The sequence below is a fragment of the Typopeltis vanoorti genome, chromosome 8 (genome assembly GCF_054136105.1).
Source record: "Typopeltis vanoorti isolate ZY-2024b chromosome 8, IOZ_Tvanoo_1.0, whole genome shotgun sequence".
In the NCBI taxonomy this organism is placed as follows: Eukaryota; Metazoa; Arthropoda; class Arachnida; order Uropygi; family Thelyphonidae; genus Typopeltis; species Typopeltis vanoorti.
In genome coordinates, this window is record NC_143556.1 from 7376150 (window position 1) to 7520328 (window position 144179).

Here is a 144179-nt window from a genome sequence, read left to right on the forward strand (position 1 = left end):
TTGTGCAGAATTTTTATAATGATCTCTATGCAACTAAGTGCCAAGTTTCAGAACCTATCATTTCAAAACCAAGCAATATACCAGATGTACTTCCAGAAGAAATAGAACATGCCCTTAAGAAAATGAGTAAAGGTAAATCCTCAGGACTTGATCATGTTAAGACTGAAGAAATTCAACAAGGTGGACCAATTATTTTCAAAGCGTTGGCTGCCAGATTCACGTGGTACTTCAAAGAAAGAAATATTCCAGAGGAATGGAAGACCTCAAAAAACTTCCTCTATTTAAAAAAAGGGAACAAGGAAGACATAAAAAACTATCGTCCAATCTGTCTACTCTCTCGCATATATAAAATCATGAACAGAGTAATACTGAACAGAATCTGAAACACTCTCGAAGACAACTCCCGTAGAGAGCGGGCAGGATTCAGAAGAGGGTTCTCCACAATAGACCATATCCAGTTCATTTCACAACTAACAGAAAAATGCAGTGAATACCGAATCCCTCTATTTTTCCTGTTTATTGATTTTAAAAAAGCATTTGATACCATAGAACACAATGCAGTCATCAGTGCCTTACTGGAAATAAATGTGGATCATATTTACATCCACATGATAAAAGAAATTAACAAAACTCAGACCACACAAATAACCATTTGATCAACTATTTTATTATTACTAGTTGATCAAACTATTTGATCAACCTATAAATATAGATATAAAGAGAGGGTCCGTCAAGGCGATGCGATCTCTCCAAATCTATTTACGCGCACTTTAGAATATATTCTGAAAAAAAATAGACCTAAATGGAGGAATAAGCATAGATGGTGAAAAAGTACAAATTCGTATGTTTGCCGATGATCTGGTAATGATATCCCACAACCCAAAAGACCTAGAAGAAATGGGTGAAAAAATATACACAAACAGCAGTAAAATAGGTTTAGAAATGAATCTAGAAAAAAAAATGGATCAAAAACATCTACACAAGTGACAGTCACCTATGTATTGATAACATTCCTATAGAACAAGTTGACTCCTACAATTACTTAGGACAAACAATAAAAATGAATAATTGTTTATCTGAAGAACTAGCAAAAAGAAAGAAAGCTGCATGGCTATCATTCAACATACTAAAAGAAAGCTGCATGGCTATCATTCAACAGACTAAAAGAAACACATACTGATCCAAATCTTGACATCTCTGCGAAGGCAAAACTATTTAATAGTGATATACTTCCATCACTGACATATGGATCAGAAACATGGAACACAACAAGAAAAGAAGGAGAAACTCTCGGAATAACTCAGCGCGCAATAGAACGCAGGATTATTTGTAACATCAGCAAAATGGAACATGTCAGGAACACTGAACTCGGAAAGAGATCAGGCATAAAAGGTGTGGCAAGATGAGATGGGCAGGTCACATAGCCAGACTCAGGGATAACAGGTGGACATATAGAATACTCAAACTGGCAACCAAGAATAAAGAGAAAAGCCGAAAGACCGTCGACAAGATGGGAAGATCCACTAATGAAATCTATGGGTATAACATGGAAGAGAGAGGCTCACGATTGAGATCGTTGGAGGCATCTTTGTGACCTTCACTCATGGAGAAATCCTGAGTGAAACTCAGGTCCATCAATGTAATCAAGGTAAACAACATCAAAAGCAGATGGGCAGGACATCTCACAGTAACAAGTTGGTATCTGAGAGATACCAAAAGGAAACCTGGAAGACCAATCTTAAGGTGGGAAGACCCAATGATAAAGAAAGTCGGAAGAAAATGGAGAAGAAAGGCCCAAGACAGGAACAGCTGGACTCTTTACGACATGCAATTATGGAGAAATCCTGACTGAAATCACAGGTCCATCAAGGTAATCATATTTGATTTGGAGCCTTTTTTCCTCTTAAAAAAATCAGGCTACGCGAGATGGAAAATATAGGACAGTAGTGAGACCAGCTATGACGTATGATATGGAAACTGTGGCCCTGAGGAAAAATAACATCAGCGGGATGGAGGTGTGACCAGAAATCATCGTCTGAGAAATGACAATGTAAAGGGAAGAAACTTACGAACTTAGGAGCGAAGATACGGGAGGCAAGGTTGAGATGGTTTGGTATGTGACGATGAGGGAGGACGAATATGTGGGAAGAAAGGTCATGCAGATGGATGTCCAGGGGAGGAGGAAGCGCGGGCGGCCAAAGAAGAAATGGAGGGAGCTGGTTGAGAAGGACTTGAGGATGAAGAACTTTGATGTGGTTACAGCTCAAGACAGAAGGATGTGGAGAAGACTCACCACAAACAGCAACTCTACTTAAGTGGGACAAGCTGCAGAAGAAGAAGATGGGAAATATCATTCACGATTCACTGAGATAATTTTCATCTGCTTATATATTTAGAAGAAAATCATCAGTTATTCTAAGAAGTAAATGTTCTGACATACTTTACTCATTTAAATACAGTTCGGGGACGAGCCGCATGTTGGTGTGATTTGTCTTGTGTAGCGCAATTGGTAGACTGTCTCACCTGCATGTCCGGTGACACAAGCAAAGACGACCCATCCAATCACGATACTCCATGCTGTACTATAGGAGACGATGTAGCTGATTCCAGAAGAGCCAGTTTCCTCGATCATCTTGTATCCAAAGGTAATTCCGATGTAAAGCGACACGGCAACTGTCCATCCACATATTTGCTGCCACTATAGAAAGAATTGACAAAACTGAATTTTCGGGAAGGAAAAGATTTTAAAAAAATTGTTAATTTTAACCACATGAGTGGTGGAAGAAAATTCATAAAACCAATAATAATATTGCATGAAATATTGATGAATGCAACTGTGTATCATGATCTTTTTAAGTATTTCACAAAATGCATGCATAACTGATGATAACTGTTTTGAAGCTTATCAAAGCAATTAAAGTTAATCAATTATTTGCAGATATTTATTAATGGGTACACAATATTTTATTATTGAAATTTGTTTGATTTGAGGGTTCCAATTAAAAATCTGTTTTCAGTTTGTAATTTTATTTATTTATTTATTTATTTATTTATTTTTGTATCGGTCCGGTTGCAGCACTTATAAGCACACTAGCGCTATAAGTTCTGGAACCATTCACGCAAACAAAAGTTGTGTGTGTGTGTGTGGTGCGAGGTTAAAAGCGAATAAAGAACTTACAAATGTTCTTTGAAAACACTTCGAGAACTCTTTCAGAATACATTGAATAAAAAAGTTTGTTCGGGAGGTCAGATAGACGGAAACAGGTGGAATGAAAGAAAATCGGAAGAAAGGCGCAGGATATTTGTGATGAATTGGGTGTGGGCCTATCAGTAGAAACGTAAGAAGCGTATTCTACGATCGAAAGAATTTGAAATTTGTACAGCTGGCTAGAAAAGGATTAATATCTTGAACAGACAATGATGTAGGATGTCTTCAGAGGCCAAAGAGACAATGAATATTATAGCTGTGGCAGAGCGAGAGAGAGAGAGAGAGAGAGAGAGAAAGGGCTATGGATGAATGTCATCCCTAGAGGTGAGATCCGAACTTGTTTCAGTATTTATTATTTTATTATTATTTATTATTATTTCGTTAGATATTATTGACTCTAGCTAAGAACAAAACTACTTTTTTGTGGATTTCATTGCTAGTCTTGCCCCTCTGAAGAACAAACAGATCAGAGATTGAAAATTGGTTATGGAAAACCTAAAAGATGGAGTTGTTTGATCAAGAAAAGGTTTAACAAATGACATGCTGTCTTCAGAAAAACCGTCGGTAAGAGAAGGCTATTATGTATAGGAGAAAGATCGTGGATCAAAGTACAGCACCCTGGGGACCATAGCACAAAAGAAGACTGCGATTTGTCGAGAAGTCCTATGGGATGATTCCGGGGGTTCTACTAGGTTCTGCTGTTTAGTAAGGACAGAGGGTTCTGATATGGTTGTGAAAATGTTTTAAATGATGCAAATTAAGGCTACGTTTTTTAAATGGTTGTTCCTGGAATATTTGAAAAATTAAACTAACAGTGAAAAGCATTTATAAAAAAATTAATATATTAGTTAACAGCGCCAGTGTTAACTGAACTAAAGATTAAGTGTGATTTAGGGGATATTATTACAACTTTACTTACTCCGTTCAAGAACTTTTTTTCCGCGCCAATTCTATAGAGGGCAAAGCCTGTTAACATGCCGACGAGGTACGGTCCCAAGCGGTAATAGGGCTTGGTGAACAAGATGTCGAAGTACTGGTATTGCCTTTTAAGAAATATCATTAATAAGTATATTAGCTATTAATACAAAAGTGAAATTCACTAAAACTTCATAACTTATTGTAATGTTTATTTTATTAAGAAAATGCAAATCAATTGAAACACAGGTTATCAATACGGATTCAATCTGAATATCAGAGCACAAATTAACACGTCATTTTTTACTTATAAGTGTAGTTTTGGACGAGTGAATTTTCGATTAATTTACTTTGGACACATTTTGGTTATCAGAATCATAAAATAATACAAAATGTATTCTACATCATGAAAATTTCGAAAATCACGAACACATTTTGTTTCACTATTGGAATATCATGAATTTTCGTTATAATAACAGACTATAATAACGAAGGGAAACTCACGTTAAAAGTTTTTTTTTTTTAATTGTAGAATTTACGCCAAGTTTCAGAGACATCTACAGTACAGAATTACAGAATGGCAATCAAACAATAACAGAAGATTTTTTTAAAAAAAGTGTCACTTAGTGGCTAACTAATGTAAGATAACTAAAACAGTCAATAGCTTCCTAAAAATATAAAATGCTAAAATGAATAAAAATTAAAAATTAAAAAATAAATAAAGAATAATAAACTAGAAAAGAATAAAAATAAAAATCTAAAATACAAAAAAAATAGTTATGAAATTACTGACCGTTTTCATTGTCTTACATTAGCTACTAAAGATGGCGCTTTTTTAGAATCTTCTGTTGTTTGATTTCCGTTTTGCAGTTCTGCACTGAAGATGCCTGTAAAACTTAAGCGAAAATTCTACAAATTATACGTTTAAATTAGAGTCCCCTCCCCACTGTTTTTATAGTTTGTTATTATCATCCAAACTCAAAGTATTCCAATATTGAAACAGATCGATAGACTTTACGGAGAGTGTACTTCGCAATAACGCGCTTGATACGACAAACTTTTAGTAAAGAAGACTATAGGGGGGGGGGGTGTCTGGTCTGAAAATTCTGATAAACATCTAGAACAAATATGACCTGAAAGCATCAACGAATCTAAAAAAAACCTTTAGCTCTCTGAAATAGAGAAAGCGATTCTCTCACGAATGCCATGGAATCTATTTTCTTAGAGGCAGAATTATTTTAATATTACGTTTCTTATTTCATTAACTTCTTACCAGCGTGTTTTTAAATTTATTCTCGATAATTTAAAGCGTAAGTTTGATTCACTCGTAAGCCACGTTAGAACCAGTGCTCATAATGTTGTGCGTGACTCAAATAAACTGCTCATCAACATATCTGGCAGTCCACTAACACAGGATGAGCTTATAAACGTGACTTTGCGGTTTAATTATTATTTTTTTTTTTCGGATTCGGTGCGAATGAGCAAAACTTCTTTTCGGTGCTAAGCTTCCTATTCGTAATCTTTCTTTTTCTAAATTTAAAGCACTTTTGGAGTCTGAAATAATAATTTTTCTATTACTAAAGTGGACAAAGGAAAGGCTGTTGTGTTCAAGATAAGAGAATATGAAGAAAATTGTCTCTATTTTTTCGAGACTATTCTACTTATAGTCCCCTCACATCTGATCCTACTAGTAGCCAGAAATTGGCTCAATTCTCAACTGATAATGTTACTAGTTATTATTTTGGATGAAGAATAAAAGAAAAGGCTTAAGACTTTCTATGCTCGTTCCCCTAGATTATGTGGTTTACAAAATGTTCATAAACCTGATATTCCATTAAGACCGGTTTTTTACTGTATATAATGCTCTCTAAATACTTATCTAATTTACTTTCTACGTCTTAGATCTTTAACTTATATAAAAACACTTCGGATTTTTAAAAATCCGAAGTGTTTTTATATCCGAAACTTCGTATAGGTTCTTCCGATGGTATGATCAGCTTAGTTGTTCTATCCTTGTTTACTAATATTTCTTTATGAGACACCACTGAATTACTCCAAGAAGAATTTCCATCATATATCGTGAAAACATTTGATTTTCTTATGCATTCTGGTTATTTCAGCTTTTAAAATTTATATCAACAGACTGAAGGAAAAGATATGGGCAGTCCTATTTCTCCAAACTTCTTCATGGATCACTTTAAAGAACTAGTTAATATAACTAGTTATTTACTTTTTAGGATTTTACTTTCGTAAATTTTTATTAGCATACAATTTTCTCCCTGTATCAAAGGCAGTTTCAATATCGCTTTCAAATTAAATAAACAAAACAGAAAATGGTAGATTCAACAAGAAAAAACGCTTTATCTGCACGTACTTCATTGTGACATGACTTAAATAGATTCAAGTTCTACTAAAATTACTTTAACAAGAGATTCAAAAATAAAAATAAATAAATAAAATCGAAAGAATGAATTCTGTAACTTGTGAAAAATAACTGCTTCTCATGCACGGGAAAATTTAAGTCCATCACTTCTATTTAGATTCGGACGATGTAACAACTTTCTTTAAATAAGAATTGCATGAGATTTCTTTTATGGCGAACCTTAATTTGGCTTCAAAGTATTCGATGTCTGAACATGCTATCATCGAATAGCGTCTTCAGCAAGTTCCAAATGCTCTGGCTCATGGAAGAACATAACCCAGTTTGAATGTCCATCATGGCTGCAGATCTATCTGTTTGACTAAAATATGATAATCTGCAATGGCAAGGAATTCGATACATTCCAGTGTTGTCTAAAGGCAGACGTTAATCTTTAGCTGAGCCTGGAAAAGTAGAAATCTTGTTGACAGGGGGAAGGACACTTGTAGGCCAACAGAGATAAGTAGTTTGGATATACCTTTATCTTTCTAACATAAGGAAACGTAACACGATAGACTACACGACAGTATCACCATCGCAATGAGAGGCAGATGACAGGGAGATTCCATAACCATCAATGATCTTGTTGACATAAAAGTGTTCGACCGCGTTCCTTGTTTAATGTTGCCAGAGTTTTGACAATGTTAAAGGTCCCTCTAGTTTTTTCTGGTTACTCACATAGAAACTACTAAGAAGCTTTCTTTGTTGACTGGAGGTTCTGTCGTTACCTTCAGAGAGCAGGTGTTAAGAGTTGGTATACGGTTCACTAATCAGTTATTTAATAGATATTTCCGATGTTTACAAGTGGTTTCTGTAAACAATTGGTGTCTGCACCATAATCAAGGAGACAAACATTTTTCTTTAAAATAAAGTAATGTAGGTTCCTGGTTTTCTCTTTCAGTCGTTTCCAACCCTAAGAGACTTTATAGGCATTGCCCAAAGTATTTCTGGTGAGGTTTCTACAGGGTAGATCACCACTGCTTTCCCCAACCGGCAATGTTATTGGCGCTCGGGATCGGCATATGACTGGGACGTGTTCATGACTGTAATTCATGTGTATATACGGGGCTGGTTTGCCTGTTTTGAGGGACGAAAAACTAGAGTTTCGGGTGAAAAAACCCCTTCCTTCATATGAGACCGGTTAACTCACCTTTCGTCGAAAGAAACCAGATAAAGGTTCCTCACGTCACTGACGAGAATCGAATCCAGGTCTTTCCAACCAAACGGCTTCGTCTATACTGACTGAGCTACGGAGGCTCAAGTAATGTAGACGGCAGTATATTGATGTAGTGGTTGGGAATGATGCTCCAACATCCGTGATATCCACTTAGTCGCAGCTCTCATCTGGTTAATCAGAAAAGGTTGTCGCAATCAATTTCCAATGAAAATCTTCTGTAATAAATACTGTTTCATGTGACTAAAATCGGCGTGAAGTAAATGCAGTGCAGACACAAACAACTACCGTGAATACTGGATCCTTCTGTACAAAAGCTACAATCGGCGACATTAAGAGGAAGACGGAAGTTTGACAAGCAAAATGGGCAAAGATAAATGACAGCCAACAAGAGGTTAGCATAAGCTATTATGAGTTATGATGTATACAAAACAAAATTCTTACTTTTTTAAGTATTCTTCGATATCATCTCCAGCGGTGAAGCCTGTTCCAAGGACACGAAGATCATACACAATAGACAGGATAGCTGTCGTAATCCAACTGGCTATTATAACGATGATGATGACAATTATTCCTGCAAAACCTCCTCTGTAAATCAATGAATAGGTAAGCGATTATTTATGCATATTGTGGGGGGAGAACAAAAAACACAAAGTTTTATCAGAGTATGAAAAAAAGGAAGTGAAATAATATCGAACTGATAATCGGTAAGAACTAACATGGGTGGGTGGGAAGTAAGATGACGCACACACAGATGTCCAGAGCAATATTTCGGGAAGAGAAGTAAAAGCTAAATCCTTCTAGAAAGAAGAAAAGAATGCTGCAGGATATTTTCTTCAGATGCTTTGATCACTAGATTATTAGTTTTATTTCTTCTCAAAGATATTTCACATCAATAGTGGAAAAGTAAACTTAATTATAAAACAAATTATTCATTGAATGAAGTCTCGAGGACTTGCCAAGTTGAACTTATTATCGAAAAACACTGCCTAAGACACTCTATGCACACATAAGAGGATTTGTCATTTAGGTTCAAATTAAGAGAATAAAACTCTGTGGGGAGATTCAGGTATTAAGGACACATGTTAAAGTAAATAACGAGGTTAATAAAAATAAACAATTTTAACCCTACAAGTTTGATTATGTAAGTCGTCTGACGACTAACATCATCAGGAGTACTAGCAAAATTTTATACACAACAAAATACTAGAACCAATCGATCACACATATTACACCGTCTGTCCAAAAAGAAACCGAACTTTTAGAAAATAGAAGAAACTAGTGGCCCCACCTGTTGTGTCTTTTTGTTGTCAAAAGCGGCAACCTTCATTAGTGTTGTGTCAAATGTTCGTGAAATGAGTTTCAAACAGAGAGCTGCGATTAACTTTTGTGTTAAACTTGGTAAAAAAATTACCGAAACTCATCAAATGCTTCAAAAAGCATACGGTGATGCATGGTTATCCTGTACTCAAGTTTACGAGTGGTTTAATCGATTTCAGAGTGGTCGTGAGACACTTGAGAACAATGAAAAACCGGGCCGTCTAAAAACTGGACTGAGCAAAGTTAACATCCAAAAAAGTTCGTGATTTCATCAAAGAAAACCTGGAATCGTCCGTGAGATTGAAGATGAATTGAGGATTCTAAAATCAACTGTGCACAAACTTTTGACCGAAAGTTTGGGCTTTAGTAAATTGAATTCGCGATTTCTTCCCCTCAAGTTGATCGAATCGAACACCGCAAGGACCTCAACTTATGCTTTATTAGTTGTGTAACTCAAAGGTATGGATTGATATTAACATAAAAAGTAGGGTTAAAATTAATGCTGGATCCGTTTCTTGAATGGAATTTTTATCTATCTCTCTTCTTGAATGTAAACAATGATAGTCGAAACAAACTTGGGAATTGCATGGTCATTTTGGAGATCCATCCGTAATCAAGCCTGTTATCGTTATGCAAGGCTATAGCAGATGATATCAGGTCGCCTTTTTCATTATTGTTTGCAGAGCCTTTCTAGTTATGTTTTAAATGTTACTGATTGCCATCAGTTGTGGTTTCCACTTGATCTAAGCCGATCTTCTGAAATACAATCTCCCCTTTATAAGTCATTCTTTTCACATTAATGATATCATTACTATGCACATTTAAAAGCTTTTGATGAGTTTTTATCCTGAATGAAAATGTTAGTTTCTGTGGCTTAACAGGAAGCTTTGCATAAAATCTCCAGAATCTTACATGCATCAAAACCTCCACATCGTCCCATGAAAAAACCAGGCGTCTATGAGATTCATTGCTCTTGTAGCATTTGCTGTGTAGGCTAGATGGGAAGGTCTGTGAAGATTGACATGTCTGAACACGCAAAAAGACGTCGAAAAAAAGAAGACAGCGTAAATCAGGCTTGGCATCCAATACAACTATCATAAGCCAAGTAGTTAGCAAAACAAATGCCTCATAACTGTTTTACAATAGAGTTCAAGGAAGCTTCGCAAATGCTAAGGATCCCAAAACAATGTAACAAAAATCCAGGCTTAATCCTACGACAAGATTAGTCTGCTTTCGTTAAAAATCTGACATGGACCTAGTGTTAAATTCTGTGCTGTCGTGGCTCTTGGTTCTGTTATATCTGTTTCTTATATTCCTAAGATTAATTTATTTTGCTTTTTATACTTGAGTTCATATACATATAATTATCTTCCTTTCTGACTTCCCCTTTTCAGTAATTTCTGAAACTATCAGTGAGTCATGTCTAAACTTTCTATATAGGCCGATAAGCAATTATACAAGATGTGCACGTGATCTATGAAGACAAAGGATATGTCGTTAATTAGCGCCAATTCCTTTGTTTCAATTCAGGTACTAGTTCCTTCTTTATTTTAGAAAACATTTATATTTATACTGCGCGACCCTAAAATGTACTTGATGAATATTTATTCACGGTCTCTTAATTCTTAACCAATCTCACTGTTAGGACTTATCTCGCAGTCATAGCTCCTTAAAATATGTTTGTCAATCTTTTCTCCTGCTCGAACTTTTATGAACGGTTCAGTAAAATAGAAATCAGGCTCGTCTTCATATTCATTTCAAAAGAAATTAACATTTAATTAACCGAATATACATAATACAAGTTATAAGAAATATTTTCACTGACACAAGATTACTCTAGTTAATATTGGGAAGTGAGTAGTTTCACTTATGATTGCAAAATCTCCTTAACATTAAAAACCAAAATTTCAAATCATTCATTCTTACAAAATCTAACCCTCATCTATGTAAGATACCATAAAAGACTATACTTTCTATAAATCACATACATTCAAAATTATCTTCACACAATTATTTCAATTCACACAATTTTCTTCACACTATTATTTCAATTCACAATTAGTTCCACACTATTATTTCAATTAAACTGTAGAGTTCCTAAATTTCCTCAGCATAACTCCTCAAGTTCTTTCAACGAGGGCTCAGTACTGAGTTGAAGTCTTACATATATCTAAATCAATGTCCCCTTAACAATTTTTACATTAACAAATAAGCAACTACATTACCAGTAGTTGGAGACGCACTAGGTCTTCAGGCATATCCCTACAGCACTTTCAATTTCCTGATTAACCTCCTAGATTTACCTCGGCCTTTCTATACATCAATTGGATTAGGACATGACACATCGCTGACGGGGGAAACAATTCTGGCTCCCCACTCGCTCATCAGTCGGCTGGGCAAGGGTCTACGATCATCGGCGTGATCTGGAAATCCAGGTCATTCCAGAGCCCAGAACTGCTCATGGACACTGCCGCTACCGCGATGACTTCTCCGCTGATAGCCACTCCAGTACAGGGAACGAGAAAAAATGCCACGAGCTCAACGCTCAACGTTCAACGCTACTGACTGGATGGGCGAAGCAAATATGCTTCTATATTCTCCTTTGTCTGGGTTGGTGTACAGGTGAATGGGGTAGTTTTGAGCTTTATGCTCTCCCTTTGTGGGCAGTGTAGTTAGTTGATATCAGCTGGGAGCAGAATTGTTTTCGGTCTTTTATGCTTATTGTAGACTGTCTCATCGTATTCTGAAGCTTGACTGATCAGTGGGTTAGGATGAGTGATTACTCTGGTGAAATACTTCTCTGCTAGGTCGTGTAGTAGGGGGATATGTATGGGATTTTACATTCCCGATGGATCTGTGCATTTCTGACGTACCACGGTGCATCCAAGATCATCCGAAGGCATTTATTTTGTGTTCTCTGGAGTTTTAGGATATTAGACTGTGAGGTGTGGCTCCACGCTGGGGAGGCATATGTCATTACAGGGCGTACTACCATCTTATATATTAGTAGTTTATTTTGTGTGTGAAGTTTACTTCTGCGGTTGATCATGGGGTGTAGCTGTGCTATGGCTCTGGCTGTCTTGCTGCAGATGAGTTGGATGTGACTGTTGAATCTAAGTCTTTTGTCCAATCTAACTCTCAGATACGTGGTTTCTGCTTGCCATGGAATCTTTTTCACATAGAGTTGGATGTCATCACTGATGAGTACTTTTCTTCTGGAGAAAAGCATAGCTGAGCTTTTCTGTGGATTGACCTGAATCCTCCGATCTGAGAACTACTTTGCAAGAGTGGAGATGCTATCCTGTAGTCTTTTGGTTGCCAGCTTGGGGCTGAGAGATCTGGACAATATTGCCGTATCGTCGGCATATAAGTCAGTGATGGTTTTGTTCTTGGGTTTTGTGGAATATCAGCTACACAGATTGAGAAGAGTAGGGGGGGCCAGAAGAGAGCCTTGGGGTACACCTGCCAGAATTTTTCTTCTGGATGATACAATTCCATTGCGTTTTATTTGCATGTATCTGTCTGAGAGATAGGATTTGATCAGTTTGATGATGTTTATGGGTATGTTGGCTTTTATAAGCTTGTAGAGTAGGCCCTGGTGCCATACTTTGTCAAATGCCTTTGCTAGATCCAGGAAAACTTTGCAGTGTGCTGGTTCCAATTAAAGCCAACTGTGATGTGTTCTACCAGGCGGTGTATTTGTTGAGTGGTACTGTGCTCCTTTCGGAAACCAAATTGCTCATTAGGGATGATTTTAAGTTTCTCTGTGGCGTCTTGTAGTCTGGAAAGGATAACTGTCTCTGCTATTTTTCCAAGGCTGGATATTAGACTGATGGGCTTGTAACTTTGGGGAAGTTGTGGGTCATTTCCAGGCTTTTTTATCGGTGTTATATCAGCAATTTTCCAGGCTATGGGTAGATGTTGTAGTCTGATTATTGCATTTGTTATGTTGACTATATGGATTATGGCCTTTCTGGGAAGAATTTTTATGATTTTATTGGTGATTCCATCTGGTCCTGGGGCTTTTTTTGAATTTAACTGCTTGATGATGTTATATATTTCTGTTGGGGTGGTAGGAGTGATGTCGTCTGGGCAGTTTTCTGTTTGCCTTAAAATATGCCTGACCCGCATATGAATATTATATATATGACTAATATTCAGGTTTTCGTATGCAGGTCTGCACTGCTCCTCCAGACTGTCAGCCAGTGCATCAGCTTTATCTCTATCCATGTGTGTTATTCCGTGCTTGGTCTGCATGTGGGGTAAAGGTTGATTTTTTCTACGGAGGATCTTCAGAAATTGCCATAAAGTATGATCAGCTTGGTTTAGGGATGTTAACTTCTTTTCCCATTCCTGGTTTCTATGATTTTGTAGTGCATCTCTTACTTTTCTGTTTAGGTTGTTTAGGATAGCTTTGTCTTGTGGGGCTCTAGTGTCATGGTACCTCTTCCTGGCTTTATTTTTGGACTTGATTAAGTTGGTAATCTCCTCTGGGATTCTGCTGGTTGAATGGATGAGTGTAGTTCTGGTGACTGAAGCAATTGCTTTCTTGATTTGGTCTGTTAAGCTTTTTATTGCGGTGTCTATCTCTTCTTTTTATGTATGATAGGCACTGGGCCGATGTGCTCTGATAGGACATGGGCTAGTTTGTCCCATGCTAAGAATGAGTGTAGTGGGGAGAATTGATCTAGTGTACCTAGTTTGAGTACTAGGGGATTAAGATCTGATGACAATTCATTTACTGTTTCCAGCTGGTACTGATATTTGGTATTCTTTAAGACAATGATGTCTAGCACGTCTGATCTGCCTATCGGGCTGTGATGGGTAGGCTCGACAGGTCCCACAACTGTGGCTGAGTTGGCTTCTGTGTAGTTGTGTAGAGTGTGGCCACTTGTATTAACTGTGGAGCTGTACCAGGCAGTGTGCTTCGCATTCAAATCTCCAGCCATAAGAATGGGGTCTGTGGAGCCTAGGATGGAATCCAGATCTGATATTAATAGGTGTTTGCTTGGTGGGTTGTAAGCTGCATATATCTTGATACTTCCTGCATTTTTGGTGTGTACTTCTACTCCTGTAATCTCCAGGTTGGTGGTTGGTGGGTTGGGTATAGTATTGTGGTTAAGGTAGGGCTTGATGTAGATGGCTGTGCCTCCCCCTCTGGCACCTAGTCTGTCTGTTCGGTACATGGTGTACCCGCTTATTTTTGGGTTGTTAGCAGGTCTCAGGTGGGTCTCGCTAATCAGCATAATGTCGAGGTTTCTTCTGAGTGCGAACTCTTGTAGCCCTAGGGTCTTGTTTGTGAGGCCATTGGCATTCCAGGCAGTTATCAGGAGTGAGTTGGGTTGTATTTTAGTTTTGTTCATTGAGGGCTGCTAGTATGGAGTGGGTTCCTTGAAGGAATCTCTTTTCTTTGAGGATGACGATGGGTTTGCTTGGCTAAATTCTTGCAGCATAGTGGCTAATGAGGAGGTCAGAATTGCTGTTATGTTGGGGCTTTTCTGAGTGGTATGTACTGCATTCTTGGGGCGAGCTACTTCTGGTTTTCGTGGGGAATTGCGGTCTTTCCTGACTTGTTTGGTTTAGTTTTCTTTGATTCATATTATGATCAGTCTCAATCTGTGATCTTTGGGTGGTAATCGGAGCAGGTGATTGGGGGGGGGTCTTGTTGCCCCACGGTTTTTCGGATGATGAATGCATCCTTTATAGTTGGCAGGATGGGGTCCACCACAGTTGACACATCTGGCTGGCGTGGTTCTTGGTTTGGAACAGGTAATAGTTTGGTGTTTTTCGCCACATTTGAGGCATCTGTGCTCAGCTTTGCAGAGTTGTTGGGCATGGCCAAACTTTTGGCAGCGAAAAGCCACGAGTTGGCGCCGCAGCGTCTTTTAAAACACGCGCCCTATGTTTCTTGCCTACGTCATCCTGATTTCTCCCGGCGTGTCACTCCTATGAACACCTAGCGCCAATCTCACTCCTAGTTTAAATTTTACAGAACACTTATGTAATTTCAATATGATGCATTAGATAAAACTTTCTTAAATATTAACGGAACTGATAATTTACAATTGATTATTTTTCTCTTGATATATTTATACTGGCTCCAGAATTGATAAATCGTGTTAAATATGAATGAAGGTAAAGGTTTTGACTATTCTTTTCATTCAGAGTTTAACACTAGGATACGACACATGAGATGCCAAAGAATGTGAGAGCAACAACTAGCAGTGTTCCAACACGAATACAGGAATGAATTTAACGTTTTTATTCTGGTTACGTATTTGTGTGTATCAGTTGTGAAGTTCTGATAACATCTACACCCTATGTCCAAAAAGAAACCGAACTTTTCGAAAATAGAAGAAACTAGTGGCGCCACCTGTTGTATCTTTTTGTTACGATAGGTGTCGAAAGCGACAACCTTCATTAGCGTTGTTTCAACTGTTTATGATATTTGTTTCATCAGAAGCCAAGTTATAGTGCCAACAGTGACAGTGTGTTTTGACGAACGGTCGGTCGTCCCGATATTCATGCCGCACGCGAAGAATTCTCGCTATCAATTGCTTCAAAACTTCGAGATAAAACTCACCATTCACCGTTTGGTCAGGCGGAACGAATTCTTTGTGGATAATGTCCTTGGAATCGTAGAAACAAATCAGCATTGCCTTACTTTTGGCTTTTCCAAGCGACTTTTTTTCGGATTCCCTCTTCTGGTGGTCTCCACTCAGCACTCTGGCACTTTGCTTCGGGATCATACTCAAAACAACACGTTTCTTCACCAGTAAGGATCGTTTCAAGGAAGTTGAGTCCTTACGAGCGGTAAGGACTCAAGTTCGTCAACTTGAGTTGACGACTTTTTGAATACCGTCTGAAAGCTTTCAAAGCTATAAAAATTTAAAGTAGTTATGCAACTCAGTTCCAGGACAGGAGGGGGGGGGGGTTGCATTAAAAAATCCTAAAAATGAGCATAAATATTTAATCATTCCATACAGGATATCCTTCCTATTATATTTTCAAGATATCTACAGTGCTTAAGCACTGGATATTATAGTAATGTGCATCCTACAAAAAAAAAAAAAAAAAAACCTCTCTTGTAAATTTCAGCAAAAGAAGAAGGCAAAATGTCTCTGATAAAATACCATTAGGTATAAATTTTTGATACTAAAAAAGACACAATATCGGAAACCGAGTAATGCAGTTTATAATCATTTGTTGTTCATAAAAAAACAAAAAAACAATCGTTCCTGATATTGAAATGTGACAATCCATATGAAGTTATTTTGCGAAGAAAGAAAGCAAAATGTCATATTTATTTCACTAAATGTTATTTAAAAATATAAGTATTTGACAAAATATTTTAAACGTAAACAGGCATTTGAAAATTCGCGAAAAAGAATCTATATTGTCAGTAAAGTGGAGCAAATTAACTATAACTAAAGTATATTCATTGCAAAGGCTGATCTATGGTCATTTCAGGATTGATTATTTATTTTGGCAGATGTGAAACTTCTATTTTTTGAAAGAGACACAATAAATAAATTGTTCAGCAAAAAAAAAAAAAATCGATCAAATATCCTAGTACAGTGAAGAAAATTCGAAGTAACAGTACATGTAAAGACAAGTGACACAAAAGTCACTCGACCACAGTTAATCCGCTAATGGCTCTCAAATCGCCGTTAAGGGATTAACAGCGGTGGAGGGTAAATACTTGATAAAAGATAGAATGCCGATGAAGTTTTGATCCATGAAAAAGTCTGGGGTAGTGTTGCTATTTCATCCACCTTAACCGGTAGGAGGGTTAAGAGGAATATCTGAACTCTTTCTGTCTCTTCCCTCTTGTCTTAGATGACGATGTGAAATTGAAAACTTCAATTATCTCCTCAATCATCGTCTTAAAACACGATCTTAAAAAAAGTGGACAGGGAAGAGTATACTGGAAGGGAATTTGGGGTGAAGGTACTGTGATACCGATACATTGAATGTAAAGGTGACTTTGGAGCACGAGACTCTTTGGACTTTTAGTTGTTCATGAATTTATGTTCTGAAATCGTGTTGGTCAGACAATAGTTTTCAATGAGTATACCGAGGAATGTGTTCTGGTAAGCTCTCAGGTCAATTTACGAAATTTTCATAGTTTCTAAAAACAATCGGCTTTGAATTAATGTTCGATCTAATATCCACTTTGCCGATGTAATTTTACATCGCCGAAATGAATACTTATGGCTCTTTCTTTTAGTAATTACTTTTACGCACAGCCCGAGAATTCACTTACGAAAAATACATTCCTCTGACAATTCAAGTTCCTTAGTACTGAAGAGAGTTTCTGCTTTCTTCAGGCTTTTGCTCTGAGAGGTCAATTTGAGTTTCTGGGGTCAGTGTTTTCTGTCGTAGCTTGTGTTCTGCCTTGTCAGTGGATGCTTTTTCCCTGGAGTATGAGTGGTTGTGCTAAGTGGTAGGGTGAGCCTCTCACTGAGTGGAACCACTGTTGAGTTCAGTGCTCTGGGGGGGGGGGTATGGCCTATTTTTTGGAACAGACTCCTTTACTTATATAGTGGTATCTGAAGAGAGCCAACCAGTTCGAAACAGCTGTCAGGCCAGTGAAACCTTATCAAAATTAACTAATAAAAGGCCAATATATGGACGTTTGGGAAGTGCTCATGTCTTTTAAGTAGTGCAAGCTAGGCAACTCGAAGATGCTGAGGATTGTATTCTCGTAAGCTCTCTCTCTCTCTTACGAAACTTTCACAGTTTCTACATACATTAGACTTTGAAATAATGTTGGATTTAATGTTGTATCCACTTTGTCTATTTAATTGTATGTCGTCGAAATGAAGCCATACGGTTCTTTCGTTTAGTGCCAGCTCTAATGATACTAAAAGAAGCTTCACTCACAAAATAAAGGAACTTTTTTCAGGCGAATACTTAATTACAGGTTCCCAACGTTATATTAAAATACCGCCAAGATTTCGTGAGATATAAAAAGAATCGGGGGTGCAATAACAGCAGGATCGTTAAAAAAAGACTCATTTAAAGAAGGTTTATTAAGATAAGATCATTAAATGGGTGGATGATCAATTGTATTCAATGATGCGTATAAAAATCAATGCGTTAATTATAATATTTCGAATGTATCTAATAAGAAACGAAGAGGATGTTTAGAAAGAAAATAGCTTTAATCGCTTTCAAAAGGCTGAATCAAGTTTATTACTAAGTACGTACTTAGACTGTCTTTGACTGTTTGAAATGATATTCCTAGCGTGAATAGAAAACCGATCATTGAACACACTGAAGTACTAGTATCATGTTCATTAATTAGATTGTGTTTTGATTGGTAATTTGTGGGTTTTATGCAATTGCGGATTGCTATCCGAAATGGAATTCTGTCACCCAGACAAGCTTAACAACTGTGTTATATAATAATAATAATAATAATAATAATAATAATAGGGGTAGACAAAGCCTTTATAACACTCTCTAGCTTTTGGAGACTCAACGTGCAGTTCAATCTCCACCGGTAGCAAATCAGAGATAGTTGGTCCAAGACTATCACAAATTACAAGTGGCAACCGATGACAGACTGGGAAACAAGTGCTGCCATCTCTTGGTACCTAACCCTAACTAGTTATTATTGTCTAAAATAGAGTGAGTTCTACGGTCGATTTTCTTGAGTTTACACGACGAAAAACCCTCTTTTCTGTATTAGTGATCGGTCACCTCGAGAACCTGTCAAAGAAGGGCTTAGAAAAGTTCCCCCAGTCTCCAACTAGACTTGAACTTAAGTGTACCGGCCTAGCACAGAAGATGCAAACGTTACTTCCTTTGAGCTGTACAGGGAATAAAATTAATAATAATATAAACCTTGTAAAGGTAAAGATTATGTTAAAGCGAAAAACAAATTCACATCTTAAAAATTTACATTTTCACACTTCACTTTACGTGTACAATAAGGATGACTTACTTCTTCAAGGCCTTCAAGAAAATCGGACTAATAGCGAAAAGCTGCATGTCCACAGCCAAATACCAGGTCCATATCATGCACTGGAACACAAAATGAACTTTTTCAGTTAACAAAATGTAAAATTAATTGTAAGATTATGAGAAACAAAGAATCAAACAAATGACGAATAATGGAAGCGTAATGAAGAATGACAGTACTAAGAATGCGGCTGCTGTTTCAAGAAAATCCGAAATATAATATAGGCATAGTGAAATCACTTAAGACATAGAAAATGAAAAAGGCAAAATTTAAAAAAAAATAAAAAATAAAAAATCCACACTTTGTGTACAAGAGCACTAATCATATTTTCACCTTGTTGGTGCTGCTTTCTTCCTTATCACAACTATTTTAACCTTTTATGCTATATCTCCATAACACACTCTATCGGGTAGCACGTGATACTTCTGAGGGACAATGGAATTTCCTCGAGATCGAGGCAGTACCAGAGTGTCTGAGATTTACCTCTCGTGAAACGCCAAGAAATTTATTTGTTTCGCTGCGCCACTTAGCGCTATTAGATTAATTAATATTAACAACCAAGAGGTAATCTCAGGAGAGTACTTAATGATACCTATCAACTCTGCAGACGTGGCCAAAATATACCCTTTTAATATCCCACATAGGTTAGCATTAATATTTTATAAGCGGTGCATCGGATTCCAGAAATCACAGAAAGTCTTTGTTAGAATCAAAAGCAAGGTTTATTATACTCAAAAGTTGATACACATAATAACATAAATTAAAATCCCATCTTAAGGGAGTTCCAGACAAGGTATATAATATTCAAACACTACTATTACACTTATAAAATATTATACAGTAGCTTCCTAAAGTAAGAATTATATTAACCTTTGCTAATGCATTGGTCATGTACTATTATCACAATCAATCTAAAACTCAAACTCCGTAGGTCTGTCAGACTACACAAGATAACATTCATATCTTTCACAATCTCTTTATATTATGACAATTCTTTACTCTAACATATCCTTAACTTCATTCAATATAAAGGCAAACTTTAACACAACGACAGATAGTAAGGTTAAAATCAATATCCCTCTAAACTGAGAGCAATACAATCTTATCCTATATCATTAATGTTCCTATTCCCTAACATATTAACGTGGCACATATCTTTCATTCATATTCTGTGAAACACAAACAAAGTTTATTTATCTTCCGTTTCCAGCTCTTTATTGCTTCATAGGTTCACAGGAAACTGGCCTTCTGTGGACAGCCAGACTTGCTTCTTTTCACGGCGAATACGGCCGCCGAGAACCGCGACTGTCTTAAACGAAATCCCTCCGGTATGGGGAGGGGGGGAACTGGCACCCCCTTCGCCAACATGAGAGGGGAACACACAGGAGATCCAGGAACAAAAAAGCCTTGTTACAGGGTCTCATGACCCTTATATTTCCCTCTTTCCTTCTTGGCGATGCTCGCCCTTTTCGATGTCCAGCCAACTCACACGTGCTTGTACGTCATGGCGTCCATATCTCTCCCCCACTATCGCACGTATACTGACGTCACATTGTTTGCTTGGGGCGAGCCGCTTCCTCGGGTACGGCTCCGTGACCTTTGGACTTCACTCCCCCCCCCCCCAACTGTTGAATTTGTGCTTACATTCTTATAATTCTTTTATACATGAACTTTTATAATGCTCTGTTACTGTTTTATACCTTCAATATTAATTATTTAATCACATTCGTGAATGGCACAAAATACATACTTATTTACCCTTTCATAGCAATGCTTGATACATATATACATATTACTTATTTTACACTTAGAGGCAATTTACTGTATTTATCTCCCTTTTTTGTTTGGGAAAGCATGTTAGATTGTGATAAGATAGGAGTTCATAAAATTCCACTCTATCACAATCCAACAACCTGTCGTTTTCTTATATGTCAGACCACGCTTTTTTACTATATTGGTTTAGCATATTCGATCTGCAAACAGACAGTGTCTTAAAATACTTCCCAAGTGGAATTTTCATTAGAAAATATGTAATTTTACTGATTTGAATGCAGAGGTTTTAAGGCTCTTGGTATGATCCACAGTTGTTTGTGGTTTTATTTCAATTTATTTTAAAACAAGACTCCTTTCTTGTAGTACAGGGTTTAATGCAATCCGCTGCCGCAAACGTAATAAAGAAATAAACTATACGTTTATTTCTTTATTACGACATTCAAACGCGTTCAAAAACGCTATTTGAATTTTCAACATTGGAGGTATCCTTCATGTTTCGTGTGAGCCAGGAGAAAATGTATTCAGCTTACCTGCACGAGCACAGAGTAGTGCAGAAAAACCGCATTTACAGTTAGGCGTGTCTCTTACGCAATACTTATGGTATGTTATGTGTATATTACTCAACTACTAGCCATTTGGTTCGCTTAAGATTACCAAAGTAACCACTCCTTTCTGGTGAATACTGTATCTCCAAATCGTTTTTATCAGGCTGAATTATCTTTTTCAAGAAGTGACATTTTCACAGCAAATCACGGAAGTGTTCTTGTAGTCTTGCCCATAAAGATCTAATAGTAGAACCTGTGACATCACAATCTTACTGTGTAAGATTATGATGTTACCTACACAGGTTCTACTATCAGATCTTTATGGGCAAGACCTACAAGAACACTTCCGTGACTGCAATATCCCTATTCCAGAATATTTAAACAATAAAAACGCAACGATTAAAAGAAAAACAGAATTTAAACAGGAAAAACAGAATTTAAACAGGAAAAACAGAAATAGCTGTCCACTCTCTTGAACAGAAACATACCCTGCAAATCGACAAGGCCATAATAATAGACATACAGAAAAAAAATAATGCTTAGAATATCGGAAACGATAGCCATAAAATGTGACAAAAACTCAATAGACGTCCACAGCCCTTACATAATCTCAGAGAGGTGGAAGCTCCATAACATAAAAATTAGGTCATCATGACTCCGACCAATAGGAAACAGCACATACACCAAAGATCAAAACACCAAGCTGGCATGACATAGTCTCCACTTCCCCCATGAGCTCCGAAGATGATGCACTATTGAAACGGCTCACACCCCGTTAGTCCCACCCCGATCTTATCCCATTATATCCTTCTCCTTCCCCAAAAATTTCTATTTTCACCCCTTCCCAAAGTATTCTCTGCCCACCCTTAATAAAAAAAAAAATCAGGTTTTTCAAAATGTTCGCATACCTCTTGCCTCACCAATAATTCTCCCACATATCTCTACCCCCACATTTTCTAACTCACCCTTCCTTTCAATCATATTTCCTTCCTTTAACAGCAGATGAATGTATGTCACCACATGCCAGGATGCTGCTGAATAAGAAGACAGTCAGCAAAATCCTACAAAGGTATGTCCGAATTATTCCTCCTATATATTCTTCATATATCTGTCTATATAAAACATCAGTAATGCCCTAACATTTGAGTGGAAAGCTAATTGCATTACAAAAGGGGCACTTCTAAACAAAAATAGGCTAAATAGCCATTAAAATAATATTTACTTAGAGGAGTAACATGGGAATTTTCCCAGAAACAATACCTATATGGTTATGCATGTTTATTTGAAATTGATATAACAGGACTGGCAAAAGTGTTATTTTTTGCAAACAAATATCGAGTTTTATAGAAATCTTTTCATCGCTTGCTTTTGATTTTTCAACCGTTTAGGCTAACTGAGTTATGGTGACTCCCTATACTTTTTCTTGCACTCTTTAAAACAAAACACTTTATGAAAGAAAGAGGAATGGGTAAAATCTGAATGTTGATAAATAATGTTCACATCTCTTCATAGGCATCCTTGGGAAAATTGCGATGTTTTTAAACTTGAGTTATAACATGTATTGACAGAAAAAGGCAGTCATATAAGAAAGCAAAATGGACTGGAAAGATGCCAAGATTAATCTGAATTAAGCTGTGATCAGCAAAGTGTCACAAAACATCAACCTATGTATAGAAAGAAAATGATAAATTCTTTTTCTGTTCTACTACTTCTCTCTTCCATCATCTATGTGGATGATGAGGCCAAATGAACTCTTTCCACTTCTGTCTGTCCTGGGAGAGTCCAAACAATTCTTTCCAGTTTCATGTCACTTGTTGTGATTTGGTTTTCAGATCCTCTTTCATTTTGTCTTTCCATCTAATTCTGGGCTGCCTTTTGGATCATTTACCTTCCATCATTGTATTCAGGGCTTTAGCTGGTAGTCTTTCTGTTCCCATTCTGGTTACATGGCCAAACCATTGCAGTCTTCTTTCTTGGATTTTGTCTATTATTCTTATTTTTTTATTTTAGTCGTTAGTAGTATTGGGGCACTTCTGACCAGATCAAGATAAGATAAGGAATCGTGACATGATTGGTTGTTGAGATGATGACATCATTGTGTTGTGACATCATGAATTTGGAATTTCCCTGGGGGCATATGTGTCAACTTCAGTTCTTGTATTTTGCATAAAACCAGCAGTTATTGTAGAAATCACTTGTTATGTTTAAGTTAAAAAAAAAAAATTAGCTTACATTTCTTTCCAGAATTGGACATCTTGGAACTGTTGAGGTTTTCTGAATATTCCAAATTGCTGATTTTAACATATATTCACAGCATAAAACACACAAACACAAGATCTGAAATGCAGTTGACTCTTTTTTCATTATAGGTTACTGGGGCTAACATATATTCACAGCACAAAACATAGAAGTTGAAAGATATTTCTGTAAATAAACAGAAAATCTAGTTGACTACTTCATATAGATTACTATCTGATTGGTTCTCTTTATTAATTCCTTCCCACAGGTGCACATGCTATGTTTTCCCAAGCTTGGTGGGAAAGTCGACGTGCCGTTTTGTTGAAGGTATGTGTTATTTCCTGTTTGGAATTCAGAGTGCTGTTAGAGTATGGAATTCTGACAAGTAAAGTGATTTTTTTTCATTTCGATTGCTTATTTTCTCTATTTTACTTTTAAAATTCAGTTTATATTATTAACAAATTGTATTTACTGAATCTAACATTCAGAAATTAAATAAAGTGAAAAAGACAGTATTTTTAAAATGTTTTTTCTTATTTTTCTGATTTAACATTTGCACTGATGTTCATAGTGTATGATTTCCAACTGGTGCTTACATGTAATTCACATGATTTTTCTCCATGTGACATTTCAAAACAAGTTGAACTATGGTTTTTACATAGATCAACTATGTAAAACTCATTTTTGTTAGTCCCAATTGACTGTTGACCTCATTGCCCGACATATACTTCACATTAGACATATTTATATATTTTTAACACAATTATTATATTAGATATTTTTTCCAATACAAATAAATAATTATTTATTTTTATTTCAAATGAAAATTAGCTCAGAAATAAAGAAAAATCGTAAAGAAAAAAATATTTTCAATCAAATAAATATTTATGATCAGAGCAAACAAGAAATTCATCAGCTTTTTCAAAGTTTTGAAATTCATGCAAATATTGTTTTAATCATTTGGTATGATTTAATTTCCTTAATGTTTTTTTTTTATTTTTCTCTTCCAATGATGAGTACTATTTGATATATGCATGTTGATTTACTTCCTTTTATCTGCATGCTATGATACCTTTTTTCTACAGCAATCTTTTCAAGAGTTTTAGTAACATGTTATGTTAAAATATCTAATGTCTCACTGTAAAATAACCAAATTCTAACAGTCGTACTTTCATTATGACTGTTTTTCTAGTCTGTAGGAGGTATCTACAGATATAATAGCAAAATTGTGACTTTTCAGGTGAAATCTTCTCCACTAAAATTCTGGCGATTAATTTAATACCCAATTCCGTTTGCTTTCAAGAATCGAGTTCCTTGAAATATTAGATGGCTTGCATGAACAAATAAGACTTTGAATTCACTCAGTGGATTTTCAAAAAAAAAGTCTCGGGTTAGTTTGGGGCATGAAATTTCACAGAAAAAGAGGTCTTACTTTAATTTCTATAACACATCAACAACACTCAAGTTGTTCATTCTAATTGACACATTATATTTGAGTAAAAATTTTATTTACAATTGTATTTGATGAATCAAACATACAGAAAATAAATAAAGCAAAAAAGACAATCTTATTTATTGATCCTTAATCTGTTTATTGTTAATTTTGTGTTGTTGTTCAAAGATTCTTCCCATGATTCTGGAATTGCCATCATGTGGTTTTCGATAATGTGACTCTCATCTAAAAGTTTCTTCATTTGTGATCATTGGGAATTTGTTACTATAGTAAAATTAAGAGTCATATTTTTATTATTTTGAAACCAATACATACATTTTTGAGCATTATTAAAAGCACAGAAACGTTCACTTTGTTTCCAAAAGCATTAAAAGTATATGCTATGTTTTCACGTTTTGGGTATCCAATTATTTAAATCAAGAACTGGTATCCATATTAATTTTATTAATGTTTTTGATTTTTCTCTTCCTTTGGTGAACAATATTAGATATTTCCATGTTGATTCCATTATCCAATTTCTTAGTTTGTCCAGAGATAGTGAACCAATTTCCCACTTCAGCTGATGATTATATTTTATTAACCAAGAATTCTGCTTTTTAACTCCTTCAGGTAATTCATTCCAATTGCAAGGTGATTTTGTCAATGCATATCATACAATATTCCATCAGAATACAAATTTCTTTAGGAAATAAATTTGAAGTCTTATTCAGAAGCAATTGAAGATCAAGTATACCAATGATACCCGAATATTCGTATTTTTCACCCACTGTAGATTTTTCATATTCATTTTACTTCATTCTTCTTCTTAATTACTACATTGGCACCACAAATAAATAGTTATTTTATTATTATTATTTCACTGATTATTAGCTCTGATCTTATATTTTATGTTAACTTTCTGTTACAAATTCTAACCAGTTAGAACTTTTCACAAAGAAATGTTCAACGAATTTTGTGGCTCACCCATTATTTTTACATTACCGGGCACAAAACACCACAACACAATACACCACTGCAGTGAATGAACGATTACCTTAAGTCCAAAGTCACTCGACTTGATGGTTTTTTCTTATAGTAGGGCAGGGCATGGTACTGTTTACCCATAACATGCCCTACCCTGACCAATCCTTCAAAAATGAACCTTTTGTGCAGATGACTCAACGATATGTTTTTGCATACTCTTGGATATACTGTTGGTGTGTTTTTATCTTACTTTGTGTGGGAAAGGATAAAATTTGTATTTGTGTTATCTGGAGGGTAAAAACATTTTTTGTATGCCAAATTGTAAGAGTTTAAGTCATGGTTTTGGGTTTATTATCTGCTATATCTCTGTAATACAACCAAATAATAAGAGCTCAGATTTTCTATTATATAAACGAAATGTTTTCAGATAACTCAAACAATATCATTAGGTAGCATTAGACAATTTCTAAAATAATCAATTACATGGATATCAGTTTTCACAACTTTTTCCCCATTCCTGGCATTAATTTCACAGTAGTGCTTTTTTACAATAATTAAACATAATTGCATTAAGGTATAAAGTTATGGATTTAAATATCAAATTCTAATCAGAATAACTCAGTAAAAAATTCACTGTGGAAAAAAACAACAACAAAAGCACACATTTTTCTTCATTTCAGTTTACAAATGCATATTTTATTTTGCTGAAATATTATTTACAAGTATGTTCACAGAAAAAAAAAAATCGAAACATACAACTACCTAAACATATTTCAAAATATTTAGGTTACACTCTTAACATTTCCCGAAGAGATCAATAAAGAAATTTTTCATTACTCACTGTTTCTTGGTCACATTACATCAAAATAGCTGGTCACACAAAAGAGTTTTTAAAACAGATACCATGGTAAGCCCAGACCAAAGCATTTGATATTGTGTCTGCCTGCTAATGACACCATGCCTCCCTAAACGTTCTATGTATTCTTTTGTCACCAAATATACACAAACAGTTCTCATAAAATGTTCATAAATGTCCCAAAATAAAGAATCTTTATCAAATTGCATAAAATCTTGAAAGTCTTAATTTTACCATTGATGAATTTAAATGATTAGAAATAACTTTCCCTTGATATGAATAGCTGGTAATTCAGTTTCCAAAAATAGTAAATGGTTATCAATGTCATACATTTTTGGTGAAAATCTCTCAACTTCTTCATAACTAATAGAGAAAACTTTACTTCCATCAGCTCCTGTATCATTGAGTATTAGTTCCCTGTCTTGGTATTTCAGCATATACCACTCACTGAGGTCCATTTCTTAGTCAACTCTTCTTTGCAAGTAGCCGAGGATATCAGACCACTTCCTGCATAACTTTTCCCAAGTGGTCCTGGATAAATACATCACAATATATGTGTCTTCTAAAATAATAATCGGTTTCCATCCTTTTAGAGCTAGGTGAAGAGTTTTGTCTAGTACTATTTTCCTGAAGAAAGAAAATTTCAATGACTTTTGTGGCTCACCCATTATTTTACTTTACTTTCCTGGATACAAATACCACAACACAATATGATAGCTGAATGGGATAAACAAATTGCCATAACTTCAAAGACACATGACTCATTTGTTTTTCCATATAGTACTGTTTACCTGATCCTTAACTCTGACTGTTCCTTCCAAAATGAAACTTTCATGCAGATGATTGACGGACATGTTTCTACATACTGTTGGATATGATGTTGATGTGAGATTATTTTACTTTGAGACATCATAGGGCAAATATTATCTCTGTGGCTCAATGGGTATTCTATATTATTTGTCCTTATTATGTTAAGCATTTTATCCTCAAAGAGTGTTTTTGATGTTAGACCATGTGACCAATTCTCTCACTCATATCTGTACATGAGTGAGAGAACTTAGATCTTTACAAGTACATGTTCTGTGAATGTACTTATAAATAGTATTTCAGCAAAATAAAATATGCAATTGTAAACTGAAATGAACAAAGATGTGTGCTTTTATTGTTGTATTTTTCCACAGTGAATTTTTTACTGTTATTCTGATTAGAATTTGATACTTAAATACATAACTTTATACCTTAATGTGCAATTCTGTTTAATTATTGTAAAAAAATCACTACTGTGAAATAAATGCAGAACGGGAGGAGAGTGGTGAAAACTAATATCCATGTAATTGATTATTTTAGAAATTGTCTAATGCTACCTATTGACATTGTGTGTGTTATCTGAAAACATTTCTTTCACATAATTGAAATCTGAATTGTTAGAATTCGGTTGTTTTACAGAGAGACAACAGATAATTTAACCGAAAAACAGGACTTAAACTCCTAACGTTTGGTATAGAAAAAATGTTCGTACTCTCCACATAACACAAATACAAATTTTACCTTTCTCCACACAAAGTAAGATAAAAACACACCAACAGTATGTGAAAACATGTTGTTGAGTCAATTGTGCAAAAAGTTCATTTTTGAAAGAACAATCATGGAATGGGTAAACAGTACTAAAAGAAAAAACATACAGATAAGTGACTTTGGACTAAATGCAATCATTCATCGGCTGTAGCTGCTGTATTGTGTTGTGGTCTTTTGTGTCTGGAAGTGTAAAAATAATGGGTGAGCCACAAAATTCATTGAAAGTTTCTTTGTGAAAAGTTCTAATTGTTTAGAATTTTGTAACAGAAAGTTAACATAAAATATAAGATCAGAGCTAATAATCAGTGAAATAATAATAATAAAAAAAAAATATTTATTTGTGGTGCCAATGTAGTAATTTAAGAAGAAGAATGAGGGGAAATGAATATGAAAAATCTAGAGTGGGTGAAAAATACCAATTTTTGGGTATCATTGGTATACTTGATCTTCAATTGCTTTTGAATAAGACTTCAAATTTATTTCCTAAAGAAATTTGTATTTCTGATGGAATATTTTATGATATGCATTGACAAAATCACCTTGCAATTGGAATGAATTACCTGGAGGAGTTAAAAAGCAGAATTCTTGGTTAATAAAATATAATCATCAGCTGAAGTGGGAAATTGGTTCACTATCTCTGGACAAACTAAGAAATTGGATAATGGAATCAACATGGAAATATCTAATATTGCTTGCCAAAAGAAGAGAAAAATCAAAAACATTAATAAAGTTAATATGGATACCCGTTCTTGATTTAAATGAAATTGGATACCCAAAACGTGAAAACATTGTTGATGTGGTATACAAATTTAACTAAGAACCTTTTTTTTTTCTTTTTTTTTGTGAAACTTCATGCCACAAACTAACCAGAGACTTTTTTTCAAAATCCATTCAGTGAATTGAAAGTCTTATTTATTCATGCAAGTCCTCTAATAGTTCTAGAATCTGTCAACTCTTGGAAGCAAAAGGAATCTGGTATTAAATTAATAGCCAGAATTTTAGTGGAGACAATTTCACCTGAAAATTCATAATTTTTTATTATATCTGTAGATACTGCCAAAAGACTAAAAAAACAGTCGTACCGAAAGTGCTACTGTTAGAATTTGGTTATTTTACATAGAGACATTAGATATTTTAACCCAACATGTTACTAAAATTCTTAAAAAGATTGCTGTAGAAAAAGGTATCATAGCATGCAGATAAAATAAAGTGAATCAACATGCATATATCAAATAATATTCATCATTAGAAGAGAAAAAATATTAACGAACATAATAGTGAGACTGTTCTTCATTTAATTGATACCAAATGATGAAAACAATATGTGCATGAATTTCGAACTTTGAAAAAGCTAAATTTCTTGTTTGCTGTGATCATAAATATTTATTTGAGGGATAACATTTTGTTTCTTTACAATTTTTCTTTCTTTCTTTCTTTCTAAGCTAATTTTCATTTGAAATAAGAATAAATAATTATTTATTTGTATTGGAAAGAATATCTAATATAACAATTGTGTTAAAAAATATATAGAATATCCCTACTGTGAAATAAATGTTGGGCTGTGAGGACAACAGTCAATTGGGACTAACGGAATTGAGTTTTACATAGTTGAACTTTGTAAAAACGATAATTCAGCTTGTTTTGAAATGTCTCATGGAGAAAAATCACATGAATTACACATAAGCACCATGCACTATGAACATACAGTCACAAATGTTAAATCAGAAGAATAAGAAAAAAAAATACTGTCTTTTTTTAATTCATTTAATTTCTGTATGATAGATTCGGTAAATATAATTTGTTAATAATATTACATTCAAATAAAAGGTAAAATAGAAATTAACAAAGCATATATTACAGACCTAATATTCATTTGAAATAATAAGAAATAACTATTTATTTATTGTGCTGGCAAAAGAAGTTTCTAAAAGAAAATGCTACAGCGAGTTCAAAACCTTGTTTCTTTCATATCCGTTATTTAAAATTACTAATGCTAAACAAAAAATATATTAAAAAAATAAATTTCAGTTACAGTTATATGTTAAGAGCACAATGATTCAAAGATAAAATTAATAGCCATATTGGTTTTAAAAAAATGAAATGTAAGTATTACTTTACTATAGCAACAATTTCTCACGGGAACAAAGAGTTCAAACCTAAACATATGATTTCTCACCTCTTCTCCCATAGTCCTAAGTGAACCATTGGGTCATTCATGGCTGGTAAATGATACTTTGCTAGCCTCCTCCAGTCGTCTTGGTCTCTTGTTCTTCATGTCAGTTGAGAAAGGGAAGAATTTGTTCATTGTTTGATGTTATCAGTCCATTTTAATCAAGGTTGGCCACTAACCCTGGATCCTGGAACGATTCCTTCTAGGAATCGTTCCAGGATCAAGGAATGCTTGGGAATGCAATTAGCCCTCTCCACATGTCCGAACCATTTCATCTGTCTTCTTCTGATGACTGTCAGAATATTTTCCCTTTTTCTCCCATCTATTGAGACAATCAGTTTTTGGATATTTTCATTGGTTTCGTGTGTGGTATAGGGAATTCTCAAAAGTCTTCTGTAAGTTTTAATTTCGAAAGACAGGAGTCTCCTCTCATCTTCCTTCAATAAAGTCCAGGCCTCACAGCCATACAAAAGGACAGAATTCACCAAAGTGTCAATTATTCTTAATCTGCTTGCGATTGCTATTCTGTTATCTCCCCACAATGTTTTAACTTCTGTAGGGCCATGGTTGCCTTAGCACTTTGGTATTTAATGTCGGTTTTTGAAAGACCATCTTGACTCAATGCGCTTCCTAGATAAGAGAACTTCTCTACATTCTCAATATGCTCATTGCCAATTTGTTTCTTTAAGAATTCAATGTCTGATTTTGAGGTTATCATTTGTTTTGTTTTTTGTAGGTTTATGTATAATCCATATTTTTTAATGTTCTGAAAACACAGCTGGTTATCTCTTGTAATCCTTCTTCACTTTCTGCCAGAAGATCGACATCGTGAGAGAAAAAAACATAAGTTATTTATTCTTAGTCTGCCAATTACTATTCCAGTGTCATATTCATAAAGAGCTTCATCTGTGACATATTCCAGAAAACAATTAAAAAGAAGAGGGGGACAAGATGCATCCCTGTCTTACCCCCCATTGTGCCTGGAATGGTTCACTGCTGAAAGGTTTTAATTTCAATTCTCATATCAGATGAGGAATAAAGAGATGGCAACCAGATAAGAGATATATCTTTAAGGAATATATCTATTATCACCCACAATGCATTTTGTGAACCAAGCACACCACATGATGTCCCTGACAGGGGGACCCAAGCAAAATTCCAAACATTACAAACTCTATCTTCATCTGAAAACAACACACATCCACATCACTATTCATTATCCTATCTTGATCTTGATCTTGTTAAAAGTGTCCCACCAATCACGACATGAATCCTTATCCACTAATATATATTCCTTTTACATCCAAAACAACACATCCACATCACGATTCCTTATGTGATCTTGATCTTGAACTGGTTAAAAGTGTCCCACCAATCATGACACAAATCCTTTTCCACTAATGTATCTTACTTTTCCATTCAAAACAATAATGTCACTTATTTACAACTAACAAATTACATCATTTATCTTCATCTGATAACAATACACACCCACGACATGATTCCTTATCTTATTTTGATCTAGTTAGAAGTGTCCCACCAATGATGACACAAATCCTTATCTCTACCATCACCCATAATTCCATACACAAACCATAACACAAGAACTGAAGCCATTGACACATATGCCCTAAGGGAAATTCCAAACATTCAAGCTCATGACGTCACAATACAATGGCTTCATCATCTCAACAACCAATTGTGTCATGATTCCTTATCTTATCTTGATCTTGATCTGGTCAGAAGTGGCACCCATACTACTGTCATTTCCTTATGTCTTCATTTCTTAGTCGATCCAGCAGAGATACTCTAAGTAATCTTCTTAGCCAATCCATTTCAGTAGTTAATATTTTTTTCTCTTCAGCCTTTTTGAGATTCCAGCATTCACTTCCATAGAGGAGTATTGGGAGGACCATTGTTTCATAGATTCTTACTTTTGTTACTTGTTTGATATCTCTTGACCTCCATATTTTATTAAGTTGTCCAAAAGTTTGGAATGCTTGATGATTCGTCTGTTTATATCTTTTATAATTCCACCATTGTACTCAATAACTCCTCCAAGGTAGTTGAAGTTTTCTACCTGCTGGATTCTTAGTATCAACTGCAATTTTCAGATTGGTGCTTCTTTTTCCTATTTGCATAATTTTTGTTTTGTCTATATTTATGTTTAATACAGATTTTATACATTTCTCTTTTATTTTATCAGAAATTCGCTGTAGATTTTCTTCTGTGCTTGCAAGTAATGCAATGTCGTCTGCAAATTTTAAATTTGTCACATTTTTCCCATGCATTTTGATTCCGGTCTTCATTGTTTAAAGCCTTATTGTTTGCTTCTTCTAGTGTAAGATTGAACAGGTCTGGTGACAGATTGCATCCCTATCTTACTCCGCATTGTGTGTGGAACCAGTTGGTTAAGGTGTCCTCCATTCGTACTGCAAAGCATAAATAGGAATAAGAATAACCAGCTTTCAGGAGATAACAGTAACAGGAAGCGGTTTATTCCTCTGCTTTCATAACCCTTGGGAACTGGAAATTTATTAAGAGTGATGAAGTAGTTCAAAAGAAAGCATAATATTGTCATAATGCAATAGCGATCAATATAAATGATGAAATAAAATAACAGAAGAGTAATACTACATACTGTGTATTATAAATAAAATGGAATGTAATTATTGTTAGAGTGATAGTATAGATAGTGATAGGTTAAAGAAAAGCTTTGAGAATAAAGAACAGCAAATAAAGGACTCTATAGCCTATGTAACATATGTACCAAAGGCCTAGACTTACTAGACAAATATAAATGTAGGCGATTCTATCTAGGATCATTGTATAAAAGGGCTCACGTATGCTACAACATATACTGTTTTCTATAACATAATTAAAAATTCACAAGTATACCACAGTAATTAAGTTTTTAATAATATGTAAATATTTCATCTTAAGTATCATAAGATATCGCATATTCCTTCATAGAGGGATTTCAATGTAAGCATGCGCACTAATGTGCTTTTTAATGTAATCCACATTATTGTTTAATAACTACTGCTGATATTTTATGATACTTAAGACGAAATATTTACATATTATTAAAAACTTAATTACTGTGGCATGCTTGTGAATTTTTAGTTATGAATACTCCACAGGTTTCTGTATATAAGAAAATACTTCTATAACAGTTCTAGCACTCGCTTAAAATACTCGTTTTAAGTGACAAATAAACGTATATTTAAATGCACGCAGATGACATTGTTTATGCTGCTAATTTTCCTCCTAGCATGAGGAAAATTAGCAGCATAAACAATGCTGCTAATTTTCGCATTCGCTGTCCACAGACGGTAAATCATGACTTACCATTTCTTTCATATCCCAAAAATTGTTGATGTAGAGAACGTTCTTCCACCAGCTGGTAGAGCAAATCCTGTCATCTGCAACTGTGTTGTTCCACAAGGGCCCTGACTCCACATATTTCGAGAAGGTGACATAAAATCCCATAACCATTACATACATTGGAGTAACCCTGAAGGTAATAAATAAATAAATAAATGATCGTTACATACATACATACATACCTGATCTCTCTTTCACATATTTAATGCTAGATGTGATTCATGTCTACAAATAGGCATGCCGCATGAATATAAATTGAATAAATCATTAAAATTCGCAGAAGTGAGTTTCTGAAGAGTGCGTCAGAACAGTAAAATTTTCATTTTAGGTACATAAGTGAAACTTTTTCATCACATGCAAAGAAATCATATTCTACAGAACCTATCTAATGATAATAATTACCTCCACAATCGGTGAAAATAAAAAGTACACCAAGTAATTCTTCTTCCTTCTTGTTTTAAGTAACCACATGAGAGCAGCATTCCACTGGAAAAAAAGTATCGCACCTGATTATATAAAAGTCGATAATAAATCAGTGACAAATGTATTGCAACTAATGCTTTTCTAACTACCCTTAGATTTATAGTACATTATTTAAATATTTTTAAATTATGATCAGTATTCCTATTTAGTCTATTAAATATTATCAATTATTATCTTTCCACTTTGGCAGATTTGTAAATTGGCATCCGCAAAAAATTCATATTTTTTACGGATGTTTTTGCAAAGGAATACCATATTCCCCCTTCTCTCTCTCGGTTTTTACATGATCTTCGTTTAGCTATTATAAATCCTATCCATAACCAATGATGAGAGCAATCTTTACGTCATCTTTCTCTTTCAGGAATCTTGTAGAACTCAACAAATTTTCTATCTAAGCTTCAATCATATTATTATTATTATTTGTCACCTCCAGGGAGGCCAAAGACATCGAGGGAGAGCATCTACCCTACATTCTGTCTCCACTACTTCACAATCCACCAACTGACTGCAACTACACCATCGTCATCTATCGCTGACCACTACCACTGGTGGTTTCACATACAATCATAAACATCCATGCCCACGGCGAGATTCGAACCCGCAGCCTTTTGGCTAGGGAGCGGATACGCTAACCACTCGACCAGCCAGGCTGGCATAAGCAGTTCTTAAAATGCTGCATCAATCATTCTCCAATGCGAAAAACATAGCATATACAACTTCCACAATCAAACAGAAGAACTTGGTTTGAGTTTTTTAGAAGTATCCAGGTCTACTGTCAAAATGAAAGAAACTGCCCTTATTAGAATAGTTTGATGACTTTCTTTGTCATAAACATATCAATCATCGTGGCCTCTGCAACAGTAGTAGTAGGGTCACTAATGACAAGATCAAGATAAAATAAGGAATCGTGACATCATTGTGTGATAAGCTGATTGACGTGTGAAATGTTTGGAATTTCCCTGTCGGCAGATGTGTCATTGACCTCAGGTCGTGCGTTTCTGTTAGCGTATGAAATTGTAGGTGATGGTTAGAGATAAACGAACTGTGTCACGATTGGTGGGGCACTTTAAACCAAATAGAGGTAGGGTGAGTGGGGAAGCGACGTCCGTGTCATGGTTGTGTGCTGTTATGAGATGTAGATAAGTGAATGGTTTCATATGGAATTGTCGGTGATGGTTACAGATAAGATAGTGTATGGAATGATTGGAATTTGGCTGTAGGCCCCCTTCTGTCATTGACGTCACGTATTGTCTTAGGTTGTCTATCACTGCCATTACGAATTTTCCAATATAGGTTTGTATTATTTCATTCCTGTTATTGAGTATGGAAATTTTAGTTTAGAGTGAAGAGATGCAGTGAAGCATTTAGACCTTTTCTGAATAATTAATTATTGGCTATCATTGCTGTCCCCCTCAAACACACGCACACACACACACTTACATTTTTCTTGTCAATAGATCAGTATGTGAATTATTTTAGAGTAAAGAGATGGCGGCAGCATTTAGGCATTTTTTGAATAATTAATTATAGACTATCATTGCTGTCCCTCAAACACACACTTTTTTCCCTCATATACATAACTCATCCGAATATTTTGATTTGGCTAAAATTTTAATATCTTAAAGTTCATTACTTTTAATAATTATTGTTATCGTAATTACAAAAGTTTTTGCCTATTGGAGTTTTTAGTGTACAGTGAAGAGACGGGGTCTGCCCTTAGAGATAAAAATGATTTTTTTTAATGAAAAACCAAATGACATTTAAAAAAAAAATAAACGGCGATTTAAATGGATTACAAGAACTATTGGATGTAGTCTAGTAAAATTCTAATGATAATTTAGATTAACTTACTTTTCCTCTATAATGGGTCGTCTGAATGCAAATAGACATTCCAAATATATGATTTTAACCATATACTCACAGTACAACACACACACACACAAGCACAAGATCTGAAAGAATGAAATTCTCCTAAATAACCTGAAAATGTAGCTGACTCTTGTTCCTTTAGGTTTCTGTCCGTTCGTTAATTTCATTTGCACTGTGCCTCATTGATATGTTTTTTCCCCACGGTTGTGTCCAAAGTGATATCATAGATTTGAATTGGAAACGCGTTTTGTCGTGGGTATGTGTGACTTCCGGTGTTTGAGTTTGGAATTCTCCGTTAGCGATTTGTTATTAGAAAATTCTTTTCTCACCACAAATAAATAGTTATTTCAAATGAATATTAGCTCAGAGGAGGAGTTTTAGGAGTTTTTGTAAGGAATGATTTTTGATGTCTGACGTGCGGGTTTTTGATAGTTCATATAAAATGTGATTCAAGGAATTTTGACTAGTAAATTTAATAGTAGTAAATAGTTTTACTACTATAATCAGGCAGTTTATTTTAAAGAGGTCCAAAGAATCAACTAACTAGGTAAGTCAACAATTTTCAAAACAAGGGCGAGACGCTAGGCCTACTGCCATCAATATCGCCCTTGTGTCATTGCTTCATTTACTTCATTAGAAACTGTCTATTATTACCATTGTGGAAAGGGAATGTCATGTCCTGCTCTACAGAACAAGACTTGGGTCTAATCATGGATGCACGTACGAAGAACTTAATTGTAAACAGCTTCTGGCAATTTTTAAACACGTAGGAAATCTGCTTCACACAAAATGGCCAGGAAAGGTTGTAGTTCATGAAATGAAAGAAGTTGATACAGATGACTCTCAACTCTTAGAACTTCTTCAAGATAGCGCTAGCGAAATAGCAACAACTGGTGAGGATAATCCCCTTACTGACCACAATGATTATCAGGAGGTTCACGCACACAAAGGCCTCTAAACCACCAAATGTGGATGTAATGGAAGAAGATGGCTCTCTACCGGACTCTCCTACCTCCTCAAGGGAAAAGATACCCTTAATTATTCTGCGTGAAAAGATTAAATGGATGTTCCTAAGGACTACGATGTACAACATACAGATCTCATACAGCCAAGCAAAAATGTCACAGACGGCATTAAAATCCAACCCAGAACAGTGATGGATTATCGACGGTTAACCTCTGAATTGAATACCAGAGGTATTCAATACACGTTTTCACTGGGATCAGAAAAAAAACAAGAAGTGGTTAGAGATGTTTCTGAAGATGTTTCCCCAGAAGAAATCACATCAGATCTACACCAGCAAGATTTACCACCCGTAAAGGTCAGCAGAATGCCTAGGAGAGACAGGACTCCAATGCCACTGGTGTTAGTAGAGATTAGTCAAACCTACAAGCATGTATATGATCTGACGTCCATCTGTGGACTGAAAATCACTATAGAAGCATTAAGAAAAAGGGCTTCAACAGGACAATGCCATAGATGTCAGAAGTTTGGTCAAGCACAGAAAATGTGTAAGGCTGAATTTAGATGCTTAAAATGTGCGGTCGGCCACCCAACAAATACATGCTCTAATTCAAAATCCACCCCCGGTAAATGTGCCAGCTGTGGCGGTCCTCACACTGCCAACTGCAGAGGATACACGTACAATCCAAGAAATATAAAATCAGTAGCAGAAACATTTTCTTCCTCACCTATGTCAGAGACTACTTCACAGTTTCCTGTAGTTCAATATAAAAGATCAGACGCCCTTCAGAAGAAGTCAAAGGTTCCCAAAAGAGTAACTCCGCATCAACAATCTAGGACAAATGAGGATGTAACTCGTCCTAAACAGTCATCCTCTGAACAGACAACACCACACAAAAATCTGGTAGCTATCGTTACCTCTTCTCTCGCAAATATGCTGTTGGATTTTAGCAGATCCAACCCATCACCTTCTTCTACCAAAAGCTTCCTAAAGGATACCCAAACCATCATCTCATCACTCACTAATGAACAGTAATAAACTAAAACCAGAATCTCTAGAGATCATTGCGTGGAACGGGAACGGCCTGCGGAGTAAGATATTAGAATAAAAATTTCGTCCAAAGACATCGGCCAGATGTCCTTTTACTAAATGAGACGCACCTACGACCTTCAGAAAACCCCAAAATTTGTGGATGCCAACTGTACAGAGCTGATAGACTATCCCACAGAGGAGGAGGCATGGCAGTTTTCATTAAAAATTTCATCTGTCATCACTCCATAAACATTCCTCCTACCACCAACCTCGAGGTCACTGGCACTGAGATTCTCACGAGTTCTGTCGGCAAATCAAAAATCTTTGCAGCATATCATCCTCCACAAAAATAATTACTCTACTCGGATTTGAACGCCTTATTCGATACCAGAGAGCCTATCATTGTGGCTGGTGATTTAAATGCCAAGCATTCAGCCTGGAATAGCAGTTCCACCAACAAAAATTTACAGATACTACAAAACTATGCTGATTTCAACAACCTTCTTGTAATAGGTCCCGCTGATCCCACCCATTACAACACTTATGGTCGCGCTGATGTGCTGGATATAGCCATATTGCAGCACATCAGACTAAATACAATTTAATGACGATCAACGATCTATCATCAGACCATAGCCCAATACGATTAAAATTGGGAAACCTTGAAAAATTATCTCCCCCCCCCCGCCACTCACTCATTCATTCCTTGGCAAAGGCTCTCCAAGGTACTTTCCTAATATATTGGTCCTGCTCCCATCATTAAATTAAAAGAAGAAATTGAAACAGCTATTAAAAACTTAACAGAACAGATTAAAGCAGCCTGTGCAACGGTTACTACCCCTGCAACTACCTGCAAGTCTATCCATTTGCAGAAGATATTATGAATCTGATTAGAGAAAAAAATAAGGCAAGAAAAAGATATCACAACACCAGGGCGCCGCAAGACAAACGAACCTTGAACAGGTTCAACTCTGCAGTGAGAGATGCCCTTGCAACCCATAGAACTGAACTCTGGGAAGAAAAACTAACCTCCATCTCTACTGATAACCACTCCACACATTTTTAATCTCATCCGAAAGATTAAAAACAAAAATTAACCTCCAAACATATTCAGGACTCATCCACGGATGCTGATAAAGCTGAAGCAATAGCAAATCATCTTGAAAAACAATGTAAACCTGCATACGATCACCTTGATTTTAACCATATATACAAGATACACCGAAATGTCAGATAATCACTCAATTCTGCTCTCGCATATTCCACTCAAATTGCACCCACCTCACCTGCTGAAATATATGCTATTATTAAAAAGTTCAAGAACAAAAAGGCTCCTGGACCTGATGGTATCTCTAACAAAGTAATAAAGCTTCTACCACTTAGAGCTATTGTCCATCTCACAAATATAATTAACTCCATCATTCGCTACAAATATTTCCCTTCCTACTGGAAACTGGCAGATATAATACCGATCCATAAACCTGGAAAAGATCCCAGATTGCCTCAAAATTACAGACCAACCAGCCCTCATCTCAAATCTCGGCAAAATTGCCGAGAAGATAATTCTTACAAGACTTCAAGATTCAATTCTCTGATTAAATATGCTGCCTGAGGAGCAGTTTGGCTTCTGACAGTTGCATAGCACCACGCAACAAATACACAGATTGGTGGAACACATCATCACGGGTTTTAACTAGCATCAATGCACTGGGGCTGTTTTCCTTGACATAGCCAGTGCATTTGAGAAGGTTTGGCATTATGGTTTGCTATACAAATTGATATCATTTGGTGTACCAGTCGGAATCATTCATCTTATAAAGGCATACCTCTATGATAGGTGCATGCAAGTCAGGATATGTGGGGTAGTCTCGACACAAAAAGGCATCATGGCTGGAGTTCCACAAGGTTCCTTACTAGCACCAATCCTATTCTCCTTATACTTGTATGATATACCACACAACCATTTATCTTCAATTAAAGCCCTTTACACTGATGATACAGCGATATTAGCCAGATCTTTAAAGCCTCACCTAGCCATCAAGAAACGGCAAGAAAACCTAACCTACTGCTAACCGAACAATACTTTTCTAAATGGCACCTCCATGTGAATCCCCTGAACAGTGTAGTCGTCCTATTCTCCAGAAGCTCACTGCTTGCTAAAGAAGATATTCTCCTTTTCAACACTAAAATTCCGTGGAAAAATTAGATCAAATATCTTGGTGTAATACTGGACAGAAAACTGACTTTCAGCTCCCATATCAAGACTCTCTGTGCAAACACATCAAAATCCATAGCCCAGCTCTATCCTTTAATTAACAGAAATAGTAAGCTGAGCACCAGAATCAAACTTCTCATATACAAACGGACGATTCGTCCGATACAAACCTATGCTTCACTGGCCTGGAATCATACTTCAAATTTTAATATTCTCAAACTACAACATATCCAGAATAAATGTCTCCGAGTGATCCTGGGCGCCCCATGGTTCATCTGAACTGTCCAGCTACATCAGGACACAGATGTCACCTATATTTACACTTTCATGCAGTCAAATTCTTCTCAAAAGTGCAGCCTAATCTGTGCACCCTAACAAACTGATCCAAGTGGCTGCATATTATGACACAATGGATTATTTCAAACATAAAAGACCTAAAGCCATCCTAAACTTCAACACTGAGGACTAATCTCCTAGTCCATTCAGGGCGAGCAATTAGCTCATAATCTTTCTCCACTCACAGTTTCTCTCAAGATAGCTGGGAATATGAAAAACTTTTGCTTCACACCTTATGTTAGTAATGTTGATAGTTGATATAATAGCTCAGTAGTATACTTTGTTAATTTCTATGTTACAAAGTTCCAAACATTTAAAACTTTATTGACTCTTTCCTTTAGGTTTCTGTCCGTTCGTTTGTTTTTATCATTCGCACTCTGCCTCATGGCTATGTTCTTTCCCACGGTTGTGGCATAAAACTCAAAGTGTCTCCCCATGACTAATATCTGACCTGCAGTGATCTGAAAATTCGTATCTCTCGATACTCACTTTTCATATGGTTCTATATTTTTTTTTTTCTTTCAAACTGATTGGTTGTTTTTCTCTATTTTACTCTTAACTACCGTTTAACTACATATTCTTATCAGAATAACTGAGCAAAATAAATAAATTCTGTGTGAATTCACTGTGACTTCAAAAAAAAAAAAAAAAATATGGTCTTACCTAAATTTGCATAACACATCAAGGACACCAATAGTTTATTTTAGTTTACACAATTTCATTTGTTGAAATATTATTTACAATATTGTATCTACTGAATCACACATACAGCAAATTAATAAAGTGAAAAATACATTCTACAGGGTGTTCGGGATAAATTTGACATATTTATAATTAATTATATTTTTCCGTAAGTTACATGTATTAACACACACTTCTCTTCATTTAAAAGTTTGGACCCTTCTTCATTCATATACAAGATGTCAGAAAGGATGGATAGCTGGAACCCACCTGAATCATGGAAGAGAATAACTTGTATCATGATGATTCGTGCCCGCCATCAAAATAAGGATATTACGACTGCTGCCCAATGCTCCCTGAATACAGTAAAAACAATCAGACATGAACTAGAGACTTGCAATGGTGACTACGAGGATGTAGCAAGAAGAAAGATCCCTAGCAGACGATCTGATTGCGTTCGTACAGCAGAATTCCTCGCAAATCTGCAGGAACAGGTGTTGAAGAACTCTGGCATTGGAATTCGGGCTTTGTTCGTGGAGTTGCTAACTGTAGTCAAGCCCTGGATAACAAGGGTAGCCAATGGTAGGCCGTATGTATGGCAGCAGGATTCGGCCCCTTGCCACACCTCTGGGAAAAGTCAAAAATGGTTGTCTGAAAATTTCTACGACTTCACCAGTCCAAATGTTTGGCCTCCAAACTCCCCAGACCTTAACCCCATGGATTATTTTGTATGGGGCGCAGTTGAAAAAGACACCAATCGCACTTCCAGTAATACAAAAGCCCAGTTAATGGATAAAATTAAAACAGTTTTTGCGGCCCTTCCCAGGGAGACTGTAGCATCAGCTTGTTCGAGGTTCCGAAGCAGAATACAAGCTGTGATCGATGCTAATGGTGGTTATTTTGAGTAAATCTTGTTGATAGTATTGTAATTAACTCTACCTGTAATGTTTTTTTGTCAATTCATTAAATTTAATAGATACAAAGAAGATTTTCTTTTTCCTTACGAAACTGTCAAATTTATCCCGAACACCCTGTATTTTTTGCTCCTTAATCTTCTTATTGTTAAATTTGTGCTGTTGTTCAAAGTGGATGATTTCCCACGTTGTGGCTGCTTTCACATGGTTGCGGACATACCACCACGTGTATTTCGACAATGTGACATTCATTGGTTATCATGAGAATTTCTTAATGTAGTTAAATTAAGGGTTAAATTTTTATTTTTTAAAACCAATATATATATTTTTTGAGCATTGATATTAGCACAAAATCTTTGGTTAGGGTTTCCAATAACACGAATAAGAAATACATGGTATTTTCACAATTTGGGCAATTTCATTTTGGGAATTTTCACATTTTAAATGAAATTGGGCATCCAATTTCATTTGAATCAAGAACAGCTCTTAGTTTGTCCAGAGATAGTGAAGCAAATTCCATTTCTGCTGATGATTATATTTTATTAAACAAGAATTCTGTGTTTTAAATCTTTCAGGTAATTCTTTCCAATGACATGGAGAGTTTTATCAATGCATATCTTATAATAATGCCATCAGAAATATAAATTCCTTTAGGAAATAAAGTTGAACTCTTATTTAAAAGACATTGAACATCAGTAATACCAATGATAACTGAAACTTCGTATTTTTCACCCACTGTAAATTTCCTCTTTCTTTTTCCTTCATTTTCTTAAATTACTTCATTTGGCATCACAAATAAATAGTTATTTATTATTATTTCAGTGATCATTAGCTCTGATCTTTTACTTTATGTAAACTTTCTGTTACAAAATTCAAAACAATTAGAACTTTATACAAAGAAAATGTTTAAGACTTGTGGCTCACCCATTATTTTTACGTTACCAGACACAAAACGACACAACACAATAGCTGGAGTAAACGAACTATTGCCTTAAGTGAAAAGGCACTCGACTCAATTGTTTTTCCTTATAGTTCTGTTAACTCTATGCTACCATACTCTGACCATTCCTTCCAAAATGAAACTTTCATGCAGATGACTCACGGACATGTTTTCGCATGCTGGTGGATATGACGTTGATGTGATTTTATCTTACTTTGTGTGGGAAAATCCAAAATTTATTTTTGTGTTATCTGCCAAGTACAATCCTTTTTTCTATAACAGATTTTAAGAGTTTAAGTCATGTTTTGGGTTAAATTATCTGATGTCACTCTGTAAAATTGCCAAATTCTAACATTCATACTTTTATTCCAAATTGATGAACAAATATACTAGTCTGATGGAGACATCAACAGATATATTTATCCTCTCTTCTCAATCCCCAAAATTTGTATTTATGTTATCTGCACAGTACTCACCTTTTTATTTTCTGCACGAAACTTTTAAGAGTTTAAGTAACGTGATGGATTAAAATTCTTTTGGTTTTTCTATTCTAATCTAATGCACACTACTAACACAGTAACAAAATTGTCACTATTTAATTCATTTTCTACTTTATTCATTAACAAAACCCTCAATACATTATTTGGTAAGTTCCTTAACTTTCAGTACATTCATAATTAATATTAGTAAGTTCTTATTAGTAAGTTCTTTTGCCACCAGCAGCTCAGGTTTTCGAGTATGTGAACAAAATCTTTACAAATAACTCAAACAATGTCAATAGGTAGCATTAGACAATTTTGTCTAATGCTACCTATTGACATTTTTATAGTTTAGTATAACAATGTCAATAGGTATAACATGTCAAAAGTATACATTGATATACTTTTCCTAAAATAATTAATTACAGGATATCAGTTTTTCGCACTCCCCCCCATTCCTGTCTTTAATTTCATTGTAGTGGTTTGTTTTAAAATAATTAAACAGAATTGCATTAATGTGTAAAGCTATGGATTTATATATCAAGTTCTAAACAGAATAACTGGGTAAAAATTTCACTGTGGAAAACACAACAAAAACACACAATTTTGTTCATTTAAGTTTACAAATGACATTTTATTTTGCTGAAATACTATTTATAAATATATTCACAGAGAAAAATTCGAATTATGTAATTCCCTAAAAATATTTCACAATATTTTGTTTCCAAAATCATTTTCCAAAGAGTTCAATGAATAAAATTTTTGTTACTCACTGTTTCTTGGTTATATTACATCAAAACAGCTGGTCATGCAAAATGGTCCTAAGGTCGAATACCATAGGAAGCACTACTCCATACATTTGACATTATGTTAGTCTGGAAATGACACTATGCCTCACTGAACTTTCCATTTATTCTTTTGTCACCAGATATGCACATGCAGTTTTTGTATAATGTTCGTAAATGTCCAAAAATAAAGAATCTTTATCGAATTGGATAAAATCTTGAAAGACTAATTTTACCATTAATGAATTTAAATGATTAGCGATAATTTCCCCCATGATTCGAATTGCTGATAATTCAGTTTACAAAAATAGTAAATGATTTTAATTTTGTATATTTTTGGTGAAAGTCTCTCAGCTTCTTCACAACTAATAGAGAAAACTTTACTTCCACTAGTACCTGTATCATCGAGTATTAGTTCCCCATCTTGAACTTTCAGAATATAACAGTCACCTACATGCAATTTGTAATCAACTCTTGTTTGCAAGTAGGCGAGGATATCAGACCACTTCCTGCATAACTTTTCCAAGTGGTCCTGGGTAACCACATTACAATGTATGTACCTTCTAAAATAATAACAGGTTTCCATTCTATTAGAGCTATGTGAAGAGTTTTGTCCGGTGCTATTTTCCTGAAGAAAGAAAATTTTAAAAACTTTTGTGTCTCACCCATTATTTTACTTTACTATGTCACTCATATGTCCGAATTTGTTAGGATGGAAAAAAATAGCATTTGGTTGTGGAGGTAAAAGAGTAGTAGAGAGGGTGACAGTGGTCTTCCCTGCAATGCACCCACACCCCATCCCCATCCCCCTACCCCTATCCTCCTCTCCTCTAGAAGATGTCCACTCAGCCAAGGGGAGATGAGCAAACTTACCATTTGCAGATATCTTTTAGTGATGTCACTTCCAACTGATACTGATAACTTCGGAGCAAGAAAATAAAATGTGTTTATTTTTCATCCCAACAATTTCAGACATATGAGTGACAGAACTAGTCACATGGTCTTACATTAAAAATGCTGATCGAGATGAAAAATACTTAACATAATAGGGATAAATAATATAGAATACCATTCGAGCCACAGAGATAAGGTTTGCCTTATCTCTGTGGCTCGAATCATGTCACAATGTAATCATATCACAAATAATCATGTCACAATGTAAGATAAAAATCACATGAACATCATACCCACCAGCATGCGAAAACGTGCCATCAGTCATCTGCATGAAAGGTACATATTTGAAGTGCAGTCAGAATAAACAGTATTATAAGAAAAAACAATCGAGTCGAGTGAATTTCATTTACTGCAATTTGTTCATCCAGTGCAGCTATCATATTGTGTTGGTGTTTTGTGTCCAGTAAAGTAATATAATGGGTGAGACAAAAAACTCTTTAAAATTTTCTTTCTTCAGGAAAATATCACAAGACAAAACTACTCACATAGCTCTAAAAGGATAGAAACCTGTTATTATTTTAGAAGATATGTACATTGTAATGTGGTTATCTAGGAGCACTCAGGAAAAGTTATGTAGGAAGTGGTCCGATATCCTCGCCTACTTGCAAAGAAGAGTTGACTATGAATTGAATGTTGGTGACTGTTATATTCTGAATTGCCAAGATGGGAAACTAATACTCGATGATACATGAGCTGGTGGAAGTAAAGTTTTCTCTATTAGCTGTGAAGAAGCTGAGAGATTTTCACCAAAAATTTACGACATTGATAATCATTTACTATTTTTGGAAACTGAATTACCAGCTACTTGTATAATGGGGAAAATTATCGATAACCACCTAAATTAATGAATGGTAAAATTAGACCTTCAACATTTTATTTAATTTGAGAAAGATACTTTATTTAGGGATATTTATGAACATTATACAAAAACTGCTTGTGCATATCTGGTTACAAAAGAATACATGGAAAGTTTATCGAGGCATAGTGTCGTTTCCAGACTAATGCAATATCAAATGGATGGAGCTGTGCTTCCTATGGTAGCCTGTCTTGAGACTTTTGCATGACCAGCTATTTTGATGTAATGTAACCAAGAAACAGTGAGTAACGAACATTTTCTTTATTGAACTCATTGTGAAATGTTCAGTGTAAACTGAATATTGTGAAATATTTTTAAGTAATTACATAATCCGAATTTTTCTCCATGAATATAGTTGTAAATAGTATTTCAGCAAAATAAAATATGCATTTGTAAACTTAAATGAACAAAGATATGTGCTTTTGTTTTTCTACAGTGAATTTTTACTCAGTTATTCTGATTAGAATTTGATATATAAATCCATAACGTTATACCTTAATGCAATTCTGTTTAATTATTGTTAAAAAATCACTACTGTGAAGTTCAGGCAAGGAATGGGGAAAAGTGAGGAAAACTGATATCCTGTAATTAATTATTTTAGAAAATTGTCTAATGCTACGTATTGACATTGTTTGAGTTATCTGTAAACATTTTGTGCACATATTCAAAAACCTGAACTGCTGGTGGCAAAAGAATTTTCTAATGAGTAATCGCTAATGGAGAGTTCCAAAACCTTGTTTGTCTCATTTATGAATTCACTGAAAGTTAAGGAACTTACCAAATAATGTATTGAGAGTTTTTTAACACGTTCGCTGCCAACTACGAGTATACTCGTAGTAGGTGAACCTGCTTCACAAGCCAGCTACGAGTATACTCGTAGGACGCTTACCGCCGGGAACGAGATTATTGTAGTGACCATGAAGAAGCCAAAATGCTTGGCTTGTGGGGCTAGCATCAAAACTGTGTATTCTCATAGACCGTATATGCTCCGTACAAGCCAACTACGAGTATACTCGTAGGACGTTTACCTCCGGTAACGAGATTATCGTACTGACCTTGAAGAAGGAAAACTGCTCGGCGTAGGGGAACAGACCATGCCAAAGTAGCGTGGCAGCGAACGTGTTAATGAATAAAGTAGAAAATTAATTATATAGTGACAATTGTGTTACTATATTAGATGTGTACATTAGATTAGAATAGAAAAACCAAAAGAATTTAATCGATCATGTGATTTAAACTCTTCAAAAGAGTGGTGTAGAAAATAAAAAGGTGTATACTGTGCAGATAACACAAATACAAAATTTGGGGATTGAGAAGACAGGATAAATATATCTGTCAATATCTCCATCAGACTAGTATATTTGCTCATCAATTTGGAATAAAAGTATGACTGTTAGAATTTGGTGATTTTGCAGAGTGACATCAGATAATTTTAACCAAAACATGATTTAAACTCTTAAAGTTTGTTATAGAAAAAAGGATTTTACTTGGCAGATAATACAAATACAAATTTTGGATTTCTCCACACAAAGTAAGATAAAATCACATCAACATCATATCCACCAGCATGCAAAAACATGTAAACTTAAATGAACAAAGATATGTGCTTTTATTGTTGTGTTTTTCCACAGTGAAAAGTTCATTTACTCCAGCTATTGTATTGTGTTATGGCGTTTTGTGTCTGGTAACATAAAAATAATGGGTGAGCCACAAAAGTCTTTAAAATTTTCTTTGTGTAAAGTTCTAATTGTTTGGAATTTTCTAACAGAAAGGTTACATAAAGTATAAAATCGGAGCTAATAATCAAAAAAAAAAAATCAGCTAACGCCTTTTTATTCCCGTATACGGGAGTAGGCGAGGCCATTTAGCCCTATCTAACTTTTGGAGACTGAGTGGGCAGTTCAATCTCCACTGGTACCCAATCAGAGACAGATGGCCCAAGGCTATCACTAATTAAGCGGTATGCAGTGAAGAGAGACGGCTCAAATGTGACGCCATCTCGTGGTCCCTAACCCTAACACAATATATTTAAGGTCTGAAATAATGTGGGTTCTACGGTCGATTTTCTTGAGTTTACAGGACGAAAAACCCGAGTTTCCGGGAGGAAAAATCTGCTTGCCTGTGCCAGAGATCGACTAACTCGGGAACCAGTCGAAAAAAGGCTTAGAAAAATTTCCTCTAGTCGCTGACTAGACTCGAAACCAAGACTTCCTTCGTGCGGCCAAGTGTGGTGGTGTGCAAACGCCACATCCACTGAGCTACACAGGCTAATAATCCTGAAATAATAATAAATAACTATTTATTTATGGTGACAAATGAAATAAAGTAAGAAGAATGAAGAAAAAAGAATATGAAAAATCAACGGTGGGCGAAAAATACGAATTTTCAGTTACCATTGTCATAATTGATTGCCAATTTCTTTTGAATAAGAATTCAGCTGTATTTGCTAAAGAAATTTATATTTCTGATGGCATTATTATAAGATATGCTGACAAACTCTCCATGTAGTTGGAAACAATTACGTGAAAGAGTTAAAAATCAGAATTCTTGGTTAATAAAATATAATCATCAGCTGAAGTGGGAAATTGGTTTACTATCTCTTGATAAACTAAGATTTTCTATAATAGAATCAACATGCCACTATCAAATATTGCTCACCAAAGGAAGAGAAAAATCAAAAACATTAATGATTTAATAGGGAGACCTCTTCTTGATTAAATGAAATTGGATGCCCAAAATGTGAAAATATAATGTATTTCTTATTCATGTTATTTGAAACATAACCAAAGATTTTGTGCTTGTAACAATGCTCAAAATTATATGTATTGGTTTAAAAAAAACAAAAATGTTTTTTTTTCTTTTTTAATTTTACTTTTACCCTTAATTTTTTTATTAAATTTTACTTAATTTTAATTTTACTTTTAATTTTATCCTTACTTTTACGACAGTCAGAAAAGTCAGAAAATCCCATTGTCACATCGTCGAAAAACTTGTGATGGCACTTCTGCAACCATGTGAAAGCATCCAGAATGTTGGGAATCATCCCCTTTGAACAAAAATTTAACAATAAGAAGATTAAGGAGCAAAAAATAGAATGTATTTTTCTCTTTATTTATTTGCTGTATGTTAGATTCAGTAAATACAATATTGTAAATAATATTTTAACAAATAAAATTGTGTAAACTTAAATGAACAACTTATGGTGTCCATGATGTGTTATGCAAATTTAGGTAAGACGATTTTTCTTGAAGTCACAGTGAATTCACACACAATTTATTTATTTATTTATTTTGCTCAGTTATTCTGATAAGAATATGTAGTTAAACTGTAGTTAAAAGTAAAATAGAGAAAAACAACCAATCAGTTTGAAAAATATCTAGAACTACAGTATATGAAAAGTGAGTATCGAGAGATGCGAATTTTCGGATCACGGCAGCTCAGGTGTTAATTATGAGGAGACACTTTGAGTTTTACACCACACCCTTGGGAAAAAACAAAGCCATGAGGCAGAGTGCGAATGATAAAAACAAACGAACCGACAGAAACCTAAAGGAAAGAGTCAATAAAGTTTTAAATGTTTGGAACTTTGTAAGATAGAAATTAACAATGTATACTCTTGAGCTAATATTCATTTGAAATAACTATTTATCTGTGGTGGGAAAAGAATTTTTTAATAAGAAATCGCTAACGGAGAGTTCCAAACCCAAATGTCGAAAGTCACACATAACCACGACAAAACGCGTTTCCAATTCAAATCTATGTAGGCTATTCAATAAGTCATAAGACTATATTTATACACAAAACAGATTACCTTTAATCGTCATCATTTACATGGTCTTTATCTAAGTAACTACTGTGAGACGCGATGCATTTGTCCCAACGTTGCATCCACTTCTTAAACACATGTGAGAGTCCGTTTTTTTGAGAGTTCTTTCAAAACCACCTCCGCAGCTTTTAGACATGCTTTGTTGTTTTGGAAATGACGGCCTCTTAGTGGTTTCTTGAGCTGAGGAAACAGGCAGAAATCTCATTGTGTGAGATCAGGACTGTATGGAGGGTGTGGTAGGATATCTGTGTTGTTCTTCTGCAAAACGTCCACTACACAACCAGCAATATGTGGCCTTGCATTATCCTGGTGCAGTAAGAAGCCATTCTTCAGCAATGGACCCTTCCTTTTCATTTACTTGAAGATAATCGCTGCTGTGTTGATCATTGTCTCTCTGGTGGACGTTGAAGGGCTTCCCTCATGTTCAAGATCTTCCACATTTTGCCTTCCTTCCTTAAAAGTATTATGCCAGCGAAAACACTTTCCCTCAACATTGCTTTATCGTGGAAAGCTTCGCGTACCATGTTAAAAGTGTCCGATGCCGATTTTTTCAAACGCATACAAAATGTAATCGCATAACGCTGTTCCAAGGACACTTCCATTTCGAAGACTATTCGCACCTCGTAGTCGAGCCGATGAGCACTTGCGTTTAGTCACGTGACACTCTGGCACATCAGCCCGTATACGCCATCTATCAACCTCTTTTGTTAATACATACAGCAACATTTCTTTATTCAACAGAAATTAATATTGTGCTGAGTGGTTTCGCCACAGTAAAATTAGTCTTATTACTTATTGAACAGCCCACGTATGATGTCGAATTGGACACAACCGTGGGAAAAAAACATATCAATGAGGCACAGTGCGAATGAAATTAACGAACGGACAGAAACCTAAAGATACAAGAGTCAGCTACATTTTCAGGTTATTTACGAGAATTTCATTCTTTCAGATCTTGTGCTTGTGTGTGTGTGTTGTACTGTGAGTATATGGTTAAAATCATATATTTGGAATGTCTATTTGCATTCAGAAGACCTATTATGGAGGAAAAGTAAGTTAATCTAAATTATCATTAGAATTTTACTAGACTACATCCAATAGTTCTTGAAATCCATTTAAATCGCCGTTTATTTTTTTAAAAAAATGTCATTTGGTTTTTCATTAAAAAAAATAATTTTTATCTCTAAGGGCAGACCCCGTCTCTTCACTGTACACTAAAAATTCCAATAGCCAAAAACTTTTGTAATTACGATAACAATAATTATTAAAAGTAATGAACTTTAAGATATTAAAATTTTAGACAAATCAAAATATTCGGATGAGTTATGTATATGAGGGAAAAAGTGTGTGTTTGAGGGACAGCAATGATAGTCTATAATTAATTATTCAAAAAATGTCTCAATGCTGCAGCCATCTCTTGACTCTAAACCAGTGGTCGCCAGAGTGGTCGATATTGACCCCGCAGTGGTCGATATAACATTGTTAGGGTTCGATTCGGGCTCAGGGGTCGATTGAAAAATATAAGACATCATTGTACGGGTAATATTTAATTCGGTTAACTTGGATTACTTCGATCCTGAATGACGGCGCAATTAAGAGTGAATCGTGGGAACAGCAACATGAATAGGACCTGTAAGAGGGAGCAAGGTCATGAAAATAGCTAAGGAGGCCAATCAAGTAGGCCAAAATGACGTATTTACCAATAAAGGGATGTCGGTTGTTTTATATAAATATATTTTATATATTATTTATCCCTCCTATCAAATATGTAATGTTAAGAAGAACGTCAAAGACAAAAACGTATCCCTTTGACGTTAAGCCATTATAATAATATATACTATATTACACATACAAGAAACACTGTAACTATAAAATAAACAATCTAAAAACTCACATAAGATAGAGGGGATCGATAAACAGTCAAGAAACTCCTGAAGGGGTCGATAAAAAGTCAATAAATTCCTGAAGGGATCGACGGTCAAAGAAGTTTGGTGACCTCTGCTCTAAACTAAGAATTCACATACTCATCTATTTACCAGCAAAATGTATGTGTGTGTTTGAGGGGGACAGCAATGACAGAGAATAATTAATTATTCAGAAAAGTTCTAAATGCTGCACTGCATCTCTTCACTCTAAACTAAAATTCCCATACTCAATAGCAGGAATGAAATACCACAAAGCTATATTGGAAAATTCGTATGGCAATTATAGACAACCAAAGACAATACGTGACGTCAATGACAGATGGGCCCCCCAGAAAAACTCCAAACATTCCATACTCTATCTTATCTCTAACCATAACCCACAATTCCATACGGAGACCATTCACTTATCTACATCTCATAACAACACACAACCATGACACTGACGTCGCTTTCCCCATTTACCCTACCCCTATTTGGTTTTAAATGTCCTCCCAATCATGTCACGAATCATTATCCATTATCCATTAACTTCCTTTTCCATTCAAATCAATGACGCCACTTATTTACAACTAAGAAATTACATCACTTATCTACATCTGATAACAATACATATCCATGATATGGATGTCGTTTCCCCCATTCACCCTGCCCTTGTTTGGTTTAAAGTGCCCCACCAATCATGACACGGTTCTTTATCTCTAACCAACACCCACATTCCCATGTGCAAACAATACACACGACGTGATGTCACTGACACATATGTTCCCCAGAAAAATTCAAAATTCGTGACATCACGTATCATTATCTCTAACCACCACCCACAATTCCATACGCAAACAAAAACACACGACCTGACGTCAATGACACATCTACCCCCAGGGAAATTCCAAACATTCCACACTCGTGACGTCACACACACAGAATCATACACAATGACGTCCGATACCTTATCTTATCTTGATCTTGTCATTAGTCACCCCACTACTACTGGCATCCAAAATTTAAGATTTTTTCGATGATATTTTAAACCTCGAATAATTGATACCCCTATTAAAATACTTATGTGGAATTCTGAGTACATGTTGTATGAATATTTTCTTAAGATCTTCTTAAACTGGGCTCTGTTTGATAGAAGTAAATCAGACTGGTTAATGATCTGTCTCTCTTAACGATTCATTCTACTCCAGTGTCTGGCGCTCAGATTCCAAAAGAACTGGAGCTTACAAGGATTACAAGTAGCAGGAATAATTGTTGCCAATTATCAAAATGCTTGAGGTTTCGCTTTCTCCCTTGTCCACACTCGTCACGAGAGTGACGGGTGTGGACATGGGAAAAAGACGAAACCTGGTGCTGTGTTCTTGAAGAGTTGGGGGTTGTAGTATATGAGAAAAACAGACTTAAAAACACTGTTCCAAAGAACAGAATAAAACAGAAGGAAACCAGTTCTCTAAGTTTGAAGCAGAAATGTGTATGAAAGTTAACTAGTAACTTCCCGTGTTTTCACCTATTTAGAGGAAAGTGGAAGAATAGTAATGAAAGTCTGCTGGAAAAATACATACTGCAGAAACAGTGCATCACGGGAAAGCGGTTATGTATATTGAGAGAGGTCATGAAAGAGGAGTAATATATTAGGTAGAATTTCCTCTTCTGGATGCCTTTGAAGGAGGTTTAGATGAACTATCCCTAGCATGAGAAGAGGGTTCTAATGTTAAACTGGTTTGAAATATATATAGTGCTGATGTCCTGAACGAAGGAGGACACCACGTTTTTTGGAGAATGTGAATGTAATCAATTTGTGTAAGGAGTATAGTGAATTAAATATATAAAATTTCTGAAAACATTTCTTGCAGGTCCTAAAGTTTCAAAAAGAAGTGTGACCAGTTACGCATATGAAATCGAATGAAGCTGCCTTTAAAATACCATCACCAGGCTTGCACTAGTATTTTATTATCTAATTAAATTATCATTAATTGATATTTTAAATGCATTATAAAGCGCGTGTATTTAAACATACCTGGATATCTTCGAGGTAGGTTCGAGTGCAGAATATAGCAGTTAGTGTAAAATTGCGCTGAAACATAGAATGAAATTGAAAGATTGTGGAGGATAAGGACCAATGAGTGAGTATATATTATGCAATGGTATGAGTGAAACGAATTAAAAGGCAAAGAGAAACAAAACTGTGAATTATGAAAAAAAGACAGGTTCATAAGAGAGCCATAAGCATTCGTGATTATTTCAATTCTTTTTAAATAATGATAATTTAATTAGTAAAACGTTATTCGTGAATTAATTTTTTTTGTCCCGCAACGTCGATTACATATTTCGCTTTGGATTAGCCTTCATTCGAGCACGCATTTGAACTTTCCTCTCACGAACATTGGAGTGGAATGTACATCGGAAGTAATAACTGCATCATTCTTGAGGTTGATTCATTCATCCATTTCTAAATGGATGAATGGCATTCCTGTTGATGGCTAATAATGTTGAAGACAAACTACTGCAGATATTTAAAATTTGCCGTTTCCTCATTCAAATGAGGAGTTAGAGAGTACCATAAAGGGGAGGGATTATTAACAAGAAGCAAATGCAATACAAAAGATTTCCACACACTGCGTTTCTAAAGATTCTGATTATTAGGCCACCACCCGAAAACAAATCCCTGTTTTTCTGCTGTTGAAAGCGATTGCTGTTAAGGATCGTCACTCACCTGATAGTCATGAAGGAATCGACGCACACGAACGTCTGAAAGACGAATAAGCTCTTCCATGAATGCAAATACTGCAGTACTGTAGAAGGATTTCCTAAAATAGAAAGAAAGTGTCAGAATGGTCAACAAAGTGAGAAAAGAAGCTTGCAAAATTTTAACTGCTCAGTAAGAACCGTTTAATGCACATTAAATGCAGTAAAACTCTTCGTTGAAATATTCCCTAAAGAAAAAAGATCCCTACTGTACAAAAAAAGTTAACAAAGACCAAAACATTGTCTCCCTTCAAACTCATATTATGTTGTGCTTATTCAAAACATGCGTAAAATTAGGTAAACCAATCCCCGAGATACTTACTGGAGTATTCTGTGGCAGAGAGGCACGTGTGACCCCAGATGATCCCCGCCATAGCAAGAACACGAATTCCATGCAGACAGCTGAAGGAACCTTCTTCGTGATGAATGTTCAGGATTTTCCTTGCATTATTTATCACCGAAAAACACTGCAGGAACTCGTACAAACGTGCTGTAAGATGAAGGAAAAATTGAGCCACTGTTAGCGACATACAAAGTTTTCGTAGAAGTTTTTATATTATTTTTATTGCTATTTTGCCTGCTTTTGTTTAGGAGTGTCCCTTTTCTTAATGTGAAGTGGTGAAGTGGATTCTTCTGCAGGTAATAAACCAGGCTTGACTTTTTTGGAATTGAATTTTACTAAGTTGTCTCCACTTCATTTAAGGATGTTGAGGAGGTAAGAATTCAAGTCATTGGTTATGGAGGATCTTGAGGCCTCTAACATTAGAGTACTTCAGAGTTTTTTTCGAATGAGAAAGAGGAATTTTATCAGCAAATCTGTGAAGAGGATTTGAAATCGGAGAGAGAGAAAGTCATTGATGAAAAGGAGGAAGCGAGTGGACGAGACAGCACAGAACTCTCGAGTAGCCCGGCATTGATGGGGAAATCAATTAATCGCCTCCTCTCATTAATGATGAGATGACGCGGTTAATGTTCCTTTCCAGCTTGAAGTATGGAGCCGGTTTCTTCTATGGGCGTTAAGTCCCCTGGGAAGACAATCTCAAAATCTGAGTAATTAGTTCGTATGAGATCCATTTTGGTTATTAAATTGTGGGGTCTTCGTAGAAGGGAAGCCATAAGAAGGCAGATTGCCTGTTTAGGATGCCTCAGTGCCAGACACGAAATAGAATGTCTTTAAAAAATGAAGAGCAGTAATATTGGCTTCTCCAAATCTTTCCACGGCCTGTGTCGAAAGATGCATCAGATTAGCTTGCGAATGGAGGAATCCATATTGGTGATAGCTATTAAACTAATGATTCTCCGAGTATTGAAGAAGATGGTTGTTGATAATCTTCTTCTCCATCACTTTCGAAAGTACTGAAATTAGAGAATAATGAGTCGATAGTTGTTTGGTTGACTTTTTGTCTCCCTTTCTTTGGATACAGGTTGAATGTAGGCTTGCTTCCATGCTGTTAAGTAGATTCCAATAGAATGTGATAGCTTCGTAATCTCTGCCATGGATGTTAATTTTGGAGCCCACGTTTTGAGCACAACTGGAAGAATACCATCTGGATCAGATGGTATTCTTCAGAGCCTTGTTAGTATCGAAATTAATCAGGGTTTTTCTGATGTTCTTCTGGCGAAAGTTCTAAGGAGGCATGCAATGGGCAGTGTGTTGCAATATGGCAGGTCATTTGCTTTGGTTATCCAGGCAGGAATTCTATTGATTTATTTATTTAGGGTGTGATGACAACGGCCGTAAGGCCCATTATACGACACCCTCTCAATCCTCCCCCCTCTAATTTTATCCGGGAACGGCATAGCTGACGAATCAGGCCTATGGCTGGGTCTTGGGTATTCCTGGCTGTTATCCGTGTGTGTGTGTGTTCACGGGGCAAGTTTGCCTGTTCTGGGGAAAGAAACACCCGAGTTTCAGGATGATAAAAAAACTCTCTACCTCTGTATGAGACCTACTCATTCATCTTTAGTGAAAAGAGGCCAGGTAATGTTCCTCAAGTCATGGACCCAGGTCTTTCCAACCAAAGGGCTTCGTCAATACCGACTGAGTTACGGAGGCTCTACATGGAAAAAATATCTATACCCTCAGTATTAATTTGGTCTACATACTCACTGATGAGACCTCGATAAAGGTCAAAACCGGTCTGGGTAATGACCTCCCACCATAATGTATAACATCATACATCTCCTACGATATGTGTTTTTACATTATGGGAAATACTAAGAATAGCGATCAGATCTTTATCCACCTTTTCTATGAGTTGCCTTAGTTTGTGCTACGTGCTTTGGCTTACGCGAGTATCCTCCGATACTTTCATAGTTTAGTATATTCGGCATGAAACTCTTTGATTCCAATCTTTGAGTTTCTTATTCGGTTTTGAAACAATGTGGTATTTAATATCCCCTTAATTAAAATAATAAGTAAAATAATATGAAATTACATACAATTACCTTCTAAAAATGTATTTATTTTGTTTAAATTTGTTACACTATAAATTTGCAATTCACACTTCACTCTGTAACTCACTAGACACAGAGGGCAAACTAACCAGTCCCTGTTCACAAATCATAAAAAGATGAACCAAAAACAGGAAATTGCTGTAAAAAAACACGTGTTCTATGGCTACCCCGCAACGGGCCAACCCATAGTAAAATTTTAAGCCACACAAAGTGGTTCCAGGGTCGAGGGTGTAAGATTGCAAACCTCAATCAATTTTACGATTAAAATTTGTGGAATTTTTTAATCGATCCCCGGGGGAAGTGCCACGTTCTCCCCCATCCCCTACGGACGCCCATGACCGTGTGATTGCATTTTATCGATGTACGAAAGTTTTGAGAGGGCATAGCGCATCAGCACTCATCTTAATTGGTCCAATGCAATTAATTGCAGGATAACTTTGAATACTTCTGCGTAGAGCGGGGGAACGATCTGTTTTAGGATTGATTAGAAAACAATGAAGGAGAATGTTATTGGTTGGTATATTTGAAATACTCAAAGATGAAAATATGTGAACCATCATTTATAAGACATGTGGGGAGAGCAAAGAATAAGTGTGAGTAGAAACACTTTCATGAATGGTAAAGAATAATTAATAATTATTATTAATTATTCATTAATTATTAATAATTATTGTGATATGTGTGTCCTATAAGTTGCTGGGTAGAGCGACTGGCACGATCCTATAAACTCTAAACATGAATAAGTGAATTTATGATGGCATAATTAAAACAAAAACTTATGAGAGAGACAGAGTATTGCAGGAATAAATATAGTTTGATGGAGTAGCAAATCATCTCATAAAATTTGTTGCCCATGTTATGTGTATTTCTCTGGTTTGTGTATATTTCGCTTTGTTTTCTAAGAATTTTATTTTGTTTACTGAGACTCAACTGTACTGTACATAACATCCGATCATTATCGGAATTATCCACACTTTCGGAAATCCTAAATTGATTAGGTTTTTTTTTTTTTTTTTTTTTTTAGTATCAGTGGTCTTATATTACACAGAATATAATATTAATTCTGTGTAATATAAGACCACTGATACTAAACGTCTTATATTACAAAGAATATAATATTAATTCTGTGTAATATAAGACCACTGATACTAAACGTCTTATATTACACAGAATATTAATTTTTATTCAGGAATAGATTTTTTTTTACTGTCTGTTGTTTTCGAAGACTGGAATAAAAATGTCTCTATACCGTTCAAACACTTCGCAACCTCAATAGATACTATACGGCACAGCATTTTTCTCCTAACATCCACTTTCAAATTTTCACTTCCAGAAAACATGTGTAACGTCTGTTTGTAATGGAGCCATCGGATATAGTAAGTGACAACATTCAATTGGATTGGTTGACACAATAACCAATCACAGCCGCTAGGTGCTGAGTGAGCTCAAAATTTTAGCTCACCTAGACACGCCTTCTCAGCGGTTTAAAAATAATACAAGGTTAAGAATTTGACACGTTATGTCCTCTTTGCATCTTTTCGAATGGCTCAAAGGTGTACTTTCAAAATGTATGCATTTTGAAAGCACACCTGGGCTATTAACGCGAATGTCACGCAATGTTTACGCGGCGAAAAGCGCTTTCTTCATGAAGCACTAATGCTTTATCCTCGTGAAGAGGACAATGAACCATTAGTACAGTATATTGTGTTCAATTTTAGGAATCTCGCAAAGTCTGCAAACAATTGGGGGAGTCTTTAACGGGAATAAATGCAAAAATATAATATCGGTGATACTGATATTTCGTGGATGAGCACACCCGGAATATTTGTCCTTATGTTGGTCATCACTCGCCGAAAACGCCCACTCGTATCCACTTTCGATATTTCTGCTTTTGTGCGTTGTCCATAAAAACCAATTCAAACAGATGATCATTTATAGCCTCTCAAACTTTCCTAACTTTAAGGACAGTAGAATCGTTGAATCCTTGAATCTTAGTTTACTGAAGCAATGTTCACTGCGTACACTGTTAATAGTAAGTACACTAGTGCCACCTATTACATTATATAATTTCATAAACCAGCAAAAATAAGAACTTAATAATGCATGCAAATTAACGTTTCCGACGGACATACTAACGATAATAAAATAAATAATATCAACAGCCCTTCATGATACATAGTTAAATTTTGTCGATAATTGTGATTGGCTACGAAGCCCAAGAACGATTGCACATACTTCGCCTTTCTGCATCTTTCGTACTAGGTTCCTCCATCAACAGATGTTGGTGTTCCTCTGCTTTGTGTTTGCTGCGCTGTGTCACGTGGCCTCTGAGGAAATCGAAGGCACTTCCCAGGACTGCCAACGTCAGGACTGCACTTAGCAGAACGCTGTGAAATAAAATACACGCGATAAATGGTATTAATTATGCATTTCTTTGAACAACATAATGAATGTCTCTGAAAACATTATGAGACATTTATTTTGATTTTAATATTTGTTTTCACGAGCTACATTATTTTCCAGTGAGTTGCTAATTGGAGATTCACTTCGTATATTTTAGATGGACCTGTCTCACTTTCATTAGCAAGTGAAAGTAGCAAAAATATGTATATTTTAAACTTGCACGCACGCACACACACACACACACACACACACACACACACACACACACACACACACACACACACACACACACACACACACACACACACACACACACACACACACACAATCATATCAAGTACAGCCAAATCAACGCATAAATGTAAAAATCAAACAAACAAAAAAAAACATTGTTTTGCACTTACAAATAAAACACTTCTCCGCGGTTCCACTGCAAACGTTTCTTTTCGCATTGCAGAGATCCTGCTTTCGAGGTTATTTCAAATGCTTTCGCTGAAAAATCTGTGAAAAATAAAAGTATTTTCTTATTACATATAAACTTTACTTCATTCTAACAAATATTTTCATTTTGAATGATAAATACCCGTTTTCACTCGTATACGTATTTATGTATTTATTTATATAAACATGTTTCGCAGTCTATGTGGCTAACAGCACCATCGGGAGGTTGCATAACATAAGTAAAAATCGACAAAAATTTAACGTTTTCTAACAGCAGTTAATATCTATAAATTGAAAAGACTGGAATCAGTTTAATCACGGGTGTCATTAGGCATGTTAAGTGCAGTGTTGTGTAAACTCTGTATGTGGTTTCTGGCATAGAATAGGTCTTTAATTTTACAAATTTTAATTAATAACTTTCTGATGTTGTCAAGGGTCATTCCTTGATTTCAATTTAGTATGCTTTTGAGCAAATGACTTCGAAAGACTTCTTGAACAACAACAGTAGTAGCGTAGGCACTAGTGACAAGATCAAGATCAAGATAAGATAAGAAATCGTGATTTCATTGGTTGCTGACGTCATTCTTGGCATGGCTTCATGGGTATGGAATGTTTGGAATTTCCCTGGCGGCATATGTGTCAATGGCTTCAGTTCTTGTGTTTTGGTTCACGTATGGTATTATGGTGATGGTAGAGATAAAAATTCGTGTTGTGATTGGTGGTGCACTAGTGACAAGATCAAGATAAGATAAGGAATCGTGACGAATGTTTGTTGTTATAGAGTTTAGAATGTTTGGAATTTCGCTGGGGCCCTCGTCTGTCAGAAACATCACATGGTGTGTTTGGTGATATTTAGTGATAAGAATCATGATGTTATGTGTTTGGAAATTTCTGGGGAACATATGTCTCTCTGTGATATCACATGGTATTTTGGTTTGGCTATGAAATTGTGGGCGACGTTTTTGAGAGAAGATATCTTGGAATTTTCCCAGGGTGACACACACCATCATTGTCGTCATGTTTGGTTGGCTATAGATGGATGTACTCATTTTCCAATACATTTGGGATATTTCTTTCCTGTTAAAGGGTGGGAATACCAAGAGTAGAGTAGACTCGAGTAGGCGGCAGTCCTTCGACCTTTTCTGAATAATTTAATTATATACTGGTGTCACTCAAACACACATACTTTTTTTTTCTTCCGCAGATGACTGTACTAATTTTCCAATACATTTTTGGGGTATTTCTTTCCGGTTAAAGCTGGGAATTCTTAGAGTATGTCGTGATGGCAGGTGTGATTAGGTTTTCTGAATAATTTTATTATAAAATCCTGAATAAAGAATTTACTTGTAAAGCTCTGTATTCAGGATCTAACATGACATTTGCATGTTGATTCTATCATCCAATTTCTTAGTTTGTCCAAAGATACTGAACCAATTTCCCACTTCAGCTGATGGTTATATTTTATTAACCAAGAATTCTGTTTTTTAACTCTTTCAGGTAATTCTTTCCAACTACAAGGTGAGTTTGTCAATGCATATCTTACACTAATTCTATCAGAAATACAAATTTCTTTAGGGAATAAATCCGAACTCTTATTCAAAAGAAATTGGCAGTCAATTATAACAATGAAAACTGAAAATTCGTATTTTTCACCCAGTGTCGATTTTTCATAATCGTTTTCCTTCATTCTTCTTCTTCTTCTTCTTCGATTACTTCATATGGAAACACAAATAAATAGTTATTTATTATTATTTCACTGATTATTAGCTCTGATCGTATACTTTATGGTAACTTTCGTTTAAAAATTCTAAACAATTAGAACTTTTCACAAAGAAACTTTCAAAGAATTTGTGGCTCACCCATTACTTATACATTACCAAACACAAATCACAAAACAGCAGCTGCAGTGGATGAACGATTACCTTAAGTCCAAAGTCATTTGACTCTATGGCATTTTCTTATAGTACTGTTTACACTTACCATGCCCTACCCTGATCGTTCCTTCAAAAATGAACATTTTGTCAGATGACTCAACGACATGTTTTCACATGCTGTTGGATATACTGTTGGTGTGTTTTTTATTTTACTTTGTGTAGGGAAAGCTAAAATTGGTATATGTGTTATCTGGAGAGTACAAACATTTTTTCTATGCCAAACTTTAAAGAGGAGTTAAAGTCACGTTTTGTTGGGTTAATTAGGTGCTTCTCTCTCTCTCTCTCTCTCTCTCTCTCTCTGCAAAATAACCAAATTCTAACAGTTCGGATTTTCGATTATGTGAACGAATTGTTTTCAGATAACTCAAATAATGTCAATGGGTAGCATTAGACAATTTCTAAAATAATCAATACATGGATATTAGTTTTCAACACTTTTTTCCAGTCCAGGCATTAATTTCACAGTTGTGATTTTTTTTAAATAATTAAACAGAATTGCATTAAGATATAAAGTTGTGGATTTAAATATCAAGATCTAATCAGAATAACTGAGTAAAAATTCACTGTGGAAAAACACAACAACAAAAACACATCTTTGTTCATTTAAGTTTACAAATGCACATTTTATTTTGCTGAAATACTATTTACAAGTATATTCACTGAGAAAAATTCGAAACAATGTAATTACTTAAAAATATTTCACAATATTTAGTTTAGACTCTTAATATTTTCCAGAGAGTTCAATGAATAAAATTTTTGTTACTCACTGTTTTTTGGTTACATTACATCAATATAGCTAGCCATGCAAAAGAATTTTTAAATCAGATACCATGGTAACCACACTTCCATACATTTGATATTGTGTCAGTCTGGAAATGACACCATGCCTCCCTAAACATTCTGTGTATTCTTTTGTCAGCAAATATACACAAACAGTATTTGTAAAATGTTCATAAATGTCCCAAAATAAAGAATCTTTATCGAATTGGATAAAATCATGAAAGTCTAATTTTACCATTGATGAATTGAAATGTTGAGCGATAATTTTTCCCATTAATCTGATAGATGGTAATTCAGTTTCCTAAAATAGTAAATGATTATCAATGTCGTAAACGTTTGGTGAAAATCTCTCTGCTTCTTCACAACTAATAGAAAAACTTTACTTCCTCAGCTCCTGTATCATCAATTATTAGTTCCCCATCTTGGCATTTCAGAATATAACACTCTCCGAGGTCCATTTCATAGTCAACTCTTCTTTGCAAGTAGCCGAGGATATCAGACCACTTCCTGCATAATTTTTCCCAAGTGGTCCTGGATAAATACATCACAATGTGTTTATCCAGGACCACGTGTCTTCTAAAATAATAATTGGTGTCCATCCTTTTAGAGTTAGGTGAAGAGTTTTGTCTCATGCTATTTTCCTGAAGAAAGAAAATTTCAATGACTTTTGTGGCTCACCCATTATTTTACTTTACTTTCCTGGATACCAATCACCACAGCACAATACGATAACTTCACAAGATGAACGAATTGTCATAACTGCAGAGACACTTGACTCATTTATTTTTCCTTATAGTAGTGTTTACCTGACCCTTAACCCTGACCGTTCCTTCCAAAATGAAACTTTTGTGCAGATGATTCATGGACATGTTTCTACATGCTGTTGGATAAAACATGACGACAATGATGGATGTGTGTCACCCTGGAAAAATTCCAAGATATCTTATCTCAAAAACATCACCCACAATTCCATAGCCAAACAAAACATGACAACAATGACGTTATGTGTTTGGAAATTTCTGTGATATCACAAAATATGTCTCTATTTTGTGATATCACAGAGGGTGACAGATGTCTTCCCTGCAATACTCTCCCCACCTATCCCCATCACCCTAGTCTCTCCCCTCACCTCCAGAAGATGTCTGCTCAGCCTAGTGGAGATGAGTGAGATCATCTTTTGCAGATATCTTTCAGTGATGTCACCTCCAACTGATACTGATAACTTTTTTGGAAAAAAAATTTAATAAACGCGTTTTTTATGATAACTTTTTAGGAAAAAAACGCGTTTTTTATGATAATTTTTTTTGGAAAAAAATAAAAAAACGCGTTTTTTTATTTTTTTTACACTATTTTTGAAAATATTTGACTATTTTACAGTAAAATAAAAGGTAACATAGAAATTACCAAAGTATATATATATATATATATATATTACAGAGCAAATATTCATTTGAAATATTCAAATCTTGGAAGCAAAAGGAATAATCAGGTATTAAATTAATAGACAGAATTTAGTGGAGAAGATTTCATCTGAAAAGTTACAATACTGTAAGAATTTGACTATTTTACAGAGCCATTTGTTAATAATATTACAGTCAAATAAAAGGTAACATAGAAATTAACAAAATATATATTACAGAGCTAATATTCATTTGGAATAATAAGAAATAACTATTTATTTGTTGTGCAGGTAAAAGAAATTTCTAAAAAAAAACGCAAGGGCGAGTTCAAAAACCTTGTTTCTCGCAAATATCCATTACTTAAAATTACTAATGCTAAAGAAAGAAAGAAAATAAATTCAGTTACAGAAATAGGTTAAGAGCACAAGGAACCGCAGGTAAAATTAATAGTCAATATTGGTTTTAAAAAATTAAATGTAAGCATTAATTTACTACACCAATAAATACCGATGGTAACGAAGATTGAATAATTTTAGGATATGTGTCATTGCAAACATGTCAAGGCTAAACACTTAGTCATATATAAGTATTTGAGAAATATCCAAAGTTGAAAAAATGCTACCTTTTGAACAATACGGATGTGACTCATGTCATCTTCATGAAAGAAGCTTGGAAGAAAACAGCTCGCTGGGGTATATTGCACATGACGATAACGTAGCATCTACGGTCTATAATCTAAAGGAAGAACTACTCATCTATTTCAGGTTGCAGTATTTACAGAAATTTCATTCTTTGTGATTTTGTGTTTGTGTTGTGGTGTGGATATAAAATTCAACTATTTTGGAGTATTTTTTTTGGAATATTTGTATTTAGAAGAGCCATTCTGAAAAGCTGTAAGTAATTTTAAATTATCATTAGAATTTCTAGAATACATACAAAAGGTTTTGTAATCCATTTAACTGTCCGTTTATTTTAATTTATTTATTTAAAAATACCGTAGAGACAGCACCATTTAATTAAATTATTCAGAAAACCATAGTACCAAGATGTTCTAATTCTGGAAAGAAATGTAAGTTAATTTTTTTTAACTTAAACATAACAATTGCTAATTGTAATTTCGATAATCTATGCTCGTATATTTCGGTAAGCATAATTCTAATACTGAATAGTTCTTTTTTTTTCATAAGAATAAGCATAGGGTATATATTAGAGTATGAACATGGATACATTAGCGACTTTTCATGTCTAATGTGTATGTGTGTGTGTGTGTTTAAAGGACACCAGTATAATAAAATTATTCAGAAAACCTAATCACATCTGCCAACCCGACATACTCTAAGAATTCCCAGCTTTAACAGGAAAGAAATACCCCAAAAAATGTATTGGAAAATTAGTACAGTCATCCATAGTAGAAAAAAAAGTATGTGTGTTTGAGTGACACCAGCATGTAATTAAATTATTCAGAAAAGCTTGAAGGACTACTGCCTACTTGAGTCTACTCTACTCTTAGTATTCCCACCCTTTAACAGGAAAGAAATATCCCAAATTTATTGGAAAATTAGTACATCCATCTATACACAACCAAACATGACGACAATGATGGATGTGTGTCACCCTGGGAAAATTCCAAGATATCTTATCTCAAAAACATCACCCACAATTTCATAGCCAAACCAAAATACCATGTGATATCACATGGTATTTTGTTCCCCAGAAATTTCCAAACACATAACGTCACGATTCTTATCTGTAAATATCACCAAACACACCACGTGATGTTTCTGACAGACGAAGGCCCCAGCGAAATTCCAAACATTCTAAACTCTATAACAACAAACATTCACGTCACGATTCCTTATCTTATCTTGATCTTAATCTTGTCAGAAGTGCACTACCAATCACGACACGATTCCTTATACACTAATATATCTCCCTTTTCCATTCAAAACAATAACATCACTTATTTACAACTAACAAATGACGTCATTTATCTACATCTCATAACAACAAACATTCACGTCACAATTCCTTATCTTATCTTGATCTTGATCTTGGCAGAAGTGCACCACCAATCACAACACGAATCCTTATCTCTACCATCGCCCATAATTCCATACGCGAACCAAAAAAATCACCCACATACGAGAACCAAAACACAACAACTGAAGCCATTGACACATATGCCCACAGGAAAATTCCTAACATTCCAATCTCATGACGTCACACACAATGACGTCATCAACCAATCACGTCACGATTCCTTATCTTATCTTGATCTTGATCTTGTTCAAACAGCCTCCCATACTACTAACAACCTATTATCGTGTCGATCCAACTCGGTCCGGATTATGGGCAGTACGCTCATAATCAGTTAGACATACTTGATTCCACCAAGTATGTCTAACCCCCGATTAAGACGTCAACTGGAGCAGAGTGACAGACGTTTCGCCCTTTACTTTTCATGATCATCCACTTTACTGGTTATTACAAGATCACCTACGACACTTGAGGCTACGGCTTGCTTGCTTTGTGTGGTAGAAGTCGATATTTTACATGCTTTATTTCCTTGCATGGACACTAATAATAATACTGATAATGTCTAACATTTTAACGTGTGTCTAAATGGTGGAATTTTTGGTTGTTAAACAATTGACAGACGACAGTTTAATAAATTTCTGAAATAAGAGACGCCTGAGGAAATTTTGAACGGATACAAAGACGGTAATGTGAAGTAGAGATTGAAATATTAGAAGGAGCAACGCTGAAAGATATGCAAGTTTGAGAACAACCATGCAAAACGACTGCCATCATTCAATAATCATATCAATTTAGAATTAAAGCATCAAGAAAATCGATAGCAACGACATCTCCTTGATATAAACATGTTTCCATCGTTCATCATAGCGAATTGCGTAACGTACTGAAGTAATTGGACACACCACGAAGCCCATAAATCTGACAAGCGCACAGATTAGTGAAAAAGCAAGATTTAAGTAAGAAATTCTTAAACGTTAACGAGGGTAATGCTAGGAACAGAAGAATTCAGACACTAGACTGGATTAAAATCTACGGGCATGCACATTTTAGTTTCTATTAACATTGGACCACTTATAGTTCCATTTGGCCATTCACTGAGTGATCTGAAGGATATTGCGCGTATGTTCACGAGACACAACAGAACTAGACCATTGAAGCCTACCAAGAGCATCCTAATGGCAATCATAAGACAATACACCCAACATAAATAAAGGTTACAGCTACAAATATTGAGATAGGAAATTTAATATTCATTCGTATATGTACACATAAGATGTATAACGTACATATTTTATTTCAGATTGCATTGGCTTCTGTAGAAGATGACCACCAATATTTCCCCGCTATATCGTTGATATCCTAAAAGGTGTGCAAATGTTTAATACAGTATGGGTGAATAACGTATTTTCTAATATTTTTAATTTTGCATATCGAGAAAAATGACATTTGAAATACCACAACAAGCATTAAAGTGGCGTCACCCTTTGCAGAATTATAAAAACATGATGACGATTAATCTATCTTTGTATATTCTGAAATGTTTATAGCATCACGATGGAATCGAACGTGCTTCCCACTGTCTCACACAGTGAAATGAAAAAACTTTCACATATCGAGAATTTGGCAAGTTTTTAAAACAATGCACGAGTTTTAAACTCGTAAAATTCCGACTTCCCAATGCAAATCTGTTCCCTTTACTTGGAAGTTTTCTCGCGAATATGGACAAGCATGATAACAACGCATGTTAACATCTAGCATAAAATTGTTGTACATCATTTTCACTCAAAAGGTTATTAATATTAGTGAAGATTACTTACTCAAGTGGCTTATGACGAGTTCCAATTCCCTCTCTACATCGCCGTCGGAACAGCAGTCAGGCACGCAAATCCCCCACTGAATATCAAGAGAGTGCTGAAAGGGAATGTTTGAACATTAATAGTAAGTGTGGATTTAAAAAAAAATAAATTCACACTTACTATTAAAGGAGTATGCATGGAGGAGTGATTGGGGAGTTGGTGATGATCAAACCACATAGATACATTATCCGGATGGAGCATCTGCGAAGTCTGTGGCGATGGAGTTTTTGGATGGGATGACATGGATCGAATCTCGACTACAACTCGATTAGTTGTTCATGGCAGGATTTCCTCTCAAAGCGCAGACAAATCGGTCACTAAACACACGAATGCTGTCCTGCATTGAAGTTTATAACAAAATCAATGGTCTTGTTCATTGGACGTGATGGGCGAAATGATATTATATAGTATCAGTTACATCATATTTGAAGCCAAGCTGCAAAGCATACGTTAAACTCGGTTGATGTCTGTGTGTTTATACTTTTGCCTATAAAACATTTTATACGTAAAATATTAATTACTTTTAAATAATTCATTACATAAATAATTAATTATAAAAAATAAACGTACAGTTTACCTTAACAGTACCAAAAAAATAAAACACTCACTTGACGTAAAATGTTAAACGTTAGTGTAGTCTTGCAGTATTTTCCTTTGAATCCCTCGTATGTTAATCCTCTGGCCACGACTGGAGGGACCTGCAAGTTAACACACCCGTTATAGTCCCCCAGCCACATCAGGTCCCCGTTCAAGATACCACTGGGCAATTTTCCATACGAATCGAGCACTGAAAAAGAATGTTCAGAGGTTGAATTTTTAGTGAATAGACTTTTGATGAATTTCACACTTAAAATTTTCATTTGTTTAGGAAAGTAAAAGAAAGAACTGCCCAACTGGACCTCCTTCATGTTGTGGGCAAAAAAAGAAAACGGTACAGAACAGTAAAGACATTCTTCAGCGATCCATTTCATAAAACAAAGTCTATTTTTATTCATATTATTTCATAACACACAAAAGGCTCTTATATATATTAACGTGCGCTACTACAGTATTTTATGATATCGCTTTTATCTATTCATCTTTACCTACCCCCTCATCCCACCCGCAGTAATAATGCACTATTTTCCAGAGCACTCTCTCTGGTCAGACTCAAAGAGTGGATTAAGGGTGATGATCTCAAACCGGTTGCCAACATTTGGTGCTATTAATTATAGCTAAAAGAGCTGACTTACTTATTACAGGGCGCCTGGATGTCCAGAAGGTGCTAGTGCCATCATCTACTCATATAACTATGACCAAACGAAAAATTTTCTTACTCTTGACGAACCACGTGATGCTCTCTCCGTTTCGTAGTGTGTCGAACACCACCCTCATACAAGGATGTTCTTGAACATCGATATCTCTAAGTAAGTTCTCCAACATCTCCAGAAATCGGTGGCCATACTCAATTCCCTTAAACGGAATTGCAGGAAAGAAATACTTTGAACGGTCGTCATTACCAGATGTTTTCTGAGAAACCACTCTAGGAATATTTTCTTGTAAACTATCCGAAAGGTACTTAAATCCCTTAGCAACAGTGTAAATGGCATCGGCGTATCTGCGGGCCTGGGGAACATTTTGAAAAGAATCGACAGATGGCCAAAGTAGGCTGTTATTCAAAGAAGACAGAGAGGTGTGGATTTTAGAAATGATACTCGTTTGGGGATCACTGCTTGTGACAATGGCGATAATGACGAAGAACAGAAGTGAACATGCAGACACAAACCCCATTACGACGGCTACAGTGAAAAAGGCGGATAAACTGCAACTCAACGCTGAAATAATAACCTACATGGCGACGAAAGAGCATTCGCCAGGTGTGCTTAACAGCATTTCTCCTCCTAGATTAGAGTGCGTCACTAGTACACATGCATTGCACGAAGAACAAGTGGTCTGCTCTCTCTTTTCCTCTCTCTTATACACACTTTTAAACACCCTCTCCCCGTTCTCTCGCAACACATTAAGAGCAAACGAACTTAGCTTCTAAAGCGCCGAAGTAAAAATCAAATAAAAACGCATCGAGACTGAAGCTGCAAAAAACTAAACTGTACTGTGGGATGAAATAACCTGACGCTTCTGTATCAGAGTGTACAATTCGCTTTTAGTTGAAAATACCTTATAAAAGTTCTTCGCATCGTAAACGAGATTCAACCCCAGGTCAGTCATCCAACCGAAGAGCGTCATCAATATACAATGCGCTATGGAGGCTCCTTCTGTTGGGAAAACCGTGTTAGGTCAAAAATTACAGCGAAACGATGAGCGGGCAACCAACTTTGATGCCTTTCATGTAATCTCGAAGACTTCGACTGAAATATGTTTACAAGTTTTGCTTAAACCTTCCATTATGACAATTCTTCTCTCATTTCTCACACAATTATGTTTTTCAATTACTAATTCTTTATTATTAAATGTGGACATCCAGGAGGCATGTCTGAGAGATCAGCGAACTTGAATCATTAGAAAACTGTTCGCAAAGATTATTGAATCATCGTCATCAAATCCTTTTTCATTGATTTCCACGATTCAGTTTTTGTCAAAATGACATTTACTCAACATTTAATCAAGGACCCTTCGATAACAACAAAGTGGGATTGTCCTGGTCAACATTGCTGCATCCTCCACCATCGAACCGAAGGGATTTACAAGAGACAAAATATCAGTCTTGATATTTTTCAATTTCACCTCGCATTACGCTAATGAAAGACGAAAAACATTTCGCCCTCACACTCATTCATTGTTTAGAGTTTTTCTAGAGAAACTCTCTGGTGAATTCATGCAGTTGGCAGACAGCATTCACCTTATAGCCTTTGAATTCAAAATAATAAAATTCATTTGAATAATTTCTAAAAGAATTTAAAATACAAAACAAAGTAGAAATATTTGGAAATTTCTAAATTTATATTAAATAAAATCAGCTAACGCCTTTTATTCTCGTATAGAGAATAGACGAGGCCGTTTTAGCCCTATCTAATTTTTTGAGATTGAGGGGGCAGTTCAATCTCTACCGGTAGCCAATCCGAGATAGTTGACCTTAAACTATCGCTAATTATAGCGATAGTTTAAGCATCTAGTGAACAGACAGGTAGCAAATACCGCCATCTAGCGGCCCCTAAATCCTTAAACCTAACATTATGTACAGTGTGGGTTCTACGGTCGATTTTCTTGAATTTATGGGACGAAAAACGTGAGTATCAGGAAAAAGACTCGCTTTTCGATCCTGAGATTGATTAACTCCGGAACAAATCGAGATTAAAGTACTTAGTTAAAGTACCTCTAATCAACGACTATACTCGAACTGCGAACCCCGGCTTCCTGTTGAGGAAGCAAACTTGACTTTCATAGGGCTACACAGGCCTTTTAACATATTTTATTATTATTATTATTATTATTATTATTATTATTATTATTATTATTATTATTACTACTACTACTACTACTACCTGGGTTTGTTGTAGATACTGAATCAAAACCAAAAAATCACCATTATCCAATATCTTCCTCAGATAAGAATTCTTCACGTAAATCAGCAGACAGAGCAAAAAGCAAAAAAAATAAAAATAAAATAAAATAAAATAAAATAAAAGGGCAGTGGAGCAGTGAGAAAAATCACTATATCAAAAACGAATGTCTCGTTGTTTTAACTGGACAATAACTGTAATAATAATGTTTTGATAGTACATATAGAAATAATATTTAGTAATAATGCAATGTTTAGCAATGATGATAGTACTAAAGCTAAATAAAGAAATTTTTTATTTGAATATTGTAACAAGAAACTACATAACCCCTCCCCCCCAAAAAATAGTCAGTAACCTCAGAATTTGCTTTCAGAAAAGGAATTAAAGACTATCTCATGGGACTAAATAATGTTGAACTTTATTTTAAATGTATATCATTTAAGATCACTATAACTTACATATCGTGTTCAATTATGATGCTAATAAGTGTATACCATGTTACGTGAGCCCTCATTGATACGGTCACTGGCTCGCGCAAATTTAATTTTCTACTAACTAGCATGGCTATGGCCCTTGATCACACACATAAAAAAATTGTATAAATTCACTAACTTATTTGAAACAGTTTTATAGACTATGAAAACTATCGGAAATATACTAAATTTTACTCTATTTGCATATATAAGTAAAATATTTTTATTTGTCAATAACAAAATAATCAGCCCAAAATAAATGTAAACACCAACAGAAAATGTTGGTAATATACTTGAAATGTGTATTTATGAATATCATGTATATGTGATGAGAATAATAAACATTGTCATTGCCAACATGTCATAAATTCTAAGTGATTTTGCAGTTTGTTGTTGACAGTTCATTCCGGCTGCAGCAGGAAATTGTTTATAATTTGTACCATTAATGATAAACTGGAAGTTCGTCGGAGATCAAGGATAACTTGTTCAATATTCGCCATAGATGGCAAACCTATGACATGCGTGCCAGAGGTGGCATGTCTGAGAATTTTGCTGGCACGTCAATCATTTACAGGTGATATCCTTTTATACGCTTATAAATTATTCAGCCTTTTTTTTTAAATTGTTACAATACATACAAGTTATATTTTGTTTTACATGCGAGAGCAGCTATGAAGACGGGCATATGATTGGTGAAATCCGACCCAAAGACAAACGCAACCGACAATTCTTGAGTTGAAATGCTAATTCTCTTCAACCGAATTCCATAACATCTGAAACTGTCATAACAACATCCACTATATATTTCTTAGATTTAACACATTCACGAAGGGGTGTCGTTTATCGTTCCGATGAAACTTCTCGTCATCAGCGGGGTCAACTCACACGAAGTTTGAACCCCTGACTGAATTTTATTGCTGCTTATTTGAACTGTCAGGCGAACTCACACAAGCATTATATGGCATGTTTCAATTCATGGTAGAATTTCATTTGAAGGTAACTTCGTGATCTGTCATAATGACATCGAGAATTTCAAATGCAGTAAAACAAACACTTATTTCATGTAATTCAAAAATTGGACAAGAGTTTTTAGTTAGATACTGTGTTTCTAATGCAACATAAGGTTTTGCTTGAGTCTATATAGCATAGTTTCTGTGAGGAGAGGGGACATGTGATTCATTAGTTAGCGCCGTTTTTATTCCAGCTATCTGTAATTACACTATTACATAAACTGCAAAAGGCTCTATACCTTATTCAGGGATACAATAAAACTTTTTTCTTGCATCTGCAGTATAATGGCTGTTGAAAAGGGGTATTTTTAACAGCGGGGAGCAAGTTACTATCGCCTCGACTTGAACATGTTCAAACATTAAATTATATATTTAGTTTAATCCTTTATCCAAGTGTAATCAAACAAATGTTGCGTCTGACGTATCTTCAGGACTGAGGCAACTCGTGGTAAAGGCGGACCAAGCTCTCCTCACTCCTTGTCTTAGTATCTTCCATAATGCAAAGCACATCTCCTTGTGGACGTGTATAATGCTATGCATTACGGGAAGGGCCACTACCCAGACCGGTTTCGACATTTATTGAGATCTCTTCAGTGGGAGCCAGACCCAGAGGTGACACCAAGGTTGAAGTAATGCAGAAGTCATATTTTCCTATACCAGTTGCCAAAAGATGTCACACTTCCAACATCTTTCTCTAATCCAGAAATATTTAATAATAAGGCGTGAAAATATGACTCCTGCATTATTCAACCTTGATATCACCTCTGGGTGTGGCTCCCACTGAAGAGATCTCAATAAATGTCGAAACCGGTCTGATAGTGACTCCTAACATTATGCATAGCATTATACGTATACATGTCCACAAGGAGATGTGCTTTGCATTATGGGATACTAACGCAAGTGATGTGAAGTCAGTCTACCTTTGCCACGAGTTGCCTCAATCTTGAAGATATTTCAGGAACAAACTTTGTTTACTTACACTTGGATAAAGGATTAAATTAAATACGTGGGTGGTCTGAAAAGTTCTCAGCCTCAACCATAAATAAAAACGCTATCGCAAGGTGTTTTATTTTTCTAAGTTTGTACATTTGTCATATAAATATCCGTGTGAAAATGCAAGTCATTCTATCAAGCAGTTTGTTTTAAACAGCAGTCCGAAGCAAAGGTGTTGTCTGTAGCCCTTGAAATGGATAAAACTGGGTATCGTGCGGTTATAGAATTCTTTGTAAAAGAAGGTTTAACTCCAAAAGAAATTCATTTGAAATTCATAAACATTTATGGGCACTCCTCTCCTTCGTTTTCGACAATTAAGAAATGCGCTGCCGAGTTTAAACGCGTCCGTATCAGCCTTGAAGTTGATCGACGTGAAGGACATCAAAAAAGTGTAACAACACCAGAAATCATTCATCAACTGCACGGTATGATATTAGATGACCCGGAGAGTCAAAGACATTTCAAAAGAACGTGTAGGATATATTTGAATGAAGAATTGCAAATGAAAAAGATTTGCGCATGATGTGTGCGGCGTTTGTTCACAGCAGATCAAAAACGCACTCGCATGAAAATCTCTGAGCAGTGCTTTGAGCGTTTTAACAGGGATAAAACTGATTTTTTGCTTGTTTTATTATGGATGAGACTTGGATTCACCCTTACACACCAGAATCCAAACAGCAGTCAAAACAGTGGAGAGAAGCCGTTTATTCAGCGCCAAAGAAGCAAAGTCGGTTCCATCAGCAAGAAAGGTCATGACATCGGTGTTTTGGGATGGTAAAGACATTTTGTTTATTAATTTAAATGTAAATTAATTTAAATTTAAATTAATTAAATTATTAATTTAAATCTTGAAAAGAATACAACAATAACAACAAAAAAATTTCACACGTCCGTAAACACCGTATGGTTACTGCCGTAACTCACATTGTTTTGACAATGATGTTTTCCGCTAGAATAAGTGGTAGGGTCGCAGATCCCCCTTTCCTTACAAAGTTTGTAAGACAATCACGAACATCCATGCCCAGAGCGGGGTTCGAACCCGCAAACTTTGCTTGCTTACACTCAGTGGCAGCTCGTTGCTTAAAATCGTGGGGATGCTGCAACTTTCGAAATACACACACACACACACACACTGTGAGTACAGTGTATACGTGTTTGGATAAAATATCAAAATTATAGTAAAATTTAAAAAAACATTAAAACAATATTTTTTAATTTTTTTTAAATGAAACAATATTGTTTATTATCGATAAAATTACACAGCTTGGTATAATTCAAAATTACTTTAAAATAAAATCCATTATCATAACCCCAATAATGTTCTAAAATAAAAACTATAACAAATGTTATGTCGTTAATTGTAATGTTCAAATATTTAAAGAGACGGAGTAAATACGATAAGCACTACGAACACTCGACTACTGGCGCAAACTGCATATAAACAACAGTGGAACTGCGCGACGGACAGTGTGGCATTACGCTAATAGCTCGCATCTCACTATGACGTGCATATGCTTGCGCGCGTAGCAATAGGACACTGTGGTAAACACAGTGCTGCTAGCGCTCTCCTAAGTGTTACAAGATAGATTTTTATTATTTTTTATACAAAATAAAAGAATTGTACAGGATTGTTGATGATAAAATTAAATATTACAAGCAAATATAAATAAATTAATAAATATATTTATGTATCGAGAAAAATTGGGAGTGCTGCAGTTCCGCAGTGCCTATGCACGAGCCGCCCTTGCTTACACTGGAATAAAGGATTACACTAAATATATAATTTATACTCTAACCAAGTGAAAAAAGTTCCGAGGTTCAAACATTTTTCGTGTGCGAGATTATGCGAAACGTTTTAATGTCTTTTTTCATGAAGTAAAATCAGGAGTGCGAGGACAGGTTATATTCAAGTACATACGGCATAGCTCCCACAAGGGTGGGCTGACAGGGTTCTAGCAAAAGCTAGATGACCTCTCCTCACTAGAGAGCGGAGAGGGACTACTAGTTTTCGCAATCGTTTCCAACTCATTTTTATCCATCTTTTCAGACTTCTGGTTTCTCTTCTGAATTTCCCATTCAAAAGGATTTATTTTAGTTTTCGGTTTTCGTTCGCCCGTCTCGCTTTCTCCTTCAACACTGAACACAATTAAAGGCCTGAAAAAATATTTCGGATCTTATAAGGGTATGCTATTCAGAATGTTTTGGCACAAAATATTAGCAAATATTGACAATAAGAACATTATTATACAAAGTAAGGGAATATCTGTTGAGGTCGAGTCCGCGCTTATAAGAGAATTAATGCAAGAGATACAACACTAACGTGACTCGTGGGAAAGCGTTGTCCAAGAAGTAAAAGTAATTGCTCAAGCAATCGGTGTACAACCCTCAATTTTGCGAGAATCGAGACACTACTGTAGAACCTGAAGAAGATTTCAAAATTTTCGTAATTTATCCAGTACTGGAATTCATTATGAATGATTTAAAAACAAGGTTTTAAGCAGCAGATGATACAGTATATGTGAATTATTCCCACCTATTTGAAATTTCCACAACTTGAACGATGGTCAACTTATCATAAAAGCAGCAAAACTTGTGAAAAAGATCTCTCAGAAGAGTTACTGTATGAAATTCTTCACCTTAAAAGTATTCCTAAGATAGTTTTTGGCACAAAAACAAGTCTCCGGTGAGACTTCTGAAAGTAATTTATGACAAAAACCTGCAAGATATATTTGCCAATATCTGCCTCGCCATTAAATTATTTTGCACAATACCGGTTGCTGTTTCTTCAGCTGAGAGATCATTCAGCAGACTGGCCAGTTCATTGAAAACATGGCAAAGAAGCATAAGTAGCTAAGATCGACTTAATCCCCTAGACATTTTGTGCATCGAAAATGATTTAGCTAAGCGAGTTGATTTTACTGACATTATTGATAAATTTGTGTCGACAAAAGCTAGAAAATATACTTTGAAGTCATTTTGAATATTATTATTAGTTTGTGTTATGTCGGTAGTTTTTTAAATAAATATTACTTTTGTGTTATAATTTAAACTAATTGATCCTAAACCATGGAGACTGTATAGCAATGTGTTGTTCTTAAGCTGAGTGATAAGTGGGGGGCCCGCCAAAAATCCTGGCCTGGGGACCCGCCAAAAATCCTGGCCTGGGGACCCGCTTCAGGATGCAGAGGCCATGAAATACGGTATGCATTTCGCCGACAAGTTGATCTTCTGCTGCTTCCCCTGCTCAGCTGACTTCTATGGTGAGTTAAAATGCATAAATATTTTTCTCAGTACCGTGTTTTTTTTTTCAAACCAACATCATTAAAATCAATTTAATAATACAATAATCAATTTTACACTAAATAATATTATAAATTTATGTATATCGTAAATAAATATTATTTAAAAATATTATAAAAAATTAATTAAGTTTGATTAATTGTCTATTAATTTTCCCCTATTAAAAACTGCCTGGCACGTCAGTAACTCTATTGGTAAAATTTTGGCACGCGCAGCACGTCAGCAAACCGGATTTGTAAATTTTTGGCACGCGCATATAAAAAGGTTCGCCACCTGAACTAGGGCATCCCTTTCCAGCACTCTAGTGAGTAAGTCAAGTTGCCGATTTGGATTCGTGCGAGATTGCATAAATCGCAGACTTCTATGCGTCCTTTATAGGATGGGATTTTTGACTTACAGATGCTTTGATAATATTTTCCTTCCAATCCTGCATGTGTCCATTTGTTCTTATGATCTCATCATGTAATTTTCCCCTCTTAAAGTATTTGTGTTGTTAAGTTAAACGGACTATCATAGTCATGTAACTTGATTTCATAAAACCCTAATTCATGACACAATAGCGGGGTTAATACACTGTCTATAAGTTCTGTCAGCTGCGCATGTTTTTGACCGGATTGTCCGTTTGCTGGAGAAAAAATCCTGAGTGTTAGAAAACAAACAAAAAGTTCGCTCAGTGACTTCATGAGTCACTTTCAGGAGAGCGTCAAACTCACCTTCGTTTTCTGGACTTCATAAGCATATTCTGCTTGAAACGGAAAGCAATTCAGTTACAAACATGAGAAGGAATCGTGGATAAACTCTTCGCTCGTGCTGGGAAATTAAAACAATCCATTTGTTACGTGTTTCTGGTGTGATTAGTTTGGTATAATAACTGCTGATTTAAAATGAACAGTGGCAAATGAAAGACTGAAAGAGAAAGAACGTGGAGATTATAAGGAGCAAGGAAACGGAAATCATAAGAACAATCACTGTGTTGTGAAGTTGTAAATAAGCTCATCTAATTTCTTTTTACGTCTACATACCAAGCTGTGAGCTAGTTGCTAGATTTACGACATGCAGCCATCGCATATGGAAAGGTAGAAAAGTCCTTCAACACATTTCTGTTTCCAGTTTTCACAGGTGGGTATTGACATCAATACTCTCTCTCTCTCTCTCTCTCTCTCTCTCTCTGTTTGATTCGACTTCCTGTAGGTATACTACGGCAGTGGTGCACACATATGGCAAATGTATGGAAAAGTCAGAAACATCAAAGAGCAGTGATTATCGGAGAGGAGATATGACTTGAAATACTCCGAATATTTTGTTCCACAAGTAATGGGAAGCCATTAAACGCAAACGTTTAAATGCCCGAAGTTAAAAAGCAAAAATAAGGAAGCTCTATGGTTAAAAAAAATCTTATACCACTTAATCGCTCCTTCGTGAAAGTTTTTTTTTTTATTTTTTTTAATTTTCGTTTATTGCAGTCTCATAAAAAAGAAACATTTTTCCCCGTATTATTTTTGACGATACCCATATTTCCAGACAGTCAGAGATTTCTGTTCATGGAATTACCCTGACATCAAGCTTCTCTTGTCATAAACACTTCACAATCATTGCATCCTCGGTTCAAAAAAAAATAAAAAATAAAATAATAAAATAAAAATAGGATTTCTTTTTCGCTCAATACCTTACTTCACCCTTGAACAGCTGTTAACCTCATACAAACTACAAATCCGCCCAGCTATCGAATACTGTTCTCACATTTGGAGTGGAGCTCCTAAAATCTCCCTCAAAATGCTTCACTCAATACATCTACATACCAAGCTGTGAGCTGGTTGCTAGATTTACGACATGCAGCCACTCAGAATGTTCGCATATGGAGGGCAAAGAGGAGAGTAATTAAACTGATAAATGACCAATCTCTCACCAACTCTCCTCCCCACCCACTCTCGCACAGACGTTTGGTTTCTGCAATCTGTATATTCTAGAAATATTTCCGTCGGAAATGCTCATCTGAGATAACACCAATAATTCCTCCACTCAGTACTAAGCTAGTTGGAACACGTGCAGCCGCTGCTTACCATCCCTTCACAGTGCACCTAGAAACCAAATGGAACAAGCTTCATTTCCACCTCCTTCATCCCTGCAACTGCTGTATTGTGGAACAGTCTTCCTCCTGATGTATTTCTCAAGGAATACAATATACCGGCTTTAAATCGAATGTAAACAAGTACCTCCTTTACCAACCCACTACCCATATACAATACTAATGTACTATTGGTTGATCAACCAACCTCTCGTGTATGAGCTCGACATTTAAAAGAAGTCCCAACTCCCATTCATGAATCGCCAAACAGCATCACGTTATATGCAGTTAGAGGCTAACTCACAGCATCATTCCTTATATATTCCGAACTGTACATTTTACTTAGTGTACATTAGCAAAAAAACTGTGAGGTCATTTTGCGATTTTATGATGATGTTACCAAGCGCAGAAGTTAAAGATACCAAGAAATTATATACTTGGCTTAATCGTTTATCGAAATGCAAGCAATCAAGTTTGGTCTGAAGTATTTTCAGGACTGGGGCAACTCGTATATAGGGGCTCATGCTTCACATCACTTGCCTTGGTATCCCATAATGCAAAGCACATCACCTTGCAGACATTATTAATGCTATGAATTATAGGAAGGGTCACTACCCAGACCAGTTTCAACCTTTATTGACGTTAAAGTAATGCAGAAATCATATTTTCATATACGAGTAGCTAAAAGGTGTCACACCTTCTTATTAAAATACTCTGGACACCTCTTGGCTGCTCGTGTATGAAAATATGATTTCTGTATTTGAATTGGAAGATGTTTCTCTTTAGGTTCTACTGATAGATGCCTTCATGCTTCCTCACCATCACAACCCCCCACAAACATTTGGTATTATTTCCACCTTAGCTCACTGAGCCAAATCTTTACTTACAGAAGAAGCAGAAATTGAAAATTAACTCATTTTTCTTAAAACCTTTTATTAATAATGGATTCCCTCCTAAGAAATTTGACAAATTTCTTCCCCCCAGTCACTCTACTACTTCTGAAGATCCCTCATCCTCCAGAGCTTTCATCTCGTTGCCTTACATCAGCTCTTTATCACTAAAACGTGCAAAAATTCTCAAGAAGTTTAACTTCAGAACTTGCTTCACTACGCTCCCAAAACTTCGTTTAATACTTAGTAAACCTAAAGAAAAACATTTTCCAACTCAGTTTCCAGGAGTGTACAAGATTTTATGTGATGGTGGAAAGCCATACTACGGCCACACTGCTAAATCCATCCTTCTACGTTTGGAAGAACACCGTAGAGATATCTCCTATAACAGGACTAGAGCCAGCGCTCTCGCTAGCCACGTTCTTTTTTCAGTTAACTCAGACGAACGCCGCCAACACATTGTGAACTAGACTCAAACTTCTAACATCCATGTGTGCTATGATGAACTCGAGAGAAAGACTGTCGAATCTAGAGAAATTTCTCTAGATTCTTCCCATATCAATAACAGCCTAAGTTTTAATCTTTCTGACGCACACGTTGCCTCTGTTCAGTACTGGCGCACTCGTGACAGCGCGTAGTCTTCGCATATTTGGAACTCAAGCTCGCATTTTGTTTTCAAACACGCTACTGTCTTTTGTACCTGTTCTGTTAATGCAATTGAAAGTCTCTGTAATTTTTTATATATTTCTTTGATTGTGATATCTGATGTTGTTGATCAATTCAACGAAACTAGTAAACTAGTAGTATCTTTTCAAATATACCACGTCATCTTTTTATCTCTCGATATCAATCATTAAAACTCTTTAATATATTTATATATATATATATATATATATATATATATATGTTAAAGATGCCAAGCTATTTTAAACCTGGTTTTACTCGATTTAACCAAGTAAGCAAACAGACAAATAAGTCAAGTTTGTTTCCAAGGATTGTCGCCAAGTCAAGTTTACTTGGGAAATGGAGTAAAACCAGGTTTAAAATAGCTTCTCATCTTTAACATATATTATACCCACGGTCAAATAAATTTCTACAATATCATGCGTATCAAGGATTTAGGTCTCTCATGGCCTGTTTCAGCGTTAGAAGTCACCGTTGAATCTTTTAAGATTACGGCCTGGTTTTCGAGTTCCTAATGGCTTGTACTTTAAGGGTTGTTTTGGTAATCTTTCTGTTTTCATTCTTTGAACGTGTTCCACCCATTTATGTTTATATTTTTTAATTTTTTCTATTACTGGTTCTTGGTTTAATTCTTTCATAATATCTTGGTTTCTTTTGTGATCAAATAGGGTATACTCTGCAGTTTTTCTCATAAACTTCATTTCTGCTGTTGTTAATCTTTGTCTTTTTGTTTTATTGTCCAGATTTCGTTTCCATACATTAAGACCGGTAAGGCTAATGTATTGTATACTTTTAGTCTGGTTTGCTTTTGAACTAGGTTTGTTCAAATATAGAGTTAATTACACCTGTTATTTTTAAATATTTTGCAATTTTTACGTTTATATCTTTTTCATTTTCATATGTGATCATACATCCTAGGTAGTTAAACGAATTCACCTGTTCTAAGATCTTGATATCTATTACTATTTAAGTTCTTGCTGGATCTTGTCCTTTAAAGGCCATAGTTTTTGATTTTTCTGTTGATATTATCATACCATAATCTTTGGCTATCTCATTTAGATCTAAAATAGCTTTCTGAAAGTGATCTTCAGAATTTGTATTTATTATTTGGTCGTCGGCAAAAAGGAGAGTGTTTAAGTTCATTGTAGGAGAAAGTTTAATTCCTTGATGTAAATTTTTATTCCATTTTATTTTTATTTCATTTAAGTAGATATTAAAAAAAGTTGCTGAGAGGGGACATCCATGTCGCACCTCTTGGTTTATCTCTCTCGTATGTGATAGCTCGTGATTTAATCTTATTTGTATTTGATTATTTTCATATATACTTGTGATAGCTTTTAGGATATTATTTGGTATTTGTCTTTCTTTTAATATGTTAAATAATATGTTTCTTTTAACTTTGTCAAATGTTTTTTCAAAGTCAATAAATGCAATATGTGTTTCTAAATTGTATTCGCTTCTTTTCTCTATTATTAATTTTATGCAAAAGGTCGGGTGTATACATGATCGTCCTTTTCTAAATCGATTCTGTACTTCTAAAATAAAGTTTTCGGAATATTTCATTAGTTTGCTATTTAAGATTCTGCTATATATTTTGTAACAGGAATTTAGTATACTGATACCTCTATAGTTTTTAGGGTCATCTCTATTACCTTTCTTAAAGATAGGAATCACAATTGCTTTTTCCATTCTATTGGGGGGATACCAGTTGAATAAATGTTATTTAAAAATAATAAGAGTCTTTCTTTGAATCTTGTTCCTGCGTATTTATATAATTCTAAACCTAGCATATCTTCTGCAGGTGATTTTCCATTTCTTATTTCTTTCTGACGGATTTCTAATTCTTCTTTAGTTATTTCGTTTTCATTTTCATTAATTGTTTTCCAGTTGTCTTTTTTAAAACATTTGTCTGTCCACAATTCTGTGTAGTAATTTAGAAATTTTTCTAATTTCAATTCGGTGTTTAATTTTATGTTTTCTTTGGTATCTGCATTGAAGTGTTTTAAAATCTTATATACATTGGGTCTTATTTTATATAAATCATGTTCTAAATTAGAAACAAATTTGTTCCATGATTCTCTATGTATTTTTCTGCCTTCTCTTTTAGCTATTGCCCTTATTCTTTTATATTCAATTTCATCTTCTAATCTTTCTACTATCCTCTAAAAACGTTTTCTGTATATATATATATATATATATATATATATATATATATATATATATATAATGTAGAAAGTATATATATATATATATATTCCTGATATATATATATATGAATCACCTCACTCTTATTTTTTAAGGACTTTAGCAATTTTTTTTGAGACTGTGCTAATGTATGGAATGGAGATGCTACCTTTAAAATTAATAGTCTCTGTTGTGCACTGCCTAGGAGGATCCAGAAGAAATTTCTTAAAAATAAGACTGAGGTGATTCATTTCTTTTTGTAGTTCATCTTGATCATTTAAGAGAGAACGTGCTCTGTGTCCTAAGGTAGATATAGTTCCAAGTTTTTGTGGTGGAAAATGATGAGAAAGATTATGCAGATATCTATTGGTATGCGTAAAAAATATAATATCAGGACCTTCTTCACCACACTTCCTAAAATCCGTTCTCTAATCAGCCATCCAAAACCTACTCACCACAAACTTAAGTACCCTGGAGTATATAAATTGTGGTGCGATTGCAATATCCCATACTTTGGACAAACAAACATATCTATTGAACAACGGAAAGAAGAGCATAAGAGAGACATCTCTTATAAAAGATCTCATGCAACTGCGTTATCCAGTCATGTTCTTTTTTCAAATAATCCTAATGATGACCAACAAAGCCACTCCGTTTGCTGGAATAGATCAGAAAATATCTTTCGCTGTGATGATGAGTTTGAGAGGAAAATTGTAGAATCAAGGGAAATCCTGCTGAACCCGGTCCACTTAAACAACAATTTAAGTTATAACATCCCAGATAGCCATGCTGCAGTTATTCAATATTGGCGTTCACGTGAACCTGCACGCACAATTGCAATAAACAATGGCACGCCAGTTGGAACAACTTGAAAAAATACAACGCTTTTATGTATCAATTATGTGGCAATTTGTACCTGTATTTCCAGTTTGTTTAGATAATTCAATGTTTATTAGTATTCCTTTATAAATACCTGAAGAAGGCTGCTATATGCCGAAACTAGTAGTATTTATCATTAAAATCTTTATATGTTATCTCGGCTTTATAGTCATTAAATCTATATTTTTTTTTCATATATATATATATATATATATATATATATATATATATATATATATATATATATATATATATATATATATATATATATATATATATATATATATATATATATATATCTCTGTGTGTGTGTGTGTGTGTGTGTGTGTGTGTGTGTGTGTGTGTGTGTGTGTGTGTGTGTGTCAAAGATACCAAACTATTTTAAACCTAGTTTTACTCCAGCTTGGTATCTTTAACATTTATTATACCCAAGGTAAACTACTTTCTACGTAAATATATATATTTAGTGGCAAGTATATTCAGACATATCACGTATACCCAGGCTTATATATATATATATATACATATAACAGTTCTGATTCTCACTGCAACACAAGTTTTATATTTTCGAAGTAATGCGATTGGATTTGTTACATTTCTATTATTTATATTTTATTCATTTCTCACATCAGCCAGTTACTTTTAGATCTCTCCTAACTTAATGAGGTGTCGCCTGTGTGAAGCAGGCAGGTTTGTGGGAGATAATTATCTTCTTTTTTTTTCCCCTTACACAATTTGTGATTTTTTTTTTTTAAGTTGTGCAACTCCGATGCAGGCAGTTGTAGTTTCATGAGCTCTCTGTCACTTCGATATAAGCAAAATCTTTTCCTGCCATCTGCGATAAGTTAGTTGGTGACGTCATAAACACGTGTGTAATTCGTGGACAGTTGCAGAATAAGGCAAGGGGAAAGGGATTAACAAGGCAGCGAATAGAATGCTCGCTGCCTCCCACACGAAATGCATGAGTGCTTTCCACTACGATTTTTCATTCTTTTCTCTCTTGATTTTATTCCGAGGAGTGGAGAATTGTGTTTACCAGTTCCCTTTCTCGTGTGATCCTACACTTATTAGCTGCTATGAGGAAAACACACTCGTAGTTGCAGGCTGAAGAGGTTTATCGCGTTAAGGCAGCATCCCTAATTGTTCGCTTCGTATTCCTTTTAGGAACTGAACTTTCGTTTACGCTACAATTAAAATGTTGGTCTTATTTTATTACGTGTGTTCCGCAGCTCTCGTCGTGTACTCGGTACATTCTTTGCACCAAGCGCCGGCCCTGAATGCCAACTCGATCCCTCACCGTGTTAAGTGGACGATATCGAAACTTAAGAGAACTCCTCTCACCGGAGAGTTGTACAACAAACTCGCGAAGTTGAACGAATCGAATGAGAACTCCGTTTTGGAACTGCAAAAATACAATTTCTCTGGCCAGACGGTAGTAAAGGGAGTGGAAAAGACGGCAGAACACATTTATTCGGAGCTCATGACTCTGAAGCCATCCCTAGGCCAATACTCCAAGTTGTTAATCAACATTTCGGACGTCAAATCCCTTTTGGAGGTTCGACGCCAGGCGAAACATGAAGTGAGTTTGCTGTCTTTCGAGAAAATCGTCCAATACCTTCAGAAAGCGGCAAACATCTTCAAGATAATGAGCAGAACCCACTTGAACAGTTCCTGCGTTCAAAGGCTGTTCAGCAACGTGTACAATATTGCAGATAAGGAGTGGTTTGTAAGAAGTGAGTATTCTTTAATGTACTTTGAGATATCTTTAGCATTTAATTAATGTGAATAATTTTCATAATCGGTTCTAGTTAATAATATTTCTCATAATCATAGTGTAGAATGAGCATGGTAGTCTGAATGTCCTCTGGCTGACGTACCCAACAAATCCTTGGCTGCATTTTTTTTCTTTCTTTCCAGGTTTGTTTCCTTAAAGTTTATTATTTAAGTTCCCGAAATATTTTTGCATTTACTTACCATCTCTGTCAGCTTACAAGTAGGATTATGTTCTCCTACTTTCTGTTAAAACTTTATTCTGTTAAAACGAAGATATTATGAAAGAATTAAACCAAGAACCAGTAATAGAAAAAATTAAAAAATATAAACATAAATGGATGGAACACGTTAAAAGAATGAAAACAGAAAGATTTCCAAAACAAGCCTTAAATTACAAGCCATTAGGAAAAAGAAAACCAGGATGTCCTCTTAAACGATTCAAAGATGACTTCTAAAGCCGGAACAGGCCATTCTAGGCCTAAATTCTTGATGCGTATGATGATGACTTACCATCTCGCCTACATCCGCTCTCTCTCTCTCTCTCTCTCTCTCTCTCTCTCAGGTAATTTTTCCCTTTGAACGAATCTAATGATTTTATGTACTTTTGCTCACCTATTTCAAATATGTTACTAATTTAAATCGGTGAAAACTCCACTGATGTTGCAGAGAAACCATTCATGTCATATGCAGTATGCAGTTCTGGATATTATATGCTGCATTCTGGCTATCAGTGTGAATGACAGAATAAGCAAGAAGAGGAGAGAAAGAGAGACTGATTATGTAGCGACCTAAGATGAGTTTGATGCGAGGAATTGGAAACTTACGTGAGTATGGTCTACTTCTAACTAGCACTTATAGAATTTAATGTTTATAATATGAACGACTTTAAAGAAGAAATGGATAGTTTGAGACTGAATCAGCACGTGCCAGTCTATAGGAGATGGAGAGCAAAAAGTTTGAATTATATATCGCTTTCGTAAACTCAAAAGCTGTGGCCTTAGGGTTGATTTTTCTGACGATGTTCCGAACATCGAATGAGGAACATAAATGCATTTTGGAAAAAGATCTTCGAAAACTTTTTTTTCCCCTTTTATTTCAGTACATGGAAGAATTCGTGAACTGGTCATACTGTTTCCACTGCAGATGGACTAATGTCATTTTATTGTCTTCTTACGAGATATTCTTATCTCATTGTATCATTCATATTATATGTAAAACAAAATATGAATGTTGGCTTGAAGCAAAATAATTAAGGAAGAAAAATTCCGTAAATATTGTGAAATATTAATCAGATGCTGTAAATCCGTCGGTTGGAATATGTCTTTGAAGGTGTGTTTCTCATCTGGATTTCTTCCCAACCAACTTGGGCACTGTAAGTGGGTAGAGTGGAAAATGTTCTGTTAGCGTGTGTGTTTCAACAATGGAAACGAATTTCTAGGAAAAATTGAATAGCAGCATGCTAGTTAAGTATTGATCGTTTTCTATTGGAAAAACTACAGAAAGGTGTGCAAAAAAAAAATAATAAAAAAACACAATAAATAAAGAAAAGTAATACTTAAATATACGAATTCTAGTTATAAAGTCTAGTTAAAAAATAAAAAATGATTAGCTTTCCTTAATGAATAAAATAAAAAGATTTAAAATAAAATTTTTATTTCACTTCTCTTCAAGTTTGCATTCAGCGCACCCTGGTGTGCAAAAATTACCACATTTTTTTAAAGACGAAAAGTGGAAAAAATGATTTTTTGACCAGCTGTCAGAGAGTCTTATACAATATCTTAATAATGTCTTGAGCAATGCATTTAGGCACAAACTATTTTACTCTAATCGGAATGCATCTAAGTCTGCGTTTAATTATATTTCTGGTGTTTTTCTTTAAATTTTATATTTTATGTTTTTACATAAATGTTACATTTAATTTATTTTATTTTTAATGTGATGCTCTCGAATGCTCATTGCTAGTCAGGCATATTCTCTGATCAATTCCGCACAGAAAGTGGCATTTTCCGTGATTGTTGCTCCGTATAGATGGAGTCCACAAGCGTTGTTAAGAGAAAAATATATGATCAATCATTTTTTATTGCAGTACGCTTTTAGTTCAAAAACAAAAAGACTATTATTTCGACGTCATAAAGCACAAAAAGTTGTTAAAACCTTCGGGTTGAATTTTGCACGCAGTTATTCAATTTACATACGGGTGATAGCGACTTTATTAGCATTAAATTTACATTTAATTTATTAATAATATAATAATAATATAATAATAATATAATATAATAATAATATAATATAATAATAATAATAATAATAATAATAATAATAATAATAATAATAATAATAATAACTGTTTATATCATTTTTTTAAAAACGAATATTTTTTAACACCTAGGCTTATAAATATGTGAAAGGAATATAAATTAATACATCACATGTTTCGATAGATATATTAGTATACGACCTAGAATGAGCCTTCGTATCTTGGTCGGTTTCGAAGATGTCCTTGTGTTTGAAACGTTTGGGTTCGAATCCAAAAATACTATTCTCAGAAACAAACTCTGCCGTTGATATCTTCCACCCCTGAAAGAGGCGATAGTTGAAGGTTCAATGCTATTTAGCAATACTTTCTGAAAGTACTCACGATTACTTCATCAATGTGTTTCATGCTTCTAGTGACGCCACAACGCGTCCAAAATGGCAAACGGGCAGGTGTTGGTAGCAGAAGCACCTGCGAACGTCTATCCGCAAGTGTTAGGAACACAACCCCGATGAAGTCAGCTACTTACTTCGCCGCTCATACAGAGAGAAGAACGCAATGATTGAAACGCTCAGATTTACATGATTAAATTTAATCTAACATTAATAATAATAATAATAATAATAATAATCATCATCATCATCATCATCAAATTCCTGCCATGTACCCTCAAGGGGTGTACAGGATATGACAGTACTACATGATTACAAATTACATCATTACTAACTTCCTATCTACAATTTTCCTCCAAATCAGTCTGTTACTTGTCAAGACTTCAACATTATCAGATCTTATATTTCTATCGTCTAAGGCACTTTGTACCGTATCAATCCACCTATATCTTGGTCTTCCTCTGGGTCGTTTTCCTGCCAACCTGGCAGAGAACACTTGTTTTGCTAATCTTTCCTCTCCCATTCTATTTAAGTGACCATACCATCTGAGATTAGCTCTGCTAACGCATTCCTGGATGCTGACAATGTCAAGTTCTTTCCTAATATCCTCATTTTTAATATGATATTGCCATTGATGCCATCTGTTCACGCCTCTAATCTTTCTCAGAACTCTCATATCTGCGGTCTCTAGTCTTTGGTCAAGTGTTTTACTTCTGACCCAGCTCTCAGATCCATAAGTTAAAATTGGTTTGAACACAGTCTTGTATACAGCTAATTTAGTGTTCCGACTAATTTCTTTCTTATTCCATATGAATTTATTCAATTGACTTCCCACGATACCAGCTTTGCTGATTCTGTTGTCTATTTCTATATTTAGTTTACCATCTTCAGTAAAAATTGTGCCTAAGTAGCTGAAATGTTTTACTTGTTCCACAGGTTCTCCATTCACAACACAGTTGACATTTTCAATGATTCTGCCTATTTTCATTGTCTTTGTCTTTTTATTGCTGACCTTCATACCATATCTATTACAACAGCTATTCAATTTAGTCAGAGAATCTTGCAGACTTGTAGCGGATTTATTTAGAAGTATAACATCATCCGCATAAAGCAAAGAGCTGACATTAACATCTCCAATTTTGATATCAGGTTTAATACCACATTCCTTCATAATGTGATCCATATAGATAATATGGATCACATACTGGCAGATTAGATGAATTTAAGTTCATTAAGCAACAAACAAATTCTTCCTCACCTTTTTTTTTTTTTTTTTTTTGGAAATGCCCCAAATCACACCCAGTATACGTTAGCATAGCAAGTTTTTTTTGATCACTCGAATAAAAATTTCTTGCTTTGCGTAAATTAATTATTGAAATCGATACCAAATACTCCTCCTCCTCCTCCCAAAGTATTCCATCCATGAATTACTTTCACACTCACCGCACACAAGCGGAAGACAGAACTTTTCGACCTTGGTCTTGTGCTATGACCTCATTTTATTGAAGTACTATCGTATATTCACATACCCAACGGTGGTGCAAAAATATATGATTTGAAATTTCAAGAAATATATTTGTCAAATACTTCAACCAAATAAACTGTATTTCAGAGAAATGTTAATTGTTACTAGTAGTAGTTGGCACTTTGAACCAGATCAAGAAAAGATAAGGATTCGTGACGTCACGTTGTACCTTTGGTTCGTGTATGGAATTCTGGGTAATTGTTCGCGAATGGTGGGTGATGGATAGAGATAAGATAAGTATAAGTGACGTTATTCTTTTGATTCGCATATGGAATTCTGGGTACTTGTTCACGTATGGAATTCTGGGTGATGGTTAGAGTATGGAATCCTTGGAATTTCCTAGGATGACACATCCGTTAATGACGTCATGTTGTGTCTTTGGTTTGAGTTTGGAATTATGGGTAATGGACAGAGCGTGGAATTCTGGGATGTAGCGGTATTTGTCAGTGACATGAGATGCGTTTTTTGTTCATGTGTGGCATTATGGGTAATGCTTAGAGATTGGAAGTGTCGGAGGATATTTGGTCAAGTGTTGGGGTCACTGGCTTGAGTGTGGAACTATGGGAAAATATTTGTCAATAGATACCAGTAGACATTTTCTAAAATAATTAACTATTGGATATCAGTGGTGTCCCTCTCAAACACATACACATCTTTTTTTTTTCTTTCATGTTCACATTTTCTAAAATAATTAATTACTGGAATCTCAGTTTCACTGCTTCTACGTTATGTTTAAGATCTTAAAAACTTCATTACTTTCTAATTAAATGTTAACTTTATACAAATTCTAAGCAGAATAAATATTCCTAAATATGATGAGCAAGTCAACAACACCTAAATTTGTTCATTTAAGTTTAAATACATATTTATTTGACAGAAATATTATTTACAAGTATATTCACAATGAAAATTACCACAAGATTTGTCTCTCTTTCTATTTTCCTGAAAAAATAAAAATTTAAGGATTTTGGGTTCGCTCATTTTTGTTTACTTTATGGGATACACAAAACAGTACAGTAACAGCACTACACACACAAAACGATCTGCAGTATGGAATGTTTGGAATTTCCATCGGGGGACCATCTGTCATTGACGTCACGTTGTGTCTTTGGTTCGAGAGTGGAATTCTGGGTAATAGTTTACATATGGCATTGTGGGTGATTAGAGATAAGATAAGGATAAGTGACATCATTGAGTTGATAATGGTTAGAATATAGAATCCTTGGAATTTCCCTGGGAACCCATCCATTGCTAATGCCATGTTGTGTCTTTGGTTTGAGTGTGGAATTGTGGGTAACGGTTCGAGTATGGAATTCTGGATGATGGTTAGAATATGGAATCCTTGGTAGTGGTTAAAGTATGGAATTCTGACAAGATTGAGATGTTAATAAGATAAGAATTAGATGAGTCATGTCACATTGTGTCTTTGGTTCGAGTATGGAATTGTGGGTAATGGTCAGAGCCTGGAACTCTGGAATGTAGCGGTATTTGTCAGTGACGTGAGATGAGTTTTTTGTTCAAGTGTGAAATTATGGGTAATGCTTAGCGATTGGAATTCTGGGAGGATATTTGGTCAAGTGATGGAGTCAGTGGCTTTGTGGAACTATGGAAAAATATTTGTCAACAGGTACGAGTAGACATTTTGTAAAATAATTAACTACTGGATATCAGTGGTGTCACCCTCATTTTCTCCCACAAACACACGCACTTTTTTTTCTTTCATGTCCACATTTTCTAAAATAATTAATTACATTAATCTCAGTTTTACTCCTTCTATGTCATGTTTAAGATCTTAAAAAGTGCACTATTTTTTAATTAAATGTTAACTTTATTACAAATTCTAAGCGGAATAACTTAGCAAAAAAAAATTGTCCGAATTCACTGTGACTTCAAAAACAGACATATTATTTATTATTATTTCAACTGAATATTAGGTCTGATACTATAATTTTAAACTTAATTCCTCTATTACAATTTTCAAAGATTATCCTTTAGAACTGCTATTATTATTTAGCATTAGTAAGTTTTAACTAAAGAAAATGAGACAAACAAGGGATTAGACTCTGCGTTAGTGTTTTCTTATTAGAAACTTCTTTTACCAGCACAAATAAATAGTTATTATTATTATTTCAACTGGATATTAGCTCTGTAGTATACTTTGTTAATTTCTATGTTATAAAGTTCCAAACATTTAAAAATTTAGACTATAGCATTATCTTTATGTGAGTATAAAACTGAATGGTATCTAATCATGACTCAAATCCTCCCTGTTGATGTTCATGCATGGTCCTTATGTGATGCTAATGACACCAACATTCTAATTGAGATTATCAGTTCTGGTTGAACTCTGAGCAATTCACAATTGAATTCACTTATTTGAAGAGACTTTTTTTTTTAAATCTATATTTGAATGGATTTCTATTTTCTTCATCCTTATTATGTTATGTCTTTTTTCCACCACAAATAAATAATTATATATTATTATTTCAACTGAATATTAGTTCTAGTACTATAATTTTCAACTTAATTCTTCTGTTACAAATTCAAAGATTATACTTTTGAACTGCAATATTTTTCTTTAGCATTAGTAAGTTTTGACTAAAGGAAATGAGACAAACAAGAGATTTAACTCTGCATTAGCGTTTTCATATTAGAAAGGCACCATTATCCTATTCTGTTAATTTCACACTGTTGTGCAAATATATGGGCACTATGACTTCATAATTTGCACTCGTAAATATTTTTCCCATGCATAAATAAATAGAAATCTTTGTTTCCAATAATTTTTCCCCACTTTTTCCCCTTTCTTTCCCTGCATTAATTTCACAGTAGGGATAATATATGGTCCACATGGTTAGCCGAGTGACTTTGTGCTTTGTAACCATATACCTGGGGAAGGAATATGCCTAGGATCGATTCCCATCGACGACGCAAGGAGCTGAAGGATCTCCTCAGCCATAACCAAGTTAGCCAGTCTTGGGCGTGAACAGCAGAGTTTTTCACCAGTTTATCTGCTGTTTTTTATTCTGCAAGCAGGCAAACTGGATCCAAGAACCCACAGGCTAGAGTCATTAAAAATATGGCAAGGAAGGCAATGGGAAACCACCTTGCCTCACTATCTCCCTAGTAATTAGCTGCAACCTTCTCAAAGAAAGGAAGCCACAGGATCAGATCAGATAACATATGACAGTGACATTCGATCCACACTCCTTTACCCTTACATTTATTTGATTCTTAGTGCCAGAATTGTATTAAGGGATAAAATTATGAATTGATATATCAAATTCCAAGTAGAATAACTGGGTAAAAATCTTAAATATTTTTTGCATGCATAATAAGCAGAAATCTATGTTTCCAATAATCTTTTTACATATACAGTATAACTCAAACAATACTTCTTTTATGATCTGTGTTAATGATTCCTTTGCACAAAATATACACAAACTGTTTAAGTATATAGATGTCATGTTATAGATCTTAAAGGTTCATTAACTTTTCCTAATTAATTAACTTCTTTACCATAATTAAAGAGAATTGCATTATGGCATAAAACTATGGATTTAAATATCAACTTCTAAGCAGAATAACTGAGTAAACAATATTTCATTGTGATGTTACTCAAATATGGAAAGCACACCAATCACACCAAATTTTGTGTCGTTGGTGTGCTTTCTATTTTTCTGCATATTTTATTTTACTGAAATATTATTTACAAGTATATTCACAGAGAATGATTGAAAACATGTAATTACCTACAAATATTTCAGTTTATACTCTTAACATTTTACCAATGAATTTAATAAAGAAAATGTTCATTATTCACTGTTTCTTGGTTACATTACATCAAAATAACTGGTCAATTAAAACCGTCTTAAGAGCTGTCACCATAGGAATTAGAGTCCACACATTTAATATTGCATCAGTCTGAAAATGACACCATGCCTGTTTATTCATTTCTCATATTCATTTGTCACCAGATATACACACAATCGGTCTTCATATAGTGTTTGCAATGTCCCAAAATAAAGAATCTTTATCGCATTGAATAAAGTCCTGAAGGTTCTAATTTATTCATTGAAGAATTTCAATAGGTTTTGATAATTCTTCCCATGATACGAGTAGCTGGTAATTCAGTTTCCAAAAATAGTAAATGATTATCAATTATCAATGTACATTTTTGATGAATATCGTTCATCTTCTTAGCAGGTAATATAGAAAAGTTTACTTACACCATTTCCTGTTTCCTTGATTGTTACTTCACCATCTTGGCATTTGAGAACAATATAACAGTTTCCAATGTCCAATCCGTACTCTACTTTTTTTTTTCAAGTATCCTAGGATATCACTCCACGGACAGCACAACCTTTCCGATGTGCTTCTCGATAAACACAACACAATGTACGTATCTTCCAAAATAATAACCAGATTCCATCCTTTTAGAGCTATGTGGAGTGTTTTGTCCTGTTTTCCTCGTGCTATTTTCCTGAAGAAAGAAAATTTCAAAGGCTTTTGGGGTTCACCCATTATTTTACTTTACCATACACAAAACAGCACAACACAATATAATAGCTGCAATGTATGTACGAATTGCAGTAAACTGAAAATGCAATCGAGTGTTATTCCTTGTAATACTGTTTACCCTGACCATTTCTTCAAAATGTAACATTCATGCAGATGATTCATGGGCATGTTTTTGGCATGCTGCTGGATATGTTGATGTGATTTTATGTTACTTTCTGACATCGTAGGGCAAAGCTTATCTCTGTGCCTCGAATGGTTTTCTATATTGTTTCTCCTTATTATGTTAAGTATTTTTTTCAAACAAAAATAAAGTAATTATTTATTATTGTTATTATTGTTTCAAGTGAATATTAGGTCTGATACTATACTTTTCATGTTAAATCTTCTACACTAAAAAGTTTGGCAATTAATTTTACATCCAATTCCTTGTGCTTACAAGCTACCTCTGCAGCAGAATTTTTTTCCCCCAAAGGTTGACACAGTTTCTTGAAATATGTGAAGGTTGGCATGAACAAATATGACTAATCTCTGATTAGTTTGTTGCAAGAAATGTCACAAGATTTGTCTGAAAACTCGCAAATGTCTTTTGTTTTTTTCTATTCTAATTCGTTGGATACATCGAATATAGTAACACAACTGTCACTATTTAATTCCTTTTGTACTTAATCCATTAAAAAACCCGCAATTAAATTATTTTCTAGCTCTGTCTTTTTTTGTTCAACTTGTAGAATAGTAGGGTCATAAATTTATGAAATACGTTTTGACTCTTAGCCACATGATTTTAGACTTTTATCATGTACAACTGTGTGAAAAAAAAGACAATGTACCTTCTCTTTATTTTTGAAAACAACATTTAGAGTTAGTAACATTACTTGCTCAAACAGCATTTTTGATGTAAGAGCAACTGACTAGTTCGGTCACTCATATGTCCAAAATTGTTGAAATGGAAAAAAATAGCATTAGGTGGTTAAGGGTGATAGGTTAGTCGAGAAGGTGATGGCAGTCTTCACTACGATGTCCCCACTCACCTGCTCTTCTCTAGAAGATACCCACTTAGTCAAGGGGAGATGAGTGTAACCCCCTCCATTTGCGCATATCTGTTAGTGTCTATGGTTATGACTCTGAGATAAGTGATATCACTAACAGATATCCACAAACGGAGAGGTCACACATCTCCCCCTTGACTAAGCAGACATATTCTGGAGGAGAGAGAGTGAGCGGGGTCATTGTAGGGAAGACTGTCATCACTCTCTATACTACCTCATCACCTTCCACCACCTAATGCTGTTTTTTTCATCCCAACAATTTTGAAATATGAGTGACAGAACTAGTCACTTGCTCTTACATCAAAAAATGCTATTTGAGCAAGTAATATTAGTAACTCTAAATGTTGTTTTAAAAAATAAAGAGAAGGTACATTTTCTTTTCTTTTCATCCAGTTGTACATGACAAAAGTTTAAAATCATGTGGCTGATAGTCAAATCTTATTTCAAAACTTTACGGCCCTACTATTCTACAAACAGAACAAAAAAGACAGAGCTAGAAAATAAAGTAATTGTGTGTTTTTAATGGATAAAATATGAAATGAATTAAATAGTGACAATTTTGTTACTATATCAGATGTATCCAATAGATTAGAATAGAAAAACCAAAAGAAATTTGCGAGTTTGCAGAAAATTCTTGTGAAATTTCTTGCCAGAAACTAATCAGAGACATTTTCGAAAATCCACTCAGTGAATTATTAGTCTTATTTGTTCATGCCAACCTTCACATATTTCAAGAAACTGTGTCAACCTTTGAGGAAAAAAAATTCTGCTGCAGAAGTAGCTTGTAAGCACAAGGAATTGGATGTAAAATTAATTGCCAGACTTTTTAGTGCAGAAGATTTAACATGAAAAGTATAGTACTAGACCTAATATTCAGTTGAAACAATAATAACAATAATAAATAATTACTTTATTTGTGTTTGAAAAAAATACTTAACATAATAAGGATAAACAATATAGAAAACCATTCGAGGCACAGAGATAAGCTTTGCCCTACGATGTAAGAAAGTAACATAAAATCACATTAACATGTCCAGCAGCATGCAATAAACATGCCCATGAATCATCTGCGTGAATGTTACATTTTGCAGAAATGGTCAGGGTAAACAGTATTATAAGGAATAACACTCGATTGCATTTTCAGTTTACTGCAATTTGTACATACATCTCAGCTATATAATGGGTGAACCTCAAAAGCCTTTGAAATATTCTTTCTTCAGGAAAATAGCACAAGGAAAACAGGACAAAACACTCCACATAGCTCTAAAAGGATGGAATCCGGTTATTATTTTGGAAGATACGTACATTGTGTTGTGTTTATCGAGAAGCACATGGGAAAGGTTGTGCTGTCCATGGAGTGATATCCTAGGATACTTGAAGAAAGAGTAGAGTACAGATTGGACATTGGAGACTGTTATATTCTCAAGTGACAAGATAATGAAGTAACAATCAAGGAAACAGGAAATGGTATAAGTAAACTTTACTCCATTACCTGCTAAGAAGATGAACGATAATCACCAAAAATATACAACATTGATAATCATTTACTATTTTTGGAAACTGAATTACCAGCTATGTGTATCATGGGAAGAATTATCGCAACCCATTTAAATTCATCGATGGTTAAATTAGGACTTCAAGACTTTATTCACTTTTATTAAGATTCTTTATTTTAGGACATTAACAAACACTAAGAAGACTGCCTGTGTATATCTGGTGAAAAGAATATGAGAAATGAATAAACAGGCATGGTGTCATTTCCAGACTGATGCCATATCAAATGTATTGTGCTGTGCTTCCTATGGTGTCAGATTTAAAAACTTTTTTACATGACCAGTTATTTTGATGTAATGTAAGTCTGTGCGGTTAGCCTAGTGGCTATGCATTTCGCAACCATATGCCTGGGGAAGGGCTGTCGTAGGTTCGATTCCCATCAATGACGCGAGGAGCTTAAGGATCTTCCTCAGCCATAGCCAAGTTAGCAAGTTTTGAGCATGGACAGCAGGGTATTTTCCACCAGTTTATCTGGGATTTTTCATCCTGCAAGCAGGCAAACCGGTCCAGTGAACATACACGGATTACAGTCAGGAATACTGACCCAACCATATGTCTGATTCGTCAGCTATGCCAGTTTCAGAGCCCAGAAAAAATTTGGGGGAACTGTAATGGTGCCATACCTCCCTGTAAAGCGGACTCACAGCTGTGTATCATCATACGATTATTATCATTATTGATATAATGTAACCAAGAAACTGTGAATAATGAGCATTTTCTTTATTAAACTCATTGGAAATGTTATGAATTTTAACTAAATCTTGTGAAATATACATAGGTAATTACATGTTCAAAATTATTCTCTGTGAAAATACTTGTAAATAATATTTCAGCAAAATAAAATATTCATTTGTAAAATTAATTGAACAAAGTTTGCTGTGATTTGGTGTGCTTTCCATATTTAAGTAACATTACTGAGAAATTTTTTTACTCAGTTATTCTGCTTAGAAGTTGACATTTAAATCCATAATTTCATGCCTTAGTATGATCTCGATCTTATCTCCAACCATCACCCACAATTCTATACGTGAACCGTTACCCAAAATACCATATGCAAACCAAAAGACATAACATGACATCACAGCAGATGTTTCCCCCAGTGAAATTCCAAACATTCCTCACTCATGACGTCATTGATCTCATTACACAATAACATCACTGACCTTATCAGTAAATGACATCACAAATCCTTATCTTATCTTGATCTTGATCATGTTCTTAGTGTCCCCATAATACTGTCACCCCTCAGTAGCTTGAGGATCCTTCTTTGGCATTGATGACACTTTGTTCCTGTTTAAACATACTCTCCATCATTTTGCAATACTAATTCAGATAATGGCCAGTTGACTTCTTCCTTCAATACAGCAACTCACTCTTGTTCACACTTGAAGTTAGTATAAAAAAAGTGTTCTGTTTGGAGTGAACTTGAAGCTCTATACAAACTCCGGGAGAGTTTGTCATAATTTTTCAGGTCATGTTTCAATAATTGGAGATGTGGGGAATGTTGTGTTAAAAAAAGCATTACTAATGCTATTATTTAGAATTCTCTAAACCATTGGTTCCCAACTGGGTATGCACTCCCCTGAGGGTAAGTGCTGGGTTGTTCAGGGGTAGAAGAAAAATAATCAGTAATGGCAGAAAAACAAGTAAAATAAACAAAATGCAAGATGTTAGTTATGGAACAATAAATGTCAGTATTTAAAAACAGTTATTTTAAAAACAATGGGTACAATTTATAGAAATGGATTTAAAAGGGGTAAACAAGTGGGAAAAGGTTGGGAACCACTACTCTAAATAATAGCATATGTAGGATATACTACAGTTTAGAATGCTATGAGGCCAGTGTCCTATGTCAGTTAATTGTGTGGGTTCTTCTACCTTGATGTATTTAGGAAGAGAAAACACTGTCCCTGATGTATGAGTTGAAAATACGCTTAGAAAAGTTCTTTGCATCCTCGGTAGAATTCGTAACCATATCTTCTGGCCAAATGGCACCGTGGAATACGATTGAACCGCAGGGCTCCGCTGTTCTGGAAACCACAAAGTCCAATAGTTGCATTATGTTTTCTGCACTGTAGCAATGCAGATGACAAGAAACATGAAGGTGTTGCTAATAACTGCCTTATGGAAATAATCTTCTTTAAAATAAAGTTTTGTCATGAACAGCACATGCAATAGTATTTGTCACCCGTTAAACACCATTTCTGACAACTCGATCCCAAACGGATATTTGTTAGACATTCCTCGCATTGCGTTGCATGACGGTGAATCAACACTTGGAAACAGCCCAAGTGACTCCCTGAAGTAATGAATTAGAAATACTTCAGCATCTGCTGGAGTCCGTTGATGTGATGTCAATCTCACTGCAATAGAACGGCCTTGCTGGGGCAGGCCAGCGAGGTAATTTCAGCACAAACAGAATATCTTAAGCATTACATGCCGTCTTGTGGGCATTTAGAAACATTCGTGTGCAGGGAATTTTCTTGTTAACATGCATCTTGCGGAAAGTTATCGGGATGGCCAGCGATTATATTGTCGTATTGTAATTTGTAATACTCTCCTTCATTTCATTCCCACTCAAGTAGGATCACTGTAGTGGATCAATCTCCTCCTCTAAGTTCTGTCCAAGGTCATTTTCTTCTCTACTCTGTGGTGTTGGAGTTCCCTTCTGTAGCTGCTCACTCATAATGGTTTGGGTCTCCCCTTATTTCTTTTGCATGGTGGCTTCATCTCCAACACTCTCCTTCCCACAGCTTTTATCTCTCCCATTGCATGACCAAACCACCTCAGCCTTGATTTCTTAATCGTTCCAGATACTTGGATTACATTAATTGTCCCCCCCTGGTCAGTAAGTTGTTGATCTTGTCCAAACTTGTTACACTACCTGCAACTCTCAGCATTCCCATTTCAGCTACATCTATTCTCTTCTCCCATCGCTTGGTCATCTTCCAGGTCTCACTGCTATACATTAGTGCTGGTCTTACTACCATTTTGGAGACCATTCCTTTTAAAGTGCTGGACACTTTTGTATTACACAAGCTACCTGAAACGTTTTCCAGTTTATCCACCTTGATTGGATCCTGCTATGAGTTCTGAATCCAGGTATCCCTCACTTTGGACACATGATCCTAGATATATGAACCTACAGACTTCTGATATACTCTTTCCTTCAATGTTTTACTTCCTGCTCCGTCATTACGACACACGTGCTCCGTCTTATTTCTACTGATCCTCAAACCACTATCTTCCAAAAGTTACCTCCATTATTCAAGTCTTTCTGCTGCTTCCTGCTCAGACTTTGTGCAAATCACCACATCATCGGCAAACATCATTGTCCAGCGTAATTCAGTTCTAACCCATGACGACCCTCGATTTGACTGGGAATGTCTCGGTGGTTCCTGCTCCACATTTCATCATTGTTTTAGTACTGCTGTCATGCATGTCATGTAAAAGATGGACATACTTCTTCGGAATCATTTTCTTCCTCATGCTTCCACATATCTCTTTTCTTGGCTCGATCAAAAGCCTTTGCTAAATCAATGAAGACCAGAAAAAGTTGCAAGTTATAAACTCAAATTGCTCTTCGCTAATAGGTAATGTAATTTGTAAGTACGTGAAAATACATAAACACCAACACAGAAATTCTCTGAAGCCAAGTGCTATGTTATGAAACGCATTCCCATATATTTGTTAATATATCACTATGATTATTGAAAAAATGTGTGACAGAGATAAAGGGGGAAGATTAAGTAAGGAAGTCGGTGAGTTGGGTGTGCCCTCCCAAAATGAGTCTTTTGACTCCATGGAGATGTCACGTAATAATAATAATAATAATAATAATAATAATAATAATAATAATAATAAAATCATTAACATACTTCGATTAATAGACGCCAATGTATTCCAGTGATTGATTCTACCGCGAAGCTTCCAAGTGGGTTCTTGACTGGTGCTCTTCGCTGGCCAGGGGAGTACAAAGAATGTGTTCTCATCACGCAGCCAGAGTTTGAAGATGAGGGCAAAGTGTACGGGGGATTTTCTGGAAAGTACTGCTCAATGCATCTGAATATAGACGCTCCTGTGGTAAGTATGGTAGCTGGACTATGTTAGCATTATTCAAAAGCATTTAGGATAAAATAATGCAATGTATTTTTTTTTTAATGAAACAAGTAAAGATACGATTAAGACAATTATGAAATAAGTGCATTTCATGTCAGTTGTTGCATAACTAGACCTTTCTTTATCGCAACAGCTGACCCTAAAGTCTTTTTTTTTTTTGGTAACATGTACTTCAGACAATTTTCATTTATTTAATCTTGATATTAAAATGATCAATTCATAGCAAAAAAGAAAAGAAAGAAAGCAAAAAGTAAAGCAATAGGAAAAACATAGCATCATTATTATTTTAAATCAGTTTGAAAATTAAAATGTAATTACAATGAAAACACCATTTCATGAAAGCGACGCCAATCCTAATTTAATAATAAAACTTACTGCATTGCAGAATAACCTGTTACTCTCGACCACAAAGACATCACCGCTTATCTTTGTTGATTTACAACATAGTGTTAAATAACTCAGCTGAATTTTGAGATGCGGGTGTTGTTGTCATTGTTTTCGCTAGAATTGTAATAGTGTCTGAGACCAATTTTCTTTATTTATTCAAAGACCTCTATCGATTAGAAGTACTGTTATAACAATCCGACAAGGATGTCTCAAGCATTCTCACTGGATGATGTCCGTGTCTTGTTCCTAATTTGGCCATTACAAATGGCACAATCGAAAACAAAAATTGAACTGATTCGACAAATTTAACCGAGCTCCTAAACAGCAAGCATATCCTAACTAGAAGTGGAATTTTTAATATTATTGCTAAACATTTTGTAAATAAAAATAAAAATAAAATACACATTATTTGATCGAAAGCTAAAATTGAATTTCATGAATACTTTAGAGCAGGGATTCTCAACCTATGGTACGCGTACCACTGGTGGTACGTGAGCCACTGCCTTACTGGTACATCTAATATCTTGAATTAAATATAGTGGTACGCCACTGGAAAAGGTTGAGAACCCCTGCTTTAGAGCATACATAAATCCGTTAATATCATTTATTCCCAAGAATGAGGCAGGAGATGCAGTTTAGTCATAACTTTTGAAATCAGTCAGAATTGGTTTTATTGAACTGCAAGAGTAATTATATTAGTTTGAACACATTCGGACTAGTCATTATTAACACCATGCTCCAAGATAAAGATGTGCACAAGTTCACGTGGAGAGAAGACACAAGAAAAAATAAGAAATTCCTCATTGACTACTCATTGTTGATAGTGATATCTGCATGTTCGTTTAGAATACAAGAGTGTACAGAGGATTTGAAATTGGAAGTGACCATTACTTATACTAAGCAGGATAAAAATGGATATCACATTGAAAAGAGCAGTATGTGCGAAAGTTTTAAAAAGAATTAAAGTTGAGCAGCTTTTACAAGTAAATTGTAGACCCGACTATACAAACAGTACTGAAAAAAATTTGAAAGAGTTTGAAAATAAGAACCAAACTGTATTCAGTACACGTGCCTCTACGGAGTGTAGTGATCCAATCGTACTACTTGTTCCAGTTCTTCCGACAGATGTTGAGTTTACATCACAGATACATCGGACACTCAGTCAAATGTTTCAACAGCAGTTACTTGAAATATTGGTACCTGCCGTATAACATGGTGCAATCCTGTATTGAATAAGACATGGGCCTGTTCCATAAAACTGCCATAATGCAAGAAGCATTCATAATTTTATCGAGAAGTGTTGCTTATCTATCGAAATTCATCCAGGCACCACAACCAAAAGTTCGAGTCCGCACTATAAGAAAAAATAACTTCAGACCATTACAATTCCTATACCAAAATTTGTAGTTTAAGGTACACCTTTCTGCGTTCTCGCTCGGCCGCATGATTAGAATCATAATTCGTTGCTTCATATCAAGAACATGCAACGCTCTACGGACTAATCAAGACGTTATTTACACCAGTGTAGTTAGAGTTGATGCTTGGTTCACGTGCAGTTGCCTTTCCACCGAAATCAAGGCTGTCGACATTTTTATGTAGTGCATTAGGCGCTAAAAATCCCACTCATTAAACTTCTAAGTACCATTTGACGCCTTAGAGGTAGACACCCTCGTCTTTTGTGCAAGAAATACAAAGGGGAAAAAATGCTTTTTCTATAGTACGATAACGTTGCCTTTCATTGATTTCGGGTGTTGCAATCATGCACTGGACTCACAAATGTACAGACCACTGTACATTCGTGTACATCATAGCTTGCCTCTCTTTCGCAGTCGAAGCCCAAGTTTTTTCAACATGTGCTACTGACAGATGTAAAACTGACTTTGGGAGTGTATCCCTTTGTTTCACGTAGCAGTCTAGATTTACTCTGAAACAAGTGACGTCCGGATACACAAATTCACGATATAGAGACAATAATTCAAAATGTAATGCGTTGATATATTTTAATGGTCTCCATAAAAATATTGGTGTAATTCCTTATAAAAAGTGCATATTTAAGATAAACAATGGGAGAGTACGGAGCATTTGAACAAGTACTTTATGGCACTATTGGTTTCTTTTCAAGAAAAACTGAACCTTCACTAAATTAATACATTCACAATTACCAAATGTAATTTTTTTTTGTAGTTCTATTATATATTTATGATTTATTTAAGGCTGTGTTTCCTCTGTCACCTGCATTCTGTGTTCCTGATTTCTGTAGCGATGAAGAAATTCACCAGAGTGTGGAAGAACTGGTCAACATAGTTGGTAAGTTACGATTGATTTCATCTGTCAATACTGATCCTGTTAATCATCAGGTAATTCTTCTTCTTCTTCTCTTCCGTCTAAGACTAGTTGCGTCTTCCCTTGAGCAGGATCTTCCAGTCTTCTCTATTCCTTGCTGTTCGAAAAAGTTCCTTATAAGTTCTGCATCCCGAAATATTCTTTATTAATTTCATGTAGAAAATTCTTGGTCTTCCAGGTCTTCTTTTTTCAGTTGGAAAAGTATTGATTAGGACGTTAGGAAGTCTGTCTGCGTCCATGCGTATAGTGTGGCCAAACCATCTCAGTTGTTGTTTTCTAATTTTTTCTATTATTGTTTTTTTTATTCAATAATTCTTGTCTGACTGTGCTGTTTGTTTTCTTTTCTATCCAACTTGTTCTAATTATTATTCTTAAGCATTTAATTTCAAATGCCAGCAGTTTTTTCTCCTCTCTTTTCTTAACTGTCCACGCTTCTGCTCCATAGGTGAGTGTTGGTATAATTATTGATTCATATAATTTGATTTTGGCTTGACTAGATATCTTGTTTGTTTTCCAGATGTTTTGTAATTTTCTCATGGTGGTCCATCTTATCGCTATTCTGTTTTTGATTGTTTCGAGTGCATATATTGTTTCTGTTATTTTTGATCCAAGATATATGAAGTTGTCTACTTGTTCTATTTCATCAGGTAATTTCATCAAGTAATTATGAAGAGGAAAATAATTATTCGCTGGTACCACTGTTATTAGTAATAACTGAGTGAGCAATGTAATAAAAGCTCTTTCTTATGTATTTTATATTAATATTTGAATAAATTGCTTTTATACGAGAAAAACAGTATGGATAGTATCAATACTGTTCACCCATTCTTTTTTCTTTTTATGGCAGCATTAATAGTAGCATAATATCCTTTATTTTATTTTGTTTCTTTCAGTAAGTGAATTTCATATGAGAAAAGTTATTTTGAATAATTCAGTTAATATTTATAGCTTACTGAAAAAAATAAATAAATCCTTCAAAACAAGGAATCACATACGCAGGCTGTATATTTTGTTTATTTTGCAGCCTATGTTTCTACTGTTTGATAATTTATGTTTTTTTATTGTTTAAAAATTCGTTTTATTACGTGACTTTCTCATGTTTTTAAGAGGATTTTTAGTGACAGGTTATAGATCTCATTTTTGAACTTACATCATTCTGTTCTGATGATTTTTATCTTCTCATAAAATTTCTTTTCTTGAAGTAAGATAAAAGTGACAGTGTAACCTAATTACTTGTCGTTCACTTTATTTTTCCAGAAAACATCTTATCCGAATTTGAACTGTCTGCCGATATCACGCTGGAAGAGGTTCAGTGTCAGAAGAAGGAATCAATCGAGTGGGATGCAGCGGTCTACGTCTATCTGTGAGTTATCAGCTATTCAAACATAACGCTATGTTCAAACATTTATTCTGTTTAAATAGCAAGCATTCATTTGAAATCCAAAGTGGACCCACAAAAGTCAGGTTTTGCATATATGAACGTTCCTAAATCTGGTCACTAGTGAACCACCGCACTAATATGCGAAAACTTTATAACGCGAGGACAAAACATAATGCAAGGATCTATTTGTGTTGTCATCAGTGGATTATATTCGGTGATGCTACAGATTCGTGCTTCAAGGATAACGGTGAAATGTTTATTTTCTTGCGTAATCTATGTTGCTAGGTGACTAGATTCAATTATTCTGGCGCTGATGCACATGCGCTCTCGATGGTGATTCACATCGCCAGAATGACCAGCCAACCGCTGTACCAATATTTTGAGTCTTGGATTTTCTTTTAGTCATTCTCCCATGGCTGAGGACTTGTGACCAGATGTATTAATCTTCTTCATTTGACTCTGTCTTCTGTTATTCTAAGCGCATTCTCCGAACTTAGTCCAGTAAGAACACGAATTTGAACTGACTCTCCCATGGGGGCCTGCCTCATCTTCTTCTAGTTCCTGCCATCTTATCCTGCGTGAAGAGGTTTTCAATGTCCTCTCCCTTTCTTCTTGAAATGCGTCCAAAATATCTGAGGATTCTTCTCTCCACAATGTTCCAGAGACCTCATTTGATCTCTGATACTCAAGTTGGTCCTTTTCTCTGTCTAAGGAACTCGAAGCATCCTTCTCCAGGGCCTCATTTCAAAAGCATAGAATTTCTTAACTGTTTTGTTCAATGTCAAACAGCCATCGGGAATCGCAATCACGGAGAAAACCAAGGATCTGATCACTCCCATCTCTGTGTTGGTAGATATTTTTCTATTCTTCCCGATCTTGCTAAACTGAGTCATTGCAGATCTTTCCAATTACTTTCTCCAATATGACTCCCGTTGTCAGAGATCGATGAGCACAGAAAGATAAACTGATCAACTTTATCTACGTTAGTGGGCAGTCCTGAAGTATTCTATTATGATTCCTATCTAGGATCATCAGCTTTATTTCACTAACGTTGATCTTGAATCCATAAGTCAAACTATGCCATTCTGTTCTTCCAAAGAGTTCATTCATAACATTTTCATTTTATGTTATTGTACGATGTCGTCAGCATATCTCAAGTTATTGATTCTTGAGTTGCCTATCAATATGCCTCTATTCCAGTCATTCACAGATCGCTTGATGATTCCATTGACATTGAAGAATTCAAGAGATGGTATACAATCTTGACTTACTCATTTTTTTTTGTAAACAGAACCATTCTTACAACGCGTTATCAATTTTTACAGTAGTTTGGTTATGTTGAAAAGTTGATCTATGACCCGTGTAGATAAGATGTTAGGTAAAGTCAGACGTGGACATTATTTCCAATTTACGCCTGTAGAAGGCCTTAGTGTAGACAATAAAGCATAAGTAAGCAGGGCTATTGAATTCCTCGGTTTCTGAATAAGGTGTCAGAGATTTGCAATCTGATCTCTGGTACCTCTTCCCCTTCACAAATTCTGTCTGTTCAAAAGAGATATCATCCTTCAGCTGATTACTAATTCTTTCTTTGATAATATAGCGCAGAAGTTCCCAACCCTATGCCCACGGGCACCATGGCGCCCGTCGACCAATTTGTGTGAGCCCCCCGCTGTTCAACCGTGTGCCGTATCGTTTGAAATAATCACGCAACAATTCATGGCATGCTATATGACGCATGCGTTAATGACACATGACGAGTATTAAACGCATACAATGTAAAGTAGAAGCGCATTCGAAGTTGTTCATTCCAGTTTAAGAACTTGAATATCATCATATTCTCCTAATTATGAAGCACTGGCCAATGAAATACAGTGCAATGCCAAAGATCACATTACCTTACATATATATATATATATATATATATATATATATATATTTAAATCTTTATATAATGTAAACTTTTAAGTAATAAAACATTTGATTATAATGTAAACTTTGTATGTATTCGTTTAACAAAAGAATTCAAAAAAATTGCTTAAAAAAATAGATGGTACCCGTCGCCCTACCGGTATTTTAGAATGTGCTCTAGGAAACAAAAAGGTTGGGAACCCCTGTTTTAGAGTATGATGTTTCTTACGTTTGCGATTAATGCTATTGTTTTTTAGTTTTGACATTTCTTAGTGCTTCTTTTTTGATGGATTGGTATAAATATTCTTCACCTAGACACCAACAGCTCAAACTCAATTGCCTAATATCAGCATTTCTTCAACCCCTGCTCCGCCCGTGCTCATCCAAGTCAAGCACTTGGATGACCGTCTATTTAACTCGTATGAATTTGGATTAGGCAGTTATGGGTTTATCACTGCAATAGCCATATTTCTGAGAAAACTATTCAACATCTTCTTGTACAAAGACAAAAAGATTTCTTAGCTCAGTGTTTCTGAACGTGGGGCAATTTGAATATTTTGGGGGCAATTAGAAAATTATGTTGCATTCGTCACCTCATCACTGATATACTCAAAACACTTACCATTGTCGGCGAGGGAGGACATCAAAATCTTTGAGGCGTTGAGGTGGGGCATGATCCAAAAAACGTTGGAAAATAGCCTTAGCTGCTTAGATTATAGGAAGGCAAAACATCTAATGTACGTATCTTTGGTATGAATGACTGGATGGATGGATGAGTATTCTTTACTTAAAGAATCGCGTTTATTTTAAATGCGACTTCCCATTAATTGTACTTCTGTATTCAGCACATTTTTAGGTTTGTTACTCGTCCTGGCGATAACAGGATCGATTGTTACTGTGGTAAACAAATTCAGGAAGAGGCCTGCGGAAGAAGACGACCACACGGAATTGCTGCAAAACGGTACATCCAGAGGTAGGAATCGAATATAACATTAAAACTCCATATTACTTTTTCTCTACTTCTTTTTTTCTTTTATTAGTGAGTCAGTGCATAACTGAAAAAACATTAATAACCACGTTGAATTATTCTGAATAAAATTCTGAATAAAATCAAAATATTTTTGTTCACTCTAATTCGAGAATCAACACAAGACGATCATTTCATGCGCATTTATCTGCTAACATCATCATTCCGTTTGTTAGTTTAAAAACGAGTAGCTTCTTCGATTCTTAGGAACGTCTGAAATATAGAAGGAAATCAGCTAAGAGGAAATATGCGTTCTTGTATTAATATAATTGACATCTTGCCAAACTGTTGCATATCGCTACCACTGACATTTTCTAAGTTATTTATGTTTCTAATTGTCCTTTTAGGAGTGCAACAGTTTGACAAGAAGTCTTCGCGGTGAAAGTGGAAATGCTAACCACAGCACATAACTTTTGTCGGCGTTCTAAGTTAACGAAGTCCATTGCTATGTAACTTCGCATCATCATCACTTTCCAGCTGTTATAATTTTTCAAGCCATCGTTACTCAACAACTAAACAGAAACTTGAAACCAGGAGACCACACACATGTTTCTCAAGCACCGTGTATACCGTTAACAAAGCACATGACCAGAAAAACGTAAGAAGAAATAAAAATGCACTTTGAATGAAGATAGATGTAACGCATACAATATAGAAACATAGAAACAGGGAGTGGTTTAGTTAGCTGACCTCAAAAGAGATATTGTCAGGTATGTCACATTGCCCATCAATTCGTTCGTCTCAAACAATCTTGGGTAAGACAACCATAGCGCACCAACTGCAACCAGCTGTAATTGACCATAAGAAAGGAATCACAACAAATACTTGTGTTTTTTGTGATCTCTCTCTTGTGGATCAGCAACTTGAAAATACAGTTCGATCGAATTATCTTCGTCTAGTAACTTTCATGAGACTTTATGAAGATCGAGTGATCCGGATCATTTATTTTCTTTGGCATCATTATATCATGAAATAAACCTTATTGCTTTTCATTTCTTCCAAACTGGACTGCATTTACTCACATAGTTGTTATAACAGTTAAGTAATTTGTCCCCAACATACATCAGATCCTTTGTTCTCTGTTATCAAAACCTTTGATGAAGAGTACGTTAAGGAATGCATTTGTACCAGTGGATGCAAATTATTGAATGGATCTTTCCAGGGGACCATGATTATCTTCCAAAGTGTCTAACTTTTTTATGAATAATTTCAAAAAAATACTCAGATGTAACATAAAATAAAGTCATAAATAGAAACGATATTTCTCATCTGGCCACGAACATGAAATCCACTATAATAGTTCCTACGATGTCTCACTTATGATCCTGCAATTTAACTCCTCCCCATCTTAGAACTGGAAGAAAATAAAATATTGCCAATCCGAAGCACTGACCAAAATAAAGAAGAAGAATGTCTAACAATTAATAGGAACAATAGTTGTTAGAAATTCTTCTTCTTTATTTTGCTAAGGAATAAAAGAACTTTAACATCTTGCGGGTGTGTTTTCTATGAGTGAAATCTGAAATAATAGTACAGCAGGAAAAGCAGTTTTGACTGAGGTGCACAATTCTATAATGCAGCGTCAATCCCTTTTCATACATCCGATAAAACTGCTTCTCTTTAAAACAAAAGACGATGAAGGTGTTAGTGCCCAATCCAGCAGTCTTGCTTCCTTCCTGAAGTTTCCAAATATTGAAGGACGAAAAAAAAATGGAAAAGAGCAAAACGCTGTTAAAGGCATGATATAAAGATAATTCTGTCTGTTTTTCATTGGCTCAGAAAAAAGACTTGAGAAATTCACTGAGGTGGTGCTAATGCTATAGCATAAGGAATGGCGTGATTGTATACAAATACTGCAATACTGCGAGAATATCCAAAAATACGTTAACATTCAACGTCGTTCAATTCTTACCTGTAAAGAACTGTTGTGAACCTTGAACCTAAACAGTTTCCATAATTAACTACAGGGTGGCCATAATTTAACTTTCGCTCTTTCGAGATATCTGTAGCTAAAGTAGCTAAAACTAATACACGGAATGAGACCACATTTTATATTGAGACTTTCGAAGGTATGGGGAGATGAATTTCGCGAAAAAAAGATTTAGTACCAAAAGTCGCCGATAGGGAAATTTTGGCGCTGGCGGAGCGGAAAGCAATTAAATATTTGCAGTAAACGCAGGTAAAAAGGATTATGCAAATTTTACTGTGTGTATATGACAGCAGTCCCACCAATTCCACTTAAAAGGGATTGGGAACGTTCAGGCAGTTATTCGAATGACTGACGAATTGTGCTCAATATGCATCCTACCTTGTTAAGTTGTTTTACCTTAAACAGTGCAATGCCGTAGCGGCCCTTCGGGACACCGTCAAAATGTTATTATTCCATTTCATCTGCCTTCAATATAATTATCCACTTGTTTTCGCCAGGCCCAAAATTTCCCCTATCGGCGACTTTTGGTACTAAATCTTTTCTTCGCGGAAAATCATCTCCCCATGCCTTCAAAAGTCTCAATATAAAATTTAGTCTAATTCCGTTTATTGGTTTTAGCTACAGATGCCTCCAAAGAGGGAAAGTTATTTTATGGCCACTCTGTATATTGAGAAATGATTCGCGAACTCTAATTTCGTTGTTTACTTATTTATGTTATTCTCATTCATATTTTTGTCGACCTAATTGGACCAGTACAGAGTTTTTCTGCCCTCCAACTAAACGCTGTGAGTTCAAATTCGAGCTCGCCTTACATTTTACGCATGCCTTTTAGGTGGCAAATATTTTCATTCCTTGATATGTAAAAATGTGTTCTGAAAGTGTCGTAAGGATCTTAACGGAAATTTCAATCCATTTCATTTCTGGAGATGCAGTGAACAGGTTAGAAACTGCAATAACACCAACTGAGACTGATGACGAAGCCATTTCTTTGAAACCCCCGATCTGATTTGCATAGATCGTTTGCTGCAGTTTGGAACTGCAGCAAACGGTCTATGCAAGTGAACTCCGCCTGGTACTGTCCAGGGTCATCCAAAATCATTATCAGTGACGATGCACGCATCAACATCGGCTGACAAGAGAAAGTATTCCTGCTTTTTGTTGGAAATATTTCTTCCCTTCAGAAGAGCGCATCAGGAATGTTCTTCTGTCCTGATCATTTCTGCATTCAGTTCTTTCATGTTCATACTTATTCTATTCCAAGCAGATAAGATTCATATAAGCTGATCTAAGACATACTCACGTGCATGTTATTTCATTTTCCCTCTCCCTATGAAAATTAAGCACAGTTTGATTTCTTCAAGAAAACTCATCGAAAATCAGCTGATTAACATCAAGTTGTTTCCTTAATTTTTCTGAAATGAATGTTTATTATTTCTATCAGGATTTGTTCTTCCCCTCTTATTTTTCAGAGAGATGTTGGGGTTATCTGGAATGCTTCTCCGTCCTGAAAAACTGCGCAAAAATCATCGACATAGAAAACACCGAAAATGTGATTCGCTGCGTGTATGGAATTCGCTTCCTGTCGATGGCATGGCTGCTTCTCGGACAGACGTACATGTATGCGGGGACCTACGTGAGTAAGTAGCCTCGTTTTATTATTATTATTATTATTATTATTATTATTATTATTATTATTATTCATGGAAGTTTTTTCACTTGGCTATGCTAACTATGTTGTTTAATCCTTTATCCAAGTGTAAGCAAACAAAGTTTGCGCCTCAAGTATTTTCAGAACTGAGACAACTCGTGGCAAAGGTATTATAACATCTCATCACATGTCCGCAAGGAGATATGCAAAGCACATCTCCTTACAGAGCATAATGCTATGCATTAAGGGAAGGGTCACTACCCAGATCGGTTTCTACCTTTATTGAAGTCTCATCAGTGGAGCCAGACCCAGAGGTGGTGATAATAAGGTGGAAGTAATGGAGAAGTCACATTTCCCTATACGAGTTGCCAAAGGGTCATCATCATCATCATCATCATCATCAAATTCCTGACATATACCCTCAAGGGGTGTCACACCTTATTATTAAAATTCTCTGGATTAGAGATAAGATGATGGAAGTTTTTTCACTTGGCTATGTTACCAATTATAGACAACTGGTATATGGAAATATGACCTCTCCATTATTTCCACCTTAGTATCACCACCTCTGGGTCTGGTTCCGACTGAAGAAAGGTCGAAACCGGTCAGGGAAGTGACCCTTCCCTTAATGCATAGCATTCTACATGTCTGCAAGGAGATGGTTTTTGCATTATGGGATACTAAGGCAAATGAGGTGAACCTTTCCATGAGTTGCCCGAGTCCTGAAGATACTTCAGGTGCAAACTTTGTTTGCTTACACTTGGATAAAGGATTGAACCAAGTATATAATTGGTATTATTATTATTATTATTTCGTTACGATGCCCGTTAGTCTGAGCATCACTTGAAGCGTATAAGTGATTGTTTCAGCAACTGTTGCAATATATTTCTTCAAATCAGCGATTTCGTGTGCATTCTGCATTAGTTGCATAAGAAAGAACCTATCCTCCCCGTAACATTCTCTTTTATCCTTCAGCGAAGCAGGAGCGCAGCTCTGAAAAGAGATGAATTTCGACGAGTATCATTAAACAGTCATGAAATTCAAGTTCCAAAAATCATCAAACTTATTACTGGGAGACCACTACGAGACTTCAGACACTGCACCAAATATGTGAAACTATCAAGCAGCTGTTTCACGTATAGATTCTTTTATTACACTAAGGTAGAACTCGATCAGTTATCCTCTAGACCAGGGGATTAGAAATCTTTCCTTCCTGATTTATGCTCATGCGTAGACACCCACACTTTACCATGCAGGCATTCCAAACAAAATTCGACAGAATGGAGTAGTTAACCCTGCTTCCAGTAGTGTTCTATGTCTGTATATTGTGTGTATTCTTCTGGCCGGTTTGCTTGTTTTGGATAATCTGGAAAAACACACCCTCTACCTCCGAATGAAACTGTTACACTTTGCATTTCAATGGAAACACTTGATAAAGGTCCCTCATGTCGTATACGTCGTATCACACAGAAGAGTAAATCAAAATTTTTTATTAACAAAATACAAAAAGAAGTGGCTCGAAAAAGTCTGACACTAGAGCAGGGTATCCAGATTATGTAAGAAAAGAAATAAAAATTATAAAATTAATTTAAAAAAAATAGAAAAATATATCCTTAACCCACTCACTGTACTAATGTATTCGAGGATGAATAACCTTTCGAGATTGGGGACCACATAAAAACAAACAAACAGAATATGCAAACAAATTTCGTGAAAATTAGTGAGAAATGCAGCATTCTTTTTCATTCTTTTTTTTTTTATGGGACACAATTTATTTTAATTGAAAGTTCAAAGCTAGCGTTCCCAATCATCGAAATCGATTTCAAATGTTCGTCATAAAAGCTACTGATATCTAACGAATTGTATGAATTTTATCTTTGAAAATGGCTTTTAATAACTACCGAATTTGAATATAAAGAAATAAATCCTAATATTCACAGGACGTAAACTCGTGATACGTGCGACTAAAAACGAACGCAGTCAAATTGGCCACTGATAGTCTAGTCCAGGGTTTCTCAAACTGTGTTCCGCGGAAGGTGAATAGATGTTCCGCGAGAAGTTCTGAACTTTGTCATTTTAGTTTTCTAAGCATTTTTCATGAATAACTATTTTATAGTAAAAATATTCCGAGAAGAATAATATTCGTGAATATGTCGAAAAGCTCAGATCCAGAACACCTAATAACATCTGTGTATCGTTAATTTTCACACATCGAAACGTTTCAACATTTGGGAAAGGGAATACTGCTGTTTATGACGGGTCATAAAAATTGCCTTCAAGCCGATTACCACAATGGCGTGTTCTCAAAACTGAACGAAATAACATCTGTGTTTGCAAATGGTCAGTGACCAATCAGCAAGGAAGTATAAAGAAAAATTTTCCACTGAAATGGAAGATCAAGGTAGTCTGTATCCGGTTCTCAAATCTATTACTACTGAATACTTTCTTCGCAAGTTCGTATTGCAGTGTCTAAGTGCTTATTCTGAAACCGGAGTGCCGTGATTTTTTAAAAGTAATAGGAATGCAGAGTTAAAATCTGATATGAATAAGAGAGAAGGCACTTTATTTAATTTTGGTATTAAGAAATCTCTTATTGAAGGTGTTTGTGACGGAACAGATAGCGAGTCATCCTCCAGCCTACAAAGATCTCCAGGGTGTACAAAAGGAGGGGAAAACTACCAGCACACAGGAGAAAAAGTCTGCATTCACTCGTAAGTACTTATAATAATATTATAAATATATTTCGTGATCAGAATGGGATATGTAAATGAAAATCAGAACAAATTAATTTAATGATGTTTGCCTGAATAAACTACGACATGCTACAACATTTCATTAGTCCAGTAAATTTGTTGGGACCAGGCCCTCGGGGAAAAAAAAATCAGCTAACGTCTTTTTATTCCCGTATATAGGGAGTAGGCGAGGCGACTTTTAAAAAAAATAATTCTTCTTACTCTTTTAACTAATTTTGTAATTAATACCTGATTTATTTCGAACTGTTTAATTTTTGCTACTGAACATTTTATCAAATCATTCTTATTACAATTACTTTTACATTATTTGATACGGTTTAGTACTTTTCTTACAAGTATTGTTACAATTCATATTTACTTTTGTGTGTTGCAGTCCTTTTTTTGCTATTTTGCATTATTCATTTACTTTTATATTATTCGACATTTCTTATTTATAATCTTATTGTTTTTCATACTAAAGTTACCTTTACAACAAAATTCTATTTGTTTTTATTATAGCTCTGACAAATATTGGAATTTGAATATTATTGAAAAAATACCCATGGATTCTTGTTTAAAGACAGGAACTTTAACACAAGGAGGAGCAAGTACTTCTGCTGACACATCTGCTCATATGATTGGAGAAGATATGGAATTGCAAACTGTGGTTTCTTCAAAAGCTAATATTAAAGAACAAGAGTCATCTAAGAACAGACCAAAACGGAAGTACCATGAAAGTTATTTAAATTATGGATTTACGTGTATTGGCAATGCACATGCTCCTGGTGTTTTATGTAATAAAATACTAGTAAACAGTTCTTTGGCTCCAGTTAAATTTCGTAGGCACTTCGAAACGAAACACACTGGTTACAAAGGAAAAGATATACATTTTTTAAAGAGACGACGTGACTCGCTAGAAAAATCTAAACTTCAAATGGCTATAATTGCTACAACTGAAAATGCAACAAACGCGTCTTTTCGCGTCTTTTGCATGTTAAACGAGCAGGTTGTTAAAAAAATAGATGCAGTACAATTATCAAATTATACTGTTTCACGCCGCATCAAAGATCTTTCTGCTGACATAGAAAAAGAGCTAATTCATCGACTTAGACTGCAGTGAATATTCATTGCAAATGGATGAAACTACAGATGTCGCAGGACTCGCTGCCTTACTAGTGTTTGCTCGTTACATATTTGATAAACGTATTGAAGAAGATTTACTCATGTGTGAATATCTACAAGAAAACACTACCGGAGAAGATATATTCAACTGTATTAATAACTATATTACAAAACAGGAAATCGGTTGGGAGGAGTGTATTGATATTTGTACAGATGGTGCTCAAGCAATGGTAGGAAAAAGGAAGGGAGTTGTAACACGTATCCTGCAAGTAGCTACAAGAGCTACCAATAGGCATTGTGTTTTGCATAGACAAGCACTAGTAACAAAAAGAATTCGTACATGTTTAAAAACTATTTTAGATGAAGCCGAAAAATGATCAACTATGTAAAATCTCGACCACTTCAATCCAGATTATTTAAAATTTTGTGCGATGAAATGGGTAGTGCACATAACGCACTTTTATTACATACTGAAGTGTGATGGCTATCCAGAGGAAAAGCATTATCGAGGCTGTTTGAACTTCGTAGTGAGTTAATGGTCTTCTTGATGTCACATAATTTAGGACAAAATTTTATTGAATTATTAAGAAATTCTTCATGGTTGATGAGTCTTGCGTATCTGACAGATATTTTTACAAAGTGCAATGAAATTAACTTATCATTAGAAGTAAAGAATATTATAAGTTTTAATACCAGAGATGAAATTGCATCTTTTGATAGGAAGTTGCAATTCTGGATTTCTACAGTTGCACAGAATAATTTTGATTATTTTCCCACCTTGCATGAATTTTTGACTGAAATAAGCAGGATTTTCATATTATGCTGCAACCTAAAGTAAATGAAGAAGTATCTAACGTAATTTTAAAACCCTTGCATGACTTGCAATCAACCCTTTTGCAATATTTTCCAAAATCCAGTGAGGACAATTCCTGGATTCTGAATCCATTTAGAGTGACAGCTAAGCCAGCAGGCTTCAGCGCAAGTGACTATGAAAATCTAATTGACTTAATTAGTGACTCTGATTTAAAACAAAAATACAAGGAACTGCCAATAAATAATATCTGGACAAGTGTGTCAAATCTAGCTATTTTTGTTTTACTTCCTTTTACAACGACATATTTATGCGAGGCAGGATTTTCATATTATGCTGCAACCAAATCAAAGTCCAGGAACAGATTCGACGCTACACCAAATATGAGAATTCAACTTTCTAATATTGTGCCTGATATCAAACAAATTTGTAATTCAAAGACCCCAAAACTTCGGTGACATTAAGAACTTAATTTGCACTATACGTTTTACTATTTTTATCTGTTTTGTTTTCACTAATTAACATTTGACAATAAATGATTGTTTTTTCTTAACGCTTAGATTTACTTATTTATTTTATTTATATTTACCTAACCTACAAAACCAGCACACAGGAGAAAAGTATGCATTCACTCCTAAGTACGTATAATAATATTTTAAATTTTTGGTGATCCGAATGAGATATGTCAATGAAAATCAGGGCACATTAATTTAATGATAGTTTAATTGATGTTTAATTAATTATTAATTATCAGTAATTAATTTACAATAAAATAAGCTAAATTACCAATTAATTATTAATTAATACATTACAAAATAACCAAGGTGTTCCGTGAACATTTCAGGATTTGTGAAGTGTTCCGTCGTAGAAAAAGTTTGAGAAACCCTGGTCTAGTCACTAGACTCAAGTGGCATAGATGGCAGCACAGGCGAGGAGGGTGTAACATAAGGCCACTGCTGAAAGCGCATGTGCGATGCAAAACGGCTATGGACAAAGGCTAAAGACAAACGAATTGGCATAGTAACCCGCCTCCTTCATGATTCTGAAGGAGGCGGGTGGGATCAGATCAGAGAGCCGTAATTTTCCGATTAGTACTCTGACAATCAACAGGATATTAAGCGCTCGCATCTGCTAGGAATCGGATTTCATTTGTACAATTAATTTATTACTGATTTTAAAGTTTTCGCCTTACTGGTCTAGGCTAAGTCTATACCACGAAGACAGCATTTTGAAACTCTGGTATTATTGTTGCAATATTTTTAAAACCTAGGGTTTGGAAAAATATCATATTCATGAGCTGAAAATAACTAGAACATAAGGATGCACAAATATTTTTTCCCAAAGCAACAAAAATAATAACTTTTTAATTTTTTTTTTCTGTCTTACACAATGATTTCATCTACAAACACACACAACGACTCCACAACATTAATGCTCCTAAAGATCTCTTTGTTGGTCTAGCATCACTTTGCTTAATTCTGTGTTGATTTCAGTCCACCGAATTACAAAACTGCTTTTTTTTTCCAACTCCACAGGGCCCGGTAAGTTCTTTCTCCCAGGCCCCCAGGCGTCAGCTGTCGACGCATTGTCGGTGACCATTAAATGTAGACTGCTGCCCACGGATTTCAAAAACAGTTAATTATGTCCAAAGAATGTGCATGTCTTCATTTGGGCAATAAAATGTCATAATAGGATGTGTGTTTGTTTTTATTAAGTTTCGTCTAGCAGTTGTCCATTCCATAGATTACACCAAAGCAGTTTAGAGTTATGGGGAAAGTGCATTATGCCAATAGATTGAAAACCATAGATTAGGAAAGGTAAAAACCACATTTCCGTAGCATGAAACAAAATCGAAGTCGTATCTTTTTAAGAAATTGCATCGTCGTAACTGCCCACAACACTACAGAGTGACTGAAGTTCAGAGTGGAATTTTTGCTTCCCATCACCTCGAATAGCTTAGTTTATTTTTCCTTGAAAATAATCGCATTTAATGCAAACTTCAGTTAACTCTTCAAGCGTCAGTAAAATTATTAATAGCAAATTTCATTACAATCAGTTGAGCGAAGTTGTTATGCTGTTGTATGTTGTAGCTGTTCAAATAGACCAACACTGAAAACGAATTTTCGAGGAGCTTGCACATTTCGCAAAATGTACCTAAGAATTAAGAATACACTCTTTTTTTTTAATTATTTCTTTGTTCTCTTAATAATTTTAAATAACAGACTTGAAAACAATGAAATGCCCCCTCTGCAGTCAGCAAAAGACGCTCCGAAGTCTGTCTACTGGTTTCAATGCTGCAGAAAGAAGGGATATCTGATCTGAGCGACTTATATGACTCCTTGCATTCCTAAAGATTTTCTTACTCAAAACAAAATTATCTTTTTTATTTTGGAGATCCCAACGGAACCAAAGCGATAGGTGCGTTTATTTTTGCTCTAATCTATTGTACTTTCATGAAAAGAATTGTTTGTGTTTATTGCAGGCAATCCTCTTGACATCGGTCACGTCATACGAACAAGATTTATGGAATTTATTATTCAGTCCAATCTGGCTGTGGATTCACTATTTTATCTCAGGTAAATAATCGCAGACTTCAAATTCGATTTTAGGCTTCTGGTATTTCACAATAGTGATAATCATATTAGTTAGTAGTAACTCAAAGTGTTAAGCACAACAAATAATATTAAAATTTTATATTAATTTATTACATTTAACAAATACACGCTTGTGTTAACCAAAAATTTAGCTCTAGACTCGAATAGGACATATGTTCACAGAGTTCTGTTTACATTTTTAGCGGATTCCTGTTGACGTATAATTTTCTGAAGCAGGCAGAGACCCCAAACGGAGGAATCTGCTGGTTGACGTTTTATTTGTACCGGATATGGAGGTGAGTACATTTAGATTGTCTGTTAAAATCTCATTTGTGCTTCACTTCTGCAATAAACGTGTCTAAGCGCTGAATTTGCTCTACTCGTATGAAAACATCTTGCGGTTGCATTCTCGATCAAATTTAGAATTTGATTTCCGGCCATATTTTTTCGGTCATTTCCAGATGACGAAGCAATTACCCAGTTATGATAATACTTGATTTTTAATTTTATTTCGCGATAGCTACAACACTATTTGACGAACCTGTTTTTTTTTTTTTTTTGTTTTATTTTCTTCCAGGTTGTCTCCGCTATATTTTATCGTGTTAGGCTTTTATGCCACGACGTATCGCGTCTTGGGATCCGGTCCCTTCTGGAAGAACAGCGCTGAGAATTCACGCTGTGGGACGTGGTGGTTATGGAACATCTTTTACGTAAACAACTTTCTTGATCAAGACATATCGGTAAGTTTTAAAGAAGCTTATATATTTCTCTTTTACATCTGATTACGCACAGAATTAAATTCTTTCGAAAAACCATCCTAAATTCTTTAATGAGCAATCAATTTATTCATGAATCATAAAATCTGCAGTTCTATCCACTCCTATGAAAACGATCAGAAATAGCTTGCTGATTTCATGGATTTGTTAAAATGGCAATATTGCTGAGAATCAGAAATATACACCTTCTAATTGGTATGCCGTAAATTTGATATGCTTAATGTCCATATCCTTTTCTTGTTTTTTAATTGATATAATTTCAAGTTTATTGTACTTTACTGTAGTTGTATTGAAATTTATTGTAATTTTCATATAGCTATATAACTTTCCAGACTTATCTATATTATAGAACGACATAAACACACCAGATGTTAGCAGTGTCATAACTATATTGAGTAAAAATATGTGTTTTATATTTTCACTTATATATTTACTTTTTTTCTAAAATAAACAATTACAGGGTTTGACAAAAAGTAGGGGATTGCTCGATTTTTTTTAAACTTTGATAATTTCAGAATGTTTTTAAATAAATGAGCATTATGATCCCATACGTTGATTAACTTCGATTTACAAGTGGTGATATTTCATAGATTAACATTTTTCATTTGAATTTCAAGATGAAATTAGGCTAATAGAGGGGCTGGGATTTTGTATTGCACTCCACTTGAGCTTAGTAAATGAACTAAGCTAAACTAAGCGCACTTTACTGCATTTTTACAGCCGGCAATTTGCTGGCAATTTGAGCATCTATTCGATGAGAAGCCTAGCACATTTTCTTTATGTAAGGTGATTCCTGTTTAAAGCCGGGTGTAGCTCCACCCAGTGATGCCAATACAGCGAAACTTTGCAGGAATACACTGTGCGTCATGCGGCAGCGATATCCAGGGGAAAGAAGAGTGATTCCAAAATGAACCACCAGGGCGCTATTATAGTGAAGTATCGAATGTAGTTGTAGATATAGTAATTTTTCTGTGTGTAAGAAAGAGGAAAGCGACAAGCATAAATAACTCATTTTTATTCACTGCCATTATGCATTCACTGTTCAATGTACAGCCCTTCCCAGTATGCCACAAACTGCATCCTATGCACTGTGTGTTCGATGGCAGAATGCAGCTCGTTGGCACTGATGTTGTGCACATGCCGCATTATGCTGTCTTTCAGCGCTGGCAAGTTATCAGGTTGATCCCAATAATTCCTGTCTTTGAGAAATCCCCAGAGCCAGAAGTCACAGGAGGTCAGATGAGGTGAATGAGGCAGCCATGCGGTTTTACGAATGGGAAAAGCACGGCTGATCACTTTGCCTTCGTGAAATGTTCTCGAAGAACCTCCTGTACTGATTGACCGATGTGTGGAGGAGCTCCATTCTGTAGCAAAATGACTGAATCCATGCACAGGCGCTGCTGTAGTTGCGGTGCAACAAAATTGTTGATCATATCGCGATACCTCTCAGCAGTAACTGAGCAGGTCCCAACTGGTAAATGTCCTCAAAGAAGAATGGTAAATAAGCTGTAAACCCACACCAGACAGTAGCTTTGGGTGAATGCAAAGGAATTTGTTGGATTGTATGCGGGTTTCGCGTAACCCATCCCCAGCAATTGTGAGTATTCACGGCTCCCTTCAGGAGAAAGTGAGCCTCATCTCCCCACAAAATCATTCATGGCCATGCAGCATCCACCTCCATTCGAGCAAAGAATGTTAAAGCGAGTGTCAGTCGACTTTCAAAGTCCTGAGAGCGAACTCCTGTGTCAGGGCTAACTTGGATGGGAAGAAATGCAGAATCTTCCTTAGAATTTTCCAGACAGTTGAGGCACATTTATGTGTCTTGAGGCATATCTATGTGTCTTGAAACGCACGTGCACTGCAGACATCAACGCTGTCATTCACATAGCCTGTTCCACAACGACAGTAGCAATTCCATTCACTTGTTGTGAACTGATTGGTTGCAACCTCTGCCAGGTCTAACGCCCAACGATCCCGTTTCTTCGAAACGACTAATCATTCGTCGTAGAGTACATGGAGATAGTGGACTTCGTCGATATTTGTTCAAGCGACGAAATTTACGGTGTGCAGACAGCATTGCAATTGTTTAGATAGTAGAGCTTCACGAGCAAGCACGTTGAGTCAAGGTTAGTGCCATCACTGTGAACGGGATTAACAACCAGAATGAAGGGAAAAATCCCGTGTCCATCTCTTTGAACCCTACTGAGTTTGAATCCTGGCACCTACCGAGTTGGGGGATATGCAAATTCCATGCATTTGCTGTTTACGACGCCCCTGGTGGTGAATTTCGGAATTTTTTTTCTCATATGTCCCTTCCGAATGGCACACAATGCATTCCTGCAATGTTTCGCAGCAATTGGAGCGCTAGGTGGCGCTCCACAAGGTCTTAAACAGGGAAGATACTTTCATTTTGATAATCCTCTATTTTATTGTAATTTGTTATAATCATCAATGATAACGATTTTCTTTATTTACTTTATCTCGCTTATTTCTTAATTTCAAGTGCATGCCCTGGTCGTGGTATCTGGCGGTTGATATGCAGTTTTACGTGATCAGTCCCATCTTCTTGATTGCCCTCTTAAAGTAAGTACTGCAGTCGACTTTTCTCTCTCAATAAAATGCAACCAAAATTAAAATCGCAATCAAATGTGTTAATATCCCGGAAGACTGTATAGTCGTCCAGGATATCAATAATACACGGGATAATGTAAGAGTATTTTTTTTTTATTAAGGAAACCAGTAATTGGTGTGATCATCTTGATTATGATGGCAGTAGTCTCCGTGATTATAAAGATTGCAGTGATCGTTGTCTTGGATATTTATCCTCTGCTTCCTGACGTAATTTTTCAAGATCCTCAACAATATCGAACATGGTAAGATTTTCGACTTTCTTATTACAACAAATAAATAACTCAGTAACGCTGGCAGTGAAAGAAAGGGCGGAGATTGTTCGTCAGAGTTGGAAAAGCAGATTTGTTTCATAGAGCTTTGGTGCCTTTCTTATTAAGTTTTATGTAACGATTTCTTGATTCGTTAAAATACTAATCAAATATTATTTCTTTTTTTTCACTAAGTGAAACTGTCCTAGTTCCAATTCAACAGAGTGCTCTATGAAAGAAAAATCTGGTTAATATTGAATGAAAAGCGTTGTTGTTCGTTTTCAAAAGTGTTTTTTCAGGCTCAATTTCGTGCAATTAATTTTTGGTTGATTTGGAATTCAAACAAACCATTATTTCTTTTCAGGTTTTTGAAATACTCATATCACATTCTGACAAAGCCATATTGTCTAATTTCTCCTTACCTTGTGGGATCATTGCTGGGTTATATCCTCGTCAAGACGGGAGGAAAAAATACTCTTCGAGTGGTAAGTGATGCGCTACGTCTATTAACAGTACATGCATAAGAAATTATTGTTCCTCAGCGAGTTACCATACTTCCACCTTGATGTCGCCTTCTGGTTGCTTTTGTAAATAACATACAAAAAAATAAATAAAATAAGCATTATTTTTTTTCAGGCGATATACGGCATTTAGTATGTTTTTATCACCTTCAAACAAACAAAAAAAAGTACGTCAAAGATAACATTCGGGAACTCGATTCCTACTAATCGCGAGAACAATTATTTCTGACTGACCCATCGATAGCAGTGCATTCGGCAGAATAGCTGAACATGTCTTCAATTCGGGAAAGCCTGGATTTGATTCTCGTCAATGATGCAGGAAATATTTCTATGAAAAAAGGAGTTTCAAATGAAGATTTCTCATCCACCCAGCATGAGAGTAAAGGGCACTAAGAAGTCAAATAAGCCTGTTTAAAATGGCCTCGGGGAAGAAGGCTAGTGGTGTAGATAAAGTAGTTAGGAACCTGTATCTGAATAAATGTAGATGGGGTGGAATTACAGTAATTCATTTGGAGTTTAATGTTTGGCCTTCATATTCCTTTGATATCGATCCCTCGTCGAAATAGGTCACAGAGTGCAACTGACATTCAGTAAAAGCTCCATATAATCGTGCAATTTAATTCTCTCTTTCTAGTGGAAGCAGATTGTTCTGTGGATCATTTCCATCAGCGCGTGCATGGTGAGCATCTGGGCTATCCACATGGTTGAGATGAAATCTTCTTTCGCCTTAGTCATGAACGCCATGATAAGTATGTGTTGGAGTGCCGCTTTATCTTGGATAACCTATTGCTGTGTTTCGGGCTACGGAGGTAAGTTTTTCAGATAAATCACCTTCTTTCTGTTAATTGCAGACTTTATTAACTAACTTACACGATGTTTGCATAAATTGTCTTACTATGGACAAACAGAAAGGTCTATAAATAAACGTATCTCTAAACCAAGACCACTTCCTCTCATCAAACCCGATCGATCTGGCCTTGCACAACATGGAATCGAAAATGCTAAAACAGTTTTCCGAAAGGTTGAGAAATTGTTATCCTCAATTGTGTTAAATGACTTTAGCTGTTATATTTAAATTTTAATTTAAGTTTTAATTTCACCCCAATAGTTTTAAGCCATGAACACACAACTGTATACGTAGACGGATTCCAATTTAAGCATGCGCAGTACTGTTTTTTAATTCAATTCCCATTGTTGCTCGAAAACTGTACTCATGATGTCTTGTGATACCTAAGACGAACTATTTACATAATAAAAAAAGTTATTTACTATGGCATAAGTGCTACTTTATATTTAAATAAAACAAAGTCAAAAACCCATTCACTTTGCAATTGCACGTTACCTACCATGGAATATTTATGAACTTGTGAACCACAGCTTGACTTTGACATACCTGATGGTGCAATGTTCTGTAGGAATTACAGTTAAAAAAAAATCAGCTAACGCCTTTTAATTCCCGTATAGGTAGGCGAGGCCGTTTTAGCTCTATCTAACTTTTGGAGACTGAGTGGGCAGTTCAATCTCCATTGGTAGCCAATCAGAGATAGCTGGCCCAAGGCTATTACTAATTAATCGGTACGCAGTGAAGGGATTACATATTAACCTTATATTCTTCCCCCCCTTTATATTTCAATAACTACTCAAATAATGGTATTGCCTTTCCTTTGCACATACATGTGCAAGAGGAAGACCATACCATTGCACATGTACAGGAAGTTGAGAGCCTCCATACAATATTGCAACACTCAGCCCTTTAGTACGTGTATAGCAGCTGCTATTTGTTCGTATGAACGTAATGAATTTCGTTCGGGTTATCTATTTTCTTTTTTTTTATGAAGGAGCTTAGGCTGCATTATCAAGTCAATTAATTCCTTTATAAGTCAGCGCTTCCTACTTTATCATTACGAGAGCTATCATTTGTAGTCTCTGTATAGGAAGGATGTGGAAAGACTTCACATGAAATTTCCCAGATCCCACAATGCACAATATGGGATCATATTAATGTTATGCATTACGCGAAGATTCATTACCCAGGCCAGTCGAATAAAGTCTTGTCCGTGGGAGCTAGATCTTTGGAAACTATGCGAGCTAAATTAGTAGCGGAAATCATTTTTTATCCTTTTTTTTTCATATACAAGTAGTCAGAAGGTGTATTAATCATATTTGACTATGCTCTGTATGAGAGAAAGTTGGAGCAAGTTTTTTTTTTTCACTGGATCCTACCATTCATTAATCTGCTCGTATTTCTATCAATCTAGTTGTCACTGATGAGACCTCAATAAAAGTCTAAACAATTCTGGATGATGATCTTCTCGTAATGAATGGCAATATATATATTTGTAAAGAAAATGTGCTGTGCATTAAGGGATATGAGGCAATTGATGTGAAGCCAACAGGCTCCATATGCAAGTCGTCTGGTATGAAGGTATTTAGATTTAAAGTATAATTTACTTTTTTAACCAATAAGAAAAAGACCAAATTGCGTCCGAAGCAAATTTAGAACTGTGAAGTCAGTGCATGGGGTTTGCGAATGTTTTGAGTGGAAAAGCCCCTCAGCCGCCGTGTCAGAATGACTAACTCACCTTCATCTGGAAAACCCTTAGAAAGGTTCTTCCCGTCCTAATTGGGGTTCAACCCCAGGTCTTTCTAAACAGAAAGCGTTGTCATTACTGTCTGAGGACGGAGTCTTGTGGCTTTGGCACTCATTCAAAGCAATGACAACTTACGTTATGTTAAACTTGGGCTGCGATTGCGAAGGGGAAGGGGGGGGATCAGTTTTCAAGAAGGCAAGGTGTTTTTAATAAAAAATTGAGAAACGCATCAAAATAGTTCACAACGTGTGATGTGGGGAACTAACGACTTCAATGATTTAAAATACCAAATACGGAGGAAACAAGTTGGATCAAATTTGTTTCCACAATTCGATACTCTGAATGAATCGAAAAATGTAAATTGCATGAGTATTCACTTGCTGTTCTCTGTAAGGACAGTTAAATTCGAGTAATGATTTTTATGAATTTCGTTTTCATTTGTAGGCCTTGTGAACTCATTGCTGTCTCTTAAAATATGGATTCTCTTGAGTCGACTGACGTATTGTGCCTACATCATCGGACCAATTGTCATCCTCTGGTTTTATGAGTCACTAAACCATCTCATCTTTTTCGACCACTTCACCATGGTAATTATATTCATTGCCATTTTCATTTCTAAAAGAAATAAGTAACTCATATCTCGGATAACCATGTCTGATCAAGGGTCTGGAGACTTAGTTTCTTTCGCCTATAAATCTCATTGCCTCATACAATATTTTTATATTTTGTATATTTTATATCTTTTATCTAATATCTTATATTTTATAATTTTTAGATCTTATACATATTTTATATTTTTGTGTTTTGTCAATTATGTGAACTGCGTGTTCATACAACTGTCAAAATGCAACGAGGAAGGCAAATCAAAATCCGGTGGCAGAAATGCCCGCAGTGCATAAATTCTCCTGCACTGAAAAACATTAACTTGTACACTACGTACAACAATGCGGCTTCCACAGTTTCAGTCTCGATGAGTTTTGATCAGATATATTCAAGTAAAATCGTCAAATAATCGATGAAAGATTTGCTATGCATTTAAATGTGTCTCTTTTCTTGATTTAGCTGGTGTATTACCTTGGATTCCTGTTACTGATCTACTTGATATCATTTTTCACGTCGGTCTGTGCGGAGGTCCCTTTCGCAGAAATCGAAAAGAACTTGATGAAATGTAAAGTCAGCCATCCCAAACTGCGAGTTGTGTGAAGAGATACGCCGGCAATAAAGACAAAAAAAAGCGTGCTATGAACAACTTGCGACTGCAAAAGATTCGGTCCATATAGTCATGTGTGCGAATGAAATTATGCCATGAAATGATTAATGAAAGATTATGAATTTGTAGCTACTTTCTCGTGTTTTTGTTTCATTGTTCATTGCCACCTCCAGATAGCTAGTTTGATGTGGCAGTGAACAGTGTGACGAAAATATGTGCAATTATTACACAATAAATATGTTCAGCTACCTGATATTACTGTTGTTAACAATCAAAAACATAGCAGAATATTAATTATTTCATAAATTATTGACAAGTTGCGAACAATTCAGAACACGTAAATGAAAAAGTAGTCAATGCATCGTTATAATTTTTCTTTCAACTTTGTAATCACTTCAAATAATTCACCCCATAAGGCAGTATGGCGTCTATCCTGCCATTGCGCACGCACGCACGCGCACGCACACACACACACACACACACACACACACACACACACACACACACACACACACACACACACACACACACACACACACGTGCGTGCGTGTGTGTGTGTGAGAGAGAGAGAAAGTATACGCGGTGTCCGGAGAGTTCATGGAAAAAACAGTTAATCGAAAGACAATTCACCGAAAATTTTAACTTTTCGAAAATGTTATGACAAAAGTGATCCATTTAGAAAAAAAAATGAACGGTGTAGAGTGAGATAGCAAGTTATTTTGATAGGGAATAATTATAGAATTATAGAACAATATGGCTTCTTATTTTCTTTCTTGTCCGATAAGCGTTTCATGTCTGTTCATGGGACTGATTTGCCTGGTCCGGGAGGAAAAGCCCAGCCTACGCAGGCTTCATTATTATTATTGTTGTTGCTAGTAGTGATATTCGACTTCAATACAGCAATTATTGTGGGATGAATTTTACTCATCTTACTCTACAAACCAGACAAATCACCAGGAGAATACATACAATTTACAGATAAAATACACTGGCACCATTGCCTTTCTTGCTTCCAGATTCGCTATTTGAAACTTTTACAAGAAAATGTCGAACTGTTCCAGTTTTCATTTCAGCTATATTCGGGGCAACAAAGAAATCACGTGTCCAAATTATGTATTACAGTAACTCTCTGACTTAGCGGGATTAGGAGAAGTTGTCGGTACAAGAAGCTGTCTGCACGGTTCAGTTTTTGTTCCAAATGGATCACTTTTATCGTCACATTTTCGAAAAAAAAGTTTCGAAATGATATTACCAATTCCGCTTGGGCTGGATCAATTTAATGAAATTTTCGGTGAATTGTTTTTCGAGGAATTGTATTTTTGACGAATTGTCGTTCGATGAATTGTCTTTTGATTAACTGTTTTTTCGATGAATTTTCATGGAAGATTTCAATACTATTATTGAAACCAGATAATATTTGAAATCAGTATTTCAATATTGATTTCAAATATTATCTGGTTAAAATATCATCCGATCATGTTTCATTATTTTGTTTCTGTACTTCACACTGTCTTTGATTTAATAACATCCTCAATCATCTTCAGTATTTCTGTAATTTGCTGTGTAAATACGTACACCTCTGGTATAGTTTTACCCATGAGTATACTCGTTCCATGAAAAGTCATCGAAAAAACAGTTAATCGAAAGACAATTCATCGAATGAACAATTTTTAACCAGATAATATTTCAAATCAGATAATAATAGTATTGAAATCATCTGGATTTCAGAGATGGCCAAATTAAAGCCTGATGAATGACAGACGATAATATGACAATAATATCAGAGAAAGTTACAAAAAGGTGGGAAAAAACTGGCTCTTGCTTTATACAGGGGCATTTATACTTAAAAATGACTTAAATACACGTTAAATGAGATACTTCTATCAAATTCTTCCAGGTCGATTTTGGAACATATGTGGTTCACCACGTTTAACCAGATTTAGGCTAACGCCTTAATGTTGATCTGTAGTCTCTTCAGATGATCTTCGATGGCTGGTGATTAAAATTCAATTTGAATAAATGAAAATATGTGCTATTTGGCATGAAATCGGATTAGATGAATGTAAATTGGACGAGAAGGATTCAAAAAGTGTTACTAATTATAACACGTTAGATATTAACAGTGAATAAAGAATTTTAAGTTTAGTAATCTTGCAACGAACAACTAGTAATGCACACAGGATTGTTGGCTTGATTAAAAGAAACTTTACCTTAAGGAAAGAGGAAGTTAAGCAACTTCCTCACTCTTGAAGTATAAGAGTCATAGTATGACTCTCAACTTTGACCACCTAGATTTCTTATGAAGCTAAAAGAATCGAACGTATGCTCATTCTGTGTATCTGCAGTTCCTTTCTTCAGTATTCGAAAGTACAGTTGACCTTTGAACAACGCAGGGGCTAGGGCGCCGACCCCCCCTCCCGCGTTGTTCGAAAATGACTCTGCAAAAATTTAACTACTAATGGCCTACTGCTGACCGGAAGCCTCTTACCGACAGTGGCGGCTCGTGGCATCAAATCGTAGGGGTGCTGCAATTTTCGAAATATACATACACACTGTAAGTACAGTGTATATGTGTTTGGATAAAATATCAAAATTATGGTAAAAATTAAAAAAAAAATTAAACATGAAAATATATTGTTTATTATCGATAAAATTATACAGTTTGGTATAATTCAAAATTACTTAAAAATAAAACCCATTATCATAACCCCAATAATGTTCTAAAGTAAAAACTATAACAAATTATGTCTTTAATTGTAATGTCCAAATATTTAAAGAGACGGAGTAAACACGATAAGCACTCCGAATACTCTAATACTGGCGCAAACTGCATCTAAACAACAGTGGAACTGCGTGACGGACAGTGCCGTATTACGCTAATAGCTGATCTCACTATGACGTGCATATGCTTGCGCGCGTAGCAATATGGCACTGTGGTAAACACAGTGCCACTAGTGTCCTTTGCCCTCCTAAGTGCTATAAAATGGATTTTTATTATTTTTTATACAAAATAAGAGAATTGCACAGGATTGTTGATGATAAAATTAAATATTACAAGCAAATATAAATAAATTAATAAATATATTTATGTATCGAGAAAAATTGGGGGTGCTGCAGTTCCGCAGTGCCTATGCACGAGCCGTCTCTGCTTACCGATAACATAAACAGTCGATTAACACATGTTTTGTATGGTATGTATGTATTATATACTGTATTCTTACAATAAAGTAAGCTAGAGAAAAGGAAATGTTATTAAGAAAATCATAAGGAAGAGAAAATACATTAACAGTACTGTATTTTTTGATATCTTAAGTTTACGTCGTCTATTTACAAGATGAATCGTCTGTCTGTCAGTACCAACATCAATATTGTCTTATATGATGCACAACAGTGTAGATGTTACACGTATTACTAACACCACAAGACATCAAAAATGAAAGAAAACGTGAAAAATAAATTTTTCATATTTATTTACAGCTATAACGATTCATGCATTGAGAACAAAGAAGCAGCAATATGATTGCTTTATGGTAGCCCCGCCCATACACTAATGAATGAATCATTATAAAATTTTTATTTTATGCTAATTATTCATTTAACTGTTTAACAAATCAATAACAGTCAATTTTATGCAATTATGATTTAACACTACATCTTTACGTCTGTTTACATTTCTCTCGACTGCAAATGGCCATCTACGGTCTGTAAGTGTTTGTACGCGTAAGGTTTGATAAATTTAACTTTTTATAATAGATTTGAGTATACTTTATGGTAATAAATGATAAAGTAGACTGAAATCTACATATACTTTAATTCTTGACATACCTAACTTTTCTTAATTTTTTTCGATATTTCTAAGCTACGCGGTTCGTCTGTGAGTTTTTTCAAATTGTCACAAATCTCCACAAATTTTTCCAATATATATTTATTCATAAAAAATCGCGTGTAAGTGGATCCGCGCAGTTCAAACCAGCGTTCTTCAAGGGTCAACTGTGTTTAAATCATCAGCATGCTGATGGCTTCAATAGGTATAAAATAAGTATGTTGATGGATGACGTCAGCAAAGTTATGAGAATAACTAACAGGAAGAGAAGGGAGTTTATAAATTTTTGTCTGCATCGTCCATCGCGATAATTTCCTGACATGACGTCACTCGATCTTCTCTTTTTGCTCAGTTGTCAAGGAGACCAAACGCCCACACAACTTGTTCCTCCCTAAATCTTCACTCAGAATGCTAACGCCGCTCATAGGGGTTTTCGAAGCCTCTGCTATCATCCGTGATGTGATTCGACGATCGTTCTTCACCAACCCATTGACAGCAGTAATGTTTTCCTGAGTTCAAGTCGATGTGAGACGGCCACTCCTCTCGTCATCTTCCACTAACTCCTTCCGTCACGAAATCATGAATACTAACTGAAGACGTTGCATCGGCTGAAAGCCTTATTTTTAGGGTTTCTGCAGCAGAAAAACCGGCTTTAATACAAAATTTAATTGCAATTAAATTTTGCAGTTTAATTCTCTTTTCATATCCATGACGTACAAAAAAAAAAAAAAAGAGAACTTTACGGTACACATCACAACTCGCACACTACTTAACCTAACCTCACTATCTGCTGTGGTACGTATAGACATTATCTGGTGTTAATTAGTTCGTGTGTTTGCCGATAGATGGCTCCAGTAGTATACGCACAACAAGTCCTAATACTTATGCATCGCACTATATGCTCTTTTCTGGTGGCAACAGGATAAGAATGAAAGTGAAAAGGCGTGGAATTGTCAACCATAAATTTAGGTTAAAACTTTCCTACTCTAAAATATCTAAAGGAAAACTAATGAGGAACCATTTTAAGTAAAATTTCGCAAATTGGCGCTTTTTTTAATTTCAATTAAATAAATTATTTTAAAACAAAATCTTCTTAATTTGTCACTTGAGGCAAATGCGTTCCACCTTCCCACTCCTTCTGAGAATTATCGGCTCGAGATTGAAATGCCATTCGAGTGATTTGATCTGAATTTAATGCAGTGAAAACCAATTCGACTACAGCGTTTTTAGGATGTTTTTCAACAAAAATGCGTAAGCACTTATTAACTTCTCCATATGTGCAGCTTTCTGGCTAAATGGACTTGATGAAAGTTGGTATTTGGCATCTTTGCGAACATATTTTGATTCTTCCCAATTTTCCCTTTTGTGGGAGTGTCTGCATACGCACAAAGGAACAAATGTCGAAATTTTCCTTTCTGGATGAACAAAATTTTATAAAATTTGAAATTTAAGCCCGAGTTGTCCGCTCTCCAGCCAAAAGAGTGCGGGTTCGAATCCCGCCGTGGGAGTGGATGTTTGTGATTGTCCTACAAACTTTGTGTGGAAAGGGAATCTGCGACCCTACCACTTATTCTAGCAGAAGACATCATTTCCAAAACCATGTGAGGTACGGCAGTGACCATACGGCGTCTACGGACGTCAAATGTGAAAATTTAATTAATGAAATTTAGCAAATATACTGTAATACATCTATATGCTTCAATTTTGGTTTTAATGGAATCCATTTTTGGAAACAAAATTTTCCACGTAATAGTAATAATATTAACTCCTCTCTTGTTAGATGGAATTTGATGAAATTTGATATTTAGGATTTTTTTTAATTTTTGTCGAGTATTTTCAAATGAATCCTTTCAATGTCAGAATTAGGAAAAACAAAGCAAAAACAGTACAATGTGCATCCACTTTAATTTCTTACTTTTACTAAAGGCTGACTGTTAAGAAAACTGTGATACAGCAGTATCACCGATGATATTTATCGCTGCAATTACATTCAAAGTCCAAAACGCTTTCCAAAGAACTGAGATTAGAATTTTGCCTGAAAGTCGATATGCTCCTACATATCAGAAATGCTCCTACGTAATATGAAAACATATTTTCGCAGTCGACTTTGTCTTTTCTCGTGATCATTTCGACTATTATCACGTGAATAGGTGGGATGCACTTTTATCTTCAATGGAAAGGAGATAAAAAAGAAAGGACAACAATACAATCGTTGCTGAAACTCAATTATTGCATGTCATAGAGAGAGAGAGAGAGGATGAGAGAGAGAAGAAGGCTTGGAGAGTAGGTAAAAGAGATTTATTTTTGTGCTTCAAACTAATAATGTAACAGAAGTATGCTAAAAATTACAACTAAAATAAATTAATGCATAAATAGAATAATAATAAATAAAGGATAATAAATAATAACAGTTTAGTAGAAAATTATTATTATTATTATTACAAAAGACATCAAAAACACTCAACTAACCCATATCCAGTTATACTAAAACTTAACACTTTTAATATAACTGGATATGTGCCCCGTTTCGAAGATTTTATTTAACAATAAAATCTTCGAAACGGGGCACATACCTGAAACACAAAAGACTGCATTAACCACTCCCATACATAAACACGGAAAAAGAAAAACATTATAAGTAATTACAGATCCATCGCTACATTTTCTGTAATCAACCCATTCATGGAGCGCATTGTGTATTGCAAACTTTCCACATACGTTGAAAAATTCCCAATCATACCCACAACACAATATGGCTTTCAAAAAAATAAAGCAATAGCAACACCCCTGGAAGATATCACAGACCTAATAAACGCTGCATTGGATAAAAACAGAATAGTATTAATCGTTTTTATCGACCTAACAAAAGCGTTTGACACAAAACTTTGTGGAACAAACTAACACATATCGGAATCCGAGGTCGTCTACTCCAGTGGTTTAAAGCATACATGAAAAATAGGAAGCACATTATACGTGTAAGATCAGTGCACAACAAAGGGTACCGGTAACCTGTGGAGTACCGCAAGGAGCTGTCCTATTGCCCATTATATTTAACATATACACACACGACATAAGCCACCTTCCCCTAAAAAGTAAAATCTTCCAGTACGCAGACGACACGACCATAGTATCCATTCACAACAACGCAAATATCGCTTACACCAATATGCAACACGACATCAATCAAATCACTAACTTCCTAACTGAAAACGGCATATATATAAACCCTCAAAAAACAAAGCTAATGATGGTCAAAAACTCCCAATCTCCCCCCATAAAAACTAAATACCTCACTATCTGACATTCACCCTCCTATACACAAAGCGCTGAACCTAAAACCACAACCATCATACAGGTGAAAACAACACGCTATCTCAGACTTCATTTCGATGCTGATCAAAGTTGGAATAGCCATACAAATTATCTACAAAATAGACTCAGGATAACAGCAAGCAAACTATATCGATTAAGAGAAACTGCTCGAACACTTAAAAATATTAATCTATAAAGCATTATGCGAAAACATTTTAAGATACGCAATTACATCATATGCCTTTTGCGCAACAAAATAAAATGGTAAAACTGATATTCTGGGAACAAAGAGAACAGCCCACACGGGCAGCATGGACAAAACACAAAATATTTAAGGTGAATCACTTATTCACTTATGCCACTACACAGTCATGCTAAAACATTACTTCAGTCCAACCTACAGATTAATCAGAACAAAGTATCAGATAACAAGGCCACAGTCAACAAAATACATAACAGATAAGTACAACAACAATCACTACAGAACAGCCACTCTAAGCTTCTACATAACTGAAAATTTATGCATAAACGTTTTGAATAGGGGGGGTTAGATTTGGATATGTTAGGTTTGGATTTGGTTAGATTTGGATATATATATATATATATATATATATATATATATATATATATATAACATATAAACAGCTTAAATGTATAAACAGTTAACCTGGCTCGAAACAAAACCACGAAACCACCGCCATCTATTATCTTCCTCAGATAAGCTCTGCAGAAGCTTCGAGGAAGAAAGTATATAAAAACATGTACTCAGTAACTTGTATACTGAATTTTGGTAGAGAAGTAAAATGTCTGTATTAAAAACAGAATCTGTAAAAAAATATTGAAAGAACAACACAAAACACAAAATGCAGAAAAATTATGTATATTATTATAAAAAATCTTTCCATTATCATTATTACTATTGAACTGTTAGTTGAATTACTGCATTGTATGGTGAACTGTATGCAAGTTCGTGCTAATCCACATGTAAATACGGTGGATAAATATTTAGTTACTTAAAAAAATGTATACTGAAATTAATTTTTGAAGAATTGAGTTCTTTGCATTTTGTACTGAATCCTTGTACTGTAGAGAAAATATGTCTCATTGTATATATACGTACGTAAATACTCTGTATAATAATAAACCTTGTCATCGTCATTGTCGAACCTTCGTAGCTCCATCAGTAGAAATGACGCACTTTGGTCAGAAAGACCCGGGTTCGATTCGCGTTAGTGACTTGAGGAATCTTTATCTGGTCTCTTTCGACTAAAAGGTGAATTAGCCGATCTAATACGGAGGTAGGGGCGGGTTCATCCCGAAACTCGGTTTTTGGTCCCCAGAACAGGCAAAGAACACACATGGATGACAGTCAGGAATATGTTCCAGCCATCTGCTGGTTCCGAGCCTGGATAAAATTGATGGGTTGAGGAAAGCAATGGGGAATAACCCTGTAAAAGTTTCACCAGGAATATTTTGTGGGCAATGCCTACAAAGTCACCTACGGCCGGAAACGACTGAAAGGGAAAACAAGTCATTGTCAAAAAAATTATTATTATTATTATTATATGGACGTCTCAGGAGACTGCTGCACAGCCTTTTAAAAAATGATGAAACCAATCTCAGCTTCTGACCAATGACCAATCTACATCTTTTTGCTGAGTGTCCCGTTAATAGGTATCTATTGGGACATTGAACGAACGAATGGGCACGAAATTTGGGATTTAGCCCACCGAATTGATATAAAATCATTCCATTATTTATTGGCTTATACCACTTCTTACTTGTGTATACCCTCCCAAAGTATACTCTTTATCTACGATATTTTTTGAAAAAAGGCTTCACACATGTAAGAGAAAATTAAATATGATTTATTAGTTTATATATTTGCATTTAATTTTCTCTTACATGTGTGAAGCCGTTTTTCAAAAAATATAGTATGTCCTATTTATTAGAAATAGGAAATTATTAATATTTAGTTATAAGCAGAATAAATTTGAATTTGATATTGAAAAGAAGCATGTAAGGAAGTTTTAAAACAAAGTTTAGCAGCCCTCAGATATGAACTGTAGACTAAAATATGCAAACATTATTTTTAAAAAAATGAACAAGTTTGAAAATAAGAACAAACTTTGGAGATGCAGTGACAAACCTTCAAGAAAACATTGACTGATTCTGCCAGAGAATCAATGTGTGGTGTGGTTGTGTGCAAGGATAGAAAAATCAGAACACCGTGGTGGACTCAGAAAATTAAAGAAACAATCCAAGAAAAAGAAGAAAGACCATGGAAAGTTTTCCAGGCCAGCAAGTCAGCATGTGCTCTGAGAGAATACAGAGAAAAATATAAGAAATAGAAACACTGCGTAAAATTTGCTACAAAGTCATAGGAAAACTCCTTGAAAACTTGGAAAATAAATATCAGGAAGGTGACAAAATATTCTTGAGGTTGTTGGAAATGTTTAGAAATGGAGGAAATTGTACTGTAGAAGGAATTAGAGATGATAAAGGTGTCATGAAAACTGAAGAGAAATATATTTTGGATGTCTGGTGTATTTACTTTGAAAGATTGGTAAATGAAACGAGCGTCAATATTTTGTTAGAGAACATTCAAGAGGAATGCAAATCAGGAATGCATATCAATACTTAAGGCAGAAAAAATTATCAAAAATCTGACACGTGGAAAGGCGGGAGTAGATCATATTCAACCAGAAATGCTTAAGTATGGAGATATAAAAGTTTTGCAGTGGCTGCACACTTCATAATTCAGAAGGCCTATTCAGAAGGTCAAATCCCAGATGATTGGAGTACGAGCCAGTTAGTACGAGCTACGAGCTCGTACTAACTGGCTTCTAGTTCAGTGATGCAACATCAAATTTCTGAGTATCGTGCGCATTTTTCTGTGTGTGTGGTATAGATCTGAACTATTGCCAGGGAAGCAACAGATTATCATGAATAACTGATAAATGTAATCTTCAGATAAGTTTAGCACACGCTTCGAAGATACATGCAATGCATTATACCTCATCTAGAACCAACACAGTATTGTTAAAAAGGATATCAATTATTCTAAAAAAGATTTCGGTTATTGTAAAAAAAAAATTACCTACTCTAAATATATTATTGCAAATACGTTCATAAGAATTGCAAATTGCAGCATTGTTATTGTCATTTTGTGTGTGTGTGTGTGGGTGGGTGGGTGGGTGGGTGAATGTACAAAATAATTACCTCCTAGTATTCTGTGCTTAATATTTATATATTTGCAAATACTCTGTATATATGAAGATGATAATAAATTTATTAAAACATTAATTTATGTGTTGACGAGAACAAGGGGTCATCACTGGAAATTGAATAAAGGTGTGGTTAGTAAGGGAGTGAGGACGAGATTTTTTGCTATGAATAACGGATAGTTATGAATGAGTGGAATGGTTTGCCGGAGTGCTTTGTTTGCTAATGGGTTCAAGGAGAGGTATGAGAGATTATGTGGATAGACTGAGTCTCCATCCCGCAATGAGACTTCGGACTCCATGGAGATGCCCGTGTAATAATAATAATATTTTTTAATAGTAATAGTAATTTATTGATTGCTAAAATATTTACACATACAATAGACATCTTGAGTGATATTGCAACTTATAATTTTACAGATTTCAGCTCTAAGTGCTGCATTTTCTACATTGATTTCAACTAAAATTTTTAATAGTATTTTTTCGCCTCTGTATTATGTATTTATAACACATGTTCTTCTAACGTTAACAATGAAGATTATTCAGAATTTTTTGTATAATAATTTTTTTGTTTATATAATTATAATAATAAGAATAATTTATAACATTATTTTTTTCGTATTACATAAGAGTATTATATTAATGATATTATCACATAATAATCAGTATCTTCTTTATTGGTGTATACTTTACTAACTGTTTTATTGTATAATCTAATCTGCTTCTTTGGTTATAAGGATTACATGTGGTCGAGTGAGGCGAGGTAATCCCACCTATAATAATAATAACCTATAACAATAATACGTTCTTTAATAATAATAATAATTTATTACATATGACACATACATTAAATAGTTTTGATTACGTATGATACAACATTACATACATTTGTTTACATATGAAACAACTTTATTTACATTTGTTTACGTATGATACAACATTACATACATTTATTTACATTTGATACATTCATGTATTCTGATAATAATAATAATAATAATAATTTTTTTTGCAATAATAATTATAATAATTTATGACGTATGATACATATATTACATACTTATCATTACATATGATACAACATTACATACATACATTTGTTTACATGTGATAGGTACATTTCATGCATTTGATTACATATGATACATTTATTATTCATTTATTTTTATTTATTTATTTTTATTTATTATTTTTTTTATCTTGGATAAGATGAGAGGTATTTTCTTAGCTTTCATCCTCGAAGCTTATTTGTGAGCTTATCTGAGGATGACACCAGTTATTATTTATTGGTTTATTTGCTGTGTTGGGAAGCTATGAAAGCAAATCTATGTTTAATTGGCTTGATTTCCACTGCAGCCGTTGATTGAGAAATTCTCACGCGCACGCACACACCTATACTCACGACAACTTGAAATGTCTTGATGCGTCGCTGAACTGGAAGCCTGAACGAATATATTGTGTTTCATTAAGTTTGTATGGTCTTTTGGGTGCTTGTTTCTTATTCATAGTATTGTAGTTTGCATGATTTCTGTATTCAAAAGGTAATTTGTTTATCATGTCTGGGATGTAGAAGTTTCGCGTGGCCTTTCCGTAGTGATTATTGTATTTATATATGATATAATTAGTTGTCTGAGATCTTGTTATACGGTATGTATTTCTGACTGTCCTGTAGTTGGCATCGAAATAATGTTTTAGCAAAGCTGCATAGTGATATAAATGTTTTGCTGTCAGTATTTTGTGTTCTGACGTTGCAGTGTATATAAAGTCGTTATTGTCTCTTTGTTCCCAAAAGATCAGTTTTATCATTCTGTACTGTAGCGACATTAATCTATTTAATTTCTAGGGTGCACAGAAAGCATACGTTGTTATAGCGTATCTTAGTATATTTTGGCACGGTGCTTTGTATATTAGTGTTTTTAGGTGTGTGGGAACTATGTCTTTTAACCTGTAGAGTTTGCCAGTTATTGTTTGGTGTTTCTTGTGTACATGGTTTATGTGGCTATTCCAGTTCATATCTGCATCGAAGTAAATTCCCAGGTATCGTATTGTTTCAACCTGAGTGATTGTAGTGGTTTTGCTGTTCTGTGTGTTTTTTTGTTGGAAAGTGGATGTTGGATGGTTATATATTTGTTATCAACTGGTCGAGTCAGTGGATTTCTGAATATCATTAATTTCGTATTTTCTGAGTTTAGGTGTAGGAGTTTTTCGTGAGCCAGTCTATGATCAGATTTATGTCATTTTGCATATTTGTTTGGGCTATGCTTGCGTTATTATGAATGGATATTATATCTGTATCGTCTGCGCATTGGAATATCTTACCTTTGAGAGGTAGCTGATTAATATCGTGCTTGTGAATGTTGAATAGAGTTGGGGAGAGTAGAGCTCCCTGTGGCACTCCACAGGTTACTGGTAGCTCTCTGCTTGGGTTTGTGTGACCGATACGTGCGATATGCGTTCTATTTTGATTTGTAAACCACCTGTGCAGAGGCCCGTCTATTACGACATGCCTCAGCTTTTCTAACAAGGTTTGATATGTAAGTGTATCGAATGCTTTAGTTAGTTCAATAAAGATTACCGTGGCAATTTTGTTTTTGTCTAAGGCATTATTAATTACGTCTGTAAAGTCTTCCAAGAGAGATGTTGTTCCCTTATTTTTCTGAAAACCATATTGTGTTTTGGGGATAATATGAAAGGTCTCTGTGTATGCTGTGAGTTTCTTCATTATGATTCGCTCCTTAATTTGATTGATAATTGGTAATGTTGCTATGGGTCTGTAATTGCTAATTAAATTTCTTTTTTCATGTTTGTATATTGGTGTGATTATGGCGGTCTTTAGCATACTTTGTATCTTTCGTGTTTTAAATATTTTATTTATTAATTTTAGTAGGATAGGACTTAAGCTAGTTGCATGTTGCTTTATATCTTTAGGTCTTATACCATCAATTCCTAGGCGCTTTTTGTTTGGTTTGATGTGATGTATTGCAAAGAGAAGTTCTGCTTCTTTTATGGTTGGGAACCATAATGTCTATTTTGATTGTGATCCAAGTGGAGGGTCTCGTTTTGTGATTGGGGGAATAATAATAATAACAATAATAATAATAATAATAATAATAATAATAATAATAATAATAATAATAATAATAATAATAATATCATGTTTTCATGGTTTTCAGATAGGGAGAAACCAAAGCACTCATAGGAAAATAACCCCGATGCCACTAGCCAAATGATGGCTAACACAAATCAAAACATGTAATCGCCTTTCCTAATTCACAACCTTTAATAAGTTGGCGTGCTTTCTGCTAGTCGTATAATCTCTCCCTTGCATTCCCACTCATCGTTGAATTATTTAAATATCGAGAAAAAAAGTTATTAATGAGTGCTGAATATATATTACGAAATGCCTTATCAAATCACTCTTTTCCTTAAATCTCAATCTGCGCTGCAAATTTTTATCAGTAATGATAACAGATAACCATGTCCATCACACGTACCTTCCCGGCTGACTAATCAGCTGCCTGAATTTCAAAATCACAAGAAATCATAAACAATAACGCTGGAATTCAACACACCGAGAAATAAAATGCTATCATAATTCTCCTTGGTCACAAAATAATTAATTCTAATTATTTAAACTAATCTTTCTTAATATTACTTCTGATCTTTATATATATAAAGATATAAAGAAAATTACTTCTAATTTTCTTCTTCATTATCTTCTTTTTATGCCCTAGATTAGATAGAAGTTCAAATGAATGAAAGAGAGACGGAATATGTACATTTCGTTATGGACTAATTTTACAAAATTTAGTTAAACTTCCCGATCTTCTTCTTCTTCTGTTAGTTAAGTTTGTAAGTTTGCCGAGACATAAATTTGCATATTTAATCTATCTTATTTTATACTCATTTAATCCATTAACATCGACAGGCTGATGGATTACTCGTAAAAACTGGCAAGAGAACTGAAGCTATACAGATGAATACCTTCAATTCTTTTTGAGTCCGTAAGAAATTGCTGTGACCAAAGTTGCGAGCCAAAATCCAAGACTGGCATGCGCAAAGAGACTTGTTTTAATTAGACCAACAGTCCACTGTGAATCCAATCCAATCCAACATAATTCCTGAACTTCAATTTCTTATTCACTATAATATCCAAATCGTTATAGTTAGTAATACTTTCCAAATCCTTCTCGTTAAATTTGTATTCATCTCATCGTACTTTATTGATAAATCGAACGCATTTCCATATCCCAAATTTTAATTTTGATCAAAGAGTTGGAGAATTTTAATCTCCAACTCTTTGATCACCTGAAGAGACTTCAGCTGATTCACGTGGACAATTTTCTACTCAACCTAATTTTACATTATCAGCAAAGAGATAAATTATACTATTAATGCGTAAACCTAAATGATCGATAAATATGTTGATTAATAAAGGTCGCACAGGAACTTCGTTCCTAACCACATGACCACTGGAAGTCTCTCCTATTCATGTATGCCTTGCAGGTTTCTCCTGAACGACCTGTTTAAGTAGGTGTTCCCCTCTAAGGCAAATGGCAGCTTCTTTCACCTTTTTTTTTGTTACTTTCTCTGATATGATTGTGATACATTAGTGGTATTCATTGACCTAACAAAAGCATTTGACACACTAACACATAAAACCTTGTTAACGAAACTAACCCATATCGGAATTGGAGGTCGTCTACTCCAGTGGTTTAAAGCATACACGAAAAACAGAAAGCACATCACACGTAGAGGATCAGCACACAGCAAAGAGGTACATGTAACCTGTGGAGTACCGCAAGGAGCTGTCCTATCTCCCATTCTAATTAACATATACACACACGACATAAGCCAACTCCCCCTAAAAAGTAAAATCTTCCAGTATGCAGACGACACGGCCATAGTATCCATTCACAACAATGCAAATATCGCTTACAAAAATATGCAACACGACATCAATCAAATCACTAACTGGTTAACCGAAAACGGCATATATATAAACCCTGGAAAAACAAAGCTAATGATATTCAAAAACCCCCAAACCCTGCCCATAGAAACTAAATATCTCACAATCAAACATTCATCCTCCTATACACAAAGTGCAGAACCTAAAATCACAACCATCACACAGGTGAAAACAACAAGCTACCTTGGACTTCACTTCGCTGCAGATCAAAGTTGGAATAGCCATACAAACTACCTACATACCAAGCTTAGGATAATAGCAAGCAAACTATACAGATTAAAAGACATTGCCCCAACCCACATAAAAATACTAATCTATAAAGCATTATGTGAAAACATTTTAAGATATGCAATCACATCATACGCATTCTGCGCAGACTACAGACTTAACAGGCTACAATGGTTGCAAGATAAAATGATAAAACTGATATTCTGGGAACAACCCACTCTTATGCAGGAAGCATGGACAAAACACAAAATATTTAAGGTGAAACACTTATGCCACTACACAGTCATGTTAAAACACTACTACAGCCCAACATATAGAGTAACCAGAACAACATATCAAATAACAAGACCACAGTCAACAAACTACATAACATATAAGTACAACAATCACCACGGCAAAGCCGTCCGAAACTTCTACGTACCTGACATGATAAACAAACTGCCGTTCGACAACAGAAACCTAGGAACATACAGAGAGCTGAAACAGGCACTATATAAATATTATAGCGAGAATAAAAATTAGAGCAATTCCTGTTTCTCTCTCCCCCACCACACATACACACACACACAAACCACGACAACCCCCCCTCTCAAAAAACTACCACTACAAGAACACAAAGAAACAAACACACCATGTCTAAATCCAACCCTATTTGCACAAAAAAAAAAAAAAAAAAACTGTAATAGCAGTCAAAGTCTTTCAAACACGTACCAACAAACAGTAAAATCAACACCTGGCTTGTGACCACCATAGGAACACAACCATGAAACCACCACCCTCTGTCATCTATTATCTTCCTCAGATAAGCTCTGCTAAGCTTCGAGGAAGAAAATTACTAACTTGCAAGTATCTGTTATACACACTTGTAATGCGTTATAAATATTATATACATATAATTACTACAGCAACTATGTATGCAATTCATGTGAGACATAAAAAAAAAAAAAAAATTCTTTATAATCCTTATTGTAAATACTGTAAATATTATTATTGTATGTAACTTATACTGAGACAATAAAAAAAAAAATAAATAAATAAATAACTATTGTATATATGTATGTGTAAATATTTTAGCAGTGAACAAAAATATTATTTATTTTAAAAAAAAATTATTATAATTTAAAAATATTAATAACTCGCCAGTATTTGTTATTCACAATTGTAATGTATTATAAATACTATGTATATATATATATATATATATATATATATATATATATATATATATATATATATATATATATATATATATATATATATATATATATATATATATATATATATATATACGTGTATATAAAACCATTGTTGTATCTATGTATGTAATTT